A 144,179-nucleotide genomic window follows, 5' to 3' on the forward strand; every position below is an offset into this window, starting at 1 on the left:
CCAACTCCTCCTACTAGCCCTCCCGCTCCAGCAGGCCGCAGAGAATGGGGGTGGGAGAAGACTCCAAACCTCCCTCCACCCGCTCATTGTAGTGTTGATGCATATGTGTTCTAAGGTGCAATTAAAACCCAGGAGGGCATGGAGCTACCTGCCAAGGAGCAGCAGGTAAGCGCATAGTCCCTCCTGCTAACCCTCAATGACTAAGTGTATTTAAAATTGAGAGGTGGGCAATGACGTCAGGGGTGAGGTATACACCCTGATGGTGATTTGGACTCCGTGATTGTGCCCACCCCCAAGATCCTATATGTATGTGTAATGAGAGTGTGAATAATGTGAATGTCTAAGTTGTGGGATAAAATTGAGGCAGAGGCAGCCAGAAGGGGACAGGGGGGGGGGTAGCCTCCTCTGCACCCTGGTGACATACCCCCACTCCAAGGCCCTGCATGTGTGGGTGGTTGTGGAGGAGCGGGAAGAGGGAGGCAGCTGGAGATGGGGAGGGAAGGAAGGGAGGGGCAGGTAACCCCTCCCTGGGGCCAGCTCCCCCGCTGACCCCAGTAGGCACTCCCACCCTCCGCGACCCGCCAGGGAAGGGGGGCCCAGGCCCATCAGACCGGGGCCCAGTGCAGTAGCGCCCCCCGGCTCCACAGAGCCCTGGACAGTCCACCCAACCCCACCGCAGAGAAAACTGCACCCACCCCACCAACCACACATCTTCCAGACTACATAAGACGGTAAACGCCCAGGCTGAGATCTTCCTCCACCTCTCCTGTATCTCCCCCTCCTGCAGAGAGTTCCTGAGAGAAGAAAGCTCCTGCCAGATGTGACCATCCCCCCCACCAGTTGAAGAGCCCCCCAGGCGGCTCGATGCACCGGCGGCACCCTGCTCCAGGGCCGGGCCCCCATGCACCCACCCGCCCACAACCCCGGCAACACACCAACCAGGACCCGAGCCCCCGAGGCCCGGCCCGGGCCCCCGCCCAGAGACGGAGCACCCCCAGAACCTCACGCCCATCCCGGACCCACCCAGGGGCAGCCAGGTTGCCAGGTCAGTAACCCACGTCCGTCAGCACAGACCCTCCCCTAGCCCCGCTGCACGCAGCTGCGAGGAAACAGTCACCTGACAGCCAACAGAGCCCTCAACCGGACGTGACCGCTACCCCGGGTTGAGCCCCCCAAGGAAGATGCCTCCGGGTAACCCCCCGACGCCCTAAGCCTGTCCCTTGTCCTCTTTGAGGGATGGTCAGTTGGTCACTGTGGAGCTTGGGGCACTCCAGAATAACTAGTGGTTGGACCACTTTACCGTTTGGAATGGTATCTGTGATTTTTTGGGCAGCAAAGGTTGGACCTTGGGTGTCGGACACTTTTAAATTGAGTTAGGGACTTTAGAGATGAGGCCAGAAACTGTTGGACAGATACTGGTTAATTGATTACAAAAAAGTTGGACTTTCTTCGGTTGGACCCGTTAACTTAAATTTGTCAAAATTGTGTAGGCGCTAAAGCTGTCAGGCCTGAGAGTGATTGTAAATATAAGACGTCTTTGTAATATAAAATAATAGAGTTGGGTGTGAAACGAGGCTGTGTGTGACGTCAGCGCGCTGCAGCGCTGCGAGCTATTTTTAGACGGTGTGTGAACATGCAAATGAGGTGGCTGCTGTGAAGCACACAGAGGACTTTCACTTCCTGTTTAGCGTGTTATTGAGTTTTATAATTATGATTTGCAAACAATGATACATGCCTGTAATTAAGATGCTGATTTTGCTGATTATAATATTACAAATAAAGTTTTGAATGACTATGGTGAATGTTTGATGTTTGGCTGGGTTTTGATATAGAAGAGACAAATCGTGCATGATTTAGACCGGCACTTCAGTCAGCAGGGTAAGATTGAGTAATAAATACGGGGGTGATTTGTTTCAGTTTTGTGGTGTGAAGCAGAATTTATAAGATTTTTAAGTGGTTCTTGTTTCAGTTCAATAATATCAGTGTCATGTTTGGCTGTGTCACAGGCAAGCAGAAGTGGAGGACCCAAAATTGCAGGACTCTTGGAGATGGGAATAAACTGAAAACGCAGCTTTATTGCTGGAGGAATGATTCACGAAATAAAACTTACAAAAACAAAACTCTAAACCGAGGTGCTGGAGGACAGGACATTACAAACACACAGCAAGTTGAGGGTACGACGCGACACTGACACAGAGAAACACAGGGCTTAAATACACAGATGGCAGTAATCAAGGGATGAGAGACAGGAGGGGAACACACCTGGGAGAAATCACAGCTGGGAAACGTAAACTGAGCACACTCACATACGACACAGACCTTCACAATAAAACAGGAAACTCAGACACATGGAACCAGACAAGACATTGAACTAAACAAACAGATTTACAAACAGACGGGGTGACACCATAGACAGACAGATACAGACGCAGACTCAGAGGCAGACCGAATATAACACGTAGAACTCAAACAATAATAATAATGATAATAAATTGGAAAATGATAATAATAAACTTAAAGCGCTGGGTCACCGACCCAGGACCATGTCAAAAAGCAGTTACATTTGATTTACTTTTGGTTTTATCATAATATAGGGTGTGATCAAGCACGAATTTCAGCACTAGATGTGGTGCAGTAATTTCATTTTACTTAGATAAAAGGCATGCTTATTTCAGGGTCGTGCCGAATTGAAATTTCACATACAGGGGATCTTCTTTACATGAATTGCATTTGTCGCAGTGAGTATGAATAAATGACTAAATACAGTGAATTTTCTTGAGGGCGTGTTTTTAGGGATAATTATTACTGGTTTTATACATTCATATTGAGGACGGAGGATTGTGGCTAAGAGTGTGGAGAGAGGACGTGAAGACGGCTTTGCAGCTGCTGGGGGTGAGTAGCTGTGTGTGTGTGACAGGAACTTTGCATGCCCATAAAAGGCAACTGCCTGACTGTGTGAAGTATGCACCCAGAGAGAGAGAGAGAGTAAAATCTAGGCAGATGAAGTGAATGGATGTTTTCAGGAAAGAAATAGTAAGTGGATGTTTTCAGAAAAGAAATACTAAGTGAATGTTTTAGTGTGTTAATACACGTGGATTTCTCTCAACCTGGAAACCTGAGTACAGCGGCAAAAGGATAGATTAACAGAATTGGGATGACAGACAGGCCAAGCTTTGGCTCAAAATTTTACAGCTTGACCTCTCACTTTGTCCCCACTTTGTGACATGTTTTCTGCTGATTGATTAATACAAGTGATTAGTGAATGAAAGAAAATTCCTTTTTTGGGCTTTTAAACATGATCTTAAGAATTTTAACATGTACCTGTGTTGTCCTGTCAACTTGGTGGGTTATGAGTTGATTATATGGTGAGAAAAAACAAAAAAAGGGTCTTTGATGTGACCCTGACCAAATGCTACAGCAGCTGGACCCACAACAACAACCTGAAAATGTCAACAGTGCTGCAGGAAAACGATCTCATGCAGCGGAGACGGAGAGCGTTAAATCCAAGGCCCGTTTCACTACACGAGGGAGATTTCCAGACAGCTTCAGCTAACAGAGCTGTGACAAGACGCCCATTAAGCCCGGATGAAAAGTGAGGGCGAGCAAAAGAATGCTGACCTTAACAACTCTGTATTAAAACTGTGCAGGACAGTGACGGACCAACACGGATGATTGGGCAGCAAAAAGGGCGTGCCAGAGACAGGAGGAGTAACTGAGGTCAGGAGGCACCTCAGAATGGACAAAAGCACCAGAAGAAAATAAGCTGAAGGCAGAGGTGTCGGGGCTTGGCCAGGAGCTGACCTCTGAGAAGAGCCGGACAGCAGAGCTGCAGAAGGCCGTGGAGCAAAGCAAGGAAAACATCAATAAACTTCAATCTGATGTGTACGGAAAAGACTCTGAGGTTTCTGCCCTCAGTCAGAGCTCAAGGCATCAGAGCAGAAACTGAGCATGGCTCAGGAGGAGCTGGCTGCTAATCGAACCCATCAGTCAGGCTTGGAGTCCCAGATACTGGACTTGAAATCAGGCCGGAGCTTGCTGGAGCAGGAGGTCACCAAACGGAACGAGAAGCTCCAACAGCAGGAGCAAGCCCTGAAGGAGCTACAGAAGCAAAAGGGTCAAGTTAAGGAGGAGCTGGACAAGGAGAAGATGCAGGACACTGGAGAAAAGGACTGCCTCAATTGGGGCCAGAACCAGTATGGACAGAACTTTGAGCAGCAGCACCAATGAACGCAAAGGGACTGAAAAGGAGGAGGGCAGGACCCCAGGGCCCGCTTCAGGCCGTGGTTTACCCAGAACACCAGAACAGGAAAGTGATGAACACAAACACACACGAACACACACGAACACACACATCTACATACACTGACTCAGAATGAAGAGAAACACACATATGAACACATATGCACTCGTTGATTGAGTGAGAAATGACACACACACACCCGCACACAAATCGAAATGCTGATTCAATTCACTGAGAAGTGATCCACACACACATGCACACGCTTGTGCAATGAGAAGTGATCCACACACACACACATGCACACGTTTGTGCAATGAAGAGTGATACACACACACGCTGATGCAATGAAGAATGCTTTACTAACAAATGCTGCACACAAACATCCAAATACAGAATCTGTTACAACAACAAGAAGCCATTGATTGTTTATTGGCTAAATGCAGTTCATATCACCCAGAGGGCATTTGTGTAGATTTAAGGGACAAGGTCTAGAGCAGTTTGGTTATGAAAACAATGTCTGTGCGTGATGTCTGTTTATGGCTTAAGGCCTTGACTGAATTGTTTACTGTGCTTCACACAGCCTGGTAAGGAGCAGTGGTACAGAGTGAAAATGATGAATTAACGATGTGAGTTTTTCGGAGCGCCACATTTTTGTGATTGAGATTTAATTGAAGGAGGAACACACTGAAAAAAAAAAGAAAAAAGGGGCCAGCCCTCTGATTTACGTAAGCATCTCGCGTGTATTTAACACAATTGCCTCACGCTTTAAAGATCTGTACGAAATTCTGGTTTCCAGTGTGAAAGAAAAAGTCATGCAGTTATTAGAGCTAGGTTAATTGATGATTCTAAATTATCCGTGAATGTAAGTGTAAATGGTTGTTTGTTTCTATGTGATAGACTGGTGAGCTGTCCAGGGTGTACCCTGCCTCGTAACCTATCACTTCAGGGTTATTTCCCAGCCCTCCTGCAACCATAGGAGGATGGTAGTTGTTGTAGACCCATTCAATTTTTATGGTAACCAGGATCTAGACTTTGTTGAACCGTATGTAATATGAAGACAACATGTAGTATTTAAGTGACCAAGTAGTATTTGGATAAAAGTTATTGAATAGTGTTGAAGCTACGTGTGCCCCTACGTGTGCAGCTACGTGTGCCCCTGCACACGTAGCTGACGGCTACGTGTGCAGTGGCAGGTCTAGCAAAGTTTTGCCAGGGGGCCAGGTAGGGCATTAACAGGGAAAGGGGGGCACAAAGAAATACTTTTCTTTCTTATTCTTATTTAAAATGTCTAGCTTTAATAAATAATTATCTGAATCTTCCAACCAAAGTTTTCATCTGATGTAAAATGTATAGAAGTCCATTATTGTATTCAGTAAATATTAAGTCTAGTATACACCCTAGTAAGTTATAGTATTCTTTCCTTTGGGAAGGTACCATCTGTGCAGTCTGCAATTCTGTTGAAGAAAGATGTTGAATCTATTTAATTACTGGAGAAAAATAATAGATTTCTGTGCATTTGTTTTATACGTGCATTAAATTAAAATTGGTTTTGTCAATTAAGCATCTTGAGGCAGAGGGTACGGGAGTGGTTCCTTTTTTTTTTCTTTTCTTTTTTTGCTGGGAGTTGGCAACCCTATTAGTTAGGTATATGTAATTATTAATTAGGTTGTTTTATATTTTTACTAAGTACTGTTTAGAATACCAGAATAGGGAGGATGGTGTAGGTTTAAGTTTATTATAAAAGCTTTATGGCTTTTCCTATAATACCATGGTGGGCCGGTCACTAGTCAAAATGCCCGGGCTGATTTTTTTGTCCCAATCCATCCCTGCCTGAGACACAATTCAAAAAACCAAGACATGAATAGGAATGTCTTCCAAGCTACTTTATTTTTTAAATAAATAAAACAGAAAAAGAAAAACTACTGTTAAAAAAGTGGTCAGTACCATCAGTGGTGTGAGGGAGTACATGGGTGGAAAAATGGTGCATGTAATGGTGTTAAAAGCAAAAGCCAAACCAAACGCAGCCAGAGTCTAACATGGTGTCTCAGGGAAATGAGCCAAAAAACAACTATGCCCTAAAGGCTTTTTTATGGAGCCCTGGCACGCTGGCCCAGGTGTTACCAGTGTCACTGATTGTAAATGGGAACTCTGCCTCTCCAACGTCTGCAAACAAGACACACATAAGCCAAAAGGAAGGCAGGGTGCAATAGGTCGTCACAGTGCCCAAGAACAACAAGTCCTCATGCCTGAATGACTACCAGTTGCACTGACTTCGGTGGTAATGAAGGTGTTGGAGAAGCTGTTGAAAAACATCATCACCTCCTCCATCCCAAACACCACAGATCCGCTCCGACCCAACAGATCCACTGATGACCCCATGGCCCATGTCCTGCACACCACCCTTAGCCATGTGGACAAGAAACAGGCTAACTATGTGAGATTGCTGTTTGTTGATTACAGTTCAGAGTTCAACACAATACTGCCCGGCTGACTGTTCACAAAGCTGAGGGATCTAGGACTCAACAGCAGTCTGTGTGCATGGGTGCTGGACTTCCTCACTGGCAGAACTCAGGTTGGGAGGGTGGGTAGGTGCGTCTCTGACAGCATCGCCATCAACACGGGAGCGCCACAGGCGTGTGTATTCTCATCACTGCTCTACAACTTCTGTACTTCAGACTGCGTGGCCACGCATGGCTCCAATACCATTGTGAAGTTTGCTGATGACACAGTGTTGTTGGACGCCATCTCCAACAATGATGAGGCGGCCTACTTGGACAAAGTGAAGAATCTGGCATCGTGGTGCCAGGATAACCACCTCCAGCTGAACGTCGGCAAGACCAAGGAGCTGGTGGTGGACTTCAGAAGGAGTAAGCACAGAGAATACAAGCCCATTGTCATTAATGGAGCTCCAGTGGAGAGGGTGCAGTCCTTCAAGTATCTCGGTGTCCACATCTCCTCAAACCTGACATGGTCTGCCCACATTCAGGTCCAGTCCAAAAAGGCTAGGCAGCGCCTGTATCATCTCTGACAACTGAGGAAGTTCGGGGTCTCTCCAGTGATCCTCAGGACTTTCTATACAGGTGCTGTGGAGAGCATCCTCACAGAACGTCACATCCCGGTATGTTAAGGACCAAAAAGCTCTTCAGAGAGTGATCCATACAGGAGAATGCTGCTGCAGGACTGATCTCCCCTCCCTACAGGACATTTACACCAGGAGATGCTGGTCCAGAGCAGCTCAGATATTGAAGGACCCATCCCATCCCAGCAATAAACTGTTCCAACTTCTGCAATCAGGCAGAAAGTTCCGCACCATGCGGGCGAAAACAGAGAGGCTCAACGGGAGCTTCTATCCTCAGGCCGTCCATGTGTTAAATCAGGACTTTCAGCATTTAACACTTTATTTTTCTGTTCTGAAAGGGCCCGTTGCCTGTGAATGTGTGGTTAATTCTTCGTCCACATATGTGGACATCACATTTTGGGTTGTCTAGACCACAGTACTAAATTTTAGTCTACATGGGCCTGCTATCCACTTACAAGGGCATTATACTGCCACTGCTCTATCCAAATTTAAAACGAATGTCCTCATATGTGGAGCAAAATCAGGTAAAAAAAAAAAATATATATATATTTTTTTACATTCATCAGGTCCCAATCAGCCCAAATAAATTGTGTACTGTTGATAAATTCTAGAAAGTGTCGCAGAGCCATACGTGGACAGTGTTGGGGAATAATGGAATACGTATACTGCCGTTACGTATTTAAAATACAAAATATGAGTAACTGTATTCCGTTACAGTTACCGTTTAAAAAGGTGGTTGTCAGGGTTCCTGGGTCAACGACCCAGATTAGCTGAACTGTCCCCTGCCCAGGCACCAGCCTTACTAGCCCAAGCCGTAATTTTATCTCCGTCACTAGCTCAATCTGTAGCTCAGCCATTAGCCACACCCACCTCAGCTCCGTCGTCAGCCTCACCTACCCCTGTTCATCCCTTAGCATCTCCACTCCAAGCAGTTCCCTCACCTGCTGTTCAGCTTCCACTCCAGTCAGTTCCCTCACCTGCTGTTCAGCTTCCACTCCAGTCAGTTCCCTCACCTGCTGTTCAGCCTTCACTCCAGTCTGCTCCTGTCCAGTCTGTAGTCCAGTCTGTAGTCCAGTCAGCTCCTGTCCAGTCCGTAGTCCAGTCTGTAGTTCAGTCTCCCCCTGCCCTCCAGTCTGCTCCTGTCCAGCCTGTAGTCCAGTCACCTCCTGTCTCCCAGTCGCCCGTCCACCATCCTGTTCAGTTCCCGGACCTGCAGCCACAGCACCCAGAGCCAGCTGTGAGCTGTCCTGCTCCTCAGCCAGGGGTTTTCGCACCCGCTGGCCCGGCCGCTCTTCAGCCAGCGGTTTCCGCGCCGAGCTGGCCCGGCCGCTCTTCAGCCAGGGGTTTCCGCGCCTGCTGGCCCTGCCTGTCTCCAGCCAGAGGCTTCCGCGCCTACTGGCCCTGCCTGTCTCCAGCCAGATGCTTCCGCGCCTACTGGCCCTGCCTGTCTCCAGCCAGCGGCTTCCGCGCCGCCTGGTCCGGCATCAGACTCAGCCGCTGCCTCGCCTGGTCCGGCCTCAGCTTCGCCTGGTGCGGCCTCAGCTTCGCCTGGTCCGGCCTCGGCTTCTGCTTCGCCTGGTCCGGCCTCGGCCTCAGCTTCTGCTTCGCCTGGTCCGGCCTCGGCTTCTGCTTCGCCTGGTCCGGCCTCGGTCTCGACCTCTGCCTCGCCTGGTCCGGCCTCGGACTCTGCCTCGCCTGGTCCGGCCTCGGACTCGGCCTCTGCCTCGCCTGGTCCAGCTTCAGCCTCCGCCTCGCCTGGTCCAGCTTCAGCCTCCGCTTCGCCTGGTCCAGCTTCAGCTTCCACTTCGCCTGGTCCAGCTTGAGCTTCTGCTTCGCCTGGTCCTGCGGCCGCCACGCCGTCGCCCAAGCCACGTTCGGGACGTCATCGCCGGCGTGGTCGCCCACTGGACCCGTCTTGTCTCGGCCGCCGCCGCCTTCCTCGCGGCTGCCCGCCGGACCTGCTCAGTGGCCGCCGCCGCCTTCCTCGCGGCCGTCCGCCTGAACTGTCTCATCTCGGCCTTGGGCCACGTGGCCGCCCGCCTGAACTGTCTCTGTGTGGACTCCGTCCCTCCGTCCTGGGCCCCCTCCGCCCGCCCTGTTCTGGTTTTTTTTCTTTTGGCCGTCGGGTGCCGGCCTTTGAAGGCGGGGGGGGGGGGGGGGGGGGGTACTGTCAGGGTTCCTGGGTCAACGACCCAGTGATTTCAGTTTGTTCATGTTCAGTTTAGTTCGCCACATTAATGTTCTCACTTCCTGTTTTTTCCCCGTGTCAGCTTGTCTCTCGTGTCATTAGTCAGATTATGTTCAGCCCTGTACTACTCACCTGTTTCCAATCATTGTCAACATTCAACCTGTGTATTTAAGCCCTCTGTTTCTATTCGTTCACTGTCGTGTCATTGATGTACATCTGATGTTAATGTCGTCTGTATGTTCAGTTAGTCAGCCAGCCAGCCAGTCGGTCCTTTGTTCGTTCATTCAGTCAGCCAGCCATTTCCTCCCTCTGTACTGTTTGCTCACTCCATCGGCAATAAACATCCACCTTCACCTACCTGTCTGTGAGTCCAGCGTTTGGGTCCTCCTTCTCTCATCCATAACACTACTCCTGACAGTGGTATTCAGAATACAGTTACTTTGTTGAAATGAATGGATTACACGGCAGTATTTTCCCGTTTCATATGTTAGGCTATGCCCTCTCTATTTTTAGTTTCCATGCAGGTGGAAACCCAAACAAAACATGCATTAAGAGGCTCTAATGTCTGTGTCTCAATCTTGCGGCCCATGTCACCTCTACTTGCGGCATAATAACGTGAAGAAATATTTTATAAAATTATTCACAAAAATTATTTAATATGAAGGCAATAGGCAGAGTGTTACAGGCATTGCCTTAAATAATGTAGCCTCATGGGCAGTGTAGTCTGTGCTGCAGGGAGAATGGACTGCCATACCCGTTATGCGTCTGTGAGCACCAGGAAGGGAGAAAAAGAGTAGAAAAGTACGAGCTGTCACTGAGCAGAAATGGGAGATGGAAGCATGTAAATATAATAATAACCACTGCAGCCAAAAAGAGTGCCTGACGAGCCAAGTTGTAAGCAAGCTATTAAGACTCGACTGTACACTGTGTTCGTGTTTTCCTCCGAAACAATAAGTTCCGTTGGAGCAGCCTTTCAACGCCTCTCTCTGTCTCTCGCTAGCAAAGTTGACCATGACGGCAAAGTAAAGCTAGTTTTCAGCTATGAGCCCGACACGAACCCCGAAGTATTAGCCAGAGGTCCCTTTACGGTTTTACGCCTTTACGGTTCGGAGCCGCGAACCTGTTTTACAGGTGCGGAATAGTTTTCTATAGGAGATAGCTGCAAAAAGTGCAGCCTTACCTAATGCCAACCTACTGTTACTCATTTTATATTAAGATTTAAAATCTAGTTGGTATTGGTATGGTAAATAACCTTCAGTAAAAGTAATAAGTCACATAGTAATAGTACATTCATGTAGTTGTAAAAAGCACGATAACATATTAAGTAATCCAAAGTATTCAGAATACGTTACTCTCATTGAGTAACGTAATGGAATACGTTACAAAATACATTTTGGGGCATGTATTCTGTAATCTGTAGTGGAATACATTTTAAAAGTAACCTTCCCAACACTGTACGTGGATAACGTCATAACTGAAGGAGATTTTGAGTGTGTGTTTCCCATCTAACCACTGGCTACCTGACTGGCCAAATATGAAATGATCTGCCACTATGTCAGCTGTGAAAAAAACCCCCAAATTGGCAAGTTTTGCTTTGTTATAGTTGTAACACTGCTTACTTGCATTGATTCACAGGGAAAGCAAGTTATTTGCACGCAATGTACCATCTCTGCTGTCACGTTTCACAATCAGTGAACATGTGAGTGACTCCTCTGGTAAAATGTTGGTTCATACTGATCATAAACCACACCTGTGCTCATTTTTCTGGTAGTTAAAGAAATGCATCATTAGTGACATGATAAAATGTAGCTTCTCTGTAAGAAGAAATTACATATCTGTAATACATAGTGTGCAATAATATATCATATTAAAATGTCAGCCACCACTGCACTCGTTTACTGGAAAAGTGGAACCTTTAACAAAGTCCGCAGACCCGGTCAGCTGCAGTCAACACTCTATCATGCACATGAGAGAGAGTACACACAGCAAGGTGCCGTCATGCAACGTCTGAAACAGAAGTGGAGCTCTCCTTTATGCATTACCAAGAAAAGGGAGGAAGTCACAAACTGATACCACACATCACTTGGCCGACATGAAACCTAACTGAACAATGGTAATGCTGTTTTGTGCCCTTGGTGTTATCAACACCTGCAAAAGGAGTTGTTGTTTTGTTCTACTTTTGAGGCTGAAGTAAGTTCATCTAGTTTTAGACTGTTCAGTGGACGTTTCCATTGCAGTGTCACAACTAAGCAAATGCACAAGCACTTAAACACTTTCATTGAGAAGAACGGAAAATTTCCATCACACTATGATATCTGTGACAATTCATTATGATACACAGAGAGCAATAATATTTAATGCAATTATCACAACTGCTACTATTGTTCACATAAATCACATTATTACTGTAATCCCGAGTGGATTCACAGAGGACTTGAAATTAACAATAAACTCAGATGATTCAGTTATTATATTATATTATATGAATATTCATATAATATAATATAATGAATATGCCATTCAATCAGTTTTATAAATCCCTTATCAGTGCCTAAATTTGGCCAAACACCTAACGGTTAAAATGCAATGTCTATTCATTTTATTTTTTAAATGAATAAAGATGCTTCTTTCAGAGCTACACTGATGATGAGTTGAAAACCAATGCTTACTGTCTTCCTGTACTGTGCCATAATGTGATATATAATACAGCAAATGCCTGAAATCTAATCAAAAGCAGAGAGCACAAGGAAGTACCACTGGATTTAACCACTGGAAACCCCCATTATGAAAACACATTATCTTTCTGAAAGCATCCATCAGAAGATTAGTAGACTGTAGTTATACAGGCATGAACATGATCAGCATTGGTGTTTAAATAATGCTCTCTGGACCCAAACCTGTCATGTTGATGAGGCCCTCAAATGCAGTCCAAAACATGGGTGTGTCACGAACTGACGAGACAAGAGGCAAAACTAGATAAAAAAAAGAAAAAAAAGCATGGATTTATTATATCCGATAACAAAACTAAAAAGTAAATATATTAAACTTGGAATGCCTGGAAATCCCTGAACACTTGAGACATGGAGACACATCGACAAGGGAAAAGCGGGAAACTGACACAATGGCTGTGTCCAAATTCAGGGGTAGCATGCTTCGAAGGACCCGCCCTATGTGGGTCGGGTCCTTCGAAGGCTGGGAAGGCCCGGAAGTGAGCAGCTGTGAATTTGGACAGTCTTCTAGCCTTTGTTCAAGTCCGCCCTTACTTCTGCATTTTTTACAGTCACTAGCACCACAGCGCAAGAACTTTAGAATGGACCTAATAATGTCACTCCGTTATTTTGTACATTTTTAATTCTCGAGGAGCTAGAAAAACTTGGACCTTTTGTCATGGTCCTTTTATATAGTCTGGGGTTTCTTCTTGGTTCATGTTTACTAGTGTTTTTGTTTTGTATTTCTTGTTCTTAGGTTTTGGTCCCTGTGCTCCTCATGTTACTCTGTGCTCCTTCCATTTAGTGTCCAGTTATCCCTGCCCGTGTGTGCCTTCCGTACTCTGTCAGTGTCTCTGAGTTCAGTCAGTGTATTTCCTGTTTTACTTTGAAGGTCCGTGTCTGATATCAGTGTGTTCTGTTTGCGTGCTCCGTCTCGTCACATTAATTAGGTTTGTCTCCCTCCTGTGTGCAGTTTCCCCATTTCCCTCTTTGTATATTTAATGTGTTCTCCTGTGTTCGTTGTCAGTCCGTCTGCATATACATGTGTTTCATTCTCCGTGTGCATAGATGGATGATATTTCTGCATAGATGTAAAAATATCACAAAGCTGAAAACAGGGTTATTTTTGAGTTAACAAAAAAGCTTAGTTACACAGATGAAGTGTATAAAAATTAAGTCCTTTCACAGTGTATTAGTATAGTTTACTTAAGCTTAATAATCAGAATAATGCTTTGATGTCATAAAATAAATTAAATCATACCTTTCTACTAAAACTGTTTGTTGTTCTCCACCTTTTCTTTAACCAAACCAGACCATTGTACTGCAGGATTGACCTGAGTGTCCAAGTCCTGGACCATTTTTTTTTTTTTTAAATCAGGAGGATCCCAAGCCTGATTTTTGTTGATGTATTATAAATATTCTTGTTTCATTGTTATTGTTTCTTTATTCTCATTAAATAAACATCCATTTAAAATTGTTCAAAGTTAGCGTTATGTTCATACATGTTAAAAATACTTGTAAATATTTTTGTTCAGTGACAATTACTGTTTGTTTTAATCAATTTATTCATACCATAAAACTTTTATTTTTTATTTTTTTTGTGTCCCGTTTGGATCTTTAGCCATCAGAATTGTTGTCTTAAGGCCAAGAAAGATGCCAAGCGGATTTATTTTACCAAGTGGATCATCATGGCCTTGCCATATTGGTCCATTTGATTGACCTTTATTATAATTATGAATTTATTTTATTTTCAGTTGCTACAAACGGGACAGACATGACTGGGGGATAGGACAGGGAGAAAGAATGAAAGAAAGAGAGGGAGAGAAAGAAAACCAAAGGGGAGAAGAGACGGTGAGAAGGGGGAGAAGAAAGAAAAAAAAACAAACAACAAAAAAAAAATAAAACACCTGGGTCACCTGTATGGAGAAAAAAAACAGAAGAGAAAGCAAACAACAAAGAGCAACATAATAAAAAAAAATGGCACCATCACAATAAACTAGCTAGCAGTAGATATCAGTAGATACTAAATAATAAACGATATTGTGCAGCACGCAAGATAGACAGCGCACAATGTGCTTTGAGGCAGCAGCCAAGAAAGCTGTAGTCCGCGTCTGTGAATACCCGTGTGTACACCTGTGTGCATACCTGTGTGGATCAGCATGCTTGCATTCCAAAGGTTTCTCCATGTAACGATCTGCTAGGGAGTGTGGGGAGCCACAGCCCCGTCCTCCAGGGTATGAAGCAGGTACGGAGATCAAAACTCCAGACATCCAGAGGCCCCCAGAACACAAGAGACCAAGGAAGACTAACAGAGGGGCAGCTGCGCCACTGTCCCAGTAAGAGCTGAGGAGAGTCCCAGATGAGGGCTCACTCAGCAGCCGCGGAGCAGAAGCCAGGGGGAGTTGCAGTGACGCGCCCGTGAGCTCCGCCGGCAGCCAGCTGTGCCTGAGTGACCACCCCACCCCACCATAAAACTTTTAAACTAATGCAATACATATTATAACATAAATATATTCAAATACATAAATTTCTTAATGCATTTCTCATTTTGGAACAAATGAGGTGAATATAAACAACGCAACAACTCTTAGAAATTGCACATTTATTAACTTGTGTTCTTAAGAATTATCTTCTTGATAACACACGTACATACTTTTTTTTAAGTAATCCCATTTCTTTCTGGCCTGCAAAGGGGTGACTTTCCCCTGCAGGCCCATCTTCTCCAGTATTGTCCTTATCACACACGAAAAATAAGAGATGAGAGAAAAACATGACAACTATGTTTCTCCTCTCGTTTTAGTAAATTGAGCCATTTGGCCTTTGTTCCCTAAAGCATATCACAAAAAGGTTAATTCGAAAACATCTAAATTAGCTGTATGTAAGCAGCAATACATGACAAAACGGGACCCACCATACAAGCTCATTAACAGGCAATTTTTACGAAGATTTTTTTAATAAACAAAAAACATGTCTATACAAATGCCCAAAGCCTAACAACACAACCGCTATAAAAATGTAACTTTTGTACCACCAGATTTTCATATACTTTAATTTAAAAGTGTTTTTCTCTCCTGCATAAACCACGATTGTTATTAGAATAAAATTCTCCTGTATGGCCCGCACTAAATCCTGGGATATGTTGGGCCACAAAAGATGTGCCTGACCCGTCCTTCAAATCTGGGGAAAACTAGGACGCATTTGTTGCTGCATTTGGAGGAAACTTCGAATTTGGACAGCTTTGTTGCGTCGCTGCGACGTAATTGCTACAAATGCGGCCATCAAAGCATGCTACCACTGAATTTGGACATAGCAAATGTATATGCATGAGGAGAGTAAGTGGAAACACATGGGGAACACAGCAGGAATGAATTAGACATGACAAGACAGGGGAAGCAAAACTGAACACACCGAACGCAGGATGAGACTGTCAAAATAAAACACGAAGTAAAACAATGAGACCATGACTAAGACATAGGAACTTGACACAGGAAGAGGCGCACGGGAACGCACATCAGACTGCAGTGACAAAAAACACAAACAGGGGAACATGGAAACAGATAGAGTCAAACACAAAGACATGACTAAGACATGGAAAATGGAAGTTGTTGAACCAGACCCTTGACAGGGCAGGTCATGGTGATGGGAGTGTTGCCAGCAAAAGGGTCATCGCTATTGTTGTGGAATTTTTAAATAAACTGCAAACACCTGGTGAGCGTCTTTTTGAAGTAGGTTTAATTACATACTGCAATATGGAAAGAAACATTCTGATGAAACGCCAAATTGGTCTCTAACAATGGCCACCACCCTGATCTCTTATATTAACACACAGACAAAAACATTCCACAACACATCACGTGAGTCTATACCTTCAGTTTAGCTCATCCTTAAAACCTTCTCTTCAAAGAATTACGGCCATGCCGTCACCTCCCTACCTCCCAGAGACAAACACCAGGACCCCACTACCTATCAGTCCAACACCCCTGCACATACGGCACCTGGATGTCTCTGGCCTGCTCACAATGGCCCCACTGTTGTGTATGGAAACTTAAGACATATATGTGACGGTATCCCAAGTGACAAAGTGATATTACTATTATTATTGCTAAAGTGATAGTGTTATAATATGTGATCAATGCATAGAATAAAGAAATTTTCCACTACAGTTCCACCCTTTGTGATTACCCAAAAATAACATAAAAATATGGGAATTTATTTTCTAGCTCCCCTACATCATTACACGCTCAAGGAATTTTCACAATGTGCATTCTCACTACAGTCAGAAGGAAAAAAAACAATTTCACTCTTTAATTTTTATCCTCGCCCTCACTATCCTCTCCTCTGAGTCTGAATCTCCACCCTTTGGTCATTTCCAATCATCTTCATAGTCTAACCTTCATATGCAAAAGATAACAGTAATAATACAAAAAAAAAAACTTCACAAAAAAATATGAAACAGCATTAGTTGTTCATCTGCTAAAACAAAGCTTCAAGTTACCTTACATCAAGTTGTTCACTCATGAGAATCTGAAGCAATTCAGTGTGAGACATGTTTCTCCTCTTCATCATTAGATCCATCAACCCATGGATGTTTGCCATCTGGACAGGGCATGTTCCAAGTTTGTGTATAGATGCACCTATCTATAGATGCACAAACATAACATTTTCAGATATTTTGGTTTACAAGTTTACAAAACTCTGTTCACAACTACGCATTCTGATTTACAAGTACAAAATATTTATGACCACAATTTGAGCTCATACATGTCATCAGCCCTTCACAGTCCCCTCACGTGTATCATTGCTGATAGTGGAGCCTCTCACGCAGCATATTTAAGTATCCACTGAGACCAATATGACGTCATATCAAAAAACAAAAAACACAAATCTTTATGACTTTGGAATGGATTGACCCGCTGCAATCCTTTTAGACAAAGGGACTCACCATTCTATGTTATCTGTGACCCAGATAGGTGAATTTCCCCGAAGCCCATTGTAATCTGGAGAAGCTCACATTACATTTGCTCTCAGTAAGATATTTTATAGCGCTTTTAGTTTCAGCCTTGCAGGCTTGCTTAAAAGAGAGCTGATAATAAAATTCTCAACACAAAATATCATCCCCTGGAGGGATGACACCTGACAGGTTTTCCTTTCAGCGCACTGTAAAAAAAAAAAAAAAAAAAAAAATTCGGCCTAGTTTAAGACATGTCCAAGCATAACTTTTCTCTGACGCTATCCCAAGCGATAACCCGCAATAAAAGTGTTGACATCCTGGGTGCGACAGAATTGCCTCTGCAGCTATTTAGACAAAACTTTTCTCAAGGAAAATGACAAATATCTGACATTAAAGAATAGCTGCAGTTATAAGCACTACCCCAATCGGGCCAGGAGTGACATGTTTAGCCGCACGTTCTCCTTAAATTGTTGGCTGTCTGAGTGGTGTCCAAAAACGATGTGGGCTTTATATATAATTGGGAAACTTTCTGGAGGAAACCTGGTCTTGTTAGGAGAGATGGCATCCATCTCACTTTGGATGGAGCAGCTCTCATTTCTAGAAATCTGGCCAAATGTATTAAACCCCCCAAATGACTATCCAGAGTTGGGACCAGGAAGCGGAGTTGCAGTCTTACACGTCTCACTGTAGCTTCTCTCCTCCTGTTATCCCCCAAAACCCCATCCCCTTAGAGACTGTGTCAGCTCCCAAACAGACAAAAAACAAACAAACTAAAAACCAGCAAAAAAAAAAAGACTTAAAAGACAAAAAAATCACAAAGAAAGAACAATACAGTATCCACATCTAGGTCTCTCTCCTCCAAGTCTCTGTTAGTACATGACTTAATAATTGACCAACAAATCGATTTACTCTGCCTTACAGAAACTGGTTGCTGCAGGATGATTATTTTAGTTTAAATGAATCAACACCCCCGAGTCAGTCTAACTATCAGAAACCTCGAAGCACAGGCCGAGGGGGTGGTGTGGCAGCAATTTTTCACACCAGCCTATTAATCAACCAAAGACCAAGACAGACGTTTAATTCATTTGAAAGCCTGATGCTTAGCCTTGTCCACCCCAGCTGTAAAACTCAAAAACCAGTCTTATTTGTTATCATCTATCGTCCACCTGGCTACAAATGACTGAAAGATTAATAGGCTCTGTTTTGAGTTTTGTTCAAAAAACAATGACTTCAAATAGGGAAAAATATATATCACATATGCAGGACACCTTAAACTACTTTTTTAATTAAGCAGCAAGGCAGAACAAAGTCAGGGCTGTATCAAGACACGAGTACTAAACCCCAATTCAACCAGACCCAGAACCGATCCGGAATTAAAACAGGACTACAACAGTTCAAAATCAGGACTACTGAGGACTTAACCAAGACAGAACCAGAATCAGAACTAGATGATAGTAGCACTAAAAATCATCATAGACCTGCACTACACTTATTTTTTTAATTCTACCAAAGTCCACTATTTAGATTGAAAAAAGTTTATATAATTATTTAGCCTTGTTGTGCAAACAAGCCTGCATAACTTAATAAATGTAGAATTTGAAAAATAGCAAACCTAAAAAGAAACACTAGGTACGAGATACATGAGAACCTATGATACGGTGATACTTTTGGTAAACAACCATTTGACTAACATGTGTGTCTCACCTGCTCTTGTTCCCTCTCTGTTCCTCTCTCTCCCTCTTTGTGCTGACAATCATCAAATATACAGTTGAAACCAGATATTTATGTACTCTTCAGATAAAAACACAAACACTTTTTTAATTGTAACATCAAATCAGACTAAATGTTTATTTTTTTAGATTGATAAATATAAAAAACATATTTGTTAACTTTAAGAGTAAAGAGATAAACTATCTGTATTTCTTAATTGTAAATGGCACCAAATTGTATTCAAAATTGAGCCACACTTATGGAGCTCCACAATTCTTTTTCTGGTGTTTTGGTTGACATCTCTTGATTTTCCCATTTCAAAGAAACAGGCTCTGTGTTTTGCCTTATATGCATCCACAGCTGTGCCACCAATTTGCTCACATGGACTCTACTAACCTATCAGAAGCTTCTTCAGCTCAGAATGGAATCGTCTGGAGTTTTCTTATTAATTAACAATAAACTTAGTGTATATGTACTCCTAAATTTGATGAAAGTGATAAAAAAACAGACAGCTCTCTCTTTATTCTGACATTTAACTAATTCAAAAGATATTTCAATATTTATTTATCCAAAACAAAACAAGTTTACTCTAAATTGATGTTGTACAGTAAAAAGATGTTCTTGTGTTTTCCATAAAGTGTATGTAAATATCTGGTTTCAACTGTGGATATACTGCTGTGTATTGAAGTTCCTATTGTTTTGCATAGAAATATACTGAACAACAACTGAAAATATGAAATAAACACACATGTAAGCTAAGACTCTCTAAAGAAACAGCATTGTTGTTGTTCGGCTTTTCATTTCGCCATTTGTTGATTCACTTGAAGAGCAAGTAACGTAATATGGGTCAAGTGATCAGTTTGATATCAATCTTTCGTGATACACCGTCATATTTACATTATTTGTACAGTACGAATGATTTGCTTTGGTACCTGGTCGAACTTCAGTTCTCCTCTGTCTGCCTAGCTCCATTTCTCCAACAGCGCACTCATAGGCAGCAGCTGCCCCGCCCCGCTTAGTGCCTGAGCTCGGATCATACCAATATTAGGGGGGATTTAAGGTAACTTACCCAACACTGCTTGTAGTTATGGAACGCCAGGACTGCCATAATGAATTAATTAAATACACCATTAAATAATTAATTAAATGTGGCAATAATTAATTAAAATTGGAATTAATTAATTAAATAAATAGTTATGACACATGTAATTAATTAATTATTGACACATTTAATTAATTATTTATGTATTTCACATTTTAATTAATTATTGACACATTTAATTAATTATTTAATGATATATTTATTTATTTCATTTTGGCAGTCCTGGCGCCTGGCTCTCATCATGAAATAATTTTATCTGTCAGCCTCACCCATCAAACTCAGGAGGCGGGGTTAACGCTGCCCATGCAGCTTCTCTAACATTTGATTGGTTGCTGTGCAAAGTAAGTCAAAACAGGTCGATCCTAGATAATCGATTGCTTGTGTAGACTTGGGGCAGCCAGGTATCCCAGAATGCAGATCAAATCACAGGCAGCAATGGTGGTGGTGTAGTTTTAAAATACCCCGTTTTTCTGTCACCAGCTACACTTTTAACAGTGTTTTAGCCGCGAATGTCGCGCCGTATGTCTGGTCAGGTTGTCAACATAGAATATGTTTGCAAAAGTGCTCAGATGTTTTCAGAGATTTCACTAGCTCTGCTAACAATTAGCATGCAGAGTGCACCGAGGGGGTTACGTTAACCGGTTTGTTTACATATTCCACTCTCCGTGTTCCACATGTTGCATTCGCAGATTCTCATTTTCACCGAACGATCGTCTCTTTCCGCCTGGTCTTGTGTCTCTGTGCTTCTGTAACATAAATAACGAGCTGACATTTTTCTCACGAAACCAGCGATCAGCTCAACAGACCCTCAGTTTACCTGCATGCATCCTCCTCCTCATCTGTCAGCTGTTTAACACCTGCTGCTAATTCAAGAAACACGCCTAGTTACCTGGTGATAGTCACAGTTTAACTGGGCAGCCGGTGCTCGATATAACGCAATGTCAGCGCATTTTTCTGCACAAGATAAGTAAATATAGTGTTTTCCCCGAGCGCAGAGCTGCTGGAGCTCGTTTCCTTACAGAGCACTTTATAGGCGAACAGCTTTATCAGCGGCTGATGTCCAATCACCGGCACACAGCTTTCAAACCTCAGCTGAGTTTTAGCTCTCAGTGGTTAAACGCTGGACTTCATTCACTCAGGTTCTGTCTGTCGGGTCACGTTTACTTCGCTGTTTTATTTACAACTGAGCAAATCGGTTTGGCTGAGGTTAAAGTTACGTTTCATAACTGCATAGTTTCACAGACGTTTAATGGTTCACTGGCACATGTGTTAGACTGAACTATCATCTAAATATCATCTGTTTTTTAATAGTTATTCAACTGTATTCTAAGCACCAGCTGTCTGTTAGAATGTGATTTTTTTTCTCTCTCTGTTGGCAGAGGTATAAAAATGCGCAGGAAAATCTGACGTGCATGGCGAACTTCACCGACGATATTTAGGGAGGAATAAACACACATCAAACACAAATGAACCATTTGCCTGTCTCCATAATTGAGAGAATTTTCTCTTCTTATGTCAACACTCTCTCTTTTTTTTTTTTTTTTTTGCTTTTTCGGTCATGTTATGTTTACCTGTCAAAGGCTTGTTACAAACTATGAAACACATCGTGCAGACTTCTGGATGTTAGAAGAAAACGAATACTGCTCATGAAGGAGACTAAAGGCAGGAAGGTGTCCTTTAAAACTAAACATGTTAATAGGACCTCCCTATTTATATCATAGTTTATGATATAGCACGTGTATTTCAGTAATAGCTGAGGCCACTATACGTGCTGGCCTCATATCAAATGTGAAGGCAGACTGAGTCTATGTTTTTTATATCTAATCTTCCTTTTCAAACATTTAAACAGCAGCGAGTCTGCAGCTGAGGGAATACAAATTCAAATTGTCGGAACAGGTTTGCTCGTTTCTTGGATTCATTTGGTGATTTATTAAATCTATAACTGTTATTCTAATCTGCTGCTGAGTCTCTTATACTTTTCTTTATGCTGTATATTTTCACATCTCTGGAATAGTTGGAAGTTAGATAGTCAGGTGGGAAACTTTGTGTTAACTCATGGAGCTGAGGATATCGTGGATATCGTGGACATGCTGACCTCGCTGCGTGGTGTACAGAGCGAGGTCAGCATGATTAATATTCACAATAAAAATATTAGCCGAACATCATGAAGTCTGTATGTGTTTCATAGTGTCGAACAACCTTTGTACAGTTAAAGCCAGCAGTTACTACATGACGGAAACACCAACGTTATCTCTTTTATGCGTTTATACACAGGTCACGCTGATTACTGAACAAAAACCCAAAGATCAGATGTTAAACAGATTTATTTGCTCTCTCTCCTCCTTAAACATGTTTTTAATGTTAGTTATAATTCAGAATTGGCGACTGAAACACGTAGGACACATAAGAACATCAGGAAATAAAACACCGATAAATATAACCTCAGTAAAAGAAGTCAGCGGGGGTTACTACAGCTGTGTACCGGGGCCTGCGCTTTGTCGGTGGGATTGCTTGCGAGGCGAGCGGGTCTATCCCACGCTTTGCCGTGAGACTGGGCAGACATCTCCGAAATCATCGAAACACTTTTGCAAAGAGGCTGTATCTTGACAAACCGACCAGACACATGAAGATTAAACCACTACATTCTCGGCTAAAAAAATATTAAAACGGTATTTGGTGACACACAAACAGGGTTTTTCAAAGCTCAGTTCTGTTAGCTTCCACATGCCGGTTGTTGTGTGCTAGAAACAATGGCCACCAGGCCAAAGCAATGGTTTTGACTCGATCAGCGTTAACCCCGCCCCCTGAGTTTGATGGGTGAGGCTGACAGATAAAATTATTTCATGATGAGAGCCAGGCGCCAGGACTGCCAAAATGAAATAAATAAATATATCATTAAATAATTAATTAAATGTGTCAATAATTAATTAAATGTGTCAATAATTAATTAAAATGTGAAATACATAAATAATTAATTAAATGTGTCAATAATTAATTAATTAAATGTGTCAATAATTAATTAATTAAATGTGTCAATAATTAATTAAAATGTGAAATACATAAATAATTAATTAAATGTGTCAATAATTAATTAATTACATGTGTCATAACTATTTATTTAATTAATTAATTCCAATTTTAATTAATTATTGCCACATTTAATTAATTATTTAATGGTGTATTTAATTAATTCATTATGGCAGTCCTGGCGTTCCATATGTAGTGCCATATCACCACATTAGTGCACTTCGCTCTCGCACTGCAGGCTTACCTGTTGTTGCTAGAGTATTTAAAAGTAGAATCGGAGGCAGAGCCTTCAGTTTTCAGGCCCCTCTTCTATGGAACCAGCTTCCAATTTGGATTCAGGAGACAGACATTATCTCTACTTTTAAGATTAGGCTTAAAACTTTCCTTTTGCTAAATCATATAGTTAGGGCTGGATCAGGTGACCCTGAATCCTCCCTTAGTTATTCTGCCTGTGATTCTTCTTCAGTCACCTTTCTTACTCACTATGTATTAATAGACCTCTCTGTGTTGAATCATACTTGCTGTTAAACTTTGGCTCTCTTCCACAGCATGTCCTTTGTCCTGTCTTCCTTCTCTCTCCCTAACCCGTTGCAGCAGATGGCCGTCCCTCTCTAAGCCTGGTTCTGCTGGACGTTTCTTCTTGTTAAAAGGGAGTTTTTCCTTCCCGCTGTCGCCAAAGTGCTTGCTCATAGGGGGGTCATTTGATTGTTTGTTTTTTTTCTGTATGTATTATTGTAGGGTCTACCTTACAATATAAAGCACCTTGAGGCAGCTGGTGCTTTTGATTTGGCACTGTATAAATATAATTTAATTTAACTGAATTGATTTGAGCTACAGCTGGAGTCCACTACTTGACTTGATGAATTTCAGTGTTTCAGTGTGCAGAAGACACCCATACATTTTTTTTTCTGTCATGTAGAGTCAGCATGGACAAGAAAAAGCCAGAGCTTCTCAATTTACTTAATGCAGCAAAACTGATGAGGCAAAAACATTTTGTCTTCCTCCACTCCTTCCTCCTGACTGTAAGTACAGTATTTACCATCACTTGTATTTTGAGAATGGTTTACTGTGTCAGCAGTAAACCCTTTGTCCGGGATCTGTTCTATGGTTGCTAAAGTTACTGCTTGACTATTAACCATGGTAACGGTATCTGATATCATTCTTCTTGAATATCCTTTGATAGAGTATTAGATTACATTTCTTAGGTAAATATCCCCAACTATATAAAGCCTTGTGTGTCCCCTGCAGTCTCAAATGAGCTAATATTACATCAAGATTCAACAGATTCATCTGAATTTAGCTCTGCACTTAGGTTATAAATTAAACAAAAAATAAATTTTCCCTTTTAAATGAAGAGATCTGATTTGACTGAATGGCAGGTCCAATCATGTTTTTTGTGCTGCTTTTTGGAATGACAGGTTAGTAATTGTATTTATGTTCCTTTAATCCATTTTATGGTGTGTTTATTTTTGCCTAAGTGATCACTCAAAGTTTTTGGATCAGAAATAAAATCTTGCAATCTTGGAAAACATAATTTTCTGCTTTGCATTTTATTTATTTGTGTTTTTTTCATGTATAGGTGTGACTGCTCAGGTTGTCAGTAAGTTTGTGTCTTCTCAAAACCTTCTCTAAAGATTTGACTTTCATCAGTTTATCCTCAATTTATATCACATTTACACATACATAGGAGTAAAGACTGAAAGCCAGCGATGAATGTTTTATATTTATGTTTCCAGAATATTAACCATATAGGCCTTTTCTGTCTTTTTCATGGTCTACCTAATTGCTTCTTAGGACCTCTTTACCCAACATCTGGAACTGCAAGCTCTGCGATAGATGATGGAAGTTCTCCAAAGATTACCCTGCTAAGACCTTTTTTCTATTTTGGGAGGACATATAACAGCATTTACGTATGTAAAATTAACAGTAACAATTCATTTACTACATTTGTACCATAAAAATATTTAGCTGTCTAATTAAACTTCCTGCCACTAATTACAATATAAAACCTGGTTTGCAAAACAAAATCTGAATCTGTTTATCTAGATGTTGTGACAGGAAATATTCTTTTCTTTTCAATTTTTTTTTAGGTCAATCATAATGGACACCTAACATTTACTGGTCCACTAAGTGAATTTATAAGTCAGAGGTTCCCACAACGTATTTGCAAGAATGTTTTTATTTTCCCTTTTTTTTCAGGTCAATCACAATGGACACCTGACCTTTGACGCACCATGGTATAGCTATGTACCCCAACTGATTCCAATGCATGGATTAAGAGACATCATCGCTCCATTCTGGACAGATTTAGACAACAGAGGAAATGGTCAGATCTACTACAAACAATACACCAGTGGCAGTGTTCTCCAGCAAGCTACACGGGACATCAATCAATACTTTCCAGGACTGAACTTTAATGCCAACTGGGTCTTTGTTGCAACTTGGTTTGAGGTGGCCTATTATCCCACAAGGGGAACAGTAAGTCAGCTTCCAAAATTTGGAATTAAATTATGTGCTTATGTGTGATGTGTACGTGAAAGTCTGTTGCCTACTAACTCAGGAACAGTAGGTTAGTGTAATCTAGTGTCATCTTCCAGACATAAAAACATGAATTCCTGTGACAGATTTCATACAAAGATTATTTTTCAATATTGTGCTTTTTTATAAAAAAAAGTGATACCTGAAGATTACCTAAAGCATTTCATATTAAGAAACTAAGGTGGTTAATAGTAATTATCTGAAATCTAGACCATTGAAATTGAAGCACAAATTATGAATTAATACATTTGATACGGTGATACATGAAAAGTGTATCATAACAAAATTAGGTGTAAATCCAGCAGAACACTGATCAAACAGAACATATAGTAAACTGAATTCATATTTTCCAGCGCACTACTGTCCAAGCTGTGCTGATCTCTGGAGGCCACTATTCATTTGTGCTGATGAACTATGGTATAATAGCCTCAACAACACTGAGAATTCAGGTCAGACCTACTATAGTCAATGCTCTGCATAGTCACTAATGAAAAAACATTCATTATTTCTAAATGCATTAATCATATTCTTGTGACTCACATTTGTAGGCTGGTTATGATACAATTGGCTCCACTCACTATTATGTCCTCCCTGGATCATTCACCAGTGCTGCATCAGGGAGTAACTCAAATTTTCGCCTTAGCAGCAACGTCAATGAACCAGGTCGCTGGGCCTTCCGGACAGACCATGGATCAACAGGCTGCACTTTTAATGGTAAGACCGCAGGATACAGAAGGCAACTGCTTCTGCAGCCTTTATGTTAGATATCATTACAGTCATGTGCAACTGTAAAAGGCAAGGCAACAATTCTAACCACAATGCATTCAGGTGCAATGAGGTTGAGGTTATTAACATCAAAGTCTCTGACTGTTTTTCCCTAATGTTGTTGCAATCAATAATTCATGAAGGAATTTCAAAGAGAAATCAGCTTTGAAATTATTAGTTGGAGGCTAAAAAACATTCTTTTTACCTGCTTAAAGGATGTTTAGCCCATGAATTCCGAGGTTTTGAAAGATTTTCAATGGCAACATATGGCAAGCAAAGAATAAAGAATGCTAGAGAGAGAAGCCATTCCCAACAAAGTGACTTATCCTAAGGCAGACCTACCCAAAGTGTGGGACCCGCCCCCTAGGGGGGGCGTAGAGCCATTGCAGGGGGGGGGGCAGTGTTGCCAACTTAGCGACTTTGTCGCTATATTTATATATATAGTTTTCAGACCCCTTAGCGACTTTTTTTCTAAAAAAAGTTGCTAAAAAAAGACGTGAAAACGCTTATCGCTTTTACTCTCAAAAAGCAGCGGGTGCTGTAACGCAGTCAGTTCTTCTTTTACTCTTTTACTCTTATGCTGTTTTGTGGATCACAAGGTTTAAAACTACTTATAAACACACACACAAAGTAAATCCACCAGAGTGCCTATTTCGTGTCACTTTTGCCGGTCCAAGCCCGGGTAAAGGAGCAGGGTTGGAATTGTGACATTAAAAAAAACAATAATTGCTAAAAGAAATTTCATTTGTAGTTCTAAATAAACTCTAAATCCATTTAGGACGTTTTTTACTCACTTTATGTCTCTTCCACGATGTTATTTCTCTCTCCAACAACATAGGTTACAATTAGATTAGCATGACCAATTATGCAGATTAGGCGATGACGTCATTTAGCGACTTCTAGCGACTTTTAGGACAGCCAATAGCGATTTTCCTTACTAAGGAGTTGGCAACACTGGGGGGGGCACGGTATGAAAAGGGGGAAAAACACCCAAAACGCTTGGACACTGCTAGCACGGGGCGCCAACACAAACGCAAAGCAGGAGATGAAGCATCGCTGAATATGTTTCCAAACCAACTTCATTCTAAGCCAAAGACTAGAAAATATGGTGAAGCATATCTTCCCTTTGGCTTCACCTGCACAAGTGCCAAGGTAGGTCTCCCCTGCATAACTGGTTTTCCCTTCGTCGGGAGCACGCGCTGGGCTCTCCAAATCACGGACAAACAGTATCCCACATTCTTGATTTTTATTTCACAAACACTTGTTGTAATGACTAACTACTCCTGACATTTTGGAGATGTTAGCTCTTTATACAGTAAAGTTACAGCGGGATAAAAATAATATCAGGCTGATCCTGCCACAATTTGTCCCCCGGTTCAAATTACGAACAAACAGTATTCCACAGTTGTTTATGTTTTTGAACCCATTTTTCACAGAGAGGCATTTTTTGAAAAATGTATTGATAGCAATGTTGAATATTATTACACAGGAAAAAAACAGCTACACGTAAAATAATTACACCATGACGCCTCTGCCTTTCTAAATGGAGGGACAGTAACTGCATGTGTATATGTAAGCGTGTAAAACCTGAAGATAGTCAGATTAACAGTAACAGTATTAGTACAGTAGTAGTACAGCGTGACGTGAAAAAAGGCACATACCTTTGACGTTGCGTGACAAACTCTGTATTCATCGTCCACACTTAAATGCAAAAAAGGAGTTTTAAAAATCTCAGTTTTTGGTGATTCGAAACGCCGTTTACGTGTGAACGAAAGGCCCAAACGCACAGAAAGAGCTGCGTTCTCAAAAATACCCGTGTAGGTGTGGACGTAGCGTAAAAGAGTTAGTAGGTTTTTTTTTTTATTACTACCTGTAATTTATTGCAGCTTACTTGTATTTGCTTAATTGTTTACTAAATGTTTGAGGTGTGAAATAAACAACAATGGAGCAAAATATGGCGGGGGGGGGGGGGGGGGGGGGGGCTGTGTAAAACACAGGGGGGCCTAGCAAAAAAGGTTTGGGAACCACTGTCCTAAGGCAAGATTCACATGGACACATTGCTTAACACAGATTACCTATCACAGTTGTTAACTTCTTCATTTTGGTGCCAAACTGCATAAGGAACTATCTCTCTCACTCAGGATTTCCACTGATAATGTGATCTGATTCGGTGGCGCCTGCGCTGGTGTTTGAAAAGTTTCATATTTCAACACAAGCACTGCATGCAAAGCAGATGACAAAAACTGAAGTGGATGCGGTTTCTCAGTACATTAGAGTTGGACCCTTTCATGCATGAATTATGACAACCTCAATCGGGATTTTTACTTTTCTTAAGTATTTTTATTCATATTTAGGCATGAAAAAAAAGATTTTTGAACTAGCATGTGCATTTTGAACTTCATTTTTTTAAACATACGTTTTTCATGTTTTTTAAACATGGCAGGGTATGGACTGACACATCAGTGTCCAATGTAGTGGTTTATGTGCAAGTATACCATCAACACTGACACAAATACAAGAAAAAAACCTTTGAATAGCTGTCCACTGTAGTGACCACCAATGTTCCCTCTAATTTTTCATGTGTCTGAGTGAACACACAAACTCCCTGAGCAGTCCCTTGGACCACTGTGAGCAACAGCAGATGTGTGCACTGTGGTCACGCCAGCATCTAATCTATCCAAGTTACATGGTTAATTAAAAGAATCAAATTACAGCTTTTACATTTATGTTAGACTACTTTTAATTGACTGCTTTAGCCCACTTACAATGAAAATTAAAATAAAATCTTGTTCATGACCTGTGTAGTATGTTAACACTATTGGAAGTAAAAAATAACTTGAACTCCAATTTTGAAAACACAACTTTCCTTTTTTTTTTTTCTTTCTTTCTTTTCTTTTTTTTAAATATAAAGCTCTGACTTATATTATGAGTATGAGTCTGTGGTCTGGGAGAGAGTCCTGTAACTCTGTCTGCAAAATACAGGATATAATGACCAATGTTGGGCAATTAATTATATAGTTGCTTCTTCAAAAAAGTAACTGAGTTATGCAAACAAGACATTTTTTTAAAATAAACATTTCAAATTATTTACAGAACTATCAGGTGTTCTGCATCAAATTTGATGCCACACAAATTATTTGTGCCACTCCAAAAAATAATTTCTGTCCACTATGAGATAAAGGAGAACATCACAAGCCTGATACCTGCAGGCCTGACAACAGGAGATGTATCACTCCTGTAACAGCTGTAACATTTAGCAGTCGCTTCATTGTTCTGACACACACAAGAAAACTATTGACTACACTACACTACACAAGATTTGCGCTAAACTTTGCAAATCTCTCACATCTCAAAACACCGCCATCACTCCTAAAACTTCCCCCCTTCCTAAACAACTAAATGCCATGTTGCCATATCATCTTTTGATTGGTTGACATGGTACATTTTTCGACCAATAGGAAAGGGTGGGTTTTTTATTTTTTTTTATTTTATTAGTATTTTCCTTAAATGTGTCAAATATATATTTTCTCATGTAAATGTCCACTGAGCTGTGAGCCTGGGGGCAGTAATGCACCTTAACATTGGTTGCCAACCAAGAAGAAGAAGAAGCTGTGAGCCATGAGGGAGAGGGTGAGTGAGTGAGTGGGTGTATCCCAATTCAGGGTCTGCAGCCTTAAAGTACGCAGCCTCAACGGTCCTCAAGGGCCGTGTACTCAAAGACCGTGTACTCAAAGACCGCTAAGGCCGGAAGTGTGAGGCTTGTGAAATGGGACGGTCTAGCCTCCGTCGCGCTGCCAAGGTTGCCTAGCAACCATGATAGCGTGAAACGTGTGGTTGACAGAAATGAAGGAGAACATATTTTGTTTATTTGTTTGTTTGTTTCTACACAAGCTTTGTGTGATTTAATAAGTATCTGAGGCTGAGACCACAGGACTGTAAAACATGATTGTTGGGCTTCATATCTGTACTGAACAGTCATATAAGATTAGCTAGTAAATAACAAATAGTTAATGTTGTTCATGAGGCTAAAGTCAGTGTAAATATGAGATGGCCAATATTATAGTTATTATATTAATCATTATTAGTTATTACAGCAGTGAGTTTGAACTCTCAAATCAAATCACTTCTATTGTCACATCACATTTGCAGGTACACTGGTACAGCACATGTGAGTGAACTCTGTGTCTAATACTGAGCTTCAGTAAAGATTCAAGTTGCAGCTATTCATATGTCCTATCATCTTAAACCTTCACTCAAAGACACTCAAGTATCTTTGACAGTGTATATATAGATGTATTATATATAAGAGACAAATGTTGTTCCTTCAGTATGTTGGCATTACTAAATTTGGCTCATTGCTTACATATATGTGTAAAAAGCAAATGTACAAGCTGTGATAACTGTTTCTGATAAAAATGAAGAGTAGACTGAAATATTAAATATTCCTTTATTGGGTGAGAAAATCACACCATGTCTGTTGGGCCACAAAGTCTACACTGCCACCAGTGTTGGTCAAGTTACTTGAAAAAAGTAATCAGTAATTAATTACTGATTACTCCCCCCAAAAAGTAATCCCGTTACTTTACTGATTACTTATTTTCAAAAGTAATTAATTACTTAGTTACTTAGTTACTTAGTTACTTTTTAAAAACACGATTTACAACCTGAAGAGGTGATAAAGTGATAGATCTTTCAGCCCAATTCTACTTTTTCTACATAATCCATCATACAAAATGTAATCAAATGGAAAAGTCTCTCTTTTTTTAACTTGTTTTATCAGTTTTAATCTTTTAACTTTATGCATCAAGCAAAACATTTAATTATATGCAACATTCTCTGACTTGAATAAATTAGTTTAACATTTAAACCTATTTTCTACACATTCCAGCACATAAAATAAAATATTTTTTGTGTTTTCACTCACTCTTTCAAACAGATGCAAGTAAAACACAGCAGAAAATAAATAAAGTCAAAGACTCAGCGGTCCTTTTGCTCTATTTTCACCTGTAAAGCAGGAGCAGGGTAGGCGGAGGGTTACCCTGGTGTAGGTGTGCTGCGGTCAGTTGAAGAATCCGCGCGAGTGTCTCTGTGAGTTTCCCATCACGTCGTAGCTACTCGGTGCTTGCTCGGAAGTTTAGGGGTTTTTTTCGCTGTAAAAAGAAGTTTTCTTCCCACGCACGATGGACGCTAATGTTTTTGTCACTTTTTATGGAATCAAACTCAAAGTAAGGTCAGTACTTCCACGCTTTAAACGCTGCACGCTCATACTCTCTCCCGCACTCGATATATTATCCATTGTTGATCTGCACACAGCTGCTGTCACCAACGTCGCACTTGCTTACGTCACTGTCATGAGACATTCTCGCAAAAAAATCACGGTTTTAGTAACGCAGTAACGCAGCGTTCCTACGGGAAAGTAACGGTAATCTAATTACCGATTTTGCAATAGTAATCCCTTACTTTACTCGTTACTTGAAAAAAGTAATCAGATTACAGTAACGCGTTACAAGTAACGCGTTACTGCCCATCTCTGACTGCCACTGCCTTAAAATTCAGGGAAATGAAGGACGCATTTCAGGGCCGCATTTCAAGCAGCCTTTGAATTGGGACAGCCTTCGGCGAGCCACTGTGACGTAATCGGCCTTAAAATGCAGCCTTTAAGGCTGCAGACCCTGAATTGGGATACAGCCAGTGAGTGATTCGTTCCTCTATGATTCAGCACAGGAGGGAGGGGGTGAGCGAGTCCTGAGTGATTCGCTTACGCTTACGATTCAGCACAGGAGGGAGGGGGCGAGCCATACAGCTCGCTCTATGGCTGTATCCCAATTCAGGGTCTGCAGCCTTAAAGTACGCAGCCTCAACGATCCTCAAGGGCCGCGTACTCAAAGACCGCTAAGGCCGGAAGTGCGAGGCTTGTGTAATGGGACGGTCTAGCCTCCGTTGCGCTGCCCAGGTTGCCTAGCAACCATGATACTAACCACTGGAAACGTGTCATAGCTTTGTTTGACAGAAATGAAGGAGAAAATCTTTTGTTCATTTGTTTGTTTCTACATGAGCTTTGATCATTCTCTGTAAGATTAAGCTCAGCTATTGAACGGCGTATATTTTAAAGTAAAGGCTTTAAAACCAAGTTAGTACAAATGTCACTAATGTCACATAACTTTGCCGACATGTGGCCAACAGTAATGTTTAATGTTCTTCGTTATTAAACATTTGCACATAAATAAGTGACATAATATTCAGTACTTAAAGTGTACTCTTCGGCTGCCCCTCATTCGCCGTTTTTTTCTGCAAATTTATCCACACCCATCGCCGCGCTATGCATTCTGGGATATGTTGGGCCACAAAGTCTACACTGCCACAGCCTTAAAATTCAGGGAAATGAAGGATGCATTTCATGGCCGCATTTCGAGCAGCCTTTGAATTGGGACAGCCTTTGGTGCGCCGCTGTGACGTAATCGGCCTTGAAATGCGTACTTTAAGGCTGCAGACCCTGAATTGGGATACAGCCTATGATTCAGCACAGGAGGGAGGGGATTAGTGAGTCCTGAGTGATTCGTTCGCTCTACGATTCAGCACAGGAAGGAAGGGGGTGAGTAGCTCAAATGTGCTGTTAGCATGTTAGCAGAGCGATACTACTGTGAACCGAGGAGCTATTGTCTTGATGTGAGCTTCTACTCAGGGTTTTTTCTTCCACTTCAGAACAGAAATTTTTTTGTTAAGATACTGGATGTTGTGTTTTTCTCCACAATTTTAATTATAAGCTAGATATATTGCTGCTGACAGCAACAGGGATGAGTCAGTGAGTCATTTGGGCTTATGATTCATGAGTCAGTAAAGTGATTCTCCAGTATTGAACGATTCGTTCATGATTCGCGCATCACTAATGCAGATGATCTCCAGCTCTGTCAATGAAACCATAAGACTAAACTGTAGGAATGTCTTAAAGACATAAAGACATGGATGATCTTCAATTTTCTGCTTCAAATTCAGATAAAGATAAGATTATTGTACTCAGCTATAAAACTCTTACAAACATGATGTCTAACTAGATGCACACTCGGACTGGGATTACAGTGGCCTCCAGTAACACTAAGAGAAATGTTTGAGTTGTTTTTGACCAGGTTATGTCCTTCGGTGCTCATATTAAACAAATAATTAGAATGGCTTTCTTGCATTTATGCAGTATTTCTAAAATGGGAAAAATCCTATTTCAGAGTGACGCTAAAAAATTTGTTCATGCATTTATTACTTAAAGTCTGGCCCACTGTGATTCGTTATTATCCAACATGTTCTCACTCCTAAAGCATAACATTTTATGCTAGGTGACAAATCGTCAACATATTACGTTTTCGGACACCCAACACGTTCCTAAATGACGAGATCGGAAAAATGAGGGAATATGAGAACCGTTTGGTCTCAATCTACAAATGTTTGCTTGGGAAAACACTATTTCATGCCATTAAAGTACTGGTTAAGATTAGGAATAACGTTATGGTTAGGGTTAGGGATAAGGTTAGGTTTAGGGCTGGAATACAGGGCTGGAATGTCTATTACCGCAGGACCGTTATTCCACTTGATTTCATCCATAACCCGGCGCGTACCATAAGAACACGGAAGGTAACCTTTCGCGTTCCTCAGGAACGCCGTGGGACGTGACAAAACATTGGGATGTTACGCCTCGGGAGTAAGAACGGTCTGTATTATCAGATTTTCCCAAAAACTCACTGAAAAGCATTGAGTTGATCCAAAATGCTGCAGTACGGACAGGGACTAAAAAGAAAGAACATATTTCTCCTATCCTAGCTTCCCTTCTTTTGCTCCCTGTTAAAGCCAGATTCAAATGTAAAATTATTGTCCTCATATAGGTCTTGAACAATCAGGCCTCATCTTATCTTAATGAAATCATAGTGCCGTATCCTCCCAACAGAGCACATCTCAGACTGCTGTTAGGCATTGTTGGATTGTTGCAGTGGTCTCTCTGTTATTTGAGGGTCTTTAGTTTACAATATAAAGTGCCTTGAGGCAATTCCTGCTGTTATTTGACAGTACATGAAAAAAATGTAAGATAAATGTCTGGACATTTAACACAAGGCATAAGGGACATTTCATTTTATTCTTTTTAAGGTGAATTAGTGCAGCTGGGTGCTTCATTCTGGAGTGACAGGACCTGTGCACAGAAGTGCACATGTACCTCAACAGGCCTGCAATGCCGCAATGAGCCATGCTCCTTTTCACAGATCTGCAAGCCAGCTTCCTTCCAGTTCTCCTGTCAGACAGTGCCAAGAGGAACCTGCACCATAAGCGGTGATCCCCATTACTACACCTTTGATAACACAGTGTTTCACTTTCAAGGCACTTGCACGTATGTTCTCTCTGAGCAATGTAATAGTGGACGGCCCTACTACAGAGTAGAAGGCAAAAATGAGCACAGAGGCAGTACTCGAGTCTCTTGGACACGACTGGTGAAAGTGCATGTCTACAATGACACAATTGAGCTTGTCAAAGGACGCCGTGGTCAGGCTAAGGTTGGTCATTTTGATTCTGGATAAATTCTACACTTTATGACCAGATATACTTTTCTCACTTGATATATTTGCTGGTTTTTTTACAGGTTAACGGGAACTTTGCATCCACTCCATTCTCCCTTAGCAATGGCACCGTGCAGGTTTATGATTCAGGTTTTTCTGTGTTTGTCAGCACTGACTTTGGTTTAGTGGTGTCTTATGACACAAATCATTATGTCCAGATCAGCTTGCCATACACTTACCAGAATGGTACATGCGGTCTTTGTGGAAACTTCAATGGCATTCGTAGAGATGACTTTCAAACTCGTGACGGTGAGGTTGTGAGCTCTGATGTGGTTTTTGCTAACAGCTGGCAAGCATCTGGGGATGATAAGCCTGGCTGTGGGCCACAGTGCGGAGGTCTGGACTGTGCTGTTTGCACTGTAGAAGAGACAGCATTGTACAGCAACACTGACCACTGTGGTATCCTCAGCAGTAGTTCTGGACCTTTCACGGTTTGCCATCAGCAACTTCCTCCACAGTCCTTTGTGGACAGTTGTGTGTATGATCTGTGTGTAGGAGGAGGGTACCGACCTATTCTCTGTCAAGCCCTAAGTGTGTATGCAAGTCAGTGTCAACAAAGTGGTATTCGACTACCAAGTTGGAGGACACCTGGCTTTTGTGGTATGTTAATCACTTTTTTTTTTTTTTTGCATTATTTCAAAATATCATTGTATTAAAATTCCACCGATGTAAATATCGATGTTGTTGTCTTATTCCTAGAAATCCCATGTCCAGCCAACAGTCACTTTGAGTCTGAAGGCACAGGATGTCCACCTACCTGTGTTAATCCCAACTCTACCCATAACTGCCCTCTACCTCCCCAGGAAAGCTGCATCTGTGATTCAGGCTACATCCTCAGTGGTGGGGTCTGCGTCCCTCATGCTGAGTGTGGCTGCAGCTTTGAGGGCCGTTACTACCGCTCTGGACAAACTGTAATATTAGACAAAAACTGTGGGAGACGTTGTAGCTGCAGTTATGGCTCCATGACTTGCCACTCTCATGGTTGTGGCCCACTTGAATCATGCAGGGTGCAGGATGGAGAAAGAGGATGCAGACCAAATAGCTATGAAACATGCTGGATCAGAGGCCCAGGGTCATATCAGACATTTGATGGACTGACATACCAATATCCTGGGGCGTGTCGATTGACACTTGCCAAAGTTATGGGACTGTCCAGTCACCCACACTTCATGGTGACAGCAGAAAAAGTGCCAAGAGGCCAGCAAGGTTTTGCACGAATTCTGCATTTTGAAGCAGAGGGGATACACGTATCTATTGAGATGGCAAGGAACAGTAAAGTGAAGGTAAGTGAATGGAACACTTACTTAAAATTATGTTCTTCCTTTAATATTTATTTATGTGTACACAGACTCAATACTGTTTAAGTCTTGTTAACTGCAAAAAACTGGATGATCCTGCAGGTTAACGGTCAGCTGATCAGGCTACCTTTCAGCACTACATCCAACCGAATCCAGATCTTCCACAGCAGCATTTACAGTGTCATCATTCGCACCTCCTTTGGTGTAACTGTGCAGACAGTCTGGCCTCACTTTGTCCGTGTCACTGCTCCTGGTGTCTACAATGGTTCACTGGGTGGACTCTGTGGTAATTACAATGGTCATCCACATGATGACTTCAATACACCCAACAGTGTCCTGGTCAACAGTTCTCAGGATTTTGGAGACAGTTGGCGAGATGGCTCTCTGGCTGCTCACTGCGTGGAAAGCATGAACCAAAATTCTACAACTAATTACAATTCTACTGAGTACTGTGGCATTCTCAGCTCACCAGATGGGCCATTTGTACCCTGTTGGTCTGTGGTTGACCCAAGCCAGCAGGTGGATGTATGTGTGGAGATCATGGGGGGCTCTAACAATCCAGCATCAACTCTGTGTGGTGTCCTACGAGATTATGCACTAATGTGTCAACAGAAGGGTGTTGCCTTAGGACAAAGGAGAAATGCAACTGGCTGTGGTAAGCATTCAACTGTTTTTGAATTAATTCTAGCCATGATCTCCAAATGTTTAAAAATGCTTTTTTATGTTAACCTGTTTGTTTTTCTCCAGCACTAACCTGCCCATCAAACAGCCATTATGAACTCTGTGGAACCTCTTGTCCTTCTGCTTGCCCCAGCCTTTCTTTCCCCTTCACCTGTGATAGTGTGTGCCAGGAGGGCTGTCAGTGTAACAGTGGTTTTATCCTCAATGGTGACCAGTGTGTTCCACCAACATCTTGTGGATGCTATCATCAAGGACGCTATCACCAAGGTGGTGAGCAGTTCTGGGATGGTGAAGAATGTCAGAGCTTGTGTACCTGTAACGGAAATACAGGGAACGTCCACTGTACTCCCAACTCCTGTGGGCCCCAGGAGTCCTGCCGTGTGGTGGAGGGCGAGTTTGGCTGCCATCCCAACCTTCATGGCACCTGCTCTGCCTCTGGAGACCCTCACTATATCACCTTTGATCGCAAGGCCTATGACTTTCAAGGAACCTGCCGCTATGTTCTGGTGACCCTCTGTAATGCCACTGATGAGCTCAATCAGTTCTCCGTGGAAGCTAAGAATGAGGCATTGAATGGGCGTCCACTTTCAATACTAGCTGAAGTTTTTGTGAACGTGTGGGGCTACGACGTGCATATGTCAAGGGACAGAAGAGGTTTGGTACAAGTAAGTAGTTAGTGATAGTTCTCATTCGATGATTGTTATGAACAATTTCAGGTGTATGAAGTAAATGGCAGCTACATATATTTTAGGGATATTTTTACTGCTGTGAAAGAAAAACAATAACAATTAAAAAGTAGAAAAACTACCCACTGATTTTCTTTGCATATCTCTTCTAGGTGAATGGAGTAACTAGAAATTTACCTATTGTCTTGAATGAAGGTAACGTTTCTATCTATGCAACAGGATCTCGTATACTTGTCAGCACTAATTTTGGCTTGAGTGTTACCTATAATAGATATCGTGCAGTGTTTATCTCCGTACCACCAAATTACAGGTACAATTCCCACCCATCAAAGCTGCAGTAATTATTGTTTGACATGCTTTAAAAAACAGGATAATCCCAGCTATATAAATAATTTATTTACTAATAATTTATCCTTATGAAACTAACACAAGGACTATTGCTAACTGTTGTCATCAACAGAGAAAAAATATGTGGACTTTGTGGAAATTTCAATGGAAATCCAAATGATGACTTTCACACACCATCTGGAACGATAGTCACATCTCCAGATGAGTTTGGGAGAGCCTGGAAGGTGCCAGGCAACTACACGTGCAATGATGGCTGTGGCTCCTCCTGTCCACAGTGTGCCAATGAACAGCCTGCTAGAGATCAGTGTGAGGTGATACAGGCAGCTGATGGGCCCTTCAGTTTCTGCCACGAAGAGGTGGACCCGGCGCCATATTTCAACGACTGCGTGTTTGATGTATGTTTGTCAGGAAATCAAGGCCACGATCTCTTGTGCAGTGCCATTGAATCATATGTCAGTGCCTGTCAGTCTGCTAATGTTCGAATCTATCCCTGGAGAGAGAACACAACCTGCAGTGAGTCAACATGTCATTATATTTTATTTATATCTAAATGTACAAGAAATTTGCTAACCACTTCAGAAATAAAATGTCCAATAATTTTACAATACTCACTGTATCCACACTGTATTACATTAAAAGTGGTATGTCTGACTAGTGCCATTTGTCACGTTTCTCACTTATTAAGCACTGGACTGTCCAGCCAACAGCCATTATGAGCTGTGCGGTACTGACTGTGGCCACACCTGTGCCAGTAGCATTGATGAAACCTGTGAGCAGTTCTGCTCTGAGGGATGTTTCTGTGATGAAGGCTTCATCAAGAGTGGGACCAGGTGTGTCCCAGTGGAACGCTGTGGCTGCCAGTATGACGGATTCTACTATGATGTAAGACATATTAAAGTCAATAGTAAATACTCTTTGAAGTAATTCCCTTCAAATCAGCAGAATCAGCAGACTTTCCCTTCTTACATTTAGAAAGCTTCGTGAAGTGTTTTGGACTGTGACAAAGCTTAAAATTCAGAAATATATATTAAACAAACAACAGAGTCTATTACAGCTCAGTAATAATGTGGTAATATTGAGGTAACAAGGTGGAAACAGGAAGATAAAAACTAGATATATAGCAAATAATTGCCACTTCATTTCCAGAGTAATAACCAAGTGATCTAGTGAGTACTATTACATTTAAATCTATGTAATAACAGACCATAAATTATAAGTGATAATATGGATACAAATGTATGTACATGAGCTTAAAAAAACAATTAGTAATAGTATAGTCACAATCACTAGCAATAAAACACATTTTTATATATACTAACCTCATAATAATAGGGTAACAAGATACTAATATGATTTTAAGTTTTAATGTTTTGGGATACCATTACCATATTGCCATAATGCTGGAATGAATCCTGCCTCATCCACCAACATTCTTTTTTGTTTGACCACAGTATCACCGTAAATATTATGTTTAAATCTAATATCTGGTTTTCACTGCCGTATGCATAGCCAAGAAAACAGTCCTCATGAACTGGAAAAATAAAAACAATCTTAATTCTAACCAATATAGAAATTATCTATTAGATTACATTAGTCTTGACACAGCCTCTGCCACCACATCAGATCAATTGCTCTGGGCTCCTTTGATCAGCTCCATCACCTAGTGGGGGTCGGGGGTCATAGTTTGGTCCCGCCTTCAGTGTTGTGATTGGTGTGGGGGTAGGGACAGGCTTAGGGCGTCGGGGGGTTCCCCGGAGGCATCTTCCTTGGGGGGCTCAACCCGGGGTAGCGGTCATGTCCGGTTGGGGGCTCTTTTGGCTCTCGTGTGACTGTTTCCTCGTGGCTGCGTGCAGCGGGGCTAGGGGAGGGTCTGTGCTGACGGACGTGGGTTACTGACCTGGTAGCCTGTCTGCCCCTGGGTGGGTCCGGGATGGGCGTGAGGTTCTGGGGGCGCTCCGTCCCTGGGCTGGGGCCCTGGCCGGGCCTCGGGGCCTTGGGTCCAGGTTTGTGTGTTGCCGGGGTTGTGGGCGGGTGGGTGCATGGGGGCCCATCCCTGGCGCAGGGTGTCGCCGGTGCGTCGAGCCACCTGGGGGGCTCTTCAACTGGTGGGGGAGATTGTCACACCTTGCAGGAGCTTTCCTCTCCTCACGAACTCTCTGAAGGAGGGGGAGATACAGGAGAGGTGGAGGAAGATCTCAGCCTGGGCGTCTATTGTCTCATGTAGTCTGGAAGATGAGTGGATGGTGGGGTGGGTGCAGTTTTCTCTGTGGTGGGGTTGGGTGGACTGTCCCGGGCTCTGTGGGGCCGGGGGGCGCTGCTGCGCTGGCCCCCGGTCTGGATGGGCCTGGGCCCCCTTTCAATGGCGGGTTGCGGAGTATGGGAGTGCCTACTGGGTTCAGCGGGGGAGCTGGCCCCAGGGAGGGGTCACCTGCCCCTCCCTTCCTTCCCTCCCCATCTCCAGCTGCCTCCCTCTTCCCGCTCCACCACAACCACCCACACATGCAGGGCCTTGGAGTAGGGGTATGTCACCAGGGTGCAGAGGAGGCTACCCCCCCCCCCCCCCCCCCCCCCTCTGTCCCCTTCTGGCTGCCTCTGCCTCAATTTTATCCCACAACTTAGACATTCACGTTACTCACACTCTCATTACACATACATATAGGATCTTGGGGGTGGGCACGATACACGGAGTCCAAAAGACCATCAGGGTGTACACCTCACCCCTGGCGTCGTTGCCCACCTCTCAATTTTAAATACACGTAGACATTGAGGGCTAGCAGGAGGGACTATGCGCTTACCTGCTGCTCTCTGGCAGATAGCTCCATGCCCTCCTGGGTTTTAAATGCACCTTAGAACACACATGCATCAACACTACAATGAGCGGGTGGAGGGAGGTTTGGAGTCTTCTCTCACCCCCATTCTCTGCGGCCTGCTGGAGCGGGGGGGCTAGGAGGAGTTGGCCGTCCGACTGCGGTCTGGAGTGTGGGGCCTCCCTGCTGCTGCGGAGTCGGGGCGATCTGCCTCTCCCCACCGCAGGGAAAAGGGTAACACCACCTGGGTCTGGGTGCAGTTCCCCCCTCCAGGGGCAAGGGTACCTAGACCCGGTTCGTAGAGTACGCTTGGGGAGTGTGATCGTGTGTACAGTGTCTCTTTATGTCTGTCTCCACGTTGGTTGAGTGTGGAGTAAGTGTATATGAGAGCATGAGGGTGGGAATGGATGTTTGTGTCTGTGTGTGCCTGTATGTCTGTGTCTATATGTCAGGTTGGGTATCAGACGCCACCTCTCTGGGGACATCTCAGGCCCTCCAAGGTTTGGAGGCCTATCTCCACCCACCACCACTTCCCCTGCCAGTGACGGACTCCCTCAGGTGTCGGTGCGTTGGTGGTTCTTTGTGTCTCGGGGTGGGCGTCTGGGTACACACTGGCTCACTCCTTGGCGGCCGCTTATCGGGGCCTGGAGCCTGGGGCTCGCTCGGGCCACTTCGGAGGTGGGGTGCCCCCGGCCTCTCGGCCTGGGGCTCGGTCACTCAGGCACAGCTAGCTGCCGGCGGAGCTCACGGGCGCGTCACTGCAACTCCCCCTGGCTTCTGCTCTGCGGCTGCTGAGTGAGCCCTCATCTGGGACTCTCCTCAGCTCTTACTGGGACAGTGGCGCGGCTGCCCCTCTGTTGGTCTTCCTTGGTCTCTTGTGTTCTGGGGGCCTCTGGATGTCTGGAGTTTTGATCTCCTCCATACCTGCTTCATACCCTGGAGGACGGGGCTGTGGCTCCCCACACTCCCTAGCAGATCGCTACATGGAGAAACCTTTGGAATGCAAGCATGCTGATCCACACAGGTATGCACACAGGTGTACACACGGGTATTCACAGACGCGGACTACAGCTTTCTTGGCTGCTGCCTCAAAGCACATTGTGCGCTGTCTATCTTGCGTGCTGCACAATATCGTTTATTATTTAGTATCTACTGATATCTACTGCTAGCTAGTTTATTGTGATGGTGCTATTTTTTTTATTATGTTGCTCTTTGTTGTTTGCTTTCTCTTCTGTTTTTTTCTCCCTACAGGTGACCCAGGTGTTTTGTTTTTTTGTTTGTTTGTTTTTTCTTTCTTCCCCCCCTTCTCACCGTCTCTTCTCCCCTTTGGTTTTCTTTCTCTCCCTCTCTTTCTTTCATTCTTTCTCCCTGTCCTATCCCCCAGTCATGTCTGTCCCGTTTGTAGCAACTGAAAATAAAATAAATTCATAATTATAATAAAGGTCAATCAAATGGACCAATATGGCAAGGCCATGATGATCCACTTGGTAAAATAAATCCGCTTGGCATCTTTCTTGGCCTTAAGACAACAATTCTGATGGCTAAAGATCCAAACGGGACACAAAAAAGAAAAAGAAAAAAAAAAAAATCTGATATCTTACCTGGAATCAATGTTGGTTTCTGTTCAATAACCAAGAAACAAGGCTACAAAATGCAAATTGACGTTACCTGGAAACATGTGGTAGTTTAGGTCTAATAACCAGGAATCAGGGCTGCAACATGGAAAAAATGTTAGTTCCATGTTAATAACCAAATAAAATCCAAACCAAATGAAAAATTTCAGGAAGCATGATGAATACCTGGAAACGTGGTAGTTTCTATGAAATAGCAAATAATAGGGGTTGCAAAATGCAAAACTACAGTTTATAGTTTCATATAACTGAAATCTTAGGATCACAAAAAAGGTCTTCATTTGCTATCATATATTCAGCATAGCTATTATGACTGTTTTATATTACACCACTAAAAAGAAAATAATTAATATGTAGCTATACAAGCAGAATGATGCTCTAACTCTTTAAACTGCAGTTTAAATAAATAAATAAAAATCTGTCGCTAAATAAATAAATGCATTAAACAATCAGTTGAAGATTATACAGCTACATCAGAACGATTAAAAACCTTTTTCATGCAGCTCTGTTCCACATATTTCTTGAAATTGTGGCATTTAGCATCTGTCCTCTCTGTGGGAGAAAGTTCAAAAGTTGTCAAACTAGTTGTCAAAATATTTATTATATTATTAGTTGCAGTTTGCAGTGATCTAGCAATTATTGCACTAAATCACCTACAATTAATGAAAACAAAATCCTTCAAAATGGTATTTTAAGAACTATATTTGTTGTATCAATTTGGCTATGATTTGGTGTGGTGTGGTTCACAGGCTGGCGAGTCCTTCTGGACAGACGGTTGCTCCCAGAGATGTGAATGTCACGCTCCAAATGACCTACGATGTTCTGCCTCGTCTTGCACTCCTGAACAGCAGTGCTCCATCAGAGACGGCCAGCTGGGCTGTTATGATGCCATGTCCACCTGCACTGTGTGGGGGGATCCACACTACATCACCTTTGATGGAGCTTTGGCTCATTTCCAGGGAACTTGCTCCTACATCATCACTGAGAGCACAAACCACGGCACTAACGAAACACAGTTTCAGGTGATAGCCACCAACAATCACCGTGGAAACAACCGTGTGTCATTTGTGTCTGCAGTGGACATATATCTCTCAAATCATCCAGAAAGTGTGTACATCAGGATCGGACCCAATAAAAGAGTAACGGTAAACTATCTATCACTTTTAAGATGAACAGCATTCTACTTTGTCTAATCTGCACAAAAGTAACAACACACACTTATTGCATCTCTTGTCCTCTCAGGTAAATGGAAATTATGCTTCTCTTCCCACCACAGTGGGAATCTTAGCTCAGGTGGTAAGGCAGGGAAGCTACATAGTGGTTGATGCCTCTGACTTGCTAGTCCAGTTTGATGGTCAGAGCACTTTGCTGGTCAGACTGGGCCAAAACCGTCATGACAGAGTCACAGGGATGTGTGGAAACTCTAACAATAATCCTTCAGATGACAAAGTCTTACCCAATGGCACACTGGCACAAAATGATAATTATTTTGGACACAGCTGGAAGTCACCCACCAGCCAACCAGGGTGAGTTGCAATGGAAATCACTATTGATGCTTCAACAAGGCAGTAGCTGATGGCAGTATGATTTGTCTTTTCCAGATGTGGCTCCACTGATGAAGATGATGATGGACTGAATGACTGTACCTTTAGAGAAGAATATTCCCAACTCTGCAGTGTCATCACCAACACCACCGGCCCATTCAGCACCTGCCACCTGCACTCTGACCCCCAGCCATTTTTCTCTTCCTGTGTCTACGACCTCTGCCTCTACACTCCAGCCAATGGCATGCTGTGTTCCGCTGTCTCCGCCTATGAGAAAACCTGCTCTGTTCTAGGGCTAGACATCCCTGACTGGCGCTCTGCTTTGCATTGTGGTATGTTTGCACTGCTCAAATTAGACATTTAATAAAAATTTAAATCATTGCCATTCATCACTGATGATCCTTTCTCTGTGTCTGCAGAGGAGTCAGACCCCTGTGAAAAGCTGGACTGCACAGAGCACGAGTGGTGTGGTGAGAAGGACGGTGTCTATGGCTGCTTCTGTAATGAGCACCACCATCGGCCAAACAATGAGAGCTTCGGTGCGGGCTAACTAAAACCTTCAGCAGTATCTGTAGTGTATTTATTGCATTAGTCAGCCTTTATATTAAGCAGTCAAGTCAACAAATGTCTTTCAAATCAGTATTGATGACTCAGCTTTAAAAAATATCATGCCATAATGGGTCAGATTGTGTTTCTCTCTCCTTCTTAGACTCGTCCATCACTTGTGTCAGTAGTTCTGGCACCATATCTCTGTCCCGCTGTCAGCTGTTTGAGGCCGGCTTCCACTCTGATGCCCTCCATCTTCGAGATGAAACCTGCAACGGGACTCTTGAGGATGGTCGACTGGTTTTCCACTTCAACAGTGATGACCAGCTTTGTGGGACAATGCTGAGGGTACAATTAGTACATTGAAGGAATCTTTTTGATTCTTTCACTGTACTAGCATTTCATTCATTGTAGAGCATTTTTGATGGCAACCTAAACTATGCTTAAACTCTTTTGTCTTCTTACTCTTAAGAGCAACGGGACCCATTTCAGTTATGAGAACACTATCAGCGGGGATGTGGACCCTCATGATGGCCTTATAAGTCGTGAGAAGAGCATCCACCTGTACTTCTCCTGTGACTATCCTCTGACCCAGAACCTGTCTATGGAAGTTGGCATCAACCCTGTAGAAAGGTGATAACCAAAACACCATCTGGCTTACATTGTTTTGTTTTTTACTTTTTCGTCATATGACATTGTGGTTGTTGCTCTTCCAAATAAACATAGCTGTGTGAGCTTTATAGAACTTTATATCACTGTTCGATTGTCTTCATAACAATCTGACCATGTGAATGACCATCGTTTTATTCTGTTTTGTTTAATACCAACATTGTTCTAATGCGTTCATTTTTTGTACACCCACACTGATACCTCATGTTGTTTTGATTTCCAAGGGTCTGTGTTCCTCACGCTGAGTGTGGCTGCAGCTTAGAGGGCCGTTACTACCGCTCTGGACAAACTGTAATATTAGACAAAAACTGTGGGAGACGTTGTAGCTGCAGTTATGGCTCCATAACTTTCCACTCTCAAGGTTGTGGCCCATTTGAATCATGCAGGCTGGAGAATGGAGAAGGAAGATGCAGACCAAATAGCTATGAAACATGCTGGATCAGAGGCCCAGGGTCATATCAGACATTTGATGGACTGACATACCAATATCCTGGGGCGTGTCGATTGACACTTGCCAAAGTTATGGGACTGTCCAGTCACCCACACTTCATGGTGACAGCAGAAAAAGTGCCAAGAGGCCAGCAAGGTTTTGCACGAATTCTGCATTTTGAAGCAGAGGGGATACACGTATCTATTGAGATGGCAAGGAACAGTAAAGTGAAGGTAAGTGAATGGAACACTTACTTAAAATTATGTTCTTCCTTTAATATTTATTTATGTGTACACAGACTCAATACTGTTTAAGTCTTGTTAACTGCAAAAAACTGGATGATCCTGCAGGTTAACGGTCAGCTGATCAGGCTACCTTTCAGCACTACATCCAACCGAATCCAGATCTTCCACAGCAGCATTTACAGTGTCATCATTCGCACCTCCTTTGGTGTAACTGTGCAGACAGTCTGGCCTCACTTTGTCCGTGTCACTGCTCCTGGTGTCTACAATGGTTCACTGGGTGGACTCTGTGGTAATTACAATGGTCATCCACATGATGACTTCAATACACCCAACGGTGTTCTGGTCAACAGTTCTCAGGACTTTGGAGACAGTTGGCGAGATGGCTCTCTGGCTGCTCACTGCGTGGAAAGCATGAACCAAAATTCTACAACTAATTACAATTCTACTGAGTACTGTGGCATTCTCAGCTCACCAGATGGGCCATTTGTACCCTGTTGGTCTGTGGTTGACCCAAGCCAGCAGGTGGATGTATGTGTGGAGATCATGGGGGGCTCTAACAATCCAGCATCAACCCTGTGTGGCGTCCTACGAGATTATGCACTAATGTGTCAACAGAAGGGTGTTGCCTTAGGACAATGGAGAAATGCAACTGGCTGTGGTAAGCATTCAACTGTTTTTGAATTAATTCTAGCCATGATCTCCAAATGTTTAAAAATGCTTTTTTATGTTAACCTGTTTGTTTTTCTCCAGCACTAACCTGCCCATCAAACAGCCATTATGAACTCTGTGGAAGCTCTTGTCCTTCTGCTTGCCCCAGCCTCTCTTTCCCCTTCACCTGTGATACTGTGTGCCAGGAGGGCTGTCAGTGTAACAATGGTTTTATCCTCAATGGTGACCAGTGCGTTCCACCAACATCTTGTGGATGCTATCATCAAGGACGCTATCACCAAGGTGGTGAGCAGTTCTGGGATGGTGAAGAATGTCAGAGCTTGTGTACCTGTAACGGCACTACAGGGAGCGTCCACTGTACTCCCAACTCCTGTGGGCCCCAGGAGTCCTGCCGTGTGGTGGAGGGCGAGTTTGGCTGCCATCCCAACCCTCATGGCACCTGCCTTGCTACTGGAGGCCCTCACTACATCACCTTTGATCGTAAGGCCTATTACTTCCAAGGAACCTGCCGCTATGTTCTGGTGACCCTCTGTAATGCCACTGATGAGCTCAATCAGTTTTCCGTGGAAACTAAGAATGAGGCATTGAATGGGCGTCCACTTTCAATACTAGCTGAAGTTTTTGTGAATGTCTGGGGCTACAACGTGCATATGTCAAGGGACAGAAGAGGTTTGGTACAAGTAAGTAGTTAGTGATAGTTCTCATTCGATGATTGTTATGAACAATTTCAGGTGTATGAAGTAAATGGCAGCTACATATATTTTAGGGATATTTTTACTGCTGTGAAAGAAAAACAATAACAATTAAAAAGTAGAAAAACTACCCACTGATTTTCTTTGCATATCTCTTCTAGGTGAATGGAGTACCTAGAAATTTACCTATTATCTTGAATGAAGGTAATGTGTCTATCTATGCAACAGGATCTCGTATACTTGTCAGCACTAATTTTGGCTTGAGTGTTACCTATAATGGATATAGTGCAGTGTTTATCTCCGTACCACCAAATTACAGGTACAATTCCCACCCATCAACGCTGCAGTAATTATTGTTTGACATGCTTTAAAAAACAGGATAATCCCAGCTATATAAATAATTTATTTACTAATAATTTATCCTTATGAAACTAACACAAGGACTATTGCTAACTGTTGTCATCAACAGAGAAAAAATATGTGGACTTTGTGGAAATTTCAATGGAAATCCAAATGATGACTTTCACACACCATCTGGAACGATAGTCACATCTCCAGATGAGTTTGGGAGAGCCTGGAAGGTGCCAGGCAACTACACGTGCAATGATGGCTGTGGCTCCTCCTGTCCACAGTGTGCCAATGAACAGCCTACTAGAGATCAGTGTGAGGTGATACAGGCAGCTGATGGGCCCTTCAGTTTCTGCCACGAAGAGGTGGACCCGGCGCCATATTTCAACGACTGCGTGTTTGATGTATGTTTGTCAGGAAATCAAGGCCACGATCTCTTGTGCAGTGCCATTGAATCATATGTCAGTGCCTGTCAGTCTGCTAATGTTCGAATCTATCCTTGGAGAGAGAACACCACCTGCAGTGAGTCAACATGTCATTATATTTTATTTATATCTAAATGTACAAGAAATTTGCTAACCACTTCAGAAATAAAAAGTCCAACAATTTTACAATACTCACTGTATCCACACTGTATTACATTAAAAGTGGTATGTCTGACTAGTGCCATTTGTCACGTTTCTCACTTATTAAGCACTGGACTGTCCAGCCAACAGCCATTATGAGCTGTGCGGTACTGACTGTGGCCACACCTGTTCCAGTCACATTGATGAAACCTGTGAGCAGTTCTGCTCTGAGGGATGTTTCTGTGATGAAGGCTTCATCAAGAGTGGGACCAGATGTGTCCCAGTGGAAAGCTGTGGCTGCCAGTATGACGGATTCTACTATGATGTAAGACATATTAAAGTCAATAGTAAATACTCTTTGAAGTAATTCCCTTCAAATCAGCAGAATCAGCAGACTTGCCCTTCTTACATTTAGAAAGCTTCGTGAAGTGTTTTGGACTGTGACAAAGCTTAAAATTCAGAAATATATATTAAAGAAACAACAGAGTCTATTATAGCTCAGTAATAATGTGGTAATATTGAGGTAACAAGGTAGAAACAGGAAGATAAAAACAAGATATATAGCAAATAATTGCCACTTCATTTCCAGAGTAATAACCAAGTGATCTAGTGAGTACTATTACATTTAAATCTATGTAATAACAGACCATAAATTATAAGTGATAATATGGATACAAATGTATGTACATGAGCTTAAAAAAACCCAATTAGTAATAGTATAGTCACATTTACTAACAATTAAACACATTTTTATATATACTAACCTCATAATAATAGGGTAACAAGATACTAATATGATTTTAAGTTTTAATGTTTTGGGATACCATTACCATTTTGCCATAATGCTGGAATGAATCCTGCCTCATTCACCAACATTCTTTTTTGTTTGACAACAGTATCACCGTAAATATTATGTTTAAATCTGATATCTTACCTGGAATCAATGTTGGTTTCTGTTCAATAACCAAGAAACAAGGCTACAAAATGCAAACTGACATTACCTGGAAACATGTGGTAGTTTAGGTCTAATAACCAGGAATCAGGGCTGCAACATGGAAAAAATGTTAGTTCCATGTTAATAACCGAATAAAATCCAAACCAAATGAAAAATTTCAGGAAGCATGATGAATACCTGGAAATGTGGTAGTTTCTATGAAATAGCAAATAATAGGGGTTGCAAAATGCAAAACTACAGTTTATAGTTTCATATAACTGAAATCTTAGGATCACAAAAAAAGGTCTTCATTTGCTATCATATATTCAGCATAGCTATTATGACTGTTTTATATTACACCACTAAAAAGAAAATAATTAATATGTAGCTATACAAGCAGAATGATGCTCTAACTCTTTAAACTGCAGAATTTTGGGGGGGGAAAAATCTGTCCCTAAATAAATGAATGCATTAAAACAATCAGTTGAAGATTATACAGCTACATCAGAACAGAACAATTTCTTGAAATTGTGGCATTTAGCATCTGTCCTTTCTGTGGGAGAAAGATCAACAGATATGAGTAGTTGCTCTGTCACAATATTTAGTACATTAATAGTTGCAGTTTGCAGTGATCTAGCAATTACTGCACTAAATCACCTACAATTAATGAAAACAAAATCCTTCAAAATGGTATTTTAAGAACTATATTTGTTGTATCAATTTGGCTATGATTTGGTGTGGTGTGGTTCACAGGCTGGCGAGTCCTTCTGGACAGACGGTTGCTCCCAGAGATGTGAATGTCACGCTCCAAATGACCTGCGATGTTCTGCCTCGTCGTGCACTCCTGAACAGCAGTGCTCCATCAGAGACGGCCAGCTGGGCTGTTACAATGCTACCACCTGCACAGTATCTTTCAAAGGTATCGTGTACATTTTCCCTGCTATGCAGATGATCTCCAGCTCTGTCAATGAAAGTATGAGACTAAACTGTAGGAATGTCTTAAAGACATAAAGACATGGATGATCTTTAATTTTCTGCTTCAAATTCAGATAAAGATAAGATTATTGTACTCAGCTATAAAACTCTTACAAACATGATGTCTAACCAGATGCACACTCGGATTGGGATTACCATGGCCTCCAGTAACACTAAGAGAAATGTTTGCATTGTTTTTGACCAGGTTGTGTCCTTCAGTGCTCATATTAAACAAATAATTAGAATGGCTTTCTTGCATTTTAATTAGAAAAATCCTATTTCAGAGTGACGCCAAAAAATTAGTTCATGCATTCATTACTTAACCCTTTAAAGCCGGTCGGAGCGGGCACGCTCTGTGTTGCATAACTATCTTTAAATCCTGGTAGCACTGCAACCACATAAGCTAGCACAATAATTTTTTTTGCATATGAAACCGGAGGAGTTGTACTTACATCTTATGCCACCAGCTTGTCCTAAGTCACAGTTTCCTTCCACATATAGCTTTGCAAAAACTGCATAAAAAGCACTTGCAGCAACAAAAACATAATATTCCAGAAACACGCTTTGCTGATTCGATCAGCTGTTTGTAACACTTCCTACGTCCATCAGCGCGAACTATCGCATGTCCGCCATATCCTGCCCAAAACCGGAAGTGATGTCATTTTCCGGAAATGTAGTTTTTTACCATCAGGGCCTTATGAGCCTATACTGGTGTTTTTAAAAGTTATGTTTGACTCTATGACTTTCTGTGTCGTTTCTGGGACGCTTAGGACTCATATTGCACTGCTGGAAATAGTTTATTTTGATGCATATGCTGTTTTTTTGCAAATTTGCACTATAATATTTATTTTCGTTTTTCCTGCAGTATATAAAAATTGGTGTATTTCAAAAATAAAACTATAAAGACACTCAAAATAAATTTCCTGTGGTGGGAAACTATTTTGTGCAACTTTTTTGTATTTAAAGTTTTGAGGGATAAGCCTCTTAAATTTCTCTAACTAGAAATATATGTTAAAAAAACAAAAACGATTTATTTTTTGTAGTTTATTGCACTTTTTTGCAATTTATGTAATTACTATGCACTTAATGCAGACATATTATTAAAATTTGGGCTATAATGGTTGTATTGATGTATATCAACTTGAAATGCTCCCAAAAATGGCACTACAGCATGTAAAAATATAAAGTAAGCTCTGGCGGACTTGGTTCTATGGTAGTTCTTAAAGGGTTAAAGTCTGGCCTACTGTGATTCGTTATTATCCAACACGTTCTCACTCTCAAAGCGTAACATTTTATGCTAGGTGACAAATTGTCAACATATTACGTTTTTGGACACCCAACACATTCCTAAATGACGAGATTGGAAAAATGAGGGAATATGAGAACCGTTTGGTCTCAATCTACAAATGTTTGCTCTTTTTCTCAACATCGCTTGGGAAAACACTATTTCATGCCATTAAAGTACTGGTTACGATTAGGAATAACGTTATGGTTAGGGTTAGGGATAAGGTTAGGTTTAGGGCTGGAATACAGGGCTGGAACGTCTATTACCGCAGGACCGTCATTCCACTTGATTTCATCCATAACCCGGCGCGTACCATAAGAACGCGGAAGGTCACCTTTCGCGTTCCTCAGGAACGCCATGGGACGTGACAAAACGTCGGGATGTTACGCCTCGGGAGTGAGAACGGTCTGTATTATCAGATTTTCCCAAAAACTCACTGAAAAGCATTGAGTTGATCCAAAATGCTGCAGTACGGACAGGGACTAAAAAGAAAGAACATATTTCTCCTATCCTAGCTTCCCTTCTTTTGCTCCCTGTTAAAGCCAGATTCAAATGTAAAATTATTTTCCTCATATAGGTCTTGAACAATCAGGCCTCATCTTATCTTAATGAAATCATAGTGCCGTATCCTCCCAACAGAGCACATCTCAGACTGCTGTTAGGCATTGTTGGATTGTTGCAGTGGTCTCTCTGTTATTTGAGGGTCTTTAGTTTACAATATAAAGTGCCTTGAGGCAATTCCTGCTGTTATTTGACAGTACATGAAAAAAATGTAAGTTTTGAAAGTTTTTTCCTAAAGCTTTATGAATGTAAATGTCTGGACATTTAACACAAGGCATAAGGGACATTTCCTTTTATTCTTTTTAAGGTGAATTAGTGCAGCTGGGTGCTTCATTCTGGAGTGACAGGACCTGTGCACAGAAGTGCACATGTACCTCAACAGGCCTGCAGTGCCGCAATGAGCCGTGCTCCTTTTCACAGATCTGCAAGCCAGCTTCCTTCCAGTTCTCCTGTCAGACAGTGCCAAGAGGAACCTGCACCATAAGCGGTGATCCCCATTACTACACCTTTGATAACACAGTGTTTCACTTTCAAGGCACTTGCACGTATGTTCTCTCTGAGCAATGTAATAGTGGACGGCCCTACTACAGAGTAGAAGGCAAAAATGAGCACAGAGGCAGTACTCGAGTCTCTTGGACACGACTGGTGAAAGTGCATGTCTACAATGACACAATTGAGCTTGTCAAAGGACGTCGTGGTCAGGCTAAGGTTGGTCATTTTGATTCTGGATAAATTCTACACTTTATGACCAGATATACTTTTCTCACTTGATATATTTGCTGGTTTTTTTACAGGTTAACGGGAACTTTGCATTCACTCCATTCTCCCTTAGCAATGGCACCGTGCAGGTTTATGAGTCAGGTTTTTCTGTGTTTGTCAGCACTGACTTTGGTTTAGTGGTGTCTTATGACACAAATCATCATGTCCAGATCAGCTTGCCCTACACTTACCAGAATGGTACATGCGGTCTTTGTGGAAACTTCAATGGCATTCGTAGAGATGACTTTCAAACTCGTGACGGTGAGGTTGTGAGCTCTGATGTGGTTTTTGCTAACAGCTGGCAAGCATCTGGGGATGATGAGCCTGGCTGTGGGCCACAGTGCGGAGGTCTGGACTGTGCTGTTTGCACTGTAGAAGAGACAGCATTGTACAGCAACACTGACCACTGTGGTATCCTCAGCAGTAGTTCTGGACCTTTCACGGCTTGCCATCAGCAACTTCCTCCACAGTCCTTTGTGGACAGTTGTGTGTATGATCTGTGTGTAGGAGGAGGGTACCGACCTATTCTCTGTCAAGCCCTAAGTGTGTATGCAAGTCAGTGTCAACAAAGTGGTATTCGGCTACCAAGTTGGAGGATACCTGGCTTTTGTGGTATGTTAATCACTTTTTTTTTTTTGCATTATTTCAAAATATTATTGTATTAAAATTCCACCGATGTAAATATCGATGTTGTTCTCTTATGCCTAGAAATCCCATGTCCAGCCAACAGCCACTTTGAGTCTGAAGGCACAGGATGTCCACCTACCTGTGTTAATCCCAACTCTACCCATAACTGCCCTCTACCTCCCCAGGAAAGCTGCATCTGTGATTCAGGCTACATCCTCAGTGGTGGGGTCTGCGTCCCTCATGCTGAGTGTGGCTGCAGCTTTGAGGGCCGTTACTACCGCTCTGGACAAACTGTAATACTAGACGGAGACTGTGGGAGACGTTGTAGCTGCAGTTATGGCTCCATGACTTGCCACTCTCATGGTTGTGGCCCACTTGAATCATGCAGGGTGGAGGATGGAGAAAGAGGATGCAGACCAAATAGCTATGAAACATGCTGGATCAGAGGCCCAGGGTCATATCAGACATTTGATGGACTGACATACCAATATCCTGGGGCGTGTCGATTGACACTTGCCAAAGTTATGGGACTGTCCAGTCACCCACACTTCATGGTGACAGCAGAAAAAGTGCCAAGAGGCCAGCATGGTTTTGCACGAATTCTGCATTTTGAAGCAGAGGGGATACACGTATCTATTGAGATGGCAAGGAACAGTAAAGTGAAGGTAAGTGAATGGAACACTTACTTAAAATTATGTTCTTCCTTTAATATTTATTTATGTGTACACGGACACAATACTGTTTAAGTCTTGTTAACTGCAAAAAACTGGATGATCCTGCAGGTTAACGGTCAGCTGATCAGGCTACCTTTCAGCACTACATCCAACCGAATCCAGATCTTCCACAGCAGCATTTACAGTGTCATCATTCGCACCTCCTTTGGTGTAACTGTGCAGACAGTCTGGCCTCACTTTGTCCGTGTCACTGCTCCTGGTGTCTACGATGGTTCACTGGGTGGACTCTGTGGTAATTACAATGGTCATCCACATGATGACTTCAATACACCCAACGGTGTTCTGGTCAACAGTTCTCAGGACTTTGGAGACAGTTGGCGAGATGGCTCTCTGGCTGCTCACTGCGTGGAAAGCATGAACCAAAATTCTACAACTAATTACAATTCTACTGAGTACTGTGGCATTCTCAGCTCACCAGATGGGCCATTTGTACCCTGTTGGTCTGTGGTTGACCCAAGCCAGCAGGTGGATGTATGTGTGGAGATCATGGGGGGCTCTAACAATCCAGCATCAACCCTGTGTGGCGTCCTACGAGATTATGCACTAATGTGTCAACAGAAGGGTGTTGCCTTAGGACAATGGAGAAATGCAACTGGCTGTGGTAAGCATTCAACTGTTTTTGAATTACCGTAATTGTCGGGCTATAAGCCGCTACTTTTTGCACAAGCTTTGAACCCTGCGGCTTTTAGTCAGGTGCGGCTTTTCTATGGATTGTCCATGATTTTTGTGATATCGTAAGACGATTTGTTTTGTTTGTTCCGCTGTTGTACGGCACTACGTTGCCTGGCGGAAGGATCGGGGTTCAAGAGTGGTATGTTGGTCACATGTCCATCCGCCAGGCAACATAGTGCCGTACAAGTAGCGCGAAAAACAAACTTCAAAGTAGCGCTACGCGTTCAGCGGGAGTCGTGGATGATGAGCGGCGATAAACTTGCGAAAAGCAAGTTGTGCTCAACTCTACCGGTGGATTCTGACAGCGTGGAAAAGTGTGCAAACATCCACGATCACCAACGGATTTCGAAGGGCTGGACTGCTGCATGATGAAGAGGAGGACACCGCCACGGCCCTTCAGAGGGTGTTCGACTCCGACACTGACAATGACAATGAGGATTATCTTTGGTTTTGAAAGTGACAACGAAGGAAAGAAGCTGAGAGTGGATGACGAAGCCATCCTGAGCCTGTTCGTTTCCAACACTGGAGAAGAGGACTTTGGTGGTTTTAGTGCGCAGGAAGATGGTGGTGAATGACTGACTTTTCTTCTTGTTAAAGCCGTGTCACTGCACCTGAGCCTAAAAGGTAGTCCGAATCTATTTTTCTGGTGTGCTGTAGGTTACTGTTATGTACTACATTTGTTACTCATTTATGAAGCACAGCACATGTGCAAATATGTACCCATAACTTGTTTTTCAAAATATTAATAAAAGGGGTGTGTCTCCAAACAGCCATCTCATTCCTGACAATTCGCTTTGTGCATATTCTCTTACATATGATAAGTCAATATTGAAACACCTGCGGCTTTTAGTCAGGTGCGGCTAATGTATGTACAAAACAGGATTTTCCCCTGATTTTAGCTTGTGCGGCTAATATTCAGGTGCGCTTTGTAGTCCGGGAAATACGGTAATTCTAGCCATGATCTCCAAATGTTTAAAAATGCTTTTTTATGTTAACCTGTTTGTTTTTCTCCAGCACTAACCTGCCCATCAAACAGCCATTATGAACTCTGTGGAACCTCTTGTCCTTCTGCTTGCCCCAGCCTCTCTTTCCCCTTCACCTGTGATACTGTGTGCCAGGAGGGCTGTCAGTGTAACAGTGGTTTTATCCTCAATGGTGACCAGTGCGTTCCACCAACATCTTGTGGATGCTATCATCAAGGACGCTATCACCAAGGTGGTGAGCAGTTCTGGGATGGTGAAGAATGTCAGAGCTTGTGTACCTGTAACGGCACTACAGGGAACGTCCACTGTACTCCCAACTCCTGTGGGCCCCAGGAGTCCTGCCGTGTGGTGGAGGGCGAGTTTGGCTGCCATCCCAACCCTCATGGCACCTGCTCTGCTACTGGAGACCCTCACTACATCACCTTTGATCGTAAGGCCTATGACTTCCAAGGAACCTGCCGCTATGTTCTGGTGACCCTCTGTAATGCCACTGATGAGCTCAATCAGTTTTCCGTGGAAGCTAAGAATGAGGCATTGAATGGGCTTCCACTTTCAATAGTAGCTGAAGTTTTTGTGAATGTCTGGGGCTACGACGTGCATATGTCAAGGGACAGAAGAGGTTTGGTACAAGTAAGTAGTTAGTGATAGTTCTCATTCGATGATTGTTATGAACAATTTCAGGTGTATGAAGTAAATGGCAGCTACATATATTTTAGGGATATTTTTACTGCTGTGAATGAAAAAAATAACAGTTAAAAAGTAGAAAAACTACCCACTGATTTTCTTTGCATATCTCTTCTAGGTGAATGGAGTAACTAGAAATTTACCTATTATCTTGAATGAAGGTAATGTGTCTATCTATGCAACAGGATCTCGTATACTTGTCAGCACTAATTTTGGCTTGAGTGTTACCTATAATGGATATAGTGCAGTGTTTATCTCCGTACCACCAAATTACAGGTACAATTCCCACCCATCAAAGCTGCAGTAATTATTGTTTGACATGCTTTAAAAAACAGGATAATCCCAGCTATATAAATAATTTATTTACTAATAATTTATCCTTATGAAACTAACACAAGGACTATTGCTAACTGTTGTCATCAACAGAGAAAAAATATGTGGACTTTGTGGAAATTTCAATGGAAATCCAAATGATGACTTTCACACACCATCTGGAACGATAGTCACATCTCCAGATGAGTTTGGGAGAGCCTGGAAGGTGCCAGGCAACTACACGTGCAATGATGGCTGTGGCTCCTCCTGTCCACAGTGTGCCAATGAACAGTCTGCTAGAGATCAGTGTGAGGTGATACAGGCAGCTGATGGGCCCTTCAGTTTCTGCCACGAGGAGGTGGACCCGGCGCCATATTTCAACGACTGCGTGTTTGATGTATGTTTGTCAGGAAATCAAGGCCACGATCTCTTGTGCAGTGCCATTGAATCATATGTCAGTGCCTGTCAGTCTGCTAATGTTCGAATCTATCCCTGGAGAGAGAACACCACCTGCAGTGAGTCAACATGTCATTATATTTTATTTATATCTAAATGTACAAGAAATTTGCTAACCACTTCAGAAATAAAAAGTCCAACAATTTTACAATACTCACTGTATCCACACTGTATTACATTAAAAGTGGTATGTCTGACTAGTGCCATTTGTCACGTTTCTCACTTATTAAGCACTGGACTGTCCAGCCAACAGCCATTATGAGCTGTGCGGTACTGACTGTGGCCACACCTGTGCCAGTAGCATTGATGAAACCTGTGAGCAGTTCTGCTCTGAGGGATGTTTCTGTGATGAAGGCTTCATCAAGAGTGGGACCAGGTGTGTCCCAGTGGAAAGCTGTGGCTGCCAGTATGACGGATTCTACTATGATGTAAGACATATTAAAGTCAATAGTAAATACTCTTTGAAGTAATTCCCTTCAAATCAGCAGAATCAGCAGACTTGCCCTTCTTACATGTAGAAAGCTTCGTGAAGTGTTTTGGACTGTGACAAAGCTTAAAATTCAGAAATATATATTAAACAAACAACAGAGTCTATTATAGCTCAGTAATAATGTGGTAATATTGAGGTAACAAGGTAGAAACAGGAAGATAAAAACAAGATATATAGCAAATAATTGCCACTTCATTTCCAGAGTAATAACCAAGTGATCTAGTGAGTACTATTACATTTAAATCTATGTAATAACAGACCATAAATTATAAGTGATGATATGGATACAAATGTATGTACATGAGCTTAAAAAAAACCCAATTAGTAATAGTATAGTCACATTTACTAACAATTAAACACATTTTTATATATACTAACCTCATAATAATAGGGTAACAAGATACTAATATGATTTTAAGTTTTAATGTTTTGGGATACCATTACCATATTGCCATAATGCTGGAATGAATCCTGCCTCATTCACCAACATTCTTTTTTGTTTGACAACAGTATCACCGTAAATATTATGTTTAAATCTGATATCTTACCTGGAATCAATGTTGGTTTCTGTTCAATAACCAAGAAACAAGGCTACAAAATGCAAATTGACGTTACCTGGATACATGTGGTAGTTTAGGTCTAATAACCAGGAATCAGGGCTGCAACATGGAAAAAATGTTAGTTCCATGTTAATAACCGAATAAAATCCAGACCAAATGAAAAATTTCAGGAAGCATGATGAATACCTGGAAATGTGGTAGTTTCTATGAAATTGCAAATAATAGGGGTTGCAAAATGCAAAACTACAGTTTATAGTTTCATATAACTGAAATCTTAGGATCACAAAAAAGGTCTTCATTTGCTATCATATATTCAGCATAGCTATTATGACTGTTTTATATTACACCACTAAAAAGAAAATAATTAATATGTAGCTATACAAGCAGAATGATGCTCTAACTCTTTAAACTGCAGAATTTTTTTTTTTTTTGGGGGGGGGGGGGGGGGGGGGGGGTAACTGTTCCTAAATAAATGAATGCATTAAAACAATCAGTTGAAGATTATACAGCTACATCAGAACAGAACAATTTCTTGAAATTGTGGCATTTAGCATCTGTCCTTTCTGTGGGAGAAAGATCAACAGATATGAGTAGTTGCTCTGTCACAATATTTAGTACATTAATAGTTGCAGTTTGCAGTGATCTAGCAATTACTGCACTAAATCACCTACAATTAATGAAAACAAAATCCTTCAAAATGGTATATTAAGAACTGTATTTGTTGTATCAATTTGGCTATGATTTGGTGTGGTGTGGTTCACAGGCTGGCGAGTCCTTCTGGACAGATGGTTGCTCCCAGAGATGTGAATGTCACGCTCCAAATGACCTGCGATGTTCTGCCTCGTCTTGCACTCCTGAACAGCAGTGCTCCATCAGAGACGGCCAGCTGGGCTGTTACAATGCTACCACCTGCACAGTATCTTTCAAAGGTATCGTGTACATTTTCCCTGCTATGCAGATGATCTCCAGCTCTGTCAATGAAACCATGAGACTAAACTGTAGGAATGTCTTAAAGACATAAAGACATGGATGATCTTTAATTTTCTGCTTCAAATTCAGATAAAGATAAGATTATTGTACTCAGCTATAAAACTCTTACAAACATGATGTCTAACCAGATGCACACTCGGATTGGGATTACCGTGGCCTCCAGTAACACTAAGAGAAATGTTTGCATTGTTTTTGACCAGGTTGTGTCCTTCAGTGCTAATATTAAACAAATAATTAGAATGGCTTTCTTGCATTTTAATTAGAAAAATCCTATTTCAGAGTGACGCCAAAAAATTAGTTCATGCATTCATTACTTAACCCTTTAAAGCCGGTCGGAGCGGGCACGCTCTGTGTTGCATAACTATCTTTAAATCCTGGTAGCATTGCAACCACATAAGCTAGCACAATAATTTTTTTTGCATATGAAACCGGAGGAGTTGTACTTACATCTTATGCCACCAGCTTGTCCTAAGTCACAGTTTCCTTCCACATATAGCTTTGCAAAAACTGCATAAAAAGCACTTGCAGCAACAAAAACATAATATTCCAGAAACACGCTTTGCTGATTCGATCAGCTGTTTGTAACACTTCCTACATCCATCAGCGTGAACTATCGCATGTCCGCCATGTCCTGCCCAAAACCGGAAGTGATGTCATTTTCCGGAAATGTAGTTTTTTACCATCAGGGCCTCATGAGCCTACACTGGTGTTTTTAAAAGTTATGTTTGACTCTATGACTTTCTGTGTCGTTTCTGGGACGCTTAGGACTCATATTGCACTGCTGGAAATAGTTTATTTTGATGCATATGCTGTTTTTTTGCAAATTTGCACTATAATATTTATTTTCGTTTTTCCTGCAGTATATAAAAATTGGTGTATTTCAAAAATAAAACTATAAAGACACTCAAAATAAATTTCCTGTGGTGGGAAACTATTTTGTGCAACTTTTTTGTATTTAAAGTTTTGAGGGATAAGCCTCTTAAATTTCTCTAACTAGAAATATATGTTAAAAAAACAAAAACGATTTATTTTTTGTAGTTTATTGCACTTTTTTGCAATTTATGTAATTACTATGCACTTAATGCAGACATATTATTAAAATTTGGGCTATAATGGTTGTATTGATGTATATCAAATTGAAATGCTCCCAAAAATGGCACTACAGCATGTAAAAATATAAAGTAAGCTCTGGCGGACTTGGTTCTATGGTAGGTCTTAAAGGGTTAAAGTCTGGCCTACTGTGATTCGTTATTATCCAACACGTTCTCACTCTCAAAGTGTAACATTTTATGCTAGGTGACAAATTGTCAACATATTATGTTTTTGGACACCCAACACGTTCCTAAATGACGAGATCGGAAAAATGAGGGAATATGAGAACCGTTTGGTCTCAATCTACAAATGTTTGCTCTTTTTCTCAACATCGCTTGGGAAAACACTATTTCATGCCATTAAAGTACTGGTTAAGATTAGGAATAACGTTATGGTTAGGGTTAGGAATAAGGTTAGGTTTAGGGCTGGAATACAGGGCTGGAACCTCTATTACCGCAGGACCGTCATTCCACTTGATTTCATCCATAACCCGGCGCGTACCATAAGAACGCGGAAGGTCACCTTTCGCGTTCCTCAGGAACGCCATGGGACGTGACAAAACGTCGGGATGTTACGCCTCGGGAGTGAGAACGGTCTGTATTATCAGATTTTCCCAAAAACTCACTGAAAAGCATTGAGTTGATCCAAAATGCTGCAGTACGGACAGGGACTAAAAAGAAAGAACATATTTCTCCTATCCTAGCTTCCCTTCTTTTGCTCCCTGTTAAAGCCAGATTCAAATGTAAAATTATTTTCCTCATATAGGTCTTGAACAATCAGGCCTCATCTTATCTTAATGAAATCATAGTGCCGTATCCTCCCAACAGAGCACATCTCAGACTGCTGTTAGGCATTGTTGGATTGTTGCAGTGGTCTCTCTGTTATTTGAGGGTCTTTAGTTTACAATATAAAGTGCCTTGAGGCAATTCCTGCTGTTATTTGACAGTACATGAAAAAAATGTAAGGTTTGAAAGTTTTTTCCTAAAGCTTTATGAATGTAAATGTCTGGACATTTAACACAAGGCATAAGGGACATTTCCTTTTATTCTTTTTAAGGTGAATTAGTGCAGCTGGGTGCTTCATTCTGGAGTGACAGGACCTGTGCACAGAAGTGCACATGTACCTCAACAGGCCTGCAGTGCCGCAATGAGCCATGCTCCTTTTCACAGATCTGCAAGCCAGCTTCCTTCCAGTTCTCCTGTCAGACAGTGCCAAGAGGAACCTGCACCATAAGCGGTGATCCCCATTACTACACCTTTGATAACACAGTGTTTCACTTTCAAGGCACTTGCACGTATGTTCTCTCTGAGCAATGTAATAGTGGACGGCCCTACTACAGAGTAGAAGGCAAAAATGAGCACAGAGGCAGTACTCAAGTCTCTTGGACACGACTGGTGAAAGTGCATGTCTACAATGACACAATTGAGCTTGTCAAAGGACGTCGTGGTCAGGCTAAGGTTGGTCATTTTGATTCTGGATAAATTCTACACTTTATGACCAGATATTCTTTTCTCACTTGATATATTTGCTGGTTTTTTTACAGGTTAACGGGAACTTTGCATCCACTCCATTCTCCCTTAGCAATGGCACCGTGCAGGTTTATGAGTCAGGTTTTTCTGTGCTTGTCAGCACTGACTTTGGTTTAGCGGTGTCTTATGACACAAATCATCATGTTCAGATCAGCTTGCCCTACACTTACCAGAATGGTACATGCGGTCTTTGTGGAAACTTCAATGGCATTCGTAGAGATGACTTTCAAACTCGTGACGGTGAGGTTGTGAGCTCTGATGTGGTTTTTGCTAACAGCTGGCAAGCATCTGGGGATGATGAGCCTGGCTGTGGGCCACAGTGCGGAGGTCTGGACTGTGCTGTTTGCACTGTAGAAGAGACAGCATTGTACAGCAACACTGACCACTGTGGTATCCTCAGCAGTAGTTCTGGACCTTTCACGGCTTGCCATCAGCAACTTCCTCCACAGTCCTTTGTGGACAGTTGTGTGTATGATCTGTGTGTAGGAGGAGGGTACCGACCTATTCTCTGTCAAGCCCTAAGTGTGTATGCAAGTCAGTGTCAACAAAGTGGTATTCGGCTACCAAGTTGGAGGACACCTGGCTTTTGTGGTATGTTAATCACTTTTTTTTTTTTTTGCATTATTTCAAAATATTATTGTATTAAAATTCCACCGATGTAAATATCGATGTTGTTCTCTTATGCCTAGAAATCCCATGTCCAGCCAACAGCCACTTTGAGTCTGAAGGCACAGGATGTCCACCTACCTGTGTTAATCCCAACTCTACCCATAACTGCCCTCTACCTCCCCAGGAAAGCTGCATCTGTGATTCAGGCTACATCCTCAGTGGTGGGGTCTGCGTCCCTCATGCTGAGTGTGGCTGCAGCTTTGAGGGCCGTTACTACCGCTCTGGACAAACTGTAATACTAGACGGAGACTGTGGGAGACGTTGTAGCTGCAGTTATGGCTCCATGACTTGCCACTCTCATGGTTGTGGCCCACTTGAATCATGCAGGGTGGAGGATGGAGAAAGAGGATGCAGACCAAATAGCTATGAAACATGCTGGATCAGAGGCCCAGGGTCATATCAGACATTTGATGGACTGACATACCAATATCCTGGGGCGTGTCGATTGACACTTGCCAAAGTTATGGGACTGTCCAGTCACCCACACTTCATGGTGACAGCAGAAAAAGTGCCAAGAGGCCAGCATGGTTTTGCACGAATTCTGCATTTTGAAGCAGAGGGGATACACGTATCTATTGAGATGGCAAGGAACAGTAAAGTGAAGGTAAGTGAATGGAACACTTACTTAAAATTATGTTCTTCCTTTAATATTTATTTATGTGTACACGGACACAATACTGTTTAAGTCTTGTTAACTGCAAAAAACTGGATGATCCTGCAGGTTAACGGTCAGCTGATCAGGCTACCTTTCAGCACTACATCCAACCGAATCCAGATCTTCCACAGCAGCATTTACAGTGTCATCATTCGCACCTCCTTTGGTGTAACTGTGCAGACAGTCTGGCCTCACTTTGTCCGTGTCACTGCTCCTGGTGTCTACAATGGTTCACTGGGTGGACTCTGTGGTAATTACAATGGTCATCCACATGATGACTTCAATACACCCAACGGTGTTCTGGTCAACAGTTCTCAGGACTTTGGAGACAGTTGGCGAGATGGCTCTCTGGCTGCTCACTGCGTGGAAAGCATGAACCAAAATTCTACAACTAATTACAATTCTACTGAGTACTGTGGCATTCTCAGCTCACCAGATGGGCCATTTGTACCCTGTTGGTCTGTGGTTGACCCAAGCCAGCAGGTGGATGTATGTGTGGAGATCATGGGGGGCTCTAACAATCCAGCATCAACCCTGTGTGGCGTCCTACGAGATTATGCACTAATGTGTCAACAGAAGGGTGTTGCCTTAGGACAATGGAGAAATGCAACTGGCTGTGGTAAGCATTCAACTGTTTTTGAATTACCGTAATTGTCGGGCTATAAGCCGCTACTTTTTGCACAAGCTTTGAACCCTGCGGCTTTTAGTCAGGTGCGGCTTTTCTATGGATTGTCCATGATTTTTGTGATATCGTAAGACGATTTGTTTTGTTTGTTCCGCTGTTGTACGGCACTACGTTGCCTGGCGGAAGGATCGGGGTTCAAGAGTGGTATGTTGGTCACATGTCCATCCGCCAGGCAACATAGTGCCGTACAAGTAGCGCGAAAAACAAACTTCAAAGTAGCGCTACGCGTTCAGCGGGAGTCGTGGATGATGAGCGGCGATAAACTTGCGAAAAGCAAGTTGTGCTCAACTCTACCGGTGGATTCTGACAGCGTGGAAAAGTGTGCAAACATCCACGATCACCAACGGATTTCGAAGGGCTGGACTGCTGCATGATGAAGAGGAGGACACCGCCACGGCCCTTCAGAGGGTGTTCGACTCCGACACTGACAATGACAATGAGGATTATCTTTGGTTTTGAAAGTGACAACGAAGGAAAGAAGCTGAGAGTGGATGACGAAGCCATCCTGAGCCTGTTCGTTTCCAACACTGGAGAAGAGGACTTTGGTGGTTTTAGTGCGCAGGAAGATGGTGGTGAATGACTGACTTTTCTTCTTGTTAAAGCCGTGTCACTGCACCTGAGCCTAAAAGGTAGTCCGAATCTATTTTTCTGGTGTGCTGTAGGTTACTGTTATGTACTACATTTGTTACTCATTTATGAAGCACAGCACATGTGCAAATATGTACCCATAACTTGTTTTTCAAAATATTAATAAAAGGGGTGTGTCTCCAAACAGCCATCTCTTTCCTGACAATTCGCTTTGTGCATATTCTCTTACATATGATAAGTCAATATTGAAACACCTGCGGCTTTTAGTCAGGTGCGGCTAATGTATGTACAAAACAGGATTTTCCCCTGATTTTAGCTTGTGCGGCTAATATTCAGGTGCGCTTTGTAGTCCGGGAAATACGGTAATTCTAGCCATGATCTCCAAATGTTTAAAAATGCTTTTTTATGTTAACCTGTTTGTTTTTCTCCAGCACTAACCTGCCCATCAAACAGCCATTATGAACTCTGTGGAACCTCTTGTCCTTCTGCTTGCCCCAGCCTCTCTTTCCCCTTCACCTGTGATACTGTGTGCCAGGAGGGCTGTCAGTGTAACAGTGGTTTTATCCTCAATGGTGACCAGTGCGTTCCACCAACATCTTGTGGATGCTATCATCAAGGACGCTATCACCAAGGTGGTGAGCAGTTCTGGGATGGTGAAGAATGTCAGAGCTTGTGTACCTGTAACGGCACTACAGGGAACGTCCACTGTACTCCCAACTCCTGTGGGCCCCAGGAGTCCTGCCGTGTGGTGGAGGGCGAGTTTGGCTGCCATCCCAACCTTCATGGCACCTGCTCTGCCTCTGGAGACCCTCACTACATCACCTTTGATCGCAAGGCCTATGACTTCCAAGGAACCTGCCGCTATGTTCTGGTGACCCTCTGTAATGCCACTGATGAGCTCAATCAGTTCTCCGTGGAAGCTAAGAATGAGGCATTGAATGGGCTTCCACTTTCAATAGTAGCTGAAGTTTTTGTGAATGTCTGGGGCTACGACGTGCATATGTCAAGGGACAGAAGAGGTTTGGTACAAGTAAGTAGTTAGTGATAGTTCTCATTCGATGATTGTTATGAACAATTTCAGGTGTATGAAGTAAATGGCAGCTACATATATTTTAGGGATATTTTTACTGCTGTGAATGAAAAAAATAACAATTAAAAAGTAGAAAAACTACCCACTGATTTTCTTTGCATATCTCTTCTAGGTGAATGGAGTAACTAGAAATTTACCTATTGTCTTGAATGAAGGTAATGTGTCTATCTATGCAACAGGATCTCGTATACTTGTCAGCACTAATTTTGGCTTGAGTGTTACCTATAATGGATATAGTGCAGTGTTTATCTCCGTACCACCAAATTACAGGTACAATTCCCACCCATCAAAGCTGAAGTAATTTTTGTTTGACATGCTTTAAAAAACAGGATAATCCCAGCTATATAAATAATTTATTTACTAATAATTTATCCTTATGAAACTAACACAAGGACTATTGCTAACTGTTGTCATCAACAGAGAAAAAATATGTGGACTTTGTGGAAATTTCAATGGAAATCCAAATGATGACTTTCACACACCATCTGGAACGATAGTCACATCTCCAGATGAGTTTGGGAGAGCCTGGAAGGTGCCAGGCAACTACACGTGCAATGATGGCTGTGGCTCCTCCTGTCCACAGTGTGCCAATGAACAGCCTGCTAGAGATCAGTGTGAGGTGATACAGGCAGCTGATGGGCCCTTCAGTTTCTGCCACGAAGAGGTGGACCCGGCGCCATATTTCAACGACTGCGTGTTTGATGTATGTTTGTCAGGAAATCAAGGCCACGATCTCTTGTGCAGTGCCATTGAATCATATGTCAGTGCCTGTCAGTCTGCTAATGTTCGAATCTATCCCTGGAGAGAGAACACCACCTGCAGTGAGTCAACATGTCATTATATTTTATTTATATCTAAATGTACAAGAAATTTGCTAACCACTTCAGAAATAAAATGTCCAATAATTTTACAATACTCACTGTATCCACACTGTATTACATTAAAAGTGGTATGTCTGACTAGTGCCATTTGTCACGTTTCTCACTTATTAAGCACTGGACTGTCCAGCCAACAGCCATTATGAGCTGTGCGGTACTGACTGTGGCCACACCTGTTCCAGTCACATTGATGAAACCTGTGAGCAGTTCTGCTCTGAGGGATGTTTCTGTGATGAAGGCTTCATCAAGAGTGGGACCAGGTGTGTCCCAGTGGAACGCTGTGGCTGCCAGTATGACGGATTCTACTATGATGTAAGACATATTAAAGTCAATAGTAAATACTCTTTGAAGTAATTCCCTTCAAATCAGCAGAATCAGCAGACTTTCCCTTCTTACATTTAGAAAGCTTCGTGAAGTGTTTTGGACTGTGACAAAGCTTAAAATTCAGAAATATATATTAAACAAACAACAGAGTCTATTACAGCTCAGTAATAATGTGGTAATATTGAGGTAACAAGGTGGAAACAGGAAGATAAAAACTAGATATATAGCAAATAATTGCCACTTCATTTCCAGAGTAATAACCAAGTGATCTAGTGAGTACTATTACATTTAAATCTATGTAATAACAGACCATAAATTATAAGTGATAATATGGATACAAATGTATGTACATGAGCTTAAAAAAACAATTAGTAATAGTATAGTCACAATCACTAGCAATAAAACACATTTTTATATATACTAACCTCATAATAATAGGGTAACAAGATACTAATATGATTTTAAGTTTTAATGTTTTGGGATACCATTACCATATTGCCATAATGCTGGAATGAATCCTGCCTCATCCACCAACATTCTTTTTTGTTTGACCACAGTATCACCGTAAATATTATGTTTAAATCTAATATCTGGTTTTCACTGCCGTATGCATAGCCAAGAAAACAGTCCTCATGAACTGGAAAAATAAAAACAATCTTAATTCTAACCAATATAGAAATTATCTATTAGATTACATTAGTCTTGACACAGCCTCTGCCACCACATCAGATCAATTGCTCTGGGCTCCTTTGATCAGCTCCATCACCTAGTGGGGGTCGGGGGTCATAGTTTGGTCCCGCCTTCAGTGTTGTGATTGGTGTGGGGGTAGGGACAGGCTTAGGGCGTCGGGGGGTTCCCCGGAGGCATCTTCCTTGGGGGGCTCAACCCGGGGTAGCGGTCATGTCCGGTTGGGGGCTCTTTTGGCTCTCGTGTGACTGTTTCCTCGTGGCTGCGTGCAGCGGGGCTAGGGGAGGGTCTGTGCTGACGGACGTGGGTTACTGACCTGGTAGCCTGTCTGCCCCTGGGTGGGTCCGGGATGGGCGTGAGGTTCTGGGGGCGCTCCGTCCCTGGGCTGGGGCCCTGGCCGGGCCTCGGGGCCTTGGGTCCAGGTTTGTGTGTTGCCGGGGTTGTGGGCGGGTGGGTGCATGGGGGCCCATCCCTGGCGCAGGGTGTCGCCGGTGCGTCGAGCCACCTGGGGGGCTCTTCAACTGGTGGGGGAGATTGTCACACCTTGCAGGAGCTTTCCTCTCCTCACGAACTCTCTGAAGGAGGGGGAGATACAGGAGAGGTGGAGGAAGATCTCAGCCTGGGCGTCTATTGTCTCATGTAGTCTGGAAGATGAGTGGATGGTGGGGTGGGTGCAGTTTTCTCTGTGGTGGGGTTGGGTGGACTGTCCCGGGCTCTGTGGGGCCGGGGGGCGCTGCTGCGCTGGCCCCCGGTCTGGATGGGCCTGGGCCCCCTTTCAATGGCGGGTTGCGGAGTATGGGAGTGCCTACTGGGTTCAGCGGGGGAGCTGGCCCCAGGGAGGGGTCACCTGCCCCTCCCTTCCTTCCCTCCCCATCTCCAGCTGCCTCCCTCTTCCCGCTCCACCACAACCACCCACACATGCAGGGCCTTGGAGTAGGGGTATGTCACCAGGGTGCAGAGGAGGCTACCCCCCCCCCCCCCCCCCCCCCCCCCCCTCTGTCCCCTTCTGGCTGCCTCTGCCTCAATTTTATCCCACAACTTAGACATTCACGTTACTCACACTCTCATTACACATACATATAGGATCTTGGGGGTGGGCACGATACACGGAGTCCAAAAGACCATCAGGGTGTACACCTCACCCCTGGCGTCGTTGCCCACCTCTCAATTTTAAATACACGTAGACATTGAGGGCTAGCAGGAGGGACTATGCGCTTACCTGCTGCTCTCTGGCAGATAGCTCCATGCCCTCCTGGGTTTTAAATGCACCTTAGAACACACATGCATCAACACTACAATGAGCGGGTGGAGGGAGGTTTGGAGTCTTCTCTCACCCCCATTCTCTGCGGCCTGCTGGAGCGGGGGGGCTAGGAGGAGTTGGCCGTCCGACTGCGGTCTGGAGTGTGGGGCCTCCCTGCTGCTGCGGAGTCGGGGCGATCTGCCTCTCCCCACCGCAGGGAAAAGGGTAACACCACCTGGGTCTGGGTGCAGTTCCCCCCTCCAGGGGCAAGGGTACCTAGACCCGGTTCGTAGAGTACGCTTGGGGAGTGTGATCGTGTGTACAGTGTCTCTTTATGTCTGTCTCCACGTTGGTTGAGTGTGGAGTAAGTGTATATGAGAGCATGAGGGTGGGAATGGATGTTTGTGTCTGTGTGTGCCTGTATGTCTGTGTCTATATGTCAGGTTGGGTATCAGACGCCACCTCTCTGGGGACATCTCAGGCCCTCCAAGGTTTGGAGGCCTATCTCCACCCACCACCACTTCCCCTGCCAGTGACGGACTCCCTCAGGTGTCGGTGCGTTGGTGGTTCTTTGTGTCTCGGGGTGGGCGTCTGGGTACACACTGGCTCACTCCTTGGCGGCCGCTTATCGGGGCCTGGAGCCTGGGGCTCGCTCGGGCCACTTCGGAGGTGGGGTGCCCCCGGCCTCTCGGCCTGGGGCTCGGTCACTCAGGCACAGCTAGCTGCCGGCGGAGCTCACGGGCGCGTCACTGCAACTCCCCCTGGCTTCTGCTCTGCGGCTGCTGAGTGAGCCCTCATCTGGGACTCTCCTCAGCTCTTACTGGGACAGTGGCGCGGCTGCCCCTCTGTTGGTCTTCCTTGGTCTCTTGTGTTCTGGGGGCCTCTGGATGTCTGGAGTTTTGATCTCCTCCATACCTGCTTCATACCCTGGAGGACGGGGCTGTGGCTCCCCACACTCCCTAGCAGATCGCTACATGGAGAAACCTTTGGAATGCAAGCATGCTGATCCACACAGGTATGCACACAGGTGTACACACGGGTATTCACAGACGCGGACTACAGCTTTCTTGGCTGCTGCCTCAAAGCACATTGTGCGCTGTCTATCTTGCGTGCTGCACAATATCGTTTATTATTTAGTATCTACTGATATCTACTGCTAGCTAGTTTATTGTGATGGTGCTATTTTTTTATTATGTTGCTCTTTGTTGTTTGCTTTCTCTTCTGTTTTTTTTCTCCCTACAGGTGACCCAGGTGTTTTGTTTTTTTGTTTGTTTGTTTTTTCTTTCTTCCCCCCCCTTCTCACCGTCTCTTCTCCCCTTTGGTTTTCTTTCTCTCCCTCTCTTTCTTTCATTCTTTCTCCCTGTCCTATCCCCCAGTCATGTCTGTCCCGTTTGTAGCAACTGAAAATAAAATAAATTCATAATTATAATAAAGGTCAATCAAATGGACCAATATGGCAAGGCCATGATGATCCACTTGGTAAAATAAATCCGCTTGGCATCTTTCTTGGCCTTAAGACAACAATTCTGATGGCTAAAGATCCAAACGGGACACAAAAAAGAAAAAGAAAAAAAAAAAAGATCTGATATCTTACCTGGAATCAATGTTGGTTTCTGTTCAATAACCAAGAAACAAGGCTACAAAATGCAAATTGACGTTACCTGGAAACATGTGGTAGTTTAGGTCTAATAACCAGGAATCAGGGCTGCAACATGGAAAAAATATTAGTTCCATGTTAATAACCAAATAAAATCCAAACCAAATGAAAAATTTCAGGAAGCATGATGAATACCTGGAAACGTGGTAGTTTCTATGAAATAGCAAATAATAGGGGTTGCAAAATGCAAAACTACAGTTTATAGTTTCATATAACTGAAATCTTAGGATCACAAAAAAGGTCTTCATTTGCTATCATATATTCAGCATAGCTATTATGACTGTTTTATATTACACCACTAAAAAGAAAATAATTAATATGTAGCTATACAGGCAGAATGATGCTCTAACTCTTTAAACTGCATTTTAAATAAATAAATAAAAATCTGTCCCTAAATAAATGAATGCATTAAACAATCAGTTGAAGATTATACAGCTACATCAGAACGATTAAAAACCTTTTTCATGCAGCTCTGTTCCACATATTTCTTGAAATTGTAGCATTTAGCATCTGTCCTCTCTGTGGGAGAAAGTTCAAAAGTTGTCAAACTAGTTGTCAAAATATTTATTATATTATTAGTTGCAGTTTGCAGTGATCTAGCAATTATTGCACTAAATCACCTACAATTAATGAAAACAAAACCCTTCAAAATGGTATTTTAAGAACTATATTTGTTGTATCAATTTGGCTATGATTTGGTGTGGTGTGGTTCACAGGCTGGCGAGTCCTTCTGGACAGACGGTTGCTCCCAGAGATGTGAATGTCACGCTCCAAATGACCTACGATGTTCTGCCTCGTCTTGCACTCCTGAACAGCAGTGCTCCATCAGAGACGGCCAGCTGGGCTGTTATGATGCCATGTCCACCTGCACTGTGTGGGGGGATCCACACTACATCACCTTTGATGGAGCTTTGGCTCATTTCCAGGGAACTTGCTCCTACATCATCACTGAGAGCACAAACCACGGCACTAACGAAACACAGTTTCAGGTGATAGCCACCAACAATCACCGTGGAAACAACCGTGTGTCATTTGTGTCTGCAGTGGACATATATCTCTCAAATCATCCAGAAAGTGTGTACATCAGGATCGGACCCAATAAAAGAGTAACGGTAAACTATCTATCACTTTTAAGATGAACAGCATTCTACTTTGTCTAATCTGCACAAAAGTAACAACACACACTTATTGCATCTCTTGTCCTCTCAGGTAAATGGAAATTATGCTTCTCTTCCCACCACAGTGGGAATCTTAGCTCAGGTGGTAAGGCAGGGAAGCTACATAGTGGTTGATGCCTCTGACTTGCTAGTCCAGTTTGATGGTCAGAGCACTTTGCTGGTCAGACTGGGCCAAAACCGTCATGACAGAGTCACAGGGATGTGTGGAAACTCTAACAATAATCCTTCAGATGACAAAGTCTTACCCAATGGCACACTGGCACAAAATGATAATTATTTTGGACACAGCTGGAAGTCACCCACCAGCCAACCAGGGTGAGTTGCAATGGAAATCACTATTGATGCTTCAACAAGGCAGTAGCTGATGGCAGTATGATTTGTCTTTTCCAGATGTGGCTCCACTGATGAAGATGATGATGGACTGAATGACTGTACCTTTAGAGAAGAATATTCCCAACTCTGCAGTGTCATCACCAACACCACCGGCCCATTCAGCACCTGCCACCTGCACTCTGACCCCCAGCCATTTTTCTCTTCCTGTGTCTACGACCTCTGCCTCTACACTCCAGCCAATGGCATGCTGTGTTCCGCTGTCTCCGCCTATGAGAAAACCTGCTCTGTTCTAGGGCTAGACATCCCTGACTGGCGCTCTGCTTTGCATTGTGGTATGTTTGCACTGCTCAAATTAGACATTTAATAAAAATTTAAATCATTCCCATTCATCACTGATGATCCTTTCTCTGTGTCTGCAGAGGAGTCAGACCCCTGTGAAAAGCTGGACTGCACAGAGCACGAGTGGTGTGGTGAGAAGGACGGTGTCTATGGCTGCTTCTGTAATGAGCACCACCATCGGCCAAACAATGAGAGCTTCGGTGCGGGCTAACTAAAACCTTCAGCAGTATCTGTAGTGTATTTATTGCATTAGTCAGCCTTTATATTAAGCAGTCAAGTCAACAAATGTCTTTCAAATCAGTATTGATGACTCAGCTTTAAAAAATATCATGCCATAATGGGTCAGATTGTGTTTCTCTCTCCTTCTTAGACTCGTCCATCACTTGTGTCAGTAGTTCTGGCACCATATCTCTGTCCCGCTGTCAGCTGTTTGAGGCCGGCTTCCACTCTGATGCCCTCCATCTTCGAGATGAAACCTGCAACGGGACTCTTGAGGATGGTCGACTGGTTTTCCACTTCAACAGTGATGACCAGCTTTGTGGGACAATGCTGAGGGTACAATTAGTACATTGAAGGAATCTTTTTGATTCTTTCACTGTACTAGCATTTCATTCATTGTAGAGCATTTTTGATGGCAACCTAAACTATGCTTAAACTCTTTTGTCTTCTTACTCTTAAGAGCAACGGGACCCATTTCAGTTATGAGAACACTATCAGCGGGGATGTGGACCCTCATGATGGCCTTATAAGTCGTGAGAAGAGCATCCACCTGTACTTCTCCTGTGACTATCCTCTGACCCAGAACCTGTCTATGGAAGTTGGCATCAACCCTGTAGAAAGGTGATAACCAAAACACCATCTGGCTTACATTGTTTTGTTTTTTACTTTTTCGTCATATGACATTGTGGTTGTTGCTCTTCCAAATAAACATAGCTGTGTGAGCTTTATAGAACTTTATATCACTGTTCGATTGTCTTCATAACAATCTGACCATGTGAATGACCATCGTTTTATTCTGTTTTGTTTAATACCAACATTGTTCTAATGCGTTCATTTTTTGTACACCCACACTGATACCTCATGTTGTTTTGATTTCCAAGGGTCTGTGTTCCTCACGCTGAGTGTGGCTGCAGCTTAGAGGGCCGTTACTACCGCTCTGGACAAACTGTAATATTAGACAAAAACTGTGGGAGACGTTGTAGCTGCAGTTATGGCTCCATAACTTTCCACTCTCAAGGTTGTGGCCCATTTGAATCATGCAGGCTGGAGAATGGAGAAGGAAGATGCAGACCAAATAGCTATGAAACATGCTGGATCAGAGGCCCAGGGTCATATCAGACATTTGATGGACTGACATACCAATATCCTGGGGCGTGTCGATTGACACTTGCCAAAGTTATGGGACTGTCCAGTCACCCACACTTCATGGTGACAGCAGAAAAAGTGCCAAGAGGCCAGCAAGGTTTTGCACGAATTCTGCATTTTGAAGCAGAGGGGATACACGTATCTATTGAGATGGCAAGGAACAGTAAAGTGAAGGTAAGTGAATGGAACACTTACTTAAAATTATGTTCTTCCTTTAATATTTATTTATGTGTACACAGACTCAATACTGTTTAAGTCTTGTTAACTGCAAAAAACTGGATGATCCTGCAGGTTAACGGTCAGCTGATCAGGCTACCTTTCAGCACTACATCCAACCGAATCCAGATCTTCCACAGCAGCATTTACAGTGTCATCATTCGCACCTCCTTTGGTGTAACTGTGCAGACAGTCTGGCCTCACTTTGTCCGTGTCACTGCTCCTGGTGTCTACAATGGTTCACTGGGTGGACTCTGTGGTAATTACAATGGTCATCCACATGATGACTTCAATACACCCAACGGTGTTCTGGTCAACAGTTCTCAGGACTTTGGAGACAGTTGGCGAGATGGCTCTCTGGCTGCTCACTGCGTGGAAAGCATGAACCAAAATTCTACAACTAATTACAATTCTACTGAGTACTGTGGCATTCTCAGCTCACCAGATGGGCCATTTGTACCCTGTTGGTCTGTGGTTGACCCAAGCCAGCAGGTGGATGTATGTGTGGAGATCATGGGGGGCTCTAACAATCCAGCATCAACCCTGTGTGGCGTCCTACGAGATTATGCACTAATGTGTCAACAGAAGGGTGTTGCCTTAGGACAATGGAGAAATGCAACTGGCTGTGGTAAGCATTCAACTGTTTTTGAATTAATTCTAGCCATGATCTCCAAATGTTTAAAAATGCTTTTTTATGTTAACCTGTTTGTTTTTCTCCAGCACTAACCTGCCCATCAAACAGCCATTATGAACTCTGTGGAACCTCTTGTCCTTCTGCTTGCCCCAGCCTCTCTTTCCCCTTCACCTGTGATACTGTGTGCCAGGAGGGCTGTCAGTGTAACAATGGTTTTATCCTCAATGGTGACCAGTGCGTTCCACCAACATCTTGTGGATGCTATCATCAAGGACGCTATCACCAAGGTGGTGAGCAGTTCTGGGATGGTGAAGAATGTCAGAGCTTGTGTACCTGTAACGGCACTACAGGGAGCGTCCACTGTACTCCCAACTCCTGTGGGCCCCAGGAGTCCTGCCGTGTGGTGGAGGGCGAGTTTGGCTGCCATCCCAACCCTCATGGCACCTGCCTTGCTACTGGAGGCCCTCACTACATCACCTTTGATCGTAAGGCCTATTACTTCCAAGGAACCTGCCGCTATGTTCTGGTGACCCTCTGTAATGCCACTGATGAGCTCAATCAGTTTTCCGTGGAAACTAAGAATGAGGCATTGAATGGGCGTCCACTTTCAATACTAGCTGAAGTTTTTGTGAATGTCTGGGGCTACAACGTGCATATGTCAAGGGACAGAAGAGGTTTGGTACAAGTAAGTAGTTAGTGATAGTTCTCATTCGATGATTGTTATGAACAATTTCAGGTGTATGAAGTAAATGGCAGCTACATATATTTTAGGGATATTTTTACTGCTGTGAAAGAAAAACAATAACAATTAAAAAGTAGAAAAACTACCCACTGATTTTCTTTGCATATCTCTTCTAGGTGAATGGAGTACCTAGAAATTTACCTATTATCTTGAATGAAGGTAATGTGTCTATCTATGCAACAGGATCTCGTATACTTGTCAGCACTAATTTTGGCTTGAGTGTTACCTATAATGGATATAGTGCAGTGTTTATCTCCGTACCACCAAATTACAGGTACAATTCCCACCCATCAACGCTGCAGTAATTATTGTTTGACATGCTTTAAAAAACAGGATAATCCCAGCTATATAAATAATTTATTTACTAATAATTTATCCTTATGAAACTAACACAAGGACTATTGCTAACTGTTGTCATCAACAGAGAAAAAATATGTGGACTTTGTGGAAATTTCAATGGAAATCCAAATGATGACTTTCACACACCATCTGGAACGATAGTCACATCTCCAGATGAGTTTGGGAGAGCCTGGAAGGTGCCAGGCAACTACACGTGCAATGATGGCTGTGGCTCCTCCTGTCCACAGTGTGCCAATGAACAGCCTACTAGAGATCAGTGTGAGGTGATACAGGCAGCTGATGGGCCCTTCAGTTTCTGCCACGAAGAGGTGGACCCGGCGCCATATTTCAACGACTGCGTGTTTGATGTATGTTTGTCAGGAAATCAAGGCCACGATCTCTTGTGCAGTGCCATTGAATCATATGTCAGTGCCTGTCAGTCTGCTAATGTTCGAATCTATCCTTGGAGAGAGAACACCACCTGCAGTGAGTCAACATGTCATTATATTTTATTTATATCTAAATGTACAAGAAATTTGCTAACCACTTCAGAAATAAAAAGTCCAACAATTTTACAATACTCACTGTATCCACACTGTATTACATTAAAAGTGGTATGTCTGACTAGTGCCATTTGTCACGTTTCTCACTTATTAAGCACTGGACTGTCCAGCCAACAGCCATTATGAGCTGTGCGGTACTGACTGTGGCCACACCTGTTCCAGTCACATTGATGAAACCTGTGAGCAGTTCTGCTCTGAGGGATGTTTCTGTGATGAAGGCTTCATCAAGAGTGGGACCAGATGTGTCCCAGTGGAAAGCTGTGGCTGCCAGTATGACGGATTCTACTATGATGTAAGACATATTAAAGTCAATAGTAAATACTCTTTGAAGTAATTCCCTTCAAATCAGCAGAATCAGCAGACTTGCCCTTCTTACATTTAGAAAGCTTCGTGAAGTGTTTTGGACTGTGACAAAGCTTAAAATTCAGAAATATATATTAAAGAAACAACAGAGTCTATTATAGCTCAGTAATAATGTGGTAATATTGAGGTAACAAGGTAGAAACAGGAAGATAAAAACAAGATATATAGCAAATAATTGCCACTTCATTTCCAGAGTAATAACCAAGTGATCTAGTGAGTACTATTACATTTAAATCTATGTAATAACAGACCATAAATTATAAGTGATAATATGGATACAAATGTATGTACATGAGCTTAAAAAAACCCAATTAGTAATAGTATAGTCACATTTACTAACAATTAAACACATTTTTATATATACTAACCTCATAATAATAGGGTAACAAGATACTAATATGATTTTAAGTTTTAATGTTTTGGGATACCATTACCATTTTGCCATAATGCTGGAATGAATCCTGCCTCATTCACCAACATTCTTTTTTGTTTGACAACAGTATCACCGTAAATATTATGTTTAAATCTGATATCTTACCTGGAATCAATGTTGGTTTCTGTTCAATAACCAAGAAACAAGGCTACAAAATGCAAACTGACATTACCTGGAAACATGTGGTAGTTTAGGTCTAATAACCAGGAATCAGGGCTGCAACATGGAAAAAATGTTAGTTCCATGTTAATAACCGAATAAAATCCAAACCAAATGAAAAATTTCAGGAAGCATGATGAATACCTGGAAATGTGGTAGTTTCTATGAAATAGCAAATAATAGGGGTTGCAAAATGCAAAACTACAGTTTATAGTTTCATATAACTGAAATCTTAGGATCACAAAAAAAGGTCTTCATTTGCTATCATATATTCAGCATAGCTATTATGACTGTTTTATATTACACCACTAAAAAGAAAATAATTAATATGTAGCTATACAAGCAGAATGATGCTCTAACTCTTTAAACTGCAGAATTTTGGGGGGGGAAAATTCTGTCCCTAAATAAATGAATGCATTAAAACAATCAGTTGAAGATTATACAGCTACATCAGAACAGAACAATTTCTTGAAATTGTGGCATTTAGCATCTGTCCTTTCTGTGGGAGAAAGATCAACAGATATGAGTAGTTGCTCTGTCACAATATTTAGTACATTAATAGTTGCAGTTTGCAGTGATCTAGCAATTACTGCACTAAATCACCTACAATTAATGAAAACAAAATCCTTCAAAATGGTATTTTAAGAACTATATTTGTTGTATCAATTTGGCTATGATTTGGTGTGGTGTGGTTCACAGGCTGGCGAGTCCTTCTGGACAGACGGTTGCTCCCAGAGATGTGAATGTCACGCTCCAAATGACCTGCGATGTTCTGCCTCGTCGTGCACTCCTGAACAGCAGTGCTCCATCAGAGACGGCCAGCTGGGCTGTTACAATGCTACCACCTGCACAGTATCTTTCAAAGGTATCGTGTACATTTTCCCTGCTATGCAGATGATCTCCAGCTCTGTCAATGAAAGTATGAGACTAAACTGTAGGAATGTCTTAAAGACATAAAGACATGGATGATCTTTAATTTTCTGCTTCAAATTCAGATAAAGATAAGATTATTGTACTCAGCTATAAAACTCTTACAAACATGATGTCTAACCAGATGCACACTCGGATTGGGATTACCATGGCCTCCAGTAACACTAAGAGAAATGTTTGCATTGTTTTTGACCAGGTTATGTCCTTCAGTGCTCATATTAAACAAATAATTAGAATGGCTTTCTTGCATTTTAATTAGAAAAATCCTATTTCAGAGTGACGCCAAAAAATTAGTTCATGCATTCATTACTTAACCCTTTAAAGCCGGTCGGAGCGGGCACGCTCTGTGTTGCATAACTATCTTTAAATCCTGGTAGCACTGCAACCACATAAGCTAGCACAATAATTTTTTTTGCATATGAAACCGGAGGAGTTGTACTTACATCTTATGCCACCAGCTTGTCCTAAGTCACAGTTTCCTTCCACATATAGCTTTGCAAAAACTGCATAAAAAGCACTTGCAGCAACAAAAACATAATATTCCAGAAACACGCTTTGCTGATTCGATCAGCTGTTTGTAACACTTCCTACGTCCATCAGCGCGAACTATCGCATGTCCGCCATATCCTGCCCAAAACCGGAAGTGATGTCATTTTCCGGAAATGTAGTTTTTTACCATCAGGGCCTTATGAGCCTATACTGGTGTTTTTAAAAGTTATGTTTGACTCTATGACTTTCTGTGTCGTTTCTGGGACGCTTAGGACTCATATTGCACTGCTGGAAATAGTTTATTTTGATGCATATGCTGTTTTTTTGCAAATTTGCACTATAATATTTATTTTCGTTTTTCCTGCAGTATATAAAAATTGGTGTATTTCAAAAATAAAACTATAAAGACACTCAAAATAAATTTCCTGTGGTGGGAAACTATTTTGTGCAACTTTTTTGTATTTAAAGTTTTGAGGGATAAGCCTCTTAAATTTCTCTAACTAGAAATATATGTTAAAAAAACAAAAACGATTTATTTTTTGTAGTTTATTGCACTTTTTTGCAATTTATGTAATTACTATGCACTTAATGCAGACATATTATTAAAATTTGGGCTATAATGGTTGTATTGATGTATATCAACTTGAAATGCTCCCAAAAATGGCACTACAGCATGTAAAAATATAAAGTAAGCTCTGGCGGACTTGGTTCTATGGTAGTTCTTAAAGGGTTAAAGTCTGGCCTACTGTGATTCGTTATTATCCAACACGTTCTCACTCTCAAAGCGTAACATTTTATGCTAGGTGACAAATTGTCAACATATTACGTTTTTGGACACCCAACACATTCCTAAATGACGAGATTGGAAAAATGAGGGAATATGAGAACCGTTTGGTCTCAATCTACAAATGTTTGCTCTTTTTCTCAACATCGCTTGGGAAAACACTATTTCATGCCATTAAAGTACTGGTTACGATTAGGAATAACGTTATGGTTAGGGTTAGGGATAAGGTTAGGTTTAGGGCTGGAATACAGGGCTGGAACGTCTATTACCGCAGGACCGTCATTCCACTTGATTTCATCCATAACCCGGCGCGTACCATAAGAACGCGGAAGGTCACCTTTCGCGTTCCTCAGGAACGCCATGGGACGTGACAAAACGTCGGGATGTTACGCCTCGGGAGTGAGAACGGTCTGTATTATCAGATTTTCCCAAAAACTCACTGAAAAGCATTGAGTTGATCCAAAATGCTGCAGTACGGACAGGGACTAAAAAGAAAGAACATATTTCTCCTATCCTAGCTTCCCTTCTTTTGCTCCCTGTTAAAGCCAGATTCAAATGTAAAATTATTTTCCTCATATAGGTCTTGAACAATCAGGCCTCATCTTATCTTAATGAAATCATAGTGCCGTATCCTCCCAACAGAGCACATCTCAGACTGCTGTTAGGCATTGTTGGATTGTTGCAGTGGTCTCTCTGTTATTTGAGGGTCTTTAGTTTACAATATAAAGTGCCTTGAGGCAATTCCTGCTGTTATTTGACAGTACATGAAAAAAATGTAAGTTTTGAAAGTTTTTTCCTAAAGCTTTATGAATGTAAATGTCTGGACATTTAACACAAGGCATAAGGGACATTTCCTTTTATTCTTTTTAAGGTGAATTAGTGCAGCTGGGTGCTTCATTCTGGAGTGACAGGACCTGTGCACAGAAGTGCACATGTACCTCAACAGGCCTGCAGTGCCGCAATGAGCCGTGCTCCTTTTCACAGATCTGCAAGCCAGCTTCCTTCCAGTTCTCCTGTCAGACAGTGCCAAGAGGAACCTGCACCATAAGCGGTGATCCCCATTACTACACCTTTGATAACACAGTGTTTCACTTTCAAGGCACTTGCACGTATGTTCTCTCTGAGCAATGTAATAGTGGACGGCCCTACTACAGAGTAGAAGGCAAAAATGAGCACAGAGGCAGTACTCGAGTCTCTTGGACACGACTGGTGAAAGTGCATGTCTACAATGACACAATTGAGCTTGTCAAAGGACGTCGTGGTCAGGCTAAGGTTGGTCATTTTGATTCTGGATAAATTCTACACTTTATGACCAGATATACTTTTCTCACTTGATATATTTGCTGGTTTTTTTACAGGTTAACGGGAACTTTGCATTCACTCCATTCTCCCTTAGCAATGGCACCGTGCAGGTTTATGAGTCAGGTTTTTCTGTGTTTGTCAGCACTGACTTTGGTTTAGTGGTGTCTTATGACACAAATCATCATGTCCAGATCAGCTTGCCCTACACTTACCAGAATGGTACATGCGGTCTTTGTGGAAACTTCAATGGCATTCGTAGAGATGACTTTCAAACTCGTGACGGTGAGGTTGTGAGCTCTGATGTGGTTTTTGCTAACAGCTGGCAAGCATCTGGGGATGATGAGCCTGGCTGTGGGCCACAGTGCGGAGGTCTGGACTGTGCTGTTTGCACTGTAGAAGAGACAGCATTGTACAGCAACACTGACCACTGTGGTATCCTCAGCAGTAGTTCTGGACCTTTCACGGCTTGCCATCAGCAACTTCCTCCACAGTCCTTTGTGGACAGTTGTGTGTATGATCTGTGTGTAGGAGGAGGGTACCGACCTATTCTCTGTCAAGCCCTAAGTGTGTATGCAAGTCAGTGTCAACAAAGTGGTATTCGGCTACCAAGTTGGAGGACACCTGGCTTTTGTGGTATGTTAATCACTTTTTTTTTTTTGCATTATTTCAAAATATTATTGTATTAAAATTCCACCGATGTAAATATCGATGTTGTTCTCTTATGCCTAGAAATCCCATGTCCAGCCAACAGCCACTTTGAGTCTGAAGGCACAGGATGTCCACCTACCTGTGTTAATCCCAACTCTACCCATAACTGCCCTCTACCTCCCCAGGAAAGCTGCATCTGTGATTCAGGCTACATCCTCAGTGGTGGGGTCTGCGTCCCTCATGCTGAGTGTGGCTGCAGCTTTGAGGGCCGTTACTACCGCTCTGGACAAACTGTAATACTAGACGGAGACTGTGGGAGACGTTGTAGCTGCAGTTATGGCTCCATGACTTGCCACTCTCATGGTTGTGGCCCACTTGAATCATGCAGGGTGGAGGATGGAGAAAGAGGATGCAGACCAAATAGCTATGAAACATGCTGGATCAGAGGCCCAGGGTCATATCAGACATTTGATGGACTGACATACCAATATCCTGGGGCGTGTCGATTGACACTTGCCAAAGTTATGGGACTGTCCAGTCACCCACACTTCATGGTGACAGCAGAAAAAGTGCCAAGAGGCCAGCATGGTTTTGCACGAATTCTGCATTTTGAAGCAGAGGGGATACACGTATCTATTGAGATGGCAAGGAACAGTAAAGTGAAGGTAAGTGAATGGAACACTTACTTAAAATTATGTTCTTCCTTTAATATTTATTTATGTGTACACGGACACAATACTGTTTAAGTCTTGTTAACTGCAAAAAACTGGATGATCCTGCAGGTTAACGGTCAGCTGATCAGGCTACCTTTCAGCACTACATCCAACCGAATCCAGATCTTCCACAGCAGCATTTACAGTGTCATCATTCGCACCTCCTTTGGTGTAACTGTGCAGACAGTCTGGCCTCACTTTGTCCGTGTCACTGCTCCTGGTGTCTACGATGGTTCACTGGGTGGACTCTGTGGTAATTACAATGGTCATCCACATGATGACTTCAATACACCCAACGGTGTTCTGGTCAACAGTTCTCAGGACTTTGGAGACAGTTGGCGAGATGGCTCTCTGGCTGCTCACTGCGTGGAAAGCATGAACCAAAATTCTACAACTAATTACAATTCTACTGAGTACTGTGGCATTCTCAGCTCACCAGATGGGCCATTTGTACCCTGTTGGTCTGTGGTTGACCCAAGCCAGCAGGTGGATGTATGTGTGGAGATCATGGGGGGCTCTAACAATCCAGCATCAACCCTGTGTGGCGTCCTACGAGATTATGCACTAATGTGTCAACAGAAGGGTGTTGCCTTAGGACAATGGAGAAATGCAACTGGCTGTGGTAAGCATTCAACTGTTTTTGAATTACCGTAATTGTCGGGCTATAAGCCGCTACTTTTTGCACAAGCTTTGAACCCTGCGGCTTTTAGTCAGGTGCGGCTTTTCTATGGATTGTCCATGATTTTTGTGATATCGTAAGACGATTTGTTTTGTTTGTTCCGCTGTTGTACGGCACTACGTTGCCTGGCGGAAGGATCGGGGTTCAAGAGTGGTATGTTGGTCACATGTCCATCCGCCAGGCAACATAGTGCCGTACAAGTAGCGCGAAAAACAAACTTCAAAGTAGCGCTACGCGTTCAGCGGGAGTCGTGGATGATGAGCGGCGATAAACTTGCGAAAAGCAAGTTGTGCTCAACTCTACCGGTGGATTCTGACAGCGTGGAAAAGTGTGCAAACATCCACGATCACCAACGGATTTCGAAGGGCTGGACTGCTGCATGATGAAGAGGAGGACACCGCCACGGCCCTTCAGAGGGTGTTCGACTCCGACACTGACAATGACAATGAGGATTATCTTTGGTTTTGAAAGTGACAACGAAGGAAAGAAGCTGAGAGTGGATGACGAAGCCATCCTGAGCCTGTTCGTTTCCAACACTGGAGAAGAGGACTTTGGTGGTTTTAGTGCGCAGGAAGATGGTGGTGAATGACTGACTTTTCTTCTTGTTAAAGCCGTGTCACTGCACCTGAGCCTAAAAGGTAGTCCGAATCTATTTTTCTGGTGTGCTGTAGGTTACTGTTATGTACTACATTTGTTACTCATTTATGAAGCACAGCACATGTGCAAATATGTACCCATAACTTGTTTTTCAAAATATTAATAAAAGGGGTGTGTCTCCAAACAGCCATCTCATTCCTGACAATTCGCTTTGTGCATATTCTCTTACATATGATAAGTCAATATTGAAACACCTGCGGCTTTTAGTCAGGTGCGGCTAATGTATGTACAAAACAGGATTTTCCCCTGATTTTAGCTTGTGCGGCTAATATTCAGGTGCGCTTTGTAGTCCGGGAAATACGGTAATTCTAGCCATGATCTCCAAATGTTTAAAAATGCTTTTTTATGTTAACCTGTTTGTTTTTCTCCAGCACTAACCTGCCCATCAAACAGCCATTATGAACTCTGTGGAACCTCTTGTCCTTCTGCTTGCCCCAGCCTCTCTTTCCCCTTCACCTGTGATACTGTGTGCCAGGAGGGCTGTCAGTGTAACAGTGGTTTTATCCTCAATGGTGACCAGTGCGTTCCACCAACATCTTGTGGATGCTATCATCAAGGACGCTATCACCAAGGTGGTGAGCAGTTCTGGGATGGTGAAGAATGTCAGAGCTTGTGTACCTGTAACGGCACTACAGGGAACGTCCACTGTACTCCCAACTCCTGTGGGCCCCAGGAGTCCTGCCGTGTGGTGGAGGGCGAGTTTGGCTGCCATCCCAACCCTCATGGCACCTGCTCTGCTACTGGAGACCCTCACTACATCACCTTTGATCGTAAGGCCTATGACTTCCAAGGAACCTGCCGCTATGTTCTGGTGACCCTCTGTAATGCCACTGATGAGCTCAATCAGTTTTCCGTGGAAGCTAAGAATGAGGCATTGAATGGGCTTCCACTTTCAATAGTAGCTGAAGTTTTTGTGAATGTCTGGGGCTACGACGTGCATATGTCAAGGGACAGAAGAGGTTTGGTACAAGTAAGTAGTTAGTGATAGTTCTCATTCGATGATTGTTATGAACAATTTCAGGTGTATGAAGTAAATGGCAGCTACATATATTTTAGGGATATTTTTACTGCTGTGAATGAAAAAAATAACAGTTAAAAAGTAGAAAAACTACCCACTGATTTTCTTTGCATATCTCTTCTAGGTGAATGGAGTAACTAGAAATTTACCTATTATCTTGAATGAAGGTAATGTGTCTATCTATGCAACAGGATCTCGTATACTTGTCAGCACTAATTTTGGCTTGAGTGTTACCTATAATGGATATAGTGCAGTGTTTATCTCCGTACCACCAAATTACAGGTACAATTCCCACCCATCAAAGCTGCAGTAATTATTGTTTGACATGCTTTAAAAAACAGGATAATCCCAGCTATATAAATAATTTATTTACTAATAATTTATCCTTATGAAACTAACACAAGGACTATTGCTAACTGTTGTCATCAACAGAGAAAAAATATGTGGACTTTGTGGAAATTTCAATGGAAATCCAAATGATGACTTTCACACACCATCTGGAACGATAGTCACATCTCCAGATGAGTTTGGGAGAGCCTGGAAGGTGCCAGGCAACTACACGTGCAATGATGGCTGTGGCTCCTCCTGTCCACAGTGTGCCAATGAACAGTCTGCTAGAGATCAGTGTGAGGTGATACAGGCAGCTGATGGGCCCTTCAGTTTCTGCCACGAGGAGGTGGACCCGGCGCCATATTTCAACGACTGCGTGTTTGATGTATGTTTGTCAGGAAATCAAGGCCACGATCTCTTGTGCAGTGCCATTGAATCATATGTCAGTGCCTGTCAGTCTGCTAATGTTCGAATCTATCCTTGGAGAGAGAACACCACCTGCAGTGAGTCAACATGTCATTATATTTTATTTATATCTAAATGTACAAGAAATTTGCTAACCACTTCAGAAATAAAAAGTCCAACAATTTTACAATACTCACTGTATCCACACTGTATTACATTAAAAGTGGTATGTCTGACTAGTGCCATTTGTCACGTTTCTCACTTATTAAGCACTGGAGTGTCCAGCCAACAGCCATTATGAGCTGTGCGGTACTGACTGTGGCCACACCTGTGCCAGTAGCATTGATGAAACCTGTGAGCAGTTCTGTTCTGAGGGATGTTTCTGTGATGAAGGCTTCATCAAGAGTGGGACCAGGTGTGTCCCAGTGGAAAGCTGTGGCTGCCAGTATGACGGATTCTACTATGATGTAAGACATATTAAAGTCAATAGTAAATACTCTTTGAAGTAATTCCCTTCAAATCAGCAGAATCAGCAGACTTGCCCTTCTTACATGTAGAAAGCTTCGTGAAGTGTTTTGGACTGTGACAAAGCTTACAATTCAGAAATATATATTAAACAAACAACAGAGTCTATTATAGCTCAGTAATAATGTGGTAATATTGAGGTAACAAGGTAGAAACAGGAAGATAAAAACAAGATATATAGCAAATAATTGCCACTTCATTTCCAGAGTAATAACCAAGTGATCTAGTGAGTACTATTACATTTAAATCTATGTAATAACAGACCATAAATTATAAGTGATGATATGGATACAAATGTATGTACATGAGCTTAAAAAAACCCAATTAGTAATAGTATAGTCACATTTACTAACAATTAAACACATTTTTATATATACTAACCTCATAATAATAGGGTAACAAGATACTAATATGATTTTAAGTTTTAATGTTTTGGGATACCATTACCATATTGCCATAATGCTGGAATGAATCCTGCCTCATTCACCAACATTCTTTTTTGTTTGACAACAGTATCACCGTAAATATTATGTTTAAATCTGATATCTTACCTGGAATCAATGTTGGTTTCTGTTCAATAACCAAGAAACAAGGCTACAAAATGCAAACTGACGTTACCTGGAAACATGTGGTAGTTTAGGTCTAATAACCAGGAATCAGGGCTGCAACATGGAAAAAATGTTAGTTCCATGTTAATAACCGAATAAAATCCAGACCAAATGAAAAATTTCAGGAAGCATGATGAATACCTGGAAATGTGGTAGTTTCTATGAAATTGCAAATAATAGGGGTTGCAAAATGCAAAACTACAGTTTATAGTTTCATATAACTGAAATCTTAGGATCACAAAAAAAGGTCTTCATTTGCTATCATATATTCAGCATAGCTATTATGACTGTTTTATATTACACCACTAAAAAGAAAATAATTAATATGTAGCTATACAAGCAGAATGATGCTCTAACTCTTTAAACTGCAGAATTTTTTTTTTTTTTGGGGGGGGGGGGGGGGTAACTGTCCCTAAATAAATGAATGCATTAAAACAATCAGTTGAAGATTATACAGCTACATCAGAACAGAACAATTTCTTGAAATTGTGGCATTTAGCATCTGTCCTTTCTGTGGGAGAAAGATCAACAGATATGAGTAGTTGCTCTGTCACAATATTTAGTACATTAATAGTTGCAGTTTGCAGTGATCTAGCAATTACTGCACTAAATCACCTACAATTAATGAAAACAAAATCCTTCAAAATGGTATTTTAAGAACTGTATTTGTTGTATCAATTTGGCTATGATTTGGTGTGGTGTGGTTCACAGGCTGGCGAGTCCTTCTGGACAGATGGTTGCTCCCAGAGATGTGAATGTCACGCTCCAAATGACCTGCGATGTTCTGCCTCGTCTTGCACTCCTGAACAGCAGTGCTCCATCAGAGACGGCCAGCTGGGCTGTTACAATGCTACCACCTGCACAGTATCTTTCAAAGGTATCGTGTACATTTTCCCTGCTATGCAGATGATCTCCAGCTCTGTCAATGAAACCATGAGACTAAACTGTAGGAATGTCTTAAAGACATAAAGACATGGATGATCTTTAATTTTCTGCTTCAAATTCAGATAAAGATAAGATTATTGTACTCAGCTATAAAACTCTTACAAACATGATGTCTAACCAGATGCACACTCGGATTGGGATTACCGTGGCCTCCAGTAACACTAAGAGAAATGTTTGCATTGTTTTTGACCAGGTTGTGTCCTTCAGTGCTAATATTAAACAAATAATTAGAATGGCTTTCTTGCATTTTAATTAGAAAAATCCTATTTCAGAGTGACGCCAAAAAATTAGTTCATGCATTCATTACTTAACCCTTTAAAGCCGGTCGGAGCGGGCACGCTCTGTGTTGCATAACTATCTTTAAATCCTGGTAGCATTGCAACCACATAAGCTAGCACAATAATTTTTTTTGCATATGAAACCGGAGGAGTTGTACTTACATCTTATGCCACCAGCTTGTCCTAAGTCACAGTTTCCTTCCACATATAGCTTTGCAAAAACTGCATAAAAAGCACTTGCAGCAACAAAAACATAATATTCCAGAAACACGCTTTGCTGATTCGATCAGCTGTTTGTAACACTTCCTACATCCATCAGCGTGAACTATCGCATGTCCGCCATGTCCTGCCCAAAACCGGAAGTGATGTCATTTTCCGGAAATGTAGTTTTTTACCATCAGGGCCTCATGAGCCTACACTGGTGTTTTTAAAAGTTATGTTTGACTCTATGACTTTCTGTGTCGTTTCTGGGATGCTTAGGACTCATATTGCACTGCTGGAAATAGTTTATTTTGATGCATATGCTGTTTTTTTGCAAATTTGCACTATAATATTTATTTTCGTTTTTCCTGCAGTATATAAAAATTGGTGTATTTCAAAAATAAAACTATAAAGACACTCAAAATAAATTTCCTGTGGTGGGAAACTATTTTGTGCAACTTTTTTGTATTTAAAGTTTTGAGGGATAAGCCTCTTAAATTTCTCTAACTAGAAATATATGTTAAAAAAACAAAAACGATTTATTTTTTGTAGTTTATTGCACTTTTTTGCAATTTATGTAATTACTATGCACTTAATGCAGACATATTATTAAAATTTGGGCTATAATGGTTGTATTGATGTATATCAAATTGAAATGCTCCCAAAAATGGCACTACAGCATGTAAAAATATAAAGTAAGCTCTGGCGGACTTGGTTCTATGGTAGGTCTTAAAGGGTTAAAGTCTGGCCTACTGTGATTCGTTATTATCCAACACGTTCTCACTCTCAAAGTGTAACATTTTATGCTAGGTGACAAATTGTCAACATATTATGTTTTTGGACACCCAACACGTTCCTAAATGACGAGATCGGAAAAATGAGGGAATATGAGAACCGTTTGGTCTCAATCTACAAATGTTTGCTCTTTTTCTCAACATCGCTTGGGAAAACACTATTTCATGCCATTAAAGTACTGGTTAAGATTAGGAATAACGTTATGGTTAGGGTTAGGAATAAGGTTAGGTTTAGGGCTGGAATACAGGGCTGGAACCTCTATTACCGCAGGACCGTCATTCCACTTGATTTCATCCATAACCCGGCGCGTACCATAAGAACGCGGAAGGTCACCTTTCGCGTTCCTCAGGAACGCCATGGGACGTGACAAAACGTCGGGATGTTACGCCTCGGGAGTGAGAACGGTCTGTATTATCAGATTTTCCCAAAAACTCACTGAAAAGCATTGAGTTGATCCAAAATGCTGCAGTACGGACAGGGACTAAAAAGAAAGAACATATTTCTCCTATCCTAGCTTCCCTTCTTTTGCTCCCTGTTAAAGCCAGATTCAAATGTAAAATTATTTTCCTCATATAGGTCTTGAACAATCAGGCCTCATCTTATCTTAATGAAATCATAGTGCCGTATCCTCCCAACAGAGCACATCTCAGACTGCTGTTAGGCATTGTTGGATTGTTGCAGTGGTCTCTCTGTTATTTGAGGGTCTTTAGTTTACAATATAAAGTGCCTTGAGGCAATTCCTGCTGTTATTTGACAGTACATGAAAAAAATGTAAGGTTTGAAAGTTTTTTCCTAAAGCTTTATGAATGTAAATGTCTGGACATTTAACACAAGGCATAAGGGACATTTCCTTTTATTCTTTTTAAGGTGAATTAGTGCAGCTGGGTGCTTCATTCTGGAGTGACAGGACCTGTGCACAGAAGTGCACATGTACCTCAACAGGCCTGCAGTGCCGCAATGAGCCGTGCTCCTTTTCACAGATCTGCAAGCCAGCTTCCTTCCAGTTCTCCTGTCAGACAGTGCCAAGAGGAACCTGCACCATAAGCGGTGATCCCCATTACTACACCTTTGATAACACAGTGTTTCACTTTCAAGGCACTTGCACGTATGTTCTCTCTGAGCAATGTAATAGTGGACGGCCCTACTACAGAGTAGAAGGCAAAAATGAGCACAGAGGCAGTACTCGAGTCTCTTGGACACGACTGGTGAAAGTGCATGTCTACAATGACACAATTGAGCTTGTCAAAGGACGTCGTGGTCAGGCTAAGGTTGGTCATTTTGATTCTGGATAAATTCTACACTTTATGACCAGATATACTTTTCTCACTTGATATATTTGCTGGTTTTTTTACAGGTTAACGGGAACTTTGCATTCACTCCATTCTCCCTTAGCAATGGCACCGTGCAGGTTTATGAGTCAGGTTTTTCTGTGTTTGTCAGCACTGACTTTGGTTTAGTGGTGTCTTATGACACAAATCATCATGTCCAGATCAGCTTGCCCTACACTTACCAGAATGGTACATGCGGTCTTTGTGGAAACTTCAATGGCATTCGTAGAGATGACTTTCAAACTCGTGACGGTGAGGTTGTGAGCTCTGATGTGGTTTTTGCTAACAGCTGGCAAGCATCTGGGGATGATGAGCCTGGCTGTGGGCCACAGTGCGGAGGTCTGGACTGTGCTGTTTGCACTGTAGAAGAGACAGCATTGTACAGCAACACTGACCACTGTGGTATCCTCAGCAGTAGTTCTGGACCTTTCACGGCTTGCCATCAGCAACTTCCTCCACAGTCCTTTGTGGACAGTTGTGTGTATGATCTGTGTGTAGGAGGAGGGTACCGACCTATTCTCTGTCAAGCCCTAAGTGTGTATGCAAGTCAGTGTCAACAAAGTGGTATTCGGCTACCAAGTTGGAGGACACCTGGCTTTTGTGGTATGTTAATCACTTTTTTTTTTTTTGCATTATTTCAAAATATTATTGTATTAAAATTCCACCGATGTAAATATCGATGTTGTTCTCTTATGCCTAGAAATCCCATGTCCAGCCAACAGCCACTTTGAGTCTGAAGGCACAGGATGTCCACCTACCTGTGTTAATCCCAACTCTACCCATAACTGCCCTCTACCTCCCCAGGAAAGCTGCATCTGTGATTCAGGCTACATCCTCAGTGGTGGGGTCTGCGTCCCTCATGCTGAGTGTGGCTGCAGCTTTGAGGGCCGTTACTACCGCTCTGGACAAACTGTAATACTAGACGGAGACTGTGGGAGACGTTGTAGCTGCAGTTATGGCTCCATGACTTGCCACTCTCATGGTTGTGGCCCACTTGAATCATGCAGGGTGGAGGATGGAGAAAGAGGATGCAGACCAAATAGCTATGAAACATGCTGGATCAGAGGCCCAGGGTCATATCAGACATTTGATGGACTGACATACCAATATCCTGGGGCGTGTCGATTGACACTTGCCAAAGTTATGGGACTGTCCAGTCACCCACACTTCATGGTGACAGCAGAAAAAGTGCCAAGAGGCCAGCATGGTTTTGCACGAATTCTGCATTTTGAAGCAGAGGGGATACACGTATCTATTGAGATGGCAAGGAACAGTAAAGTGAAGGTAAGTGAATGGAACACTTACTTAAAATTATGTTCTTCCTTTAATATTTATTTATGTGTACACGGACACAATACTGTTTAAGTCTTGTTAACTGCAAAAAACTGGATGATCCTGCAGGTTAACGGTCAGCTGATCAGGCTACCTTTCAGCACTACATCCAACCGAATCCAGATCTTCCACAGCAGCATTTACAGTGTCATCATTCGCACCTCCTTTGGTGTAACTGTGCAGACAGTCTGGCCTCACTTTGTCCGTGTCACTGCTCCTGGTGTCTACAATGGTTCACTGGGTGGACTCTGTGGTAATTACAATGGTCATCCACATGATGACTTCAATACACCCAACGGTGTTCTGGTCAACAGTTCTCAGGACTTTGGAGACAGTTGGCGAGATGGCTCTCTGGCTGCTCACTGCGTGGAAAGCATGAACCAAAATTCTACAACTAATTACAATTCTACTGAGTACTGTGGCATTCTCAGCTCACCAGATGGGCCATTTGTACCCTGTTGGTCTGTGGTTGACCCAAGCCAGCAGGTGGATGTATGTGTGGAGATCATGGGGGGCTCTAACAATCCAGCATCAACCCTGTGTGGCGTCCTACGAGATTATGCACTAATGTGTCAACAGAAGGGTGTTGCCTTAGGACAATGGAGAAATGCAACTGGCTGTGGTAAGCATTCAACTGTTTTTGAATTACCGTAATTGTCGGGCTATAAGCCGCTACTTTTTGCACAAGCTTTGAACCCTGCGGCTTTTAGTCAGGTGCGGCTTTTCTATGGATTGTCCATGATTTTTGTGATATCGTAAGACGATTTGTTTTGTTTGTTCCGCTGTTGTACGGCACTACGTTGCCTGGCGGAAGGATCGGGGTTCAAGAGTGGTATGTTGGTCACATGTCCATCCGCCAGGCAACATAGTGCCGTACAAGTAGCGCGAAAAACAAACTTCAAAGTAGCGCTACGCGTTCAGCGGGAGTCGTGGATGATGAGCGGCGATAAACTTGCGAAAAGCAAGTTGTGCTCAACTCTACCGGTGGATTCTGACAGCGTGGAAAAGTGTGCAAACATCCACGATCACCAACGGATTTCGAAGGGCTGGACTGCTGCATGATGAAGAGGAGGACACCGCCACGGCCCTTCAGAGGGTGTTCGACTCCGACACTGACAATGACAATGAGGATTATCTTTGGTTTTGAAAGTGACAACGAAGGAAAGAAGCTGAGAGTGGATGACGAAGCCATCCTGAGCCTGTTCGTTTCCGACACTGGAGAAGAGGACTTTGGTGGTTTTAGTGCGCAGGAAGATGGTGGTGAATGACTGACTTTTCTTCTTGTTAAAGCCGTGTCACTGCACCTGAGCCTAAAAGGTAGTCCGAATCTATTTTTCTGGTGTGCCGTAGGTTACTGTTATGTACTACATTTGTTACTCATTTATGAAGCACAGCACATGTGCAAATATGTACCCATAACTTGTTTTTCAAAATATTAATAAAAGGGGTGTGTCTCCAAACAGCCATCTCTTTCCTGACAATTCGCTTTGTGCATATTCTCTTACATATGATAAGTCAATATTGAAACACCTGCGGCTTTTAGTCAGGTGCGGCTAATGTATGTATAAAACAGGATTTTCCCCTGATTTTAGCTTGTGCGGCTAATATTCAGGTGCGCTTTGTAGTCCGGGAAATACGGTAATTCTAGCCATGATCTCCAAATGTTTAAAAATGCTTTTTTATGTTAACCTGTTTGTTTTTCTCCAGCACTAACCTGCCCATCAAACAGCCATTATGAACTCTGTGGAACCTCTTGTCCTTCTGCTTGCCCCAGCCTCTCTTTCCCCTTCACCTGTGATACTGTGTGCCAGGAGGGCTGTCAGTGTAACAGTGGTTTTATCCTCAATGGTGACCAGTGCGTTCCACCAACATCTTGTGGATGCTATCATCAAGGACGCTATCACCAAGGTGGTGAGCAGTTCTGGGATGGTGAAGAATGTCAGAGCTTGTGTACCTGTAACGGCACTACAGGGAACGTCCACTGTACTCCCAACTCCTGTGGGCCCCAGGAGTCCTGCCGTGTGGTGGAGAGCGAGTTTGGCTGCCATCCCAACCTTCATGGCACCTGCTCTGCCTCTGGAGACCCTCACTACATCACCTTTGATCGCAAGGCCTATGACTTCCAAGGAACCTGCCGCTATGTTCTGGTGACCCTCTGTAATGCCACTGATGAGCTCAATCAGTTCTCCGTGGAAGCTAAGAATGAGGCATTGAATGGGCTTCCACTTTCAATAGTAGCTGAAGTTTTTGTGAATGTCTGGGGCTACGACGTGCATATGTCAAGGGACAGAAGAGGTTTGGTACAAGTAAGTAGTTAGTGATAGTTCTCATTCGATGATTGTTATGAACAATTTCAGGTGTATGAAGTAAATGGCAGCTACATATATTTTAGGGATATTTTTACTGCTGTGAATGAAAAAAATAACAATTAAAAAGTAGAAAAACTACCCACTGATTTTCTTTGCATATCTCTTCTAGGTGAATGGAGTAACTAGAAATTTACCTATTGTCTTGAATGAAGGTAATGTGTCTATCTATGCAACAGGATCTCGTATACTTGTCAGCACTAATTTTGGCTTGAGTGTTACCTATAATGGATATAGTGCAGTGTTTATCTCCGTACCACCAAATTACAGGTACAATTCCCACCCATCAAAGCTGAAGTAATTATTGTTTGACATGCTTTAAAAAACAGGATAATCCCAGCTATATAAATAATTTATTTACTAATAATTTATCCTTATGAAACTAACACAAGGACTATTGCTAACTGTTGTCATCAACAGAGAAAAAATATGTGGACTTTGTGGAAATTTCAATGGAAATCCAAATGATGACTTTCACACACCATCTGGAACGATAGTCACATCTCCAGATGAGTTTGGGAGAGCCTGGAAGGTGCCAGGCAACTACACGTGCAATGATGGCTGTGGCTCCTCCTGTCCACAGTGTGCCAATGAACAGCCTGCTAGAGATCAGTGTGAGGTGATACAGGCAGCTGATGGGCCCTTCAGTTTCTGCCACGAAGAGGTGGACCCGGCGCCATATTTCAACGACTGCGTGTTTGATGTATGTTTGTCAGGAAATCAAGGCCACGATCTCTTGTGCAGTGCCATTGAATCATATGTCAGTGCCTGTCAGTCTGCTAATGTTCGAATCTATCCCTGGAGAGAGAACACCACCTGCAGTGAGTCAACATGTCATTATATTTTATTTATATCTAAATGTACAAGAAATTTGCTAACCACTTCAGAAATAAAATGTCCAATAATTTTACAATACTCACTGTATCCACACTGTATTACATTAAAAGTGGTATGTCTGACTAGTGCCATTTGTCACGTTTCTCACTTATTAAGCACTGGACTGTCCAGCCAACAGCCATTATGAGCTGTGCGGTACTGACTGTGGCCACACCTGTGCCAGTCACATTGATGAAACCTGTGAGCAGTTCTGCTCTGAGGGATGTTTCTGTGATGAAGGCTTCATCAAGAGTGGGACCAGGTGTGTCCCAGTGGAACGCTGTGGCTGCCAGTATGACGGATTCTACTATGATGTAAGACATATTAAAGTCAATAGTAAATACTCTTTGAAGTAATTCCCTTCAAATCAGCAGAATCAGCAGACTTTCCCTTCTTACATTTAGAAAGCTTCGTGAAGTGTTTTGGACTGTGACAAAGCTTAAAATTCAGAAATATATATTAAACAAACAACAGAGTCTATTACAGCTCAGTAATAATGTGGTAATATTGAGGTAACAAGGTGGAAACAGGAAGATAAAAACTAGATATATAGCAAATAATTGCCACTTCATTTCCAGAGTAATAACCAAGTGATCTAGTGAGTACTATTACATTTAAATCTATGTAATAACAGACCATAAATTATAAGTGATAATATGGATACAAATGTATGTACATGAGCTTAAAAAAACAATTAGTAATAGTATAGTCACAATCACTAGCAATAAAACACATTTTTATATATACTAACCTCATAATAATAGGGTAACAAGATACTAATATGATTTTAAGTTTTAATGTTTTGGGATACCATTACCATATTGCCATAATGCTGGAATGAATCCTGCCTCATCCACCAACATTCTTTTTTGTTTGACCACAGTATCACCGTAAATATTATGTTTAAATCTGATATCTGGTTTTCACTGCCGTATGCATAGCCAAGAAAACAGTCCTCATGAACTGGAAAAATAAAAACAATCTTAATTCTAACCAATATAGAAATTATCTATTAGATTACATTAGTCTTGACACAGCCTCTGCCACCACATCAGATCAATTGCTCTGGGCTCCTTTGATCAGCTCCATCACCTAGTGGGGGTCGGGGGTCATAGTTTGGTCCCGCCTTCAGTGTTGTGATTGGTGTGGGGGTAGGGACAGGCTTAGGGCGTCGGGGGGTTCCCCGGAGGCATCTTCCTTGGGGGGCTCAACCCGGGGTAGCGGTCATGTCCGGTTGGGGGCTCTTTTGGCTCTCGTGTGACTGTTTCCTCGTGGCTGCGTGCAGCGGGGCTAGGGGAGGGTCTGTGCTGACGGACGTGGGTTACTGACCTGGTAGCCTGTCTGCCCCTGGGTGGGTCCGGGATGGGCGTGAGGTTCTGGGGGCGCTCCGTCCCTGGGCTGGGGCCCTGGCCGGGCCTCGGGGCCTTGGGTCCAGGTTTGTGTGTTGCCGGGGTTGTGGGCGGGTGGGTGCATGGGGGCCCATCCCTGGCGCAGGGTGTCGCCGGTGCGTCGAGCCACCTGGGGGGCTCTTCAACTGGTGGGGGAGATTGTCACACCTTGCAGGAGCTTTCCTCTCCTCACGAACTCTCTGAAGGAGGGGGAGATACAGGAGAGGTGGAGGAAGATCTCAGCCTGGGCGTCTATTGTCTCATGTAGTCTGGAAGATGAGTGGATGGTGGGGTGGGTGCAGTTTTCTCTGTGGTGGGGTTGGGTGGACTGTCCCGGGCTCTGTGGGGCCGGGGGGCGCTGCTGCGCTGGCCCCCGGTCTGGATGGGCCTGGGCCCCCTTTCAATGGCGGGTTGCGGAGTATGGGAGTGCCTACTGGGTTCAGCGGGGGAGCTGGCCCCAGGGAGGGGTCACCTGCCCCTCCCTTCCTTCCCTCCCCATCTCCAGCTGCCTCCCTCTTCCCGCTCCACCACAACCACCCACACATGCAGGGCCTTGGAGTAGGGGTATGTCACCAGGGTGCAGAGGAGGCTACCCCCCCCCCCCCCCCCCCCCCCCCCCCCCCCTCTGTCCCCTTCTGGCTGCCTCTGCCTCAATTTTATCCCACAACTTAGACATTCACGTTACTCACACTCTCATTACACATACATATAGGATCTTGGGGGTGGGCACGATACACGGAGTCCAAAAGACCATCAGGGTGTACACCTCACCCCTGGCGTCGTTGCCCACCTCTCAATTTTAAATACACGTAGACATTGAGGGCTAGCAGGAGGGACTATGCGCTTACCTGCTGCTCTCTGGCAGATAGCTCCATGCCCTCCTGGGTTTTAAATGCACCTTAGAACACACATGCATCAACACTACAATGAGCGGGTGGAGGGAGGTTTGGAGTCTTCTCTCACCCCCATTCTCTGCGGCCTGCTGGAGCGGGGGGGCTAGGAGGAGTTGGCCGTCCGACTGCGGTCTGGAGTGTGGGGCCTCCCTGCTGCTGCGGAGTCGGGGCGATCTGCCTCTCCCCACCGCAGGGAAAAGGGTAACACCACCTGGGTCTGGGTGCAGTTCCCCCCTCCAGGGGCAAGGGTACCTAGACCCGGTTCGTAGAGTACGCTTGGGGAGTGTGATCGTGTGTACAGTGTCTCTTTATGTCTGTCTCCACGTTGGTTGAGTGTGGAGTAAGTGTATATGAGAGCATGAGGGTGGGAATGGATGTTTGTGTCTGTGTGTGCCTGTATGTCTGTGTCTATATGTCAGGTTGGGTATCAGACGCCACCTCTCTGGGGACATCTCAGGCCCTCCAAGGTTTGGAGGCCTATCTCCACCCACCACCACTTCCCCTGCCAGTGACGGACTCCCTCAGGTGTCGGTGCGTTGGTGGTTCTTTGTGTCTCGGGGTGGGCGTCTGGGTACACACTGGCTCACTCCTTGGCGGCCGCTTATCGGGGCCTGGAGCCTGGGGCTCGCTCGGGCCACTTCGGAGGTGGGGTGCCCCCGGCCTCTCGGCCTGGGGCTCGGTCACTCAGGCACAGCTAGCTGCCGGCGGAGCTCACGGGCGCGTCACTGCAACTCCCCCTGGCTTCTGCTCTGCGGCTGCTGAGTGAGCCCTCATCTGGGACTCTCCTCAGCTCTTACTGGGACAGTGGCGCGGCTGCCCCTCTGTTGGTCTTCCTTGGTCTCTTGTGTTCTGGGGGCCTCTGGATGTCTGGAGTTTTGATCTCCTCCATACCTGCTTCATACCCTGGAGGACGGGGCTGTGGCTCCCCACACTCCCTAGCAGATCGCTACATGGAGAAACCTTTGGAATGCAAGCATGCTGATCCACACAGGTATGCACACAGGTGTACACACGGGTATTCACAGACGCGGACTACAGCTTTCTTGGCTGCTGCCTCAAAGCACATTGTGCGCTGTCTATCTTGCGTGCTGCACAATATCGTTTATTATTTAGTATCTACTGATATCTACTGCTAGCTAGTTTATTGTGATGGTGCTATTTTTTTATTATGTTGCTCTTTGTTGTTTGCTTTCTCTTCTGTTTTTTTTCTCCCTACAGGTGACCCAGGTGTTTTGTTTTTTTGTTTGTTTGTTTTTTCTTTCTTCCCCCCCCTTCTCACCGTCTCTTCTCCCCTTTGGTTTTCTTTCTCTCCCTCTCTTTCTTTCATTCTTTCTCCCTGTCCTATCCCCCAGTCATGTCTGTCCCGTTTGTAGCAACTGAAAATAAAATAAATTCATAATTATAATAAAGGTCAATCAAATGGACCAATATGGCAAGGCCATGATGATCCACTTGGTAAAATAAATCCGCTTGGCATCTTTCTTGGCCTTAAGACAACAATTCTGATGGCTAAAGATCCAAACGGGACACAAAAAAGAAAAAGAAAAAAAAAAAAGATCTGATATCTTACCTGGAATCAATGTTGGTTTCTGTTCAATAACCAAGAAACAAGGCTACAAAATGCAAATTGACGTTACCTGGAAACATGTGGTAGTTTAGGTCTAATAACCAGGAATCAGGGCTGCAACATGGAAAAAATATTAGTTCCATGTTAATAACCAAATAAAATCCAAACCAAATGAAAAATTTCAGGAAGCATGATGAATACCTGGAAACGTGGTAGTTTCTATGAAATAGCAAATAATAGGGGTTGCAAAATGCAAAACTACAGTTTATAGTTTCATATAACTGAAATCTTAGGATCACAAAAAAGGTCTTCATTTGCTATCATATATTCAGCATAGCTATTATGACTGTTTTATATTACACCACTAAAAAGAAAATAATTAATATGTAGCTATACAGGCAGAATGATGCTCTAACTCTTTAAACTGCATTTTAAATAAATAAATAAAAATCTGTCCCTAAATAAATGAATGCATTAAACAATCAGTTGAAGATTATACAGCTACATCAGAACGATTAAAAACCTTTTTCATGCAGCTCTGTTCCACATATTTCTTGAAATTGTAGCATTTAGCATCTGTCCTCTCTGTGGGAGAAAGTTCAAAAGTTGTCAAACTAGTTGTCAAAATATTTATTATATTATTAGTTGCAGTTTGCAGTGATCTAGCAATTATTGCACTAAATCACCTACAATTAATGAAAACAAAACCCTTCAAAATGGTATTTTAAGAACTATATTTGTTGTATCAATTTGGCTATGATTTGGTGTGGTGTGGTTCACAGGCTGGCGAGTCCTTCTGGACAGACGGTTGCTCCCAGAGATGTGAATGTCACGCTCCAAATGACCTACGATGTTCTGCCTCGTCTTGCACTCCTGAACAGCAGTGCTCCATCAGAGACGGCCAGCTGGGCTGTTATGATGCCATGTCCACCTGCACTGTGTGGGGGGATCCACACTACATCACCTTTGATGGAGCTTTGGCTCATTTCCAGGGAACTTGCTCCTACATCATCACTGAGAGCACAAACCACGGCACTAACGAAACACAGTTTCAGGTGATAGCCACCAACAATCACCGTGGAAACAACCGTGTGTCATTTGTGTCTGCAGTGGACATATATCTCTCAAATCATCCAGAAAGTGTGTACATCAGGATCGGACCCAATAAAAGAGTAACGGTAAACTATCTATCACTTTTAAGATGAACAGCATTCTACTTTGTCTAATCTGCACAAAAGTAACAACACACACTTATTGCATCTCTTGTCCTCTCAGGTAAATGGAAATTATGCTTCTCTTCCCACCACAGTGGGAATCTTAGCTCAGGTGGTAAGGCAGGGAAGCTACATAGTGGTTGATGCCTCTGACTTGCTAGTCCAGTTTGATGGTCAGAGCACTTTGCTGGTCAGACTGGGCCAAAACCGTCATGACAGAGTCACAGGGATGTGTGGAAACTCTAACAATAATCCTTCAGATGACAAAGTCTTACCCAATGGCACACTGGCACAAAATGATAATTATTTTGGACACAGCTGGAAGTCACCCACCAGCCAACCAGGGTGAGTTGCAATGGAAATCACTATTGATGCTTCAACAAGGCAGTAGCTGATGGCAGTATGATTTGTCTTTTCCAGATGTGGCTCCACTGATGAAGATGATGATGGACTGAATGACTGTACCTTTAGAGAAGAATATTCCCAACTCTGCAGTGTCATCACCAACACCACCGGCCCATTCAGCACCTGCCACCTGCACTCTGACCCCCAGCCATTTTTCTCTTCCTGTGTCTACGACCTCTGCCTCTACACTCCAGCCAATGGCATGCTGTGTTCCGCTGTCTCCGCCTATGAGAAAACCTGCTCTGTTCTAGGGCTAGACATCCCTGACTGGCGCTCTGCTTTGCATTGTGGTATGTTTGCACTGCTCAAATTAGACATTTAATAAAAATTTAAATCATTCCCATTCATCACTGATGATCCTTTCTCTGTGTCTGCAGAGGAGTCAGACCCCTGTGAAAAGCTGGACTGCACAGAGCACGAGTGGTGTGGTGAGAAGGACGGTGTCTATGGCTGCTTCTGTAATGAGCACCACCATCGGCCAAACAATGAGAGCTTCGGTGCGGGCTAACTAAAACCTTCAGCAGTATCTGTAGTGTATTTATTGCATTAGTCAGCCTTTATATTAAGCAGTCAAGTCAACAAATGTCTTTCAAATCAGTATTGATGACTCAGCTTTAAAAAATATCATGCCATAATGGGTCAGATTGTGTTTCTCTCTCCTTCTTAGACTCGTCCATCACTTGTGTCAGTAGTTCTGGCACCATATCTCTGTCCCGCTGTCAGCTGTTTGAGGCCGGCTTCCACTCTGATGCCCTCCATCTTCGAGATGAAACCTGCAACGGGACTCTTGAGGATGGTCGACTGGTTTTCCACTTCAACAGTGATGACCAGCTTTGTGGGACAATGCTGAGGGTACAATTAGTACATTGAAGGAATCTTTTTGATTCTTTCACTGTACTAGCATTTCATTCATTGTAGAGCATTTTTGATGGCAACCTAAACTATGCTTAAACTCTTTTGTCTTCTTACTCTTAAGAGCAACGGGACCCATTTCAGTTATGAGAACACTATCAGCGGGGATGTGGACCCTCATGATGGCCTTATAAGTCGTGAGAAGAGCATCCACCTGTACTTCTCCTGTGACTATCCTCTGACCCAGAACCTGTCTATGGAAGTTGGCATCAACCCTGTAGAAAGGTGATAACCAAAACACCATCTGGCTTACATTGTTTTGTTTTTTACTTTTTCGTCATATGACATTGTGGTTGTTGCTCTTCCAAATAAACATAGCTGTGTGAGCTTTATAGAACTTTATATCACTGTTCGATTGTCTTCATAACAATCTGACCATGTGAATGACCATCGTTTTATTCTGTTTTGTTTAATACCAACATTGTTCTAATGCGTTCATTTTTTGTACACCCACACTGATACCTCATGTTGTTTTGATTTCCAAGGGTCTGTGTTCCTCACGCTGAGTGTGGCTGCAGCTTAGAGGGCCGTTACTACCGCTCTGGACAAACTGTAATATTAGACAAAAACTGTGGGAGACGTTGTAGCTGCAGTTATGGCTCCATAACTTTCCACTCTCAAGGTTGTGGCCCATTTGAATCATGCAGGCTGGAGAATGGAGAAGGAAGATGCAGACCAAATAGCTATGAAACATGCTGGATCAGAGGCCCAGGGTCATATCAGACATTTGATGGACTGACATACCAATATCCTGGGGCGTGTCGATTGACACTTGCCAAAGTTATGGGACTGTCCAGTCACCCACACTTCATGGTGACAGCAGAAAAAGTGCCAAGAGGCCAGCAAGGTTTTGCACGAATTCTGCATTTTGAAGCAGAGGGGATACACGTATCTATTGAGATGGCAAGGAACAGTAAAGTGAAGGTAAGTGAATGGAACACTTACTTAAAATTATGTTCTTCCTTTAATATTTATTTATGTGTACACAGACTCAATACTGTTTAAGTCTTGTTAACTGCAAAAAACTGGATGATCCTGCAGGTTAACGGTCAGCTGATCAGGCTACCTTTCAGCACTACATCCAACCGAATCCAGATCTTCCACAGCAGCATTTACAGTGTCATCATTCGCACCTCCTTTGGTGTAACTGTGCAGACAGTCTGGCCTCACTTTGTCCGTGTCACTGCTCCTGGTGTCTACAATGGTTCACTGGGTGGACTCTGTGGTAATTACAATGGTCATCCACATGATGACTTCAATACACCCAACGGTGTCCTGGTCAACAGTTCTCAGGACTTTGGAGACAGTTGGCGAGATGGCTCTCTGGCTGCTGACTGCGTTCAAAGCATGAACCAAAATTCTACAACTAATTACAATTCTACTGAGTACTGTGGCATTCTCAGCTCACCAGATGGGCCATTTGTACCCTGTTGGTCTGTGGTTGACCCGAGCCAGCAGGTGGATGTATGTGTGGAGATCATGGGGGCCTGTAACAATCCAGCATCAACTCTGTGTGGCGTCCTACGAGATTATGCACTAATGTGTCAACAGAAGGGTGTTGCCTTAGGACAATGGAGAAATGCAACTGGCTGTGGTAAGCATTCAACTGTTTTTGAATTAATTCTAGCCATGATCTCCAAATGTTTAAAAATGCTTTTTTATGTTAACCTGTTTGTTTTTCTCCAGCACTAACCTGCCCATCAAACAGCCATTATGAACTCTGTGGAAGCTCTTGTCCTTCTGCTTGCCCCAGCCTCTCTTTCCCCTTCACCTGTGATACTGTGTGCCAGGAGGGCTGTCAGTGTAACAATGGTTTGATCCTCAATGGTGACCAGTGCGTTCCACCAACATCTTGTGGATGCTATCATCAAGGACGCTATCACCAAGGTGGTGAGCAGTTCTGGGATGGTGAAGAATGTCAGAGCTTGTGTACCTGTAACGGCACTACAGGGAGCGTCCACTGTACTCCCAACTCCTGTGGGCCCCAGGAGTCCTGCCGTGTGGTGGAGGGCGAGTTTGGCTGCCATCCCAACCCTCATGGCACCTGCTCTGCTACTGGAGGCCCTCACTACATCACCTTTGATCGTAAGGCCTATGACTTCCAAGGAACCTGCCGCTATGTTCTGGTGACCCTCTGTAATGCCACTGATGAGCTCAATCAGTTTTCCGTGGAAACTAAGAATGAGGCATTGAATGGGCGTCCACTTTCAATACTAGCTGAAGTTTTTGTGAATGTCTGGGGCTACAACGTGCATATGTCAAGGGACAGAAGAGATTTGGTACAAGTAAGTAGTTAGTGATAGTTCTCATTCGATGATTGTTATGAACAATTTCAGGTGTATGAAGTAAATGGCAGCTACATATATTTTAGGGATATTTTTACTGCTGTGAAAGAAAAACAATAACAATTAAAAAGTAGAAAAACTACCCACTGATTTTCTTTGCATATCTCTTCTAGGTGAATGGAGTAACTAGAAATTTACCTATTATCTTGAATGAAGGTAATGTGTCTATCTATGCAACAGGATCTCGTATACTTGTCAGCACTAATTTTGGCTTGAGTGTTACCTATAATGGATATAGTGCAGTGTTTATCTCCGTACCACCAAATTACAGGTACAATTCCCACCCATCAACGCTGCAGTAATTATTGTTTGACATGCTTTAAAAAACAGGATAATCCCAGCTATATAAATAATTTATTTACTAATAATTTATCCTTATGAAACTAACACAAGGACTATTGCTAACTGTTGTCATCAACAGAGAAAAAATATGTGGACTTTGTGGAAATTTCAATGGAAATCCAAATGATGACTTTCACACACCATCTGGAACGATAGTCACATCTCCAGATGAGTTTGGGAGAGCCTGGAAGGTGCCAGGCAACTACACGTGCAATGATGGCTGTGGCTCCTCCTGTCCACAGTGTGCCAATGAACAGCCTACTAGAGATCAGTGTGAGGTGATACAGGCAGCTGATGGGCCCTTCAGTTTCTGCCACGAAGAGGTGGACCCGGCGCCATATTTCAACGACTGCGTGTTTGATGTATGTTTGTCAGGAAATCAAGGCCACGATCTCTTGTGCAGTGCCATTGAATCATATGTCAGTGCCTGTCAGTCTGCTAATGTTCGAATCTATCCTTGGAGAGAGAACACCACCTGCAGTGAGTCAACATGTCATTATATTTTATTTATATCTAAATGTACAAGAAATTTGCTAACCACTTCAGAAATAAAAAGTCCAACAATTTTACAATACTCACTGTATCCACACTGTATTACATTAAAAGTGGTATGTCTGACTAGTGCCATTTGTCACGTTTCTCACTTATTAAGCACTGGACTGTCCAGCCAACAGCCATTATGAGCTGTGCGGTACTGACTGTGGCCACACCTGTTCCAGTCACATTGATGAAACCTGTGAGCAGTTCTGCTCTGAGGGATGTTTCTGTGATGAAGGCTTCATCAAGAGTGGGACCAGGTGTGTCCCAGTGGAAAGCTGTGGCTGCCAGTATGACGGATTCTACTATGATGTAAGACATATTAAAGTCAATAGTAAATACTCTTTGAAGTAATTCCCTTCAAATCAGCAGAATCAGCAGACTTGCCCTTCTTACATTTAGAAAGCTTCGTGAAGTGTTTTGGACTGTGACAAAGCTTAAAATTCAGAAATATATATTAAACAAACAACAGAGTCTATTACAGCTCAGTAATAATGTGGTAATATTGAGGTAACAAGGTAGAAACAGGAAGATAAAAACAAGATATATAGCAAATAATTGCCACTTCATTTCCAGAGTAATAACCAAGTGATCTAGTGAGTACTATTACATTTAAATCTATGTAATAACAGACCATAAATTATAAGTGATGATATGGATACAAATGTATGTACATGAGCTTAAAAAAACAATTAGTAATAGTATAGTCACAATCACTAGCAATAAAACACATTTTTATATATACTAACCTCATAATAATAGGGTAACAAGATACTAATATGATTTTAAGTTTTAATGTTTTGGGATACCATTACCATATTGCCATAATGCTGGAATGAATCCTGCCTCATCCACCAACATTCTTTTTTGTTTGACAACAGTATCACCGTAAATATTATGTTTAAATCTGATATCTTACCTGGAATCAATGTTGGTTTCTGTTCAATAACCAAGAAACAAGGCTACAAAATGCAAACTGACGTTACCTGGATACATGTGGTAGTTTAGGTCTAATAACCAGGAATCAGGGCTGCAACATGGAAAAAATGTTAGTTCCATGTTAATAACCGAATAAAATCCAAACCAAATGAAAAATTTCAGGAAGCATGATGAATACCTGGAAATGTGGTAGTTTCTATGAAATAGCAAATAATAGGGGTTGCAAAATGCAAAACTACAGTTTATAGTTTCATATAACTGAAATCTTAGGATCACAAAAAAAGGTCTTCATTTGCTATCATATATTCAGCATAGCTATTATGACTGTTTTATATTACACCACTAAAAAGAAAATAATTAATATGTAGCTATACAAGCAGAATGATGCTCTAACTCTTTAAACTGCAGAATTTTGGGGGGGAAAAAATCTGTCCCTAAATAAATGAATGCATTAAAACAATCAGTTGAAGATTATACAGCTACATCAGAACAGAACAATTTCTTGAAATTGTGGCATTTAGCATCTGTCCTTTCTGTGGGAGAAAGATCAACAGATATGAGTAGTTGCTCTGTCACAATATTTAGTACATTAATAGTTGCAGTTTGCAGTGATCTAGCAATTACTGCACTAAATCACCTACAATTAATGAAAACAAAATCCTTCAAAATGGTATTTTAAGAACTGTATTTGTTGTATCAATTTGGCTATGATTTGGTGTGGTGTGGTTCACAGGCTGGCGAGTCCTTCTGGACAGATGGTTGCTCCCAGAGATGTGAATGTCACGCTCCAAATGACCTGCGATGTTCTGCCTCGTCTTGCACTCCTGAACAGCAGTGCTCCATCAGAGACGGCCAGCTGGGCTGTTACAATGCTACCACCTGCACAGTATCTTTCAAAGGTATCGTGTACATTTTCCCTGCTATGCAGATGATCTCCAGCTCTGTCAATGAAACCATGAGACTAAACTGTAGGAATGTCTTAAAGACATAAAGACATGGATGATCTTTAATTTTCTGCTTCAAATTCAGATAAAGATAAGATTATTGTACTCAGCTATAAAACTCTTACAAACATGATGTCTAACCAGATGCACACTCGGATTGGGATTACCGTGGCCTCCAGTAACACTAAGAGAAATGTTTGCATTGTTTTTGACCAGGTTGTGTCCTTCAGTGCTAATATTAAACAAATAATTAGAATGGCTTTCTTGCATTTTAATTAGAAAAATCCTATTTCAGAGTGACGCCAAAAAATTAGTTCATGCATTCATTACTTAACCCTTTAAAGCCGGTCGGAGCGGGCACGCTCTGTGTTGCATAACTATCTTTAAATCCTGGTAGCATTGCAACCACATAAGCTAGCACAATAATTTTTTTTGCATATGAAACCGGAGGAGTTGTACTTACATCTTATGCCACCAGCTTGTCCTAAGTCACAGTTTCCTTCCACATATAGCTTTGCAAAAACTGCATAAAAAGCACTTGCAGCAACAAAAACATAATATTCCAGAAACACGCTTTGCTGATTCGATCAGCTGTTTGTAACACTTCCTACATCCATCAGCGTGAACTATCGCATGTCCGCCATGTCCTGCCCAAAACCGGAAGTGATGTCATTTTCCGGAAATGTAGTTTTTTACCATCAGGGCCTCATGAGCCTACACTGGTGTTTTTAAAAGTTATGTTTGACTCTATGACTTTCTGTGTCGTTTCTGGGATGCTTAGGACTCATATTGCACTGCTGGAAATAGTTTATTTTGATGCATATGCTGTTTTTTTGCAAATTTGCACTATAATATTTATTTTCGTTTTTCCTGCAGTATATAAAAATTGGTGTATTTCAAAAATAAAACTATAAAGACACTCAAAATAAATTTCCTGTGGTGGGAAACTATTTTGTGCAACTTTTTTGTATTTAAAGTTTTGAGGGATAAGCCTCTTAAATTTCTCTAACTAGAAATATATGTTAAAAAAACAAAAACGATTTATTTTTTGTAGTTTATTGCACTTTTTTGCAATTTATGTAATTACTATGCACTTAATGCAGACATATTATTAAAATTTGGGCTATAATGGTTGTATTGATGTATATCAAATTGAAATGCTCCCAAAAATGGCACTACAGCATGTAAAAATATAAAGTAAGCTCTGGCGGACTTGGTTCTATGGTAGGTCTTAAAGGGTTAAAGTCTGGCCTACTGTGATTCGTTATTATCCAACACGTTCTCACTCTCAAAGTGTAACATTTTATGCTAGGTGACAAATTGTCAACATATTATGTTTTTGGACACCCAACACGTTCCTAAATGACGAGATCGGAAAAATGAGGGAATATGAGAACCGTTTGGTCTCAATCTACAAATGTTTGCTCTTTTTCTCAACATCGCTTGGGAAAACACTATTTCATGCCATTAAAGTACTGGTTAAGATTAGGAATAACGTTATGGTTAGGGTTAGGAATAAGGTTAGGTTTAGGGCTGGAATACAGGGCTGGAACCTCTATTACCGCAGGACCGTCATTCCACTTGATTTCATCCATAACCCGGCGCGTACCATAAGAACGCGAAAGGTGACCTTCCGCGTTCCTCAGGAACGCCATGGGACGTGACAAAACGTCGGGATGTTACGCCTCGGGAGTGAGAACGGTCTGTATTATCAGATTTTCCCAAAAACTCACTGAAAAGCATTGAGTTGATCCAAAATGCTGCAGTACGGACAGGGACTAAAAAGAAAGAACATATTTCTCCTATCCTAGCTTCCCTTCTTTTGCTCCCTGTTAAAGCCAGATTCAAATGTAAAATTATTTTCCTCATATAGGTCTTGAACAATCAGGCCTCATCTTATCTTAATGAAATCATAGTGCCGTATCCTCCCAACAGAGCACATCTCAGACTGCTGTTAGGCATTGTTGGATTGTTGCAGTGGTCTCTCTGTTATTTGAGGGTCTTTAGTTTACAATATAAAGTGCCTTGAGGCAATTCCTGCTGTTATTTGACAGTACATGAAAAAAATGTAAGGTTTGAAAGTTTTTTCCTAAAGCTTTATGAATGTAAATGTCTGGACATTTAACACAAGGCATAAGGGACATTTCCTTTTATTCTTTTTAAGGTGAATTAGTGCAGCTGGGTGCTTCATTCTGGAGTGACAGGACCTGTGCACAGAAGTGCACATGTACCTCAACAGGCCTGCAGTGCCGCAATGAGCCGTGCTCCTTTTCACAGATCTGCAAGCCAGCTTCCTTCCAGTTCTCCTGTCAGACAGTGCCAAGAGGAACCTGCACCATAAGCGGTGATCCCCATTACTACACCTTTGATAACACAGTGTTTCACTTTCAAGGCACTTGCACGTATGTTCTCTCTGAGCAATGTAATAGTGGACGGCCCTACTACAGAGTAGAAGGCAAAAATGAGCACAGAGGCAGTACTCGAGTCTCTTGGACACGACTGGTGAAAGTGCATGTCTACAATGACACAATTGAGCTTGTCAAAGGACGTCGTGGTCAGGCTAAGGTTGGTCATTTTGATTCTGGATAAATTCTACACTTTATGACCAGATATACTTTTCTCACTTGATATATTTGCTGGTTTTTTTACAGGTTAACGGGAACTTTGCATTCACTCCATTCTCCCTTAGCAATGGCACCGTGCAGGTTTATGAGTCAGGTTTTTCTGTGTTTGTCAGCACTGACTTTGGTTTAGTGGTGTCTTATGACACAAATCATCATGTCCAGATCAGCTTGCCCTACACTTACCAGAATGGTACATGCGGTCTTTGTGGAAACTTCAATGGCATTCGTAGAGATGACTTTCAAACTCGTGACGGTGAGGTTGTGAGCTCTGATGTGGTTTTTGCTAACAGCTGGCAAGCATCTGGGGATGATGAGCCTGGCTGTGGGCCACAGTGCGGAGGTCTGGACTGTGCTGTTTGCACTGTAGAAGAGACAGCATTGTACAGCAACACTGACCACTGTGGTATCCTCAGCAGTAGTTCTGGACCTTTCACGGCTTGCCATCAGCAACTTCCTCCACAGTCCTTTGTGGACAGTTGTGTGTATGATCTGTGTGTAGGAGGAGGGTACCGACCTATTCTCTGTCAAGCCCTAAGTGTGTATGCAAGTCAGTGTCAACAAAGTGGTATTCGGCTACCAAGTTGGAGGACACCTGGCTTTTGTGGTATGTTAATCACTTTTTTTTTTTTTGCATTATTTCAAAATATTATTGTATTAAAATTCCACCGATGTAAATATCGATGTTGTTCTCTTATGCCTAGAAATCCCATGTCCAGCCAACAGCCACTTTGAGTCTGAAGGCACAGGATGTCCACCTACCTGTGTTAATCCCAACTCTACCCATAACTGCCCTCTACCTCCCCAGGAAAGCTGCATCTGTGATTCAGGCTACATCCTCAGTGGTGGGGTCTGCGTCCCTCATGCTGAGTGTGGCTGCAGCTTTGAGGGCCGTTACTACCGCTCTGGACAAACTGTAATACTAGACGGAGACTGTGGGAGACGTTGTAGCTGCAGTTATGGCTCCATGACTTGCCACTCTCATGGTTGTGGCCCACTTGAATCATGCAGGGTGGAGGATGGAGAAAGAGGATGCAGACCAAATAGCTATGAAACATGCTGGATCAGAGGCCCAGGGTCATATCAGACATTTGATGGACTGACATACCAATATCCTGGGGCGTGTCGATTGACACTTGCCAAAGTTATGGGACTGTCCAGTCACCCACACTTCATGGTGACAGCAGAAAAAGTGCCAAGAGGCCAGCATGGTTTTGCACGAATTCTGCATTTTGAAGCAGAGGGGATACACGTATCTATTGAGATGGCAAGGAACAGTAAAGTGAAGGTAAGTGAATGGAACACTTACTTAAAATTATGTTCTTCCTTTAATATTTATTTATGTGTACACGGACACAATACTGTTTAAGTCTTGTTAACTGCAAAAAACTGGATGATCCTGCAGGTTAACGGTCAGCTGATCAGGCTACCTTTCAGCACTACATCCAACCGAATCCAGATCTTCCACAGCAGCATTTACAGTGTCATCATTCGCACCTCCTTTGGTGTAACTGTGCAGACAGTCTGGCCTCACTTTGTCCGTGTCACTGCTCCTGGTGTCTACGATGGTTCACTGGGTGGACTCTGTGGTAATTACAATGGTCATCCACATGATGACTTCAATACACCCAACGGTGTTCTGGTCAACAGTTCTCAGGACTTTGGAGACAGTTGGCGAGATGGCTCTCTGGCTGCTCACTGCGTGGAAAGCATGAACCAAAATTCTACAACTAATTACAATTCTACTGAGTACTGTGGCATTCTCAGCTCACCAGATGGGCCATTTGTACCCTGTTGGTCTGTGGTTGACCCAAGCCAGCAGGTGGATGTATGTGTGGAGATCATGGGGGGCTCTAACAATCCAGCATCAACCCTGTGTGGCGTCCTACGAGATTATGCACTAATGTGTCAACAGAAGGGTGTTGCCTTAGGACAATGGAGAAATGCAACTGGCTGTGGTAAGCATTCAACTGTTTTTGAATTACCGTAATTGTCGGGCTATAAGCCGCTACTTTTTGCACAAGCTTTGAACCCTGCGGCTTTTAGTCAGGTGCGGCTTTTCTATGGATTGTCCATGATTTTTGTGATATCGTAAGACGATTTGTTTTGTTTGTTCCGCTGTTGTACGGCACTACGTTGCCTGGCGGAAGGATCGGGGTTCAAGAGTGGTATGTTGGTCACATGTCCATCCGCCAGGCAACATAGTGCCGTACAAGTAGCGCGAAAAACAAACTTCAAAGTAGCGCTACGCGTTCAGCGGGAGTCGTGGATGATGAGCGGCGATAAACTTGCGAAAAGCAAGTTGTGCTCAACTCTACCGGTGGATTCTGACAGCGTGGAAAAGTGTGCAAACATCCACGATCACCAACGGATTTCGAAGGGCTGGACTGCTGCATGATGAAGAGGAGGACACCGCCACGGCCCTTCAGAGGGTGTTCGACTCCGACACTGACAATGACAATGAGGATTATCTTTGGTTTTGAAAGTGACAACGAAGGAAAGAAGCTGAGAGTGGATGACGAAGCCATCCTGAGCCTGTTCGTTTCCAACACTGGAGAAGAGGACTTTGGTGGTTTTAGTGCGCAGGAAGATGGTGGTGAATGACTGACTTTTCTTCTTGTTAAAGCCGTGTCACTGCACCTGAGCCTAAAAGGTAGTCCGAATCTATTTTTCTGGTGTGCTGTAGGTTACTGTTATGTACTACATTTGTTACTCATTTATGAAGCACAGCACATGTGCAAATATGTACCCATAACTTGTTTTTCAAAATATTAATAAAAGGGGTGTGTCTCCAAACAGCCATCTCTTTCCTGACAATTCGCTTTGTGCATATTCTCTTACATATGATAAGTCAATATTGAAACACCTGCGGCTTTTAGTCAGGTGCGGCTAATGTATGTACAAAACAGGATTTTCCCCTGATTTTAGCTTGTGCGGCTAATATTCAGGTGCGCTTTGTAGTCCGGGAAATACGGTAATTCTAGCCATGATCTCCAAATGTTTAAAAATGCTTTTTTATGTTAACCTGTTTGTTTTTCTCCAGCACTAACCTGCCCATCAAACAGCCATTATGAACTCTGTGGAACCTCTTGTCCTTCTGCTTGCCCCAGCCTCTCTTTCCCCTTCACCTGTGATACTGTGTGCCAGGAGGGCTGTCAGTGTAACAGTGGTTTTATCCTCAATGGTGACCAGTGCGTTCCACCAACATCTTGTGGATGCTATCATCAAGGACGCTATCACCAAGGTGGTGAGCAGTTCTGGGATGGTGAAGAATGTCAGAGCTTGTGTACCTGTAACGGCACTACAGGGAACGTCCACTGTACTCCCAACTCCTGTGGGCCCCAGGAGTCCTGCCGTGTGGTGGAGGGCGAGTTTGGCTGCCATCCCAACCCTCATGGCACCTGCTCTGCTACTGGAGACCCTCACTACATCACCTTTGATCGTAAGGCCTATGACTTCCAAGGAACCTGCCGCTATGTTCTGGTGACCCTCTGTAATGCCACTGATGAGCTCAATCAGTTTTCCGTGGAAGCTAAGAATGAGGCATTGAATGGGCTTCCACTTTCAATAGTAGCTGAAGTTTTTGTGAATGTCTGGGGCTACGACGTGCATATGTCAAGGGACAGAAGAGGTTTGGTACAAGTAAGTAGTTAGTGATAGTTCTCATTCGATGATTGTTATGAACAATTTCAGGTGTATGAAGTAAATGGCAGCTACATATATTTTAGGGATATTTTTACTGCTGTGAATGAAAAAAATAACAGTTAAAAAGTAGAAAAACTACCCACTGATTTTCTTTGCATATCTCTTCTAGGTGAATGGAGTAACTAGAAATTTACCTATTATCTTGAATGAAGGTAATGTGTCTATCTATGCAACAGGATCTCGTATACTTGTCAGCACTAATTTTGGCTTGAGTGTTACCTATAATGGATATAGTGCAGTGTTTATCTCCGTACCACCAAATTACAGGTACAATTCCCACCCATCAAAGCTGCAGTAATTATTGTTTGACATGCTTTAAAAAACAGGATAATCCCAGCTATATAAATAATTTATTTACTAATAATTTATCCTTATGAAACTAACACAAGGACTATTGCTAACTGTTGTCATCAACAGAGAAAAAATATGTGGACTTTGTGGAAATTTCAATGGAAATCCAAATGATGACTTTCACACACCATCTGGAACGATAGTCACATCTCCAGATGAGTTTGGGAGAGCCTGGAAGGTGCCAGGCAACTACACGTGCAATGATGGCTGTGGCTCCTCCTGTCCACAGTGTGCCAATGAACAGTCTGCTAGAGATCAGTGTGAGGTGATACAGGCAGCTGATGGGCCCTTCAGTTTCTGCCACGAGGAGGTGGACCCGGCGCCATATTTCAACGACTGCGTGTTTGATGTATGTTTGTCAGGAAATCAAGGCCACGATCTCTTGTGCAGTGCCATTGAATCATATGTCAGTGCCTGTCAGTCTGCTAATGTTCGAATCTATCCTTGGAGAGAGAACACCACCTGCAGTGAGTCAACATGTCATTATATTTTATTTATATCTAAATGTACAAGAAATTTGCTAACCACTTCAGAAATAAAAAGTCCAACAATTTTACAATACTCACTGTATCCACACTGTATTACATTAAAAGTGGTATGTCTGACTAGTGCCATTTGTCACGTTTCTCACTTATTAAGCACTGGACTGTCCAGCCAACAGCCATTATGAGCTGTGCGGTACTGACTGTGGCCACACCTGTTCCAGTCACATTGATGAAACCTGTGAGCAGTTCTGCTCTGAGGGATGTTTCTGTGATGAAGGCTTCATCAAGAGTGGGACCAGGTGTGTCCCAGTGGAAAGCTGTGGCTGCCAGTATGACGGATTCTACTATGATGTAAGACATATTAAAGTCAATAGTAAATACTCTTTGAAGTAATTCCCTTCAAATCAGCAGAATCAGCAGACTTGCCCTTCTTACATGTAGAAAGCTTCGTGAAGTGTTTTGGACTGTGACAAAGCTTAAAATTCAGAAATATATATTAAACAAACAACAGAGTCTATTATAGCTCAGTAATAATGTGGTAATATTGAGGTAACAAGGTAGAAACAGGAAGATAAAAACAAGATATATAGCAAATAATTGCCACTTCATTTCCAGAGTAATAACCAAGTGATCTAGTGAGTACTATTACATTTAAATCTATGTAATAACAGACCATAAATTATAAGTGATGATATGGATACAAATGTATGTACATGAGCTTAAAAAAAACCAATTAGTAATAGTATAGTCACATTTACTAACAATTAAACACATTTTTATATATACTAACCTCATAATAATAGGGTAACAAGATACTAATATGATTTTAAGTTTTAATGTTTTGGGATACCATTACCATATTGCCATAATGCTGGAATGAATCCTGCCTCATTCACCAACATTCTTTTTTGTTTGACAACAGTATCACCGTAAATATTATGTTTAAATCTGATATCTTACCTGGAATCAATGTTGGTTTCTGTTCAATAACCAAGAAACAAGGCTACAAAATGCAAATTGACGTTACCTGGATACATGTGGTAGTTTAGGTCTAATAACCAGGAATCAGGGCTGCAACATGGAAAAAATGTTAGTTCCATGTTAATAACCGAATAAAATCCAGACCAAATGAAAAATTTCAGGAAGCATGATGAATACCTGGAAATGTGGTAGTTTCTATGAAATTGCAAATAATAGGGGTTGCAAAATGCAAAACTACAGTTTATAGTTTCATATAACTGAAATCTTAGGATCACAAAAAAGGTCTTCATTTGCTATCATATATTCAGCATAGCTATTATGACTGTTTTATATTACACCACTAAAAAGAAAATAATTAATATGTAACTATACAAGCAGAATGATGCTCTAACTCTTTAAACTGCAGAATTTTGGGGGGGAAAAAATCTGTCCCTAAATAAATGAATGCATTAAAACAATCAGTTGAAGATTATACAGCTACATCAGAACAGAACAATTTCTTGAAATTGTGGCATTTAGCATCTGTCCTTTCTGTGGGAGAAAGATCAACAGATATGAGTAGTTGCTCTGTCACAATATTTAGTACATTAATAGTTGCAGTTTGCAGTGATCTAGCAATTACTGCACTAAATCACCTACAATTAATGAAAACAAAATCCTTCAAAATGGTATTTTAAGAACTGTATTTGTTGTATCAATTTGGCTATGATTTGGTGTGGTGTGGTTCACAGGCTGGCGAGTCCTTCTGGACAGATGGTTGCTCCCAGAGATGTGAATGTCACGCTCCAAATGACCTGCGATGTTCTGCCTCGTCTTGCACTCCTGAACAGCAGTGCTCCATCAGAGACGGCCAGCTGGGCTGTTACAATGCTACCACCTGCACAGTATCTTTCAAAGGTATCGTGTACATTTTCCCTGCTATGCAGATGATCTCCAGCTCTGTCAATGAAACCATGAGACTAAACTGTAGGAATGTCTTAAAGACATAAAGACATGGATGATCTTTAATTTTCTGCTTCAAATTCAGATAAAGATAAGATTATTGTACTCAGCTATAAAACTCTTACAAACATGATGTCTAACCAGATGCACACTCGGATTGGGATTACCGTGGCCTCCAGTAACACTAAGAGAAATGTTTGCATTGTTTTTGACCAGGTTGTGTCCTTCAGTGCTAATATTAAACAAATAATTAGAATGGCTTTCTTGCATTTTAATTAGAAAAATCCTATTTCAGAGTGACGCCAAAAAATTAGTTCATGCATTCATTACTTAACCCTTTAAAGCCGGTCGGAGCGGGCACGCTCTGTGTTGCATAACTATCTTTAAATCCTGGTAGCATTGCAACCACATAAGCTAGCACAATAATTTTTTTTGCATATGAAACCGGAGGAGTTGTACTTACATCTTATGCCACCAGCTTGTCCTAAGTCACAGTTTCCTTCCACATATAGCTTTGCAAAAACTGCATAAAAAGCACTTGCAGCAACAAAAACATAATATTCCAGAAACACGCTTTGCTGATTCGATCAGCTGTTTGTAACACTTCCTACATCCATCAGCGTGAACTATCGCATGTCCGCCATGTCCTGCCCAAAACCGGAAGTGATGTCATTTTCCGGAAATGTAGTTTTTTACCATCAGGGCCTCATGAGCCTACACTGGTGTTTTTAAAAGTTATGTTTGACTCTATGACTTTCTGTGTCGTTTCTGGGATGCTTAGGACTCATATTGCACTGCTGGAAATAGTTTATTTTGATGCATATGCTGTTTTTTTGCAAATTTGCACTATAATATTTATTTTCGTTTTTCCTGCAGTATATAAAAATTGGTGTATTTCAAAAATAAAACTATAAAGACACTCAAAATAAATTTCCTGTGGTGGGAAACTATTTTGTGCAACTTTTTTGTATTTAAAGTTTTGAGGGATAAGCCTCTTAAATTTCTCTAACTAGAAATATATGTTAAAAAAACAAAAACGATTTATTTTTTGTAGTTTATTGCACTTTTTTGCAATTTATGTAATTACTATGCACTTAATGCAGACATATTATTAAAATTTGGGCTATAATGGTTGTATTGATGTATATCAAATTGAAATGCTCCCAAAAATGGCACTACAGCATGTAAAAATATAAAGTAAGCTCTGGCGGACTTGGTTCTATGGTAGGTCTTAAAGGGTTAAAGTCTGGCCTACTGTGATTCGTTATTATCCAACACGTTCTCACTCTCAAAGTGTAACATTTTATGCTAGGTGACAAATTGTCAACATATTATGTTTTTGGACACCCAACACGTTCCTAAATGACGAGATCGGAAAAATGAGGGAATATGAGAACCGTTTGGTCTCAATCTACAAATGTTTGCTCTTTTTCTCAACATCGCTTGGGAAAACACTATTTCATGCCATTAAAGTACTGGTTAAGATTAGGAATAACGTTATGGTTAGGGTTAGGAATAAGGTTAGGTTTAGGGCTGGAATACAGGGCTGGAACGTCTATTACCGCAGGACCGTCATTCCACTTGATTTCATCCATAACCCGGCGCGTACCATAAGAACGCGGAAGGTCACCTTTCGCGTTCCTCAGGAACGCCATGGGACGTGACAAAACGTCGGGATGTTACGCCTCGGGAGTGAGAACGGTCTGTATTATCAGATTTTCCCAAAAACTCACTGAAAAGCATTGAGTTGATCCAAAATGCTGCAGTACGGACAGGGACTAAAAAGAAAGAACATATTTCTCCTATCCTAGCTTCCCTTCTTTTGCTCCCTGTTAAAGCCAGATTCAAATGTAAAATTATTTTCCTCATATAGGTCTTGAACAATCAGGCCTCATCTTATCTTAATGAAATCATAGTGCCGTATCCTCCCAACAGAGCACATCTCAGACTGCTGTTAGGCATTGTTGGATTGTTGCAGTGGTCTCTCTGTTATTTGAGGGTCTTTAGTTTACAATATAAAGTGCCTTGAGGCAATTCCTGCTGTTATTTGACAGTACATGAAAAAAATGTAAGGTTTGAAAGTTTTTTCCTAAAGCTTTATGAATGTAAATGTCTGGACATTTAACACAAGGCATAAGGGACATTTCCTTTTATTCTTTTTAAGGTGAATTAGTGCAGCTGGGTGCTTCATTCTGGAGTGACAGGACCTGTGCACAGAAGTGCACATGTACCTCAACAGGCTTGCAGTGCCGCAATGAGCCATGCTCCTTTTCACAGATCTGCAAGCCAGCTTCCTTCCAGTTCTCCTGTCAGACAGTGCCAAGAGGAACCTGCACCATAAGCGGTGATCCCCATTACTACACCTTTGATAACACAGTGTTTCACTTTCAAGGCACTTGCACGTATGTTCTCTCTGAGCAATGTAATAGTGGACGGCCCTACTACAGAGTAGAAGGCAAAAATGAGCACAGAGGCAGTACTCGAGTCTCTTGGACACGACTGGTGAAAGTGCATGTCTACAATGACACAATTGAGCTTGTCAAAGGACGTCGTGGTCAGGCTAAGGTTGGTCATTTTGATTCTGGATAAATTCTACACTTTATGACCAGATATACTTTTCTCACTTGATATATTTGCTGGTTTTTTTACAGGTTAACGGGAACTTTGCATCCACTCCATTCTCCCTTAGCAATGGCACCGTGCAGGTTTATGAGTCAGGTTTTTCTGTGCTTGTCAGCACTGACTTTGGTTTAGCGGTGTCTTATGACACAAATCATCATGTTCAGATCAGCTTGCCCTACACTTACCAGAATGGTACATGCGGTCTTTGTGGAAACTTCAATGGCATTCGTAGAGATGACTTTCAAACTCGTGACGGTGAGGTTGTGAGCTCTGATGTGGTTTTTGCTAACAGCTGGCAAGCATCTGGGGATGATGAGCCTGGCTGTGGGCCACAGTGCGGAGGTCTGGACTGTGCTGTTTGCACTGTAGAAGAGACAGCATTGTACAGCAACACTGACCACTGTGGTATCCTCAGCAGTAGTTCTGGACCTTTCACGGCTTGCCATCAGCAACTTCCTCCACAGTCCTTTGTGGACAGTTGTGTGTATGATCTGTGTGTAGGAGGAGGGTACCGACCTATTCTCTGTCAAGCCCTAAGTGTGTATGCAAGTCAGTGTCAACAAAGTGGTATTCGGCTACCAAGTTGGAGGACACCTGGCTTTTGTGGTATGTTAATCACTTTTTTTTTTTTTTGCATTATTTCAAAATATTATTGTATTAAAATTCCACCGATGTAAATATCGATGTTGTTCTCTTATGCCTAGAAATCCCATGTCCAGCCAACAGCCACTTTGAGTCTGAAGGCACAGGATGTCCACCTACCTGTGTTAATCCCAACTCTACCCATAACTGCCCTCTACCTCCCCAGGAAAGCTGCATCTGTGATTCAGGCTACATCCTCAGTGGTGGGGTCTGCGTCCCTCATGCTGAGTGTGGCTGCAGCTTTGAGGGCCGTTACTACCGATCTGGAAAAACTGCAATACTAGACGGAGACTGTGGGAGACGTTGTAGCTGCAGTTATGGCTCCATGACTTGCCACTCTCATGGTTGTGGCCCACTTGAATCATGCAGGGTGGAGGATGGAGAAAGAGGATGCAGACCAAATAGCTATGAAACATGCTGGATCAGAGGCCCAGGGTCATATCAGACATTTGATGGACTGACATACCAATATCCTGGGGCGTGTCGATTGACACTTGCCAAAGTTATGGGACTGTCCAGTCACCCACACTTCATGGTGACAGCAGAAAAAGTGCCAAGAGGCCAGCATGGTTTTGCACGAATTCTGCATTTTGAAGCAGAGGGGATACACGTATCTATTGAGATGGCAAGGAACAGTAAAGTGAAGGTAAGTGAATGGAACACTTGCTTAAAATTATGTTCTTCCTTATATATTTATTTATGTGTACACGGACACAATACTGTTTAAGTCTTGTTAACTGCAAAAAACTGGATGATCCTGCAGGTTAACGGTCAGCTGATCAGGCTACCTTTCAGCACTACATCCAACCGAATCCAGATCTTCCACAGCAGCATTTACAGTGTCATCATTCGCACCTCCTTTGGTGTAACTGTGCAGACAGTCTGGCCTCACTTTGTCCGTGTCACTGCTCCTGGTGTCTACAATGGTTCACTGGGTGGACTCTGTGGTAATTACAATGGTCATCCACATGATGACTTCAATACACCCAACGGTGTCCTGATCAACAGTTCTCAGGACTTTGGAGACAGTTGGCGAGATGGCTCTCTGGCTGCTCACTGCGTGGAAAGCATGAACCAAAATTCTACAACTAATTACAATTCTACTGAGTACTGTGGCATTCTCAGCTCACCAGATGGGCCATTTGTACCCTGTTGGTCTGTGGTTGACCCGAGCCAGCAGGTGGATGTATGTGTGGAGATCATGGGGGGCTCTAACAATCCAGCATCAACTCTGTGTGGTGTCCTACGAGATTATGCACTAATGTGTCAACAGAAGGGTGTTGCCTTAGGACAATGGAGAAATGCAACTGGCTGTGGTAAGCATTCAACTGTTTTTGAATTAATTCTAGCCATGATCTCCAAATGTTTAAAAATGCTTTTTTATGTTAACCTGTTTGTTTTTCTCCAGCACTAACCTGCCCATCAAACAGCCATTATGAACTCTGTGGAACCTCTTGTCCTTCTGCTTGCCCCAGCCTTTCTTTCCCCTTCACCTGTGATACTGTGTGCCAGGAGGGCTGTCAGTGTAACAATGGTTTTATCCTCAATGGTGACCAGTGCGTTCCACCAACATCTTGTGGATGCTATCATCAAGGACGCTATCACCAAGGTGGTGAGCAGTTCTGGGATGGTGAAGAATGTCAGAGCTTGTGTACCTGTAACGGCACTACAGGGAACGTCCACTGTACTCCCAACTCCTGTGGGCCCCAGGAGTCCTGCCGTGTGGTGGAGGGCGAGTTTGGCTGCCATCCCAACCTTCATGGCACCTGCTCTGCCTCTGGAGACCCTCACTACATCACCTTTGATCGCAAGGCCTATGACTTCCAAGGAACCTGCCGCTATGTTCTGGTGACCCTCTGTAATGCCACTGATGAGCTCAATCAGTTTTCCGTGGAAACTAAGAATGAGGCATTGAATGGGCTTCCACTTTCAATAGTAGCTGAAGTTTTTGTGAATGTCTGGGGCTACGACGTGCATATGTCAAGGGACAGAAGAGGTTTGGTACAAGTAAGTAGTTAGTGATAGTTCTCATTCGATGATTGTTATGAACAATTTCAGGTGTATGAAGTAAATGGCAGCTACATATATTTTAGGGATATTTTTACTGCTGTGAATGAAAAAAATAACAATTAAAAAGTAGAAAAACTACCCACTGATTTTCTTTGCATATCTCTTCTAGGTGAATGGAGTAACTAGAAATTTACCTATTATCTTGAATGAAGGTAATGTGTCTATCTATGCAACAGGATCTCGTATACTTGTCAGCACTAATTTTGGCTTGAGTGTTACCTATAATGGATATAGTGCAGTGTTTATCTCCGTACCACCAAATTACAGGTACAATTCCCACCCATCAAAGCTGAAGTAATTTTTGTTTGACATGCTTTAAAAAACAGGATAATCCCAGCTATATAAATAATTTATTTACTAATAATTTATCCTTATGAAACTAACACAAGGACTATTGCTAACTGTTGTCATCAACAGAGAAAAAATATGTGGACTTTGTGGAAATTTCAATGGAAATCCAAATGATGACTTTCACACACCATCTGGAACGATAGTCACATCTCCAGATGAGTTTGGGAGAGCCTGGAAGGTTCCAGGCAACTACACGTGCAATGATGGCTGTGGCTCCTCCTGTCCACAGTGTGCCAATGAACAGCCTGCTAGAGATCAGTGTGAGGTGATACAGGCAGCTGATGGGCCCTTCAGTTTCTGCCACGAGGAGGTGGACCCGGCGCCATATTTCAACGACTGCGTGTTTGATGTATGTTTGTCAGGAAATCAAGGCCACGATCTCTTGTGCAGTGCCATTGAATCATATGTCAGTGCCTGTCAGTCTGCTAATGTTCGAATCTATCCCTGGAGAGAGAACACCACCTGCAGTGAGTCAACATGTCATTATATTTTATTTATATCTAAATGTACAAGAAATTTGCTAACCACTTCAGAAATAAAATGTCCAACAATTTTACAATACTCACTGTATCCACACTGTATTACATTAAAAGTGGTATGTCTGACTAGTGCCATTTGTCACGTTTCTCACTTATTAAGCACTGGACTGTCCAGCCAACAGCCATTATGAGCTGTGCGGTACTGACTGTGGCCACACCTGTGCCAGTAGCATTGATGAAACCTGTGAGCAGTTCTGCTCTGAGGGATGTTTCTGTGATGAAGGCTTCATCAAGAGTGGGACCAGGTGTGTCCCAGTGGAAAGCTGTGGCTGCCAGTATGACGGATTCTACTATGATGTAAGACATATTAAAGTCAATAGTAAATATTCTTTGAAGTAATTCCCTTCAAATCAGCAGAATCAGCAGACTTGCCCTTCTTACATTTAGAAAGCTTCGTGAAGTGTTTTGGACTGTGACAAAGCTTAAAATTCAGAAATATATATTAAACAAACAACAGAGTCTATTACAGCTCAGTAATAATGTGGTAATATTGAGGTAACAAGGTGGAAACAGGAAGATAAAAACTAGATATATAGCAAATAATTGCCACTTCATTTCCAGAGTAATAACCAAGTGATCTAGTGAGTACTATTACATTTAAATCTATGTAATAACAGACCATAAATTATAAGTGATAATATGGATACAAATGTATGTACATGAGCTTAAAAAAACAATTAGTAATAGTATAGTCACAATCACTAGCAATAAAACACATTTTTATATATACTAACCTCATAATAATAGGGTAACAAGATACTAATATGATTTTAAGTTTTAATGTTTTGGGATACCATTACCATATTGCCATAATGCTGGAATGAATCCTGCCTCATCCACCAACATTCTTTTTTGTTTGACAACAGTATCACCGTAAATATTATGTTTAAATCTGATATCTTACCTGGAATCAATGTTGGTTTCTGTTCAATAACCAAGAAACAAGGCTACAAAATGCAAATTGACGTTACCTGGAAACATGTGGTAGTTTAGGTCTAATAACCAGGAATCAGGGCTGCAACATGGAAAAAATGTTAGTTCCATGTTAATAACCAAATAAAATCCAAACCAAATGAAAAATTTCAGGAAGCATGATGAATACCTGGAAACGTGGTAGTTTCTATGAAATAGCAAATAATAGGGGTTGCAAAATGCAAAACTACAGTTTATAGTTTCATATAACTGAAATCTTAGGATCACAAAAAAAGGTCTTCATTTGCTATCATATATTCAGCATAGCTATTATGACTGTTTTATATTACACCACTAAAAAGAAAATAATTAATATGTAGCTATACAGGCAGAATGATGCTCTAACTCTTTAAACTGCAGAATTTGGGGGGGAAAAAATCTGTCGCTAAATAAATGAATGCATTAAACAATCAGTTGAAGATTATACAGCTACATCAGAACAATTAAATACTTTTTTTCATGCAGCTCTGTTCCACATATTTCTTGAAATTGTGGCATTTAGCATCTGTCCTTTCTGTGGGAGAAAGATCAACAGATACGACTAGTTGCTCTGTCACAATATTTAGTACATTAATAGTTGCAGTTTGCAGTGATCTAGCAATTACTGCACTAAATCACCTACAATTAATTAATTTGCTATCATATATTCAGCATAGCTATTATGACTGTTTTATATTACACCACTAAAAAGAAAATAATTAATATGTAGCTATACAGGCAGAATGATGCTCTAACTCTTTAAACTGCATTTTAAATAAATAAATAAAAATCTGTCCCTAAATAAATGAATGCATTAAACAATCAGTTGAAGATTATACAGCTACATCAGAACAATTTAATACTTTTTTTCATGCAGCTCTGTTCCACATATTTCTTGAAATTGTGGCATTTAGCATCTGTCCTCTCTGTGGGAGAAAGATCAAAAGTTGTCAAACTAGTTGTCAAAATATTTATTATATTATTAGTTGCAGTTTGCAGTAATCTAGCAATTATTGCACTAAATCACCTACAATTAATGAAAACAAAACCCTTCAAAATGGTATTTTAAGAACTATATTTGTTGTATCAATTTGGCTATGATTTGGTGTGGTGTGGTTCACAGGCTGGCGAGTCCTTCTGGACAGACGGTTGCTCCCAGAGATGTGAATGTCACGCTCCAAATGACCTACGATGTTCTGCCTCGTCTTGCACTCCTGAACAGCAGTGCTCCATCAGAGACGGCCAGCTGGGCTGTTATGATGCCATGTCCACCTGCACTGTGTGGGGGGATCCACACTACATCACCTTTGATGGAGCTTTGGCTCATTTCCAGGGAACTTGCTCCTACATCATCGCTGAGAGCACAAACCATGGCACTAACGAAACACAGTTTCAGGTGATAGCCACCAACAATCACCGTGGTAACAACCGTGTGTCATTTGTGTCTGCAGTGGACATATATCTCTCAAATCATCCAGAAAGTGTGTACATCAGGATCGGACCCAATAAAAGAGTAACGGTAAACTATCTATCACTTTTAAGATGAACAGCATTCTACTTTGTCTAATCTGCACAAAAGTAACAACACACACTTATTGCATCTCTTGTCCTCTCAGGTAAATGGAAATGATGCTTCTCTTCCCACCACAGTGGGAATCTTAGCTCAGGTGGTAAGGCAGGGAAGCTACATAGTGGTTGATGCCTCTGACTTGCTAGTCCAGTTTGATGGTCAGAGCACTTTACTGGTCAGACTGGGCCAAAACCGTCATGACAGAGTCACAGGGATGTGTGGAAACTCTAACTATGATCCTTCAGATGACAAAGTCTTACCCAATGGCACACTGGCACAAAATGATAATTATTTTGGACACAGCTGGAAGTCACCCACCAGCCAACCAGGGTGAGTTGCAATGGAAATCACTATTGATGCTTCAACAAGGCAGTAGCTGATGGCAGTATGATTTGTCTTTTCCAGATGTGGCTCCACTGATGAAGATGATGATGGACTGAATGACTGTACCTTTAGAGAAGAATATTCCCAACTCTGCAGTGTCATCACCAACACCACCGGCCCATTCAGCACCTGCCACCTGCACTCTGACCCCCAGCCATTTTTCTCTTCCTGTGTCTATGACCTCTGCCTCTACACTCCAGCCAATGGCATGCTGTGTTCCGCTGTCTCCGCCTATGAGAAAACCTGCTCTGTTCTAGGGCCAGACATCCCTGACTGGCGCTCTGCTTTGCATTGTGGTATGTTTGTACTGCTCAAATAAGACATTTAATACAAATTTAAATCATTGCCATTCATCACTGATGATCCTTTCTCTGTGTCTGCAGATGAGTCAGACCCCTGTGAAAAGCTGGACTGCACAGAGCACGAGTGGTGTGGTGAGAAGGACGGTGTCTATGGCTGCTTCTGTAATGAGCACCACCATCGGCCAAACAATGAGAGCTACGGTGCGGGCTAACTAAAACCTTCAGCAGTATCTGTAGTGTATTTATTGCATTAGTCAGCCTTTATATTAAGCAGTCAAGTCAACAAATGTCTTTCAAATCAGTATTGATGACTCAGCTTTAAAAAATATCATGCTATAACGAGTCAGATTGTGTTTCTCTCTCCTTCTTAGACTCGTCCATCACTTGTGTCAGTAGTTCTGGCACCATATCTCTGTCCCGCTGTCAGCTGTTTGAGGCCGGCTTCCACTCTGATGCCCTCCATCTTCGAGATGAATCCTGCAACGGGACTCTTGAGGATGGTCGACTGGTTTTCCACTTCAACAATGATGACCAGCTTTGTGGGACAATGCTGAGGGTACAATTAGTACATTGAATGAATCTTCTGGGCAGCATTTTTAATTTTTGAAAATATGCTTAAAATCTTTTGTCTTCTTACTCTTAAGAGCAACGGGACCCACTTCAGTTATGAGAACACCATCAGCGGGGATGTGGACCCTCATGATGGCCTCGAAAGTCATGAGAAGAGCATCCACCTGCACTTCTCCTGTGACTATGCTCTGACCCAGGCACTGTCTATGGATGTTGGCATCAAACCTGTAGCAAGGTGATAACCACAACACCATCTGGCTTACATTTTTTGTTTTTTACTTTTTGGTTATATGACATTGTGGTTGCTGCTCTTCCAAAGGTACATAGCTCGCTGAGCTTTATAGAAATTTCAGTTTTTGATTGTCTTCATGACTATATGACCATGTGAATCACCATCATTTTACCCTGTTTTTGTTTAATACAAACATTGTTCTAATGTATGGAACGCCAGGTCTGCCATAATGAATTAATTAAATACACTATTAAATAATTTATTAATGTGGCAATAATTAATTGGAATTGATATTATTTAATTAAATAAATATTTTTGACACATTTAATCAATTAATTATTGCCACATTTAAATAATTATTTAATGATGTATTTAATTCATTCATTTTGGCACAGTTGACTCCTTTAGGTCTCACAATGAATTTATTTTATCTGTCAACCGCATCCACCAATCTCAAGGGGCGGGGTTAATGCTGATAGAGTCCAAATCATTGCTTCGGCCTGGTGGCCATTATTTTTAGCACACCAACAACCGGCATGTGGAAACTAACAGAACTGAACTTTGAAAAATCCTGTTTGTGTGTCACCAAATACCGTTTTAATATTTTTTAGCCGAGAATGTATTGGTTTAATCTTCAATATCTGGTCGGTTTGTCAAGATATAGCCTCTTTACAAAAGTGTTTTGTTGATTTCTGAGATGTCTGCCCAGCCCAGTCTCACGGCAAAGCGTGGGCTAGACCCACTCGCCTCGCAAGCAATCGAGCTGTTATTACCGCCGAAAAAGCGCAGGTCTCGGTACACAGCTGCCATAAACCCCCGCACTACACTGACTTCGGGTTTTTTACTTCCTGATGTTCTTATGTGTCTTACTTGTTTCAGTTGCCAATTCTGAATTATAACTAACATTAAAAATCATGTTTGAGGAGGAGAGAGAACAAATAAATCCGATTAACATCTGATCTTTGTGCTTTTTGTGCAATAATCAGCGTCACCTGTGTAAAACACATAAACTTTATTAAAAGAAATAATGTTGGTGTTTCCGTCATGTAGTAACTGCTATACTGTACAAAGGTTGTTCGACACTATGAAACACATACAGACTTCATGATGTTTGGCTAATATTTTTATTGTGAATATTAATGATGAGGGTAAACGGCCCTGTACTCCACGGAGCGAGGTCAGCATATCCACGATATCTTCAGCTCTCTGAGTTAACCCAGAGTTTCCCAGCTGACTAATCTAACGGTCATCTATGAATAATTCACAGGTCATATCAATATGATTTAACAGAAAATCTTCCTTATTACTGCCAATTCCAGAGACGTGAAAAATCTACAGCATAAAGAACACAAAAATATAGCAGTCTAACGCAACACTGTTGTAATAGAGATGAACCGTCAGTTTGTCTCTGTGTTATCTGCATTTTCATCAGCATAAGAGACTCAGCAGCAGATTAGAATAACATGAATACATTTAATAAATCACCAAATTAATACACGCAGGAAACGATCAAACCTGTTTCGACAATTCACTGTTAAAAATCCCAAACACACCAGATAAAGAAAAGCAAATGGTTCGGTCTAACACATGTGCCAGTGAACCATTAAACTTCAGTAAAACTATGCAGTTATGAAACGTAACTTTAAAGTCAGCCAAACCGATTTGCTCAGTTGTAAATAAAACAGCGAAATAAACGTGACCGACAGACAGAACCTGAGTGAATCAAGTCCAGTGTTTAACCACTGAGAGCCAAAACTCAGGTGAGGTTTCAAAGCTGTGTGCCAATGATTGGACATCAGCTGCTGATAAAGTGGGTTCGCCTATAAAGTGCTCTGTAGTGAAACAAGCTCCAGCAGCTGTGCGCTCAGAAAAAAAATACTAGATTTACTTATTTTGTGCAGAAAAATGCGCTGACATTGCATTATATAGAGCACCAACTGCCCAGTTAAACTGTAACTATCACCAGGTAACGTGGGCGTGTTTCTTAAATTAGCAGCAGGTGTTAAACATCTGACAGGTGAGGAGGAGGATGCATGCAGGTAAACTGAAGGCCTGTTGATCGCTGGTGTCATGAGAAAAATGTCAGCTCGTTCTTCATGTTACAGAAGCAAAGAGATAGAAGAGAGAATCTGCAAATGCAACATGTGGAACACGGAGAGTGGAATATGTAAACAAACCAGTTAACCCCCCTTGCCCCCAAAAAACAAACAAACAAACATAAAAAACAGTTAAGATGGAGCTTGCTGCACTCTTTCAGCTGACTGTTAGTAGAGCTAGTGACATCTCTGAAAACATGTTCTATGTTGACATCCTGACCAGACATGTGAAGATTACGCCACAACATTCGCAGCTAAAACACTATTAAAAGTGTAGTTGGTGACAGAAAAACGGGGTATTTTAAAGCTTTACACCACTACCATTGCTGCCTGTGATTTGAAATGCATTCTGGGATACCTGGCTGCCCCAAGTCCACACAAGCAATCGATTATCTAGGATCGACCTGTCTTGACTTACTTTGCACCGCAACCAATCAAATGTTAGCGAAGCTGCAGTGGCAGCGTTAACCCCGCCCCCTTAGTTTGATGGGTGATTTCAAGGTGAGACATGGGGACAATAGTGCCAAAGTGAATTAAATATATACATCATTAAATAATGAATTCAATTAATTAATTAAATGTGCTGTGAATATTTAATAAATTAATTATTTCCAATTGTAATTAATTGTTGCCACATTTAATTATTATTAATTATTAATTGTATATATTTTGCTACAAAATGCACACACACCTGACCACTTTATGAATTCCAAATCCTGAAAACATCTTGTTTTATCATGTTTACCTGTAGCATTGTGAACAAGAGACATCCATCTGGTCTGGGCCATTATCATTTGAGGATGATACCCTACCGGGACCCTGGCTTCCACTTCCCTTTGACCAGAAACAGAAATTTAGAAATGGAAATAGATGAGAGGTTATACATTGAGGTTCAGACACAGGGAATCGATGAGCGGCAGATCTCCACTATCCTGGACTCTTGCTGGGCAACGCCTGTTAATGATCCCAGCTACCCTGTGCGCTGGGATCTGATCACCACACAGTAAAGACATTGCCTTAACTTTTCTTTTCTTTTTTTGTCTTTTGTGATGGGTGAACTTTAATTATCTTCTTATCATAACTAAGTTGTTTGCACATTAACACTGCAACTTTCACATTATGCTGTTACCTAGGTGTCCTAATCCAGCAGATGGCACAGTAGAGCTGCTTCAGAACGGCGTCTCCACCGTAGCCCGTTTCTCATTCAGGATGTTCACCTTTACCAACTTTTCATCTATCTACCTGCACTGCCAGGTCCATCTGTGTCTTTTGAGACACAATTACTGCACAGCTGTACGTACTACTTATAACGATTTGTATTAACACTGGGAAAAAATCTTTCATACCACTTATTGGATTCCTTCATCTGCTGAAATCACTCTGCTTTCCACAGCACTGCTACCCAGGTCACCATGCAAGAGTGGTGAGGGCTATTTCCTACCATGACAGTGAAGGCATCTCATTGGGACCGCTAGTATTGAACACAGGTAACATTTGTACAACATTGGCAGTCTTGTAGATGATACAGCTGTATAATCAGTGGATTGTGATAATTGGATTCATGAGCCAAGTTTGAATTCACTGTAGATTTTGGTTGTTTTCTAACAGAAAGAAGAATGAAAGCAAGCAGCTCTCCAGGCCTCTTGACATCTCTGGTGACCCTGATAATCTGTTTGCTGACTGCAAATATTCTGATCTAGAGAAATCAAGTTGATGCACAAATTACAGCAAACTCAGCAATCATATAATAACTTAGTATAGATTTGATTAATAAAAGCACAGAAAATAGAATCAGAAGACTTTTTTATATGCACAGAGGAATAGTGATGGTTTGAAAAGTGGATGTTACTGAATATTTGACATCTATTAAAATACTTCTTATTTGCTCTGAGCACTCCTACATGTAATTTCTGCAGTTTTTCTTTGCAACACTGGAGGGCAGCATCTGATCAAAAACATATTTGTATGCTTCTGTTTCCAGTTCATGAGTTTTACCTTCAGGTCATTCAGGATTGTTTTAACATCGTTACATCATGATTTATTTTGTGGTATTCATCCATTCATTAGCAAATATAAAAATAATGAAAAATAAATGTATGTTTGAAATATTAATGCCTTGTAAACTGTGTCAAAATACAGTCTGAGTTGATTGATGGTCTTGCTTTCTTTTTCTGTTTCTTTTTTTTTTTTAAATAAAAATGTTACTACATTGCTTTTGAGTCATGTGGGATTATAATATTACCTATGCCATGTTAGACCCCTAATTAAAGATTGTGAATTATTATGTAGTTTTAGTTTGCATTATTCTCCTGAATTAGAAGAAGGTGATAACTATTACATTTGTTAAACTGATTTGCATTACATTAGACTGCTGATTTATTGTGAATGAATCATATTGTTTTATGATGCATTATACTGCTGAGTTATAAGAAATACTGTTCGCAGAAAGTCATCGCCTTATTTGTCTGCTTAGAAGAGAACAGAGCATACCGGAGAGGTTTTCTGCCCCATCTCAGCAGGAGCAGATAAACAGGGAGCCAAGGTCGTAGCTTAGGCGCCGTGTGAGAGAAAGAATGTGAATGTTTAGGCTTTTATGATTAGGTGGGGGCCACTAGAGGCTATAAGAGTTTGATCAATGCTCCACTATTTTGAGATCTGATGCTGTCTGCGTACGGTGTCCATCTCCCACGCGTGTACATTAAAATCATCGTTTGACTCAACCCAGCCAGACCAGTGTTGTTATTTTGGTTTTCCAATATTTGAATCCGTGACAGTCACTTTTTCAATTTACAAAGAGGGCTCTTCATGTAACTGTAACAAAGGAGGAAAACTCCATTTTAGAATCACAATACATAAATGAACTGAATCATTTCTATAACAGATTTGATTCCACGCCCCCTCCCGCCATGACAGTAGGCCAAGCAAAGCACACGGAAGCGTCAGCTATGCTTTGTACGTGCTGTGTTGTCGGTTGCAACAGTAGATCACACGACAGGGAAGGCAAGAAGCTGGAAAATGGACTCTCTTTTCATCGTTTCCCCTCCTGGAGGCAACGGGAGTAGAGGAGTCCTTCTGCAGAGGAGTCCAACCCCTGTTAACAGCTGGACAGTACAGAGTATGATCGGCGTAGTACTCCTGAGGATGGACGACTGGTTTTCCACTTTGAAAATGACAACCATCTTTGTGGGACAGCACTCAGACAAAAATATTATGGATATTCACTCTTATTGAACATATTCAACTTGTACTATTTTGCGTTTCAGCTGTGAATACCCCCTGAATCTGGCCCTGTCTATGGCTGTGGGCATCAACCCCATAGAAAGGTAACAAAACATCTCTTGTGTATTATATACAATATTTTGTCAAGTTGGCTTTTTTAGTACCAGTGTTGGGGTTGTTACAAAAAAACTAAAAAACAAAGTAAAAATAAAAGTAATTATCTTTTGAAATTTCATAAATAACTTCAGCATTTTCCTCCTCTGCTACACAAACACAAATCCTCAAACTGGAGCAAAGAAACAAAGAAACAAAACATTGTTTTAATTGTTTGTTTCTATCCGTCTGTCTCGAAGATACAGCCACAATCAAAAGCTTAAGACTACTTGAAAAATGGCACAAAAAAAATCATACTTTGCATGGTTGGATCTTAACAAGGTTCCAAGTTGAGCTTCAACATGCAACAAGAAGAAATGGGAATGAGACAACACATTTGTTAAGACTTGTTAAAATCCAAACATGCCAAATATGATTTTTTTTTTTTTTTTTTTTTTTTTTTTGCCATTTTCAAGTGGTCTTCAGCTTTTGGTTGAACTGTAATTGCAAAACCTCTGCAACACAAGCAGTGGCATAATTGTAACTGTACAGTAACACTTTACATTAGGGCATTACTAAAAATTGCAATTATTATTACAGTGACACGTCACTTTGAAGCTCTTTACACTTACACATACACTACTTCAAACATACATTATTTTAGCTCTTTCTAGTTTGAATGCATATTTTTGTTTACAATGTCAATGTCTCATGGAGTACTATACGAGTAACTCAAAGTGGGTAAAATGTGTGGAACACTGTATGGTTGCTAGACTACATAGCAGAAGGGGAGAGACCACCAGCAAGGAGTTTTTAGGGAGGGTGTGGCTCAAGTGGTTGCATGGGTTTTCCAACAGTTGGAAGGCTATTGAATCCCAGATTCCTCCACTCCACATCCCAAAGTATCCTTGGGCAAGATACTAAATCCCAAGTTACTCCTCATGCATCCACTGTTGTCTGAGCCTGTGAATGTTTGAAAGCACATAGGCATCGATAAAATGTGCTGTATGGATGAATTAATGTGTGGGTGATTGGGTGAATGAAACAGAAACAGATTTGAGTGCCTAACTGAGTAAAAGATGCAACTACCGGTCCATTTACTATTTGTTAAAAAAGCTGCAGTTTTCTGAGAGGGGTGGGGGTTGTCAGACATCAGTGCTACATATTATGATGTTCATGCATGTTAAATACAATACAATACAATACAACTTTATTTGTATAGCACATTTAAAAGACCAGTGGTACACCAAAGTGCTTTACAATAAAAACAGGAAAATTAAGACAATAAATAAAAGACTATTAACAAAGTACCACATATGTCATCAGGTTAAGGGCACTAATTATACAACAATAAAAGGGAATATAAGAACAAAGTTACTAAGAACAGATATAGCTAAAAGATAAAGTACATAAATAAGAAATTGTAAATATCTGCAGCTATCACAGCATTCACAGCTAAATGCTGCTGTTCTCATCCTCACTAAAAGTACAACGTGCCATGCTCCGTCTGAGATAACGCACTACATTGTAAGCTCGTAGTTTACACCTGTAGAAAAGGAAGTGAACTGGATTCAGTGTTAAAATGTTACATTTTTATTATTGAGAAGCTCTTGAGGTGAAACTTATTTACAATCATTTGGTAGTATTGTTATTATTATTGTTGTTTTTTGTAGCATCATTAGGAAGAAGATTACAACTGCCATGGACAGTAGCACATTTGAATGATCCCCTTCCATGACCCTGGCTTCTGTTTCCCCTTCAGCTGTGGCACAAACATAGAAATGGAAATAGATCAGAGGTTATATGTCGAGGTGCGAACAGGAAGAGTGGATCAGCATCTGATCTCCACTGTTCTGGACTCCTGCTGGGCCACGCCAGTCAACATGCCAAATTACCTTGTCCGCCCATCTTATTACTGCAGAGTAAGAGAATTTTTGCAACTTCACCTTGTCTTAGCATTCTTTATTAAAAACTTGAAAGAGTCAGACCCAGACAGACCTCTCCTCGGTTTTCCACCAATTCTTCCTCATAATGAATTTTGCTACTTTGCTTTATAATCTGGGATATTTAAATGTCTTTCAGGGGTCCCAATGAAGCTGATGGAACAGTAGAGCTGATTCAGAACGGCATCTCCACTGAAGGCCCGATTCTCCTTCAGGATGTTCACTTTTACCAACTATTCATCCATTTACCTTCACTGACGGACCCACCTGGGTCTTTTGAGACACAACAATTGCACAGCATTATTGTTTTTCATTCTTATGTTATAAATTAGAAACAGTTAAATCAGCAGAAGCTTCTAAACATAACAGTTAAGAAATGCAACATTGGTGACATGATAAACTATATCTTCTGTTTAAGAAGAAACTCTACATATCAGTGATAACTGCTAGAGTCACAGTTGAGTATGATACACAGTGTGCAATAACTTATCACAATGAAATGTCAGCCACCCCTGCACCAATTCATTTACAGGAAAACTGGAACCTTTATGACATAATGACTTTATCTGAGAACAAGACAAGGAAGATAGCGCTTGCATTTTGATAAAATGCCCAGCTTTTACAGGTCCAGGGTGTTTTCCTTCTCTTCCTGAACAATAACAAGAAGTTATTGTATCATAAACCCTGAAAATAATACGCCCATAAAACTAAGAAGAAATCTAAAAAAAATAAAATAACATAAAACTATAAAATATAAGTAATAAAACAATACAACATTTGTGACATGACAAAAATGTAGCTTCTGTTTGAAAGGATGCACAACAACTGTCATGTTATATAATTGTCACATTTCATACTGATACACAGTGTGCAATAATATTAAATGTAGTTGTCACGATTGCTACTTTATGAGATTATCACTGTAGTCCTGAGTGGATTCACAAAGGACTTATTGTTATTTAACTAACAATAAACTCAGATGACTGTTTGGTAGTAGTATTAGTTAATGATATTGCTCATTAGATCATTGTTATGAATAATTTAATTTCAGATTTATCAAGTAAATGGCAGCTACATATATTTTAGGGATATTTTTTACTGCTGTGAAAGAAAAAAATAACAATTAAGCGCAAAAACTAACCTCTGATTTTCTTTTCTTTCTTTTTTTCTTTTCTCTTCGTGAATGGAGTAACTAGAAATTTACCTATGGTCTTGAATGAAGGCAATGTGTCTATCTATTCAACAGGACCTCGAATACTTGTCAGCACTATTTTCAGCTACAGTGTCACTTATAATGGATACAGTGCAGTGTTTATTTGTGTACCACCAAATGACAGGTACACTTCCCACCCATCAAAGCTACACTCATTTTTATTTGACATGCTTTAAAAACCAGGATAATCAAATCTACGTAACCCATTTATTTACTATTTATCCTTATGAAACTAACACAACGATCGTTGTTAACTGTTGTCATCAACACTGAGAAAAAATATGTGGACTTTGTGGAAATTCCAATGGAAATTCAAATGATGACTTTCACACACCATCTGGAACGATAGTCACATCTCCAGATGAGTTTGGGAGAGCCTGGAAGGTACCAGGTGCAATGATGGCTGTGGCTCCTCCTGTCCACAGTGTGCCAATGAACAGCCTGCTAGAGATCAGTGTGAAGTGATCCAGGCAGCTGATGGGCCCTTCAGTTTCTGCTAAGGAGATAGGCCCGGCACCATATTTCAATGGCTGCGTGTTTGATTTTTGCTTGTCAGTTTGGTTCTTTAATATATTAGGGTACCATTACCATATTGACACAATACTGGAATTAATCCCGCCTCATCCCCCAGCATTCTTTGTTGTTTGAACAGTGTAAATATTATGTCTAAATCTGATATCTTACCTGGAATTTTTTTTTTTTATTATTATTATTGAGCAAGTGCAAGATGCTGTAGCTCTGATCAGACATCTGTCAGGGTTCCTGGGTCGTTGACCCAGTGTTTTCCGTTTTGTCATGTTCAGTTTATTTTCACATCTATGTTTTCTGTGCCAGCATACCGCCTGCGTATTGTGTTCCAGTTATTTCCATGTATCATTAGTCAGACTAAGTTCAGCTGCGTAATCACCGGTTTCTAATCATTCATCACCCAGCGTGTATTTAAGTCCTCAGTTCCATCCGATCGTTGTCGTGTCATTGATGTTATGTTGTTGTTTCCGCCTGCGTTCAGTCAGCCAGCCATTCAGTCTTTCAGTCAGTCCTTCAGTCAGTCGTCCAGCCAGCCAGCCATTTCCTACCTCTGTTCTGTTCATCCACTCCTTATAATAAACCTTCACCAGTCTTCACCTACCTGCGAGTCCTGCGTTTGGGTTCCTTCTTCCTCGCCTCCACACAACGCCTGACAACATCACTAACACCAACGTGTCATCCATCTGTCTGCACTGCCACCTGTAAGTATTTGCATTCACACTGTGGAAAAAGTAATTAGTTACCAATTGCTGATTAGTTCTCAGCAAAGTAGTCCCATTACTTTACTGATTACTTATTTTTTAAAGTCATTAGTTACTTACTTATTACTTAGTTACACAATAAAGCAATAGATCTTTCAGCCCATTTCAATATTTTCTGCATAATCAATCATATTAAATTAAATCAAATGAAAAAGTCTCACAAACAAATTCACAGTTTAGTAACACACTGTGCTTATGGGAAAGTATCAGTAATCCAATTACTATTTTGCAATAGTAATCCCTTACATTACTTTACTGGATTCCTTCATCTGCTGAAATCAGTTTCCACAGCATTGCTACCCAGGTTACCAAGCAAGAGTTGTGAGGGCTATTTCCTACCATGACAGTGAAGGCATTCACATTAGGACTGCTAGTATTGAACACAGGTAACATGTTTACAACACTGGCAGTCTTGTAGATAATACAGCTGCGTAATCAGGGGATTGTGATAATTGGATTCATGAACCAAATTTGAATTCACTGTCGATCTTGGTTGTTTTCTTACAGAAAGAAGAATGAAAGCAAGCAGCTCTCCAGGACTCTTGACATCTCTGGTGACCCTGATAGTCTGCTTGCTGACTGCAAATATTCTGATCTAGAGAAATCAAGTTAATGCACACACAACAAACTCAGCAGTCATATAATAACTTAGTATAAATTTGATAAGTAAAAGAACCAAAAATAGAATCAGAAGACTTTTTTTAAATACACAGAGAAATAGTGATGGTTTGAAAAGTGGAAGTTACTGAATATCTGACATCTGTGAAAATGCTTCTTATTTGCTCTGAGCACTCGTTTGTAATAGCTGCCATTTGTCTTTGCAACACTGGAGGGCAGCACCTGATCAAAAACATATGTTTCTGTTTCCAGTTCATGAGTTTTACCTTCAGGTCATTCAGGGTCGTTTTAATACCATTACATAATGATTTATCTTGTGTTATTCATCATTAGCAAGGACTGAAATAATGACTTAGAAATGTATGTGTGAAATATGTCTTGTACACTGGATCAGAATACAGTCTGGGTTGACTGACAGTTTTGCTTTGGAAAAACCAGGCCCTTCTTTTCTTTTTTAAAATAAAAACTGCTTTTGAATCACTTTTTGAATTTACAAAGAAGCATCTTCATATAACTGTAACAAAGGAGGGAAACTCCATTATAGAATCACAATAAATTTTGCACGGAACAAGTAAACAATAACCACAATCCAATCCAAACGGTCACTACAAGAAGGTTTCCGTTTCACATCAAAGAAACTATCCGTGATACAAGAGGTCAGGTTTCTCTTTTGTGCTGAACCTCTTTTGTTGTTCTGAGTGTGAAGATTCAGTAAGCTTCCTCTGGCTTTGATGGGGGGGGTGAAATGTATCATTGTTAGCCGATATGTCGTCAGCGTTGTGGGATGACACCTACAGCAGACATAACACCGGTTAACACATATGCACAACATTTAATTTATTATTGGTGTTGTGGTACAAGTGCTCAAAGAAGAGCATTATGTCAAATACCTGGTAAGATGTGTAGAGCTGTTATAGCTCATATTTCATGTCTGTTAATTCTAATGTTGTTAATTACTTCTCATAGACCAAAAGTATGCCCATGTGATTGGTACTTAAGAACTGTATTTCTCATATAACTACTTTCCTTCTTTGACAGTGAGTACTGGGAGGTTAATTGTGTGGCTTATGTGGTATTAAAGTCAATGAGCGAACATGAATGAGAGAGTAAAACAAAGAATCACAACAAACAATGTAAAGGTCGCACTGGAACTGATATCCTGCAGTCATTATTTGGCAGACATCTCTTCTTTTCTCTCAGTATTATAAAATGTAATGTAATGCGTTGGCTATTCAGACCATGTAACTTTCTATGGGATAACAAGACAGGTTTGAAAGTGCATTACATTTCAGGTATCTACAAATATCTGAAGGCAATGAGAACACACAGTTTGAAATATAACTTAAAGTCATGCTGGCAGCTGTGATTAAAGCAAAATTAGAAAGAAAGGGTTATGAGTGGGGCTGAGGTGATGTGTGTGATCCTTCAAAAAGAATATTGCATAGAGCTGGCGACAGTGGCTAAAAGTCCAGTCTCAATCTAAATATCTAAGTCTCAGGCCCTCAAAATGCATCCTGCTGGTATGCTTGAATCTCTTTAATCCTTTCCTGGTTGTTCTCATATCTTCTTTTGCAGCCCATTTATCCCTCTTCTTCTTTATGCAATCTGCCCTGTACCTAACCGAATTAACCAAATGCAGTTTTTGGAACAGATTAAGCCCCACCTACATATGTCAAACTTAACAACATCCATGTCTGGTGAGTCATATCTTATCTTTGATTTGCAAACTGTCATACAATCACTTTAAAGGGCTCTCCTTGATCTAGGGCATGGGTGTCATACATAAGGCCTGTGAGCCAGAAGCGACCAGGCAGAAAGACCCCAATCAGAGTTTTAGAACATTTGAAAAAGGGCATAGATTTTGGGCTTTTAACTATATTTTTAATAGGCTTTACAGTTTTTCGTGCTGATAATGACCTCCCCCATGGTTATTAATACTACACCAACTTTTTCTGTAATTTTACACATTCATTTCTTACAACTTAAGAAGAGTTACACTAACAGATACATTTACTACAGCAACATTTCTTTATCATGTGAAAAACTGAGGCGTACCGTTGAAAAATTTTTTATTTATTAATATGTCTAAGAGATTACATGTGCAATTTACTTCTTCACACTGACACACAGAGAAGCTTCACTGGTCTGGCCTACGTAAATTCATAGAGGGCTGTATGTTATTGACAATGTAAGATGAGTCTGACAATCCTGATTTTGAGAGTTCCTACACACACACACAAAGGAAGCTGTTGGACTTTGCTAAAACAGAGGAGTGTGCATTTATTTCTGTATTTAAACCAATTAAGACTTCCTGCAGGAAATGCAAGTGAAGTGCAAGTGAGATGGTGAGAGGAAAAGAGCCCGTGGATGAGAGATGAAGGAAAATATGAGTGACAGCTTGTTGACTTTTACAAGTTGCAGTGGGCTCAGTGGGAGTAAATTGGATTCCCTTGTTAAATCCCCTGCGTGGTGTGTTGGAGGGGTCGGCTAGGGTCTCATCTGATGTTTGACCTCCTTTCATGGCACTAGCAGTGACAACTCATGCACCGTAGCTCACAGAATAATTACATCTGTTCTGGAGTCTGTTTGGGCACTTTGACCCATTTTTGGTTTTCATATTTGTAGTTTCCAAAATTCTTGCAACAAGTATGCTCATATGGCTCTTAACTTTTTATCAATTTGTTTGATTCTGAATAAATATTCCAATTTGTTGTTAACGTGTTCCGGATAAATAAACAAAAATATTTCATTTGGAAGCTCTGTGCATGCTTCTGTCCAATCAGAAATTAGAGGAAGTTGTAGTTTTCTTCTTGTTTAGAAACTTTTTGTTTTGGAAAAACCTTTCTTGTAAAAGAAATATCCGCCTGTTTCTACCCAGAGTAATTAGGTTTCGCCGGTGAACTCTATACTCCTGAGAAGGCTGGACAGTCCTGGGACTGAAGTCATGAAACTCGATGGAGCAAACCATGTGTGAAAAATCAACGCTTTGTAAAGTAAAATATATATACCGTGACTTTATCCATGCTGTGTTATCTGTAGATTTACTATGACATCTTTACTGTCCTGAAAATTAGTCACAAGTGTGTAATGATATTTTTATAGTATTTCCCAGCACTCTTCTTTATTAACAATATCATGTCCAAATATAACTCAAACATAAAAAAGCAAATATCACCAAAACGCAAACTAGTCATTGTTTACTTGCCTTTCTTTCCTTTTTTTTTTTTTTTTTTTTTTTTTTTGCCTGTCCCGTTTGGCTCTTTTGCCATCAGAATTGTTGTCTAAAGGCAAAGAAAGATGCCCAACGGATTTACTTTACCAAACTGACCATCCCAGCCTTGCCGTAATGGTCCATTTGATTCACCTTTTATTGTTTATTTTATTTTCACTTAATGAATACGGGACAGACTTGACTGGGGGAAAGAAGGGGAGAAAGAAAGAGGGAAAGAGAAACAGCTGAGAAGAGGGACGGGGGAGAAGGGCAAAAGACAAAAACCAACAGAACGGGCAGAAAAAAAAAATGCATATATCAATCACCTGGATCACCTGCTGAGAAAGAAAAAAGAAAGCAAACAGAAGAGAACAAGAGTAATAGAATAAACAACATCACAATGATATATGGGAATATGACAGTAAATACTAAATGTTAAACATTATTGTGCAGCACATAAGATCAACAGAACACAGTGTGCTTTGAGGTAGGAGCCAAAAAGGGTGTAGTTTGTGGGTGTGATCACCCGTGTGTACACCTGTGAGCATGGACGCGCTTGTTTTTTGTTTTTTTAAAAGGTTCCTTCATGTAATAATCTGCTAGAGGGTGTGGGGGGGCCACAGCCCCGTCCTCCAGGGCGTGAAGCAGGTGTGGAGGAGATCAAAACTCCAGACATCCAGAGGCCCCCAGAACACAAGAGACCAAGGAAGACCAACAGAGGGGCAGCTGCGCCACTGTCCCGGAAAGAGCTGAGGAGAGTCCCAGATGAGGGCTCACTCAGCAGCCGCGGAGCAGAAGCCAGGGGGAGTTGCAGTGACGCGCCCGTGAGCTCCGCCGGCAGCCAGCTGCGTCTGAGTGACCGAGCCCCAGGCCGAGAGGCCGGGGGCACCCCACCTCCGAAGTGGCCCGAGCGAGCCCCAGGCTCCAGGCCCCGATAAGCGGCCGCCAAGGAGTGAGCCGGTGTGTACCTGGACGCCCATCCCCGGACACAAAGAACCACCAACGCACCGATGTCTGAGGGGGTCCGCCACTGGCAGGGGAAGTGGTGGTAGGGGGAGATAGGCCTCCAAACCTTGGAGGGCCTGAGATGTCCCCAGAGAGGTGGCGCCTGACACCCAACCTGACATATAGACACAGAAATACAGGCACACACAGATACAAACATCCATTCCCACCCTCATGCTCTCATATGCACTCACTCCACACTCAACCAACGTGGAGACAGACATAAAGAGACGTTGTACACACGATCACACTCCCCAAGCGTACTCTACAAACCGGGTCTAGGTGCCCCCGCCCCTGGAGGGGGGAACTGCACCCAGACCCAGGTGGTGTTTCCCTTTTCCCTGCGGTGGGGGGAGGCAGACCGCCCCGACTCCGCAGCAGCAGGAAGGCTCCACACTCCAGACCGCAGTCGGACGGCCAACTCCTCCTCCTAGTCCTAGCCCCCCTGCTCCAGCAGGTCGCAGAGAACGGGGGTGAGAGAAGACTCCGAACCTCCCTCCACCCGCTCATTGTAATGTTGATGCATGTGTGTTCTAAGGTGCATTTAAAACCCAGGAGGGCTTGGAGCTACCTGCCAGAGAGCAGCAGGTAAGCACATGGTCCCTCCTGCTAGCCCTCAATGTCTACGTGTATTTAAAATTGAGAGGTGGGCAACGATGCCAGGGGTGGGGTGTACACCCTGATGGTACTTTGGACTCCGTGTATCGTGCCCACCCCCAAGATCCTATATGTATGTGTAATGAGAGTGTGAGTAATGTGAATGTCTAAGTTGTGGGATAAAATTGAGGCAGAGGCAGCCAGAAGGGGACAGGGGGGGGGGGGGGGGGGGTAGCCTCCTCTGCACCCTGGTGACATACCCCTACTCCAAGGCCCTGCATGTGTGGGTGGTTGTGGTGGAGCGGGAAGAGGGAGGCAGCTGGAGATGGGGAGGGAAGGAAGGGAGGGGCAAGTGACCCCTCCCTGGGGCCAGCTCCCCCGCTGACCCCAGTAGGCACCCCCATACTCCGCGACCCGCCAGGGAAAGGGGGCCCAGGCCCATCCAGACCGGGCCCAGTGCAGCAGCGCCGCCCGGCCCCACAGAGCCCGGGACAGTCCACCCAACCCCACCACAGAGAAAACTGCACCCACCCCACCATCCACTCATCTTCCAGACTACATAAGACAATAAACACCCAGGCTGAGATCTTCCTCCACCTCTCCTGTATCTCCCCCTCCTGCAGAGGGAGCTCCTGAGGAGAGGAAAGCTCCTGCAAGATGTGACAATCTCCCCCACCAGTTGAAGAGCCCCCCAGGTGGCTCGACGCGCCGGCGGCACCCTGCTCCAGGGCTGGGCCCCCATGCACCCACCCGCCCACAACCCCGGCAACACACCAACCAGGACCCAAGCCCCCGAGGCCCGGTCTTTCCTACTGTTGTTCCACTATTACATCATGTCATGTTCATCCACTGATGAATGTTACAAAAATCCATTAGACAGAAAATGTAATGACTGTAAATTATTTTGTCTATGACAAGCCGTTTCCACCAGGCTTTCATTTGAAATATTAGATCAGGGGTTTACCAGAGGGCTTCCACTTACCATCTGGTTTTGCTGTCAACTCATGACTGCGTCCTTTACAGTTTAAACCTGTACCAATTTGTGTCTTGCTAAAGATTTAAACATTTTTTATAGGGCATTACCTTTCGGTGTCACCAATAGTAATAAATTAAATCTTTTAGTGTAAAATTTCTATTTTTTTTTCTTTGAGAAACTCCTACCTACTCCCACATCTTCTCACATCTTGCTTTTTGATGCACCTCAGTGTTCTATATCCCAGTAATGTTCAGTACTTGGACAGCAGTTCTACATCATTGCATCTGGCTGCTGGAATTGTATCCTTAGTGGGTAAAAGCAGTATGAATAGCTTATTTGTATGACAGCTTCCCAAAAGTGAAGGCAAAATATTTTGATTAAGTCATGTGACTAGCTGCAGTGCAGGTCAGAAACCCCACCTGCTCTCCAACAAAGTGAACTAACTGACTTCATTTGTCAGAGAGTTTGTTGTACTTTTTATAGTTAGTTAAGATCATTAGTATTAATTCTATTAGACAACAAGCATTCTAACATTAGCTACTTGGGGGGGAAAGCAGCTACAATAATGTCAAAAACTAAGTACACTCCTACTGCTTCCACAGAAACTAAGAGGGTGAGTAGCAGTTAGGTTTAGCTTATAAAATGTACATGCTAAACCGGCACAAGCTTGATGCTGCTATGTTAGCTAAGGCATATTTCTCATCTTCCTTTTATCTAAAAAATCCTTGAAAGAGTAGTTGTAAAACAGCTAACAGATCATCTGCAGAGGAATGGCTAATTTAAAGAGCTTCAGTCAGATTTCAGAGCTCATCAAGGTGCAAAAACAGCTTTAGTGAAGGTTAGAAATGATCTTATGGCCTCTGACAGTGGACTCATCTCTGTGCTTGTCCTGTTAGACCTCAGTGCAGTGTTCGATTCTGCTGACCATTATATTTTATTACAGCGATTATTAAAGCGATTAGTGCATGCTGTAGGTATTACAGGTACCGCACTACAGTGGTTTGAATCATATCTACCTATTAGTCTCCAATTTGTTCATGTAAATGGAGAGTTCTCTTCACACATTAAGATTAATTATGGAGTCCCACATGGTTATGTACTAGGGCCAGTTCTGTTTACATTATACATGCTTCCCTAGGCAGCATCATTAGAAGGCATAGCATACATTTTCACTGCTATGCAGATGATACCTAATGTTATCTATCCATAAAGCCGGATAACACACACCAATTAGCCAAACTGCAGGAACATCCTAAAGGCATAAAGACCCACATCACCTCTAATTTTCTACTTCTAAATTCAGATAAAACTGATGTTATTGTAATCGGCCACAAAGATCTTACAAATATGTTATCTAGTCCGATGGATGGTATGACACAGGTAACACTGTGAGGAATCCTGGAGTTGTTTTTGACCAGAATATGTCCTTCAATACGCAAATTTAAGAAATAGAAAAGACTACTTTCTTTTATCTCAAAAAATTCTCTAAAATTAGAAACATCCTGTCTCAGAATCACGGCGAAAAACTAGTTCATGCATTTATTACTTCTAGGCTGGACTATCATAATTCGTTATTTTCAGGCTGTCCTGAAAGCTCCCTGAAAAGCCTTGAGCTGATTTGAAATGCTGCAGCAAGAATACTGACAGGAACTAAAAAGAGAGAACATATTTATATGTATTTCTACGTCTTTCAAATGTATATAAATTAGGTTTCCATATGTGTAAATATTTAAAGTTTACCTTTATCATTCTCTCGCCATAAATCAAATTGTTCCTAGGCAATGAAATCTTTCTGATTTGTCATAAAAAAAAATTTCATTAAAAACCTTAATTAGGTTTAATAGGTGAATAGGTTTTAATAGGTGTAAAATATTGAAATATATCTAAATGTAAAAACAGTTAATCACAGTCAATTTAACTTTAAGAATATGTGTGTGGTGTTAAAAATTAAAATACTCTTTCAAAATTTCAAGTCATTTAAACACATTATATACAGTTTTCTGGGCATTTTCCATTTATTTAAAATGCTTTTAGCTAATTTGCCTACATACTTTGATAATTAAGTTTACAGCAGGAATTAGGCCAGAAGCTCATGGAGTGAGTGATGGACTTGATGAAGGATAATGACAACGCTCCTGCTTTCTTTTTCCACTGTGTCACCATGTTTGCTTTCCTCCGTCTCGCCCCACTCCAACACACTTCACTCCCTCCAACAGTGACCATGGGCTGTTTATCGACTTGCTTCTTCTTCCTGTTTGTGGTACTAAGAGGATGAAATTAGATCTGCATCAGCGAGGATTTGAGATAAATTGGGCAGCGGATCGGTCCAAATTCGATTTGCTCTAGGTTTCGGGGGGTGGGGGCAGTTCTCCATTGTAGACTTGATAAGAACACTAGTCTGACACTGACAAAGACTGAGTGAATGCAGTTCTTTTAAGGTGTGGTGCAATTAATCAGTCCATGTATTTGGATAAGACAGAACATATGCATGCAAAGATTCAGAGTTTTGAGGTCACTTAAAGTCATGCGTGTGACCCTGCTACCAGGATTAGTGATTGGTTGCCTTTGCCCTCACTGCATGCTGTCCTCTCCTGTAGTGCCATTGGATGGGCCCAAATGGCTGCGGCACACGGGGGTAAACTCCCGCTCCCATTACAGCTCCCGGGAGAGAGAGGTTTGCTCCTTAGCTGCATTGTATGTTTGGGAGATAAGGTGTGGATCTCACTCTTTTCACCGTCCCACTTTGATCTGACTCCAATTCAAGACAGCTGATACCGCAGATGAACTTGACACTCAACTGTTGCCTCTGTAGAAATCTGGAATGGAAAGTGGAGAATGGGATTGAGAGGAATGGGCCTAAAAGCCAGTGTATCTGCTGTTTTGTGTGCCAGACAGACGCAATGACCCTCTTGGTTAAACTCAGCTGAAAAGGTCACAGCTCGTACTGAACAAGAGAAAAGCCCAGAGGGTAAACAAATGTCTCTGCATTTTTATTATGTCATTTTTTTGTCACAGTCCTCTGTAAATCTATATAAATTTGTATCAGCATCCTGATTATCAAACTATG

General features: G+C 42.1%; 1 protein-coding gene and 3 pseudogenes across 1 annotated transcript; all 4 read left to right on the forward strand.

The window, feature by feature from the left end:
* The first annotated feature begins 3,585 nt into the window (after positions 1 to 3,585).
* Positions 3,586 to 50,004, forward strand: LOC146626670 (alpha-tectorin-like). The gene is made up of 27 exons (XM_085361825.1): positions 3,586 to 3,630; positions 3,916 to 4,114; positions 24,800 to 24,915; positions 25,205 to 25,483; positions 25,897 to 25,992; positions 26,092 to 26,257; positions 34,436 to 34,836; positions 34,923 to 35,499; positions 35,599 to 36,182; positions 36,300 to 36,852; positions 36,945 to 37,543; positions 37,717 to 37,874; positions 38,025 to 38,425; positions 38,598 to 38,794; positions 43,100 to 43,495; positions 43,593 to 43,876; positions 43,952 to 44,226; positions 44,314 to 44,433; positions 44,604 to 44,788; positions 44,913 to 45,073; positions 45,334 to 45,772; positions 45,890 to 46,442; positions 46,535 to 47,133; positions 47,307 to 47,464; positions 47,615 to 48,015; positions 48,188 to 48,384; positions 49,747 to 50,004. The coding sequence occupies exons 1-27, from the start codon at positions 3,586 to 3,588 to the stop codon at positions 50,002 to 50,004; spliced, it is 8,397 nt and encodes a 2,798-aa protein (XP_085217951.1).
* A 2,062-nt stretch (positions 50,005 to 52,066) lies between these two features.
* Positions 52,067 to 77,796, forward strand: LOC146626671 (IgGFc-binding protein-like; annotated as a pseudogene).
* Positions 77,797 to 79,858: 2,062 nt separating this feature from the next.
* LOC146626672 (IgGFc-binding protein-like) lies at positions 79,859 to 105,581 on the forward strand (annotated as a pseudogene).
* A 2,062-nt stretch (positions 105,582 to 107,643) lies between these two features.
* On the forward strand, positions 107,644 to 135,304 carry LOC146626673 (IgGFc-binding protein-like; annotated as a pseudogene).
* The last annotated feature ends 8,875 nt before the right edge of the window (positions 135,305 to 144,179 follow it).

The sequence above is a fragment of the Diplotaxodon limnothrissa genome, linkage group LG8, assembly GCF_057381915.1.
Source record: "Diplotaxodon limnothrissa isolate DT_005_m linkage group LG8, D_limnothrissa_male_GT1.1, whole genome shotgun sequence".
Lineage (NCBI taxonomy): Eukaryota > Metazoa > Chordata > Actinopteri > Cichliformes > Cichlidae > Diplotaxodon > Diplotaxodon limnothrissa.

What these genes read in the sequence shown, in the direction of transcription:
- LOC146626670 (XM_085361825.1), top strand. Translation starts at nt 3,586, where the DNA reads ATGAAAAGTGAGGGCGAGCAAAAGAATGCTGACCTTAACAACTCT. An exon ending in GAGGACACCTGGCTTTTGTG is followed by an intron (nt 35,500 to 35,598) that starts GTATGTTAATCA and finishes TCTTATTCCTAG; the next exon opens with AAATCCCATGTCCAGCCAAC. An exon ending in ATGACGGATTCTACTATGAT is followed by an intron (nt 38,795 to 43,099) that starts GTAAGACATATT and finishes TGTGGTTCACAG; the next exon opens with GCTGGCGAGTCCTTCTGGAC.